The sequence below is a fragment of the Rutilus rutilus genome (genome assembly GCF_951802725.1).
Source record: "Rutilus rutilus genome assembly, chromosome: 8".
Lineage (NCBI taxonomy): Eukaryota > Metazoa > Chordata > Actinopteri > Cypriniformes > Leuciscidae > Rutilus > Rutilus rutilus.
In genome coordinates, this window is record NC_140222.1 from 27,026,687 (window position 1) to 27,142,606 (window position 115,920).

Below are 115,920 nucleotides of genomic sequence, written 5' to 3' on the forward strand. Positions count from 1 at the left end.
CGATAGCTCCCACGCACTGTGGAATTCCAAACCTCTCTTCGAAGTAATCTGTCATCTCAGATAGTTTGTGTTTAAGTCAAGTCATCTTCATTTATATAGCGCTTTTAACAATGTAGATTGTTCCAAAGCGGCTTTACATTGATAATAGGAAATTGAAGTAACAGAGATTGTTTTGGGTTTGTAGCAACTCTAGAATAAAAGTTATTGTCCAGCTAAAGTTAGTTTTGATTGATTCACTTCCATTGCAACGATCATTAGTTCTTGATTAACTTAGGGGCCGCTAACATGACACCGTTTTAACGGAAAACTCTTAAGTTCTTTCTGCGCAAACTTCAAAAACGCGAACCAGTGAGAACGCTGATGGCGTGCACATGCGTATTACGAGTTCAGTCTATAGTATTCAGTATACAGTCTATAGTCCTTCCCTACAAATCAACCCTCAACAAACTACTTGTCTGGCCTTAATTTATAATACAGAATTGTTATTGCTTCCGCCGCCGCGTAGCCACGCGAACCGGAATAATCCCGACAACGCTTTATCTGTAGAGAGGTGAAGGGAAGGGAAGGGAAGGAGGCCTTCAAAGGGGATAGACTAGTTGACACTTCAGGACTGCGTTGTCGTCGCGTCCAGGCGCAGGTCCTTCATCAGATCTGGATCTGCGGTAAACCTCGGGATAAACAGAGAGACTAATATTAGCGTGGACGCCATTCTTCTTATGATGTAACGTGTACATCAGGATTTATGGAAAGTGCTCCCAGCAAGTAAAAAATAAAGGCAAGTTCAAATGGACAGCTGATCATGAACAGGAATGGGGACGACTAAAGACTCTCCTCACTACAGAGCCTGTGCTGACGTTCTTTGACCCGACAAAGATCTCGACAGATGCATCCAAAGATGGACTGGGTGCAGTTCTACTGCAGGCGGAGGGAGAGAATTGGAGGCCAGTCGCTTATGCCTCGAACGATGACTCCGTCTTAGTGTCGATACGCACAGATAGAAAAAGAGTGCCTGGGTTTGGTGTATGGAGTGGAGAGATTTCACAGCTATGTGTACGGCTTACCGACATTTGTGGCAGAGACAGATCACATTGCATCATTAAAAAGAACTTGAATCAAATGTCTCCAAGAATCCAACGACTGATGATGCGACTGCAGAGGTATGATATGGAGTTAATGTACACTCAAGGGAAGTATCTAGTTCTGGCAGATGCTCTGTCCAGAGCTGCGGAACAGAGTGGGAAATGTGAAAGTTCCACAGAGGCTGATTTGACTCACCATGTGAACATGGTAGCTGAAGCTCTTCCAGTCACAGATGCAAAACTCAAACAAATTGCAGTGGAGACTGAGAAAGATAAATGTCTGCAGTTGGTCATTACACATCTGAATGAAGGTTGGCCTCGGGGAGAATGTGCCCAGTACTACAACATCAGAACAAAGTTGAGTGTTGTCAAGGGGCTTCTGCTGAGACAGAACAGGATCATTATCCCTCAGTCACTGCGACAGGAAATGTTGAAAAAACTGCATGAGGGACACCTTGGAGAGCGAGAAGGGCTAGAACTGCAATCTATTGGCCCGGGATAAACGCAGACACCGACAGGATGGTGTCAACCTGTGATACTTGCTTGAAGCATCATGCTAAGCAACGGAAGGAGCCAATGATCATCACTGATCCACCAGATGAACCATGGCAGAAAGTTGGGACTGACTTATTCTTCCTGGATGGACGAAACTATTTGCTTGTGATAGACTATCTGTCAAACTATCCAGAGATTGCATTGCTTCCCAATACATCTACTGCTACATAAAGTCCATCTTTGCAAGACACGGCATTCCGCAGGTGCTTTGCAGTGATAATGGGCCGTGCTACAGTGGTAAAGACTTCCAGAAGTTTGCTGAGGAATATGGGTTTCAACATGTGACATTGAGCCCATTATATCCACAGTCAAATGGAAAGGCAGAGAAAGGAGTACACATAGTGAAGCTACTACTCAAGAAAGCAGTGGACAGCCAACCAGATCCTTATTTAGCTCTGCTGAATTACCGTGCTCCACTAGAACACGGTGTGTCTCCTGCAGAAATCCTGAATGGGGCGCAGATTACGAACCACACTTCCTTGCTTAGCAACACCAAACGAGAACAAATATCTGAAAAGAAAAGAAAAGCACCTGAAACGGAGACAAAAAGCTAATTAATGACAAGGCATCAAAAAGCCTAGAACCACTCTCCAAAAATGACACAGTAACCCCTAACTGTACGTTCACACTGCCGCCGGCGATAGTAGTTATATAGTCCCAAGTCAATATCTGCATAGGAAATCGCCTAGTGTTAATCTGCATCGCTATCCCCTGGTTTCACAGACAAGGCTTAAGTCTAGTCCTAGACTAAAATGTAAATCTGAGCTATTTCAACTGAAAGAAACTTGCACTGACTGATCTTAAAACATGTCAGTGCATTTGTTTTGTCTTAAGATGCACACCAGTAATGCCTTTTTCTAAGGCATGTTTATAAAAATTACTTAAACGCCTAATTGAACTATGACCTAACCCTGGCTTAATCTAAGCCCTGTCTGTGAAACCAGGCCTATTTGTACTTGTTGTGAATACGCAGGCCACAAGAAGTAATTAGGTGGTTTTATTTTTATTTTTTTATATCACTTTTACTCAGGACATGCTAGCTGGCAACAAAGGATTCCATTCATTATGCTAAGCTAAGCTAGCGCCGACCCTGTCAAACTAAAACAATGCATGCACTGAGACAAAAATGCATTTGCCCACCTATCTAAATGTAGGAAAGAAGGTGAATAAGCCCTATTTCAAAAAACGGTGGAGCAAAATATGATAAGCTAGCAAACTATTTGTGTTTTTTATTTGTGTTTCAGTAAAGACAGTGAATGAAAGCTAATAAAAAACAACTCCGTGCTATATGATACACCACAAGACTACAAGATACGATTTAACTTAAAACGAAAATATTTACCGTTTCCATCCATTGCTGGCGACTCTGCATTCGCTGTAACCGAATCGCACGTCTCTGGATCGCTCTCTTTGACCTTGCAGCCAACATTAGCTTTCGGCGTAGTCACTGCTGAACCTCCATCTTCATATGTTGGCTTTGCTGCCTCATCTTCCACCAAGCAACACCAAAAAGAGCAAACAAACAGACGCTTCGGTCCTCTCCATCTTGATCGTTCTGTGATTTTATCAAGCTAGTCCTGTCTGAATGAACTTCATTCTTCCCGCTGAAATGGGTGGGGTTGTATGACGTTTGATCCAGGAAGGCATGTTAAGGACAGGGGGTGCTTCTCATTTCTTATTTGTGCAGCTGTCGGTACACGATCCGTTTCACGCATGCAGATCGTCTAGGCAGAAAATGCATATTATGTTCCTTATTGTCTTCTGTAAACAACATTGAAGGGATTATTTTCCTCATTTAGATTATATAGATATATATTAGCCTATATCCCATACTAATACAAAATTACTCAATTTAAAAGTTAACTAATATTAGCAGCTTTTAATAAAAAAAAAAAACTACTGACCTCAGACCAAAACACGGCAAGTTAAGTAAGTTAAGCCTAATACCATACAGCAATGAATCGCAAAGGAGAGTATGGAGGAAACTGATCATGTATGGTCATGTAACAACTCACAACTCCTTTATTATTTTGGATTGGCAACCACGTAAACACATCGTAATGCATAGCGTAAGCAGAGCCGGACAGTAACGGAGTACATTTACTTGAGTACAGTACTTAAGTACAATTTTGAGGGATTTGTGCTTTACTCAGTGCTTTAGCCACTGATGTTCTGTCACCTCTTGAATGGTTGGACGTTTGGAAGGATCAACCTGGAGCAGAGTACGGATGAAGTCCCGACACGGTTCCCCAACAGCAACGTCATCCGGATAAACCAGAGGTTTCTGCTGAAGACGGAGAAGTCGAAACTGACTGATTTCATCGAACGGCAACTGTCCAGTCACCATGCAGTATAGAATCACCCCGAGGCTCCATATGTCATACTTCTTTGGGTCATACGGCCTTCCCATGATGACTTCCGGTGGATAATAGGCTAAAGTACCACAGAAGGTGTTAACAAGCTTTGATGGGTCTTGACATCTGCGGGCGAAACCAAAATCTTTAATCTTTATTTGTTCTTGGGCTGTCAACAGTATGTTTTCACATTTGAGGTCCCGATGGACGATGCCTGTCTGGTGGAGGTAGTTGACAGCACTGACTATCTGAGAGAACAAGGTTTTGCTTTGGACTTCTGGGATACGATTCACTTCAGTTATCTTCTGATAGAGATCTTTTGCAGCAGCTTCCATCACGATACCGACTCGCCTACCGGGCATCTCGATAATTTCGTGCATATTGACAATGTGGTCGTGCTTCACTTGTCCTAAAATGGACAATTCCCTTGGCATAAACTTTCGGACGAAATCCCCGGGGGCCTTTTCACGGTCCATGATTTTGATGGCCACGTTACAGCGGTGCCTCTGAGAGGAGTAGAGTTTGACTGTGGAAAAACTGCCTTCACCAAGCGAGGAGAGGATCTTGTAGCCAATGGATTTCAAAATGTTATCAACAGGCATGGATGTGTATCTCACAGGAGTTTTGAAACCTTGAATTAAGTTTGGATCACGTTGATCAGTGATCAGTGGTATAGCTAGTTAAAACTCCAAAACGTTAATTAAAACGGCAATTTCTTTGCAAAAGGAATAAAAATCTGTTGCCGTTCACTGAAGAGCTATCTTCACAGCTAAAAAACAGTTGATAACTGTTGGTGCATAAAGATGATGATACTACTAAATAGTGAATGCTAAAGACCTATATTTTTGTGAATTGGTGAATATGTTTCGTGGCCACGAATTAATAATACCTCAGCACGTTTTACTAATTTGTTCCCTCATTTTACTATATTGTGGCCACGATTTAATTCGTTAAATCAAAATAATGGAGGGAATTAGTTCAAAGTGTCCACGATTTATTAAAACAAGAAAACAAATAAGTCGTTGTAACAACGAAGTATATATATCGTAATCAAATCAAATCAAATCAAATTTATTTATAAAGCACATTTAAAATCAACCTTGGTTGGCCAAAGTGCTGTACAGTAAGATAAGAAAAAGGGGGCAAAACAAACAAAACAAGACAAAAAACATACAAGTTATGGTACATTAAACGCATTAGAGAAAAAAATGTGTTTTCAGCAAAGATTTGAATTCAGCTAGTGTGGAGGCTGATTTAACATGTAGTGGTAGGGTGTTCCACAACTTAGGGCCGACTACTGCAAAAGCCCGGTCACCTCTTCGTTTTAAGCGAGATCGTGGAACAGCCAAGAGATGATGATCTCTTGATCTGAGTGATCTGGATGGATTATGAATGATAATTAAGTCGGAGAGGTATTTGGGGGCCTGGTTGTTAAGAGATTTGTAGACAAATAATACAATTTTAAAATCAATTCTGTATCGGACTGGTAACCAATGCAGAGAACGTAGGATTGGGGTGATGTGATCTCGTTTTCGGCTGCCAGTGAGCAGACGGGCAGCCGCGTTTTGGACCATCTGAAGACGAGAGATGGAAGTGAGAGGTAACCCAACATATAGTGAGTTGCAGTAGTCAAGTCGTGTTGAAATAAAAGCGTGAATAATTGTTTCAAAGCTATTCCTGTTTAAAAATGGCTTGACTTTGGCTAGCCGTCGTAAATGATAAAAGCCGGCTCTAACTGTGGCATTGATTTGCTTGGTCAGTTTAAGACTACTGTCAAGATAACAACCTAAGTTTTTAACTTCAGAAGTGAGGTGTGGCGTGAGGGTACCAAGATCAGTACAGTGTCTGTCAAAAAGTTCATTTGGACCAAATCGGATGATTTGGGTTTTATCGTCATTAAGCAGCATGAAGTTGTTAGTGAGCCATAGCTTGAGTTCGTGAAGACAGTCTTGTAGTCTCTTATATGTAGTGTTATCATTATGTTTTATAGGTATGTAGAGTTGGGTATCGTCCGCATAACAATGGTACGACACACCAAATCTACTCATAATTGATCCCAAAGGAAGCATGTACAATGAAAATAGTAGGGGTGCCAGAATCGATCCCTGGGGTACCCCACAATTAAGGTGAGTCGCAGAAGATAGATGAGTACCTAATCTAACAGAAAAACTTCTGTTAGATAGGAAAGACTGGAACCATTTGAGTACCATACCTGAGATACCGATCGAATTTTCTAGCCGAGATAGGAGAATCTTGTGATCTACAAAGTCAAAAGCTGAACTCAAGTCTAATAGCACTAAAGCCATGGTATCGCCAGCGTCTGTCGTTGTTAAAATGTCATTAAAGACTTTTAAGAGAGCGGACTCAGTGCTGTGAAGGATTTTAAAACCAGATTGAAAGATATCCGAAATAGAATTAATGTGCAGATAATGTTGCAGCTGTATAAAGACCGTTTTTTCTAGAATTTTTGATAAGAAAGACAGGTTGGAAATGGGTCTGTAATTCGCATATACAGCGGAGTCGAGTGACGGTTTCTTGAGAATGGGAGTCACAGTGGCGAGTTTAAAACAAGCAGGGAAAGCCCCAGTTGAAAGACTGTTGTTAATGATATGCAGAACATCTGAACCAACAGTGTCAAATACCTGTTTTATAAAACGCGACGGTAGAATATATTGAGGAGAGAAAGTGGATTTCAGTTTCAGTTTTCAGTTTGAAGGTGGACATGCCCTGCAGGCATGTCTGCAGGGAGATCAGTTCGAAGTGGCTCCATTGTGAGCTGGAGAAAGTAGGGTCAGGTACATGCTCTCTTAAGGTAAAAACTTGTGCTCGAGTAGTGTTAATTTTATCAGAGAAGAAATTAAGGAAGTTTTCGCACTCAGTGGGAGAGATCATAGGAAAAGACTTAACAGAAGGGTTTAAAACAGAGTCGATAGTAGAAAAGAGTGTTTTGGAACAATGCACATTTTTTTCAATGAGATCAGATAAGAATTTATGCTTAGCTGCCTTGGCTGTTTTTTGGAAATTATTTAGTGAAACAGTCAGCATCTCAAAGGAAATTTGAAGCCTGTCTTTCTTCCATTTTCGCTCAAGCCGACGACATAGTTGGCACAATAGACAAATTACGCTAGTTATCCATGGCTGGGGCTTTTTTTGAGGGTGGATAAGCTTTCGAGGTGCAATGGAGTCTAAGATGTTGGAACATTTGTTATTAAAAGCTTGTAGCTGCTCATCGACATCTGGATGAAAAGTAGGGGAGTCCAAAATGAGAGGATTTTCGGCCTCAGAGTACATTTCAGAGAACACAACATGAGAAAGTTGAGTTAAAGAGCGTATAATAAAAAAAATGGGATGGTACAATGTGTGCTGATGATCAGGATGGCATGGCACCAGCTCTGTCAGGAAAAACAATGCGGATACTTTTCCAAACATTACAGTAGACTGGTTGTAAAACTGACATTTGATGCAAAAATTTACTTAGACACCTTTGTTTTTGACCTTTTAAAAATAGATTATTTTTAAATGGATATAACTACATTTAAACTAGAGAGAGAGAGATAAAGAGACAGACATGGTCAAGGTTTAAAATTAGAGGTTTAATTTAGTTTAATCTTCAGTGAATTCATGCTGGCAAGGATTGCTGGATATTGAAACTGTTCTTTGTCTTATTGATTTTTGTGCAGAACAAGCTTGCCCAGAGTTTTGCGCAGCCGTTTGCAGTGTGATGTTTCCTTTGCAAGGAAGTGGAGCCTGATGTTGGTGAAGCTGTCTGCAATGTACTTAATGAGAAGGAAAATATGATTGTTGTATGGTTCTAGGTTGAACGTGTGCTTCAAGTTCCTTAAATGCAGAGCCACCATGGAGTTCCAGAAGCTGTGTGGATAGCCTGGTTTTAACATCGCTGTCCAATTCTGAGATGTGCCTTGTGAGTAAGTGCTGTTGAATACACCTCTCAGCTGTTTTGCAGATTTTTAGGACACTGTCTGATGGTCTGATAAGTCCATCTCGGGACTTCGTGTTGATGAGGGTGTGTCCAAACTCATCTTGGAAAGAGCTCTCTACACTGAGTCCTGATAAACAGGTAGGGCAGTGAATCTTCTTCGTAGCTGTTCTGACTACGGAGCCAGCTATGTATCCGACCACAGCCTCTTTAAACATGGACAGACTGGGAAGGCTTGCGGTGATGTTTGTTTCCGTGTTCTCTTCTGCTTCAGGTTGCGTGTCGCTTCGCCGAAATGACAACATATCAGAAGGTGTTGCCTCCAGTGCCACTGTGCTGTCCAGTAGAGAGCAGCTGCCACTGGCTTTGATGGCATGTCTCACTACCATTCTTTTGAATTCTTTTGAATGGTCCTGGCTAAATTTGTAGGTCAGCAGATATTGTAACTGCGATGTCGGTGGTCTCACATACATGTCATATAATTGTTTAAAACTTTTTATTGCCACCAGGAAGCCAAGGAAGGCAGTTTTATTGTCTGTTTCAACAAGAGGTCAACCGTTAATGCCTGGCTCTTTCAAGCCAATAATGTAATTGTAAGCTTCCATTAAGAAGGCCATGTTGGTGTTTTCATTAACGGGCCTCAGGACTTTTAAATCCCCTGGCGATGGGATTTCCGGAATTCATCAGAAATTCATCAGATCAAAAAGGCGGTCGAATGTCTCCAGGAATTTACATGTTGGCTCACAGCTTTGCCAATCTATATAAGCTGATCTCAGTTTGTTGCCTAGATGTAGCCCTTCGTCCTTTTGCAGTCTGTGTAAAGACTTGATGTATTACCATTTTATGCTCTTTCCACAGGGATCTACAGTAATGCCACAGGACCCCAAGGTTATCATATACCTTGAAGTTTTGCCTCCTGAGCTTTACAACCCATTCTCTCCTCCTGACAGGATCTTTTGGAAATCTACAAAGTTGTACACAAAAAGCCAAATAAAGTTTTCATTTACACAACATTAAGCACATGGTTTGACAGTTTTTGAACATCACTTGATTAGAGCTGTTAAACTTGGCAGAAAAACAATTTTAACGGTCAAATAAAACAATGAAAGGTTTGTCACTGAAGAAAAATTCCTTGTATATGTGTACTTAAAATATAGCTCTTTCTGATTGTGTTTTACAGATCAGTAGTTTGTTAAATTAAGTGTTTGATTAGTTAACAAGTACATGTTCAGGAAATGCATAATACAAATTGTATGGGTTAATGTAAGTAACTGTAAACGGACTCTGTACCAAGCTCTTTTGAAGCTGTCAAATGGTGTCACTATTGGACACTTAATTGTGATTATTGCTGCTCTGAGGTTTCTTATAGGCTACAGGTGACTATTTTAAGTTTTTTTGAAGAAGAAGCATTACTCTTGCCTCGGAGAAAACAACACGGGAATGGCGACAATTACATTACTACTTATAGGGCTTGAATTACAACCTGTGGGCAGTTTTTCATTATATAAATCAGTGGGAACACCACATGGTGTTTAAAAACAACTGGTGGACTGGACACACATGCTGTTAAAAAACAGTCATTTAGCCCACTGATTTTTATCTTTACTCAATTAAATCCCAATTAACGTCTGATATAGTTTTGTAATTTTTCTTAATTTAAAATTTTTTTCTTAAGCTTGACTGACTGTTTGATCGTAAAGAAAAATAATTTTTTTGTCCATTGTTGACTGTTGTCAAAATTGCCCAAAGTCATAAACACAGCAACATTTAAATCGTTTTGGTTTGTTCTGACTCGCCCTGCTCCAGTCAAAAATAAAAAATGGAAGTGTTTTTCACCCGGACTTTCTGACTAAAAAATAAAGGTAACGACTTTATATCTCTGACTTAATATCTAGCATTTGCCATTTTCTTCTCGTCATCTATTAATATCTCACAATGTGACTTAGCCTACTTTAAACACTAATTCACAATGACGTTTTTATTTTTCACTATTGAGGCGGGAAACAGGCTTCCACCACTGATCTATATAATGATGACCAGTGGCTTCCACACACAATGGACTCCTCGCGCCAACAAAAGGTTCATTCAATTCCTAATGATTCTACAACCATAATTTTAAAGATGTGCAAGGAGAGACCAGCGTTTAATATTCGAGATACCAATATGTCTTAGGAACAGTTTATTTCACGGAAACGTCCATAATCCACTAACCAAAAATGCTGTTTGTTCAGCCCCAACGTATTATTTCGAAGCCCTACTTTACGCTTAGATCAGGTTTATGGCCGGTGAGTGATGAAATTAGTCATTAAGTTGATTCTAATTGTACATTTACACATTCGTCTCATTAGCTTTCGATTAACTCAATTTACTGTGTTTATTTCCCCATTCTTTTAATAGGAGAACTTTGTGCCTGCAATGACACGATACGACCTCTAAACGGCAGTGTGGCGCTAATACTGTAGCCATCTCCATTAATCCAGGTTTGTTTCCATTAATTATAACACATTTAAAACATTGCATACTGCTCATGTTAAATGTAAATGAACTAACTAATAAATATTTATAATAAGATTAAGTACTTAAAATGCAGCATTGTCATGTTTATATGTTAGTAGCATCACAATTTATATGAATTAGTCTTATATTGTTCTCTGAAATCATTCTAAATGGTAAAACCTGTAATATGAATACTTCAATGCATAAATATATGCATGACCAGTAGTATTTCATAGATGATGTGCCAAAACAGCACAGTGTTTAAACTGAAATAGACATATGAACACTCTCGGACTGAGGATGCTACATCTGAAAGGGATGTGGTTTATGCTTGCCTGAGCTCTCCAGCATCAGGGGTGCTCAGCCAATCAGACGGCACTCCCGGTGTCTCCCTGCCTCTTAATTGGCTGACACTTCCAGCAAGAGTAGCTGATCTACGCATGGAGCCTGGGTTTATCAGGCAGCAGACAGAAGCAGGGCACACAGTCAGAAAAGAGAGAGCAATAACGGGGTGATTGTTGCCAGAGATAAGTGCTACTGAATCAATCAAGATGAGCCACAGCTCCAACGAGAAAGACCCTGAGACCATAGAGCCACTGCGTTATCTCAGGTATGCTGTATTATTTTGGTATTAAGCATCATAATGTGACCAAATTAGACATATTGATCCTTTTAAGGCAGATTTGTGTTTAAATGCATCACAATAGGGAGCCTGTTAAGGGTGAGTACCCTAATATTTGCACCATCTTTTCAGTCTGACTTTCAGGTAAATGTGATTTGTGACACTGAAGGATGGCTGTAATATCCCACACTGTCTAAAGAAAATGCATCTAACTTAATTTCCTCCCAGCTTTCCTGTTTACAAAAATAAGGCACACTGATTATGATCAACGTGCTTTAATAACCTGGAAACGTGGCTTATAGGCAAACAGGTGGAAGGAACAACGCACTTCAGCTCTCCCTACAGCAGTTTGTTGGTGATTTAGGCATGTCGGGAAAGGTGATGTGACATTTTAGCTGCTGGACGTTGTGATGGCAACATCATGGCCAACAATTTGCTCTTTAAAAGAGCAGGGGGTCGCCTGTTTCCTGATCTGAGTGAAATATGGCATGTGTCAGAGAGCTTTCTAAAGCATTATCAGTATATAAAAGTGTCTAATTCAGTCTAACATCTTACAAATTGCCTCATATTCGTGTGAGATTTAGATTTAGCAGATGCTACGGAGTGTAACCAGAGAATATCTTTAAAAAATGACAAAGAAGTGACAGAGAACAAATGGTGTTTTGATCAGAAGCCCGAGCGGCACAAGGTTTGTTTTCCATATTGGGCTTTCCTGGCAAGAGAGGCCCTTGAAGCTCTTCACACCAGCCCACGACGTTTAAATACGCTGGTCGGCAAGAGACGAGGCAAATTATACACTTTAAGGGAGGATGGAATAATAGGATTTAAGGATTTGAGGTTTAACGGCGTGAATTCTGGGGAGATTAATGTCCCTGCTGTAACTTAAAACCCTCATAGCGTGTTGGTTTTGCGTGGTATCCACGCAGTGTGAACGCAGACAATTGGCTTTTCTGTAATTATTATTATTTTTAAATCAAATCAAAACAGATTGATTTGTGGATTCACAATGTGTATCCTGGGATTAATGTGTGTTAATGGCCCCTGCGTCCTTTTATTGATGTCAGGTATTGACGCCGAAACCAAAACGAACAACATTGGGTCACAAAAAGTTGGATGTTTGAGTCGCCTGTACTTCATTGATGGCCATTCAAATGTGAAGTGATGTAAACCGTAAAACTACAAACCAGTGCGTTTATGATTATGTTACTAAATAAAATAATAATAAAAAAATACCAGCTTATGACATCAAGCAGCATAATGTGCTGTTTTTTTACAGCTTATATTACGCATTTTCAAGTTACAAGTGGCCACGCCCGCTTTTACGTAAAAAATAAGCTGGATAAATCGCTTCTATTTTGTTTTTATTAAAGTAGATAATGTTTTTTTGTTGGATTCTTAAAAGTGTAAATATTGAAAAAAATTTCTGACTGCTTCCTTTGACATCATAGCCCAAGATAGTTGCTAGTCTAGGTTTTTATGTGCGATTCGACCAGTCAGTACTGTTTTGACATCATTTCCTGTTTCAGAATGATTAGTCATGGTATTGATGTTGCACTCAATTACTGTAAATAAAGCTCTGTATGCTTTCGAATCGCTCTCGCGGTACTGTTGGATACAAGTGGTGCAGCGGCCATGTGGTACAAGTCATAGCTCTCAGAAAATTATGTGTTTACACGTTGTAATTATAAGTTCTACAAGCACGTGAAGGCTTTTTACAGTTCAGTCGTTACAGTAATTACGACATGGCGTGAACACACCTTTACTGCTCAGATGATTGCCTCAAAAAACATGGCACATTTCAAGCCTCCTACTTTTGAGATGAAATGCTAACGGCTAGTTTTCCTCACATATTACATGTTGAACTTTATTCTTTATTCAGGATTGCACACCTTTTAGCCCCAACGGTTGCATCACATGAAGAAAAAGGTTTTTGTAAATGGATAGGAGTTAACAGGTGGATCTTCTATTTGATAGGGTGTCCACCCTGTTGTCATTCTCCACAGCTTTGAGCAGCTCTGTTTCTTTTTTGCCGAGCACAGTTTTTTTTTATAGGCCTAGACTCTAAATGCAATAACGGAGCAGCCTGCATGATTTGTGGTTTGTTACCAGGCAATGTAATACTTTTAAGGGAGGACCCCATTAAAGTTAGATTATGGCGAGGCGAGGTCTCGATTTACTCAGTTTGTCAAGATGAAACAGAAGTGTGTGCACTTTTACTAGATGTTCTGAGTCCTCCTGTATTGATGTTTAATAAGCCACTGATTTACAAGATCATGGAGCTGGTCCACAGTCATTGTTCTCAGCTGGTCAAGAAGAATACTGTCACACACCATCTGTCTCTTCAGCTTTGATGCCAGAAATGGTCTGATGCGCCATCAATCCAGATTGAACATGGTCCAACCAGACTCAAACTCTTGAGCCCACATGAGCACCATTTTTTAATGTAACCACTGGGCTATGGCTCTGACCAGAGAATATTTTAAGAGCCAGAATTCCTCTTAAATTTGCTAAGGGAATAATAAAATTGAAACTAAGGCTGATTGAGGCTACACTTCTTTACAAATAAAATGATATGACAGAACTAGTAAGAGTAGTATGATAGTATGCTATTTCAAATTCAAACTTATATAGGTGTGTACTTTGATGCAGTGCATGTCTTTTATCAGCGACGGGCCGGCTTATCTGTTAATGGCCAGATTTTTGCTGACAACAATGAGGTTTCATGTTTATTCAGACACCTTCAATTCTGTTATCTCTCATAAATTTGTTTTTATAAAAATCTCTTTTTGTGTAATCTTTCTATCATAAAAAAAAAAGACTTAAATAATTATTTAAAATTGATTAAAATAATATATACTTAAATCATTCTTCTTGTATAGGCCTATAAGACACCGTATTAAGCAGCATATACCTTCGATAAAATTGTTTCTGGGTGTTAAATTCAAATGTCTGTAAATATTACATCTAATTCACTTATTTTTTAATATAGAATTATTTTTGCCTTTATTATGATAGGACAGTAAGCAGACAGGAAGCGAAGTGAGAGAGAGAGATGTCCGCGAGCCGGACTCGAACTCGGGTCGCCCGAAGCGCAGCGGCTTTATATGTCAGCGCGCTGCCCACGAGGCTATCGGCGTCTACTCTAATCCACTTCTTGAGCAAAAAATAAATAAAGCGAACACCATGCAAGTGTCACTACTGAAAACAGAAAATGTGCCACTTGGTGGTTTCAGGCGTGGTAGAGTTTGTTTGTCATAGCCAATCTCAACAAACGTTTTGACGTTTTTTATTTCTGCTGGGTTGCACCAGGTAGGCCCGCCCACCCTGAAATACTGCTCCTCGGGTGCTTCTCATTTCTTATTTGTGCATCCTTGTTTCCTTTCCTTGCTTCCTTTCTTCATGTCTCAGCTCCACTCCCTTAGAATGCGAGGGAAGGATACACCTGTCTATCCTCGCTCCTCGCCTCCTCGCGGTGCAATTAAGACAATTGAGATGCCCTTCGACATGGCTTAGTTCGATTGGTCTCCGGGTCACGAGCTGGAGGACGGAGGAGTAAGGAAACGAGGAAGCATCAATATGAGCATTGAGAAGCACCCCTCGCACCTCACGCGCTATCGAAAATTTCCTACTTCCCTCTTCTGAAGTTGTGATTACAAGCTTGTCGCATTCAAGTTCTTTGTTGTTGGAAAGAACTGGAAACATGGAGGACACCAGGTTTATTCTTGCCTATTTATTGGAACAATCTTATTAAAGTCAAAATGATTTTTAGCGTCCCGTTCATTGACAACCATATAAACATACACACGTTATCTAGATCTGACGATTCTGGAATTTCGGTGAAATACAGGTTATTTTTGCTGAGTATAAAACACAATACATTTGAAATGGTTATTCATATATGTTAATATCGACTACTTTATCAACAAGACAAGGCGATGTTAAAGAACACCAGTCACAACAGCAATCGCTCTCCCCTCCGCCATGTTTAAAGTTTATGGCACTCCCAACTCACGAACTTGGGTATCAACATTATCCCTGAGCTTCCCAGTGGTAAATACGACTTGAGAGGCAGTTCATGTCCAATTTTTAACTAGGAAACAGCATAAACATCGAACGTGAATGAGGAGTGGCTGGGAGTGTATTATCGGATATTATTCGTCAAATCCATGAAATTTCAAAGTGAAAAACATAATAAAAAATGGAAGTCATGATAACACGAGGCATGTTTCTACTTTTAAGCTTTTCTATGCTGCCCTGCTTTACGAGGGAAAGCGCAAATGGAGATAACTGTTTTGATTGGCGTTTTTGTGCTGGATTGTGTCACATCAAGCCATATTTTTGTGCTCTTGACAGAAAAAAATGCTTGTCACTAGAATGGCGTCAAGCTTGGTTAGTGAGCAATCTGAGGGCTTGGTGACGTCAGCCGAAAAGGATATCCATTTCAGAATGGAGCAAGTTACAATTTTTAAAAGAATACGAAAACAAATGGGTTTTAATGGAATAATGTGCTCCATGAATCGTTCACAATAACACCAGACATATTATGAAAGTAAATACAGTCAATTTTGATTTGAAGTTGACTATAATTAAAGATAAAATTATTCATAATTGCTAATATCTCTGAGAACAGAGTGAAATAGAGCCAATTTTTTTTTTATTATGACACTAAAAGGACAGAATGGAAGATAAAGTGCTTCTTTTTCTCTTTTGGGAGCAGGATTTTAATGTTTGTTTTATTTTAACCGCTTTTTCTTATCCATCCGAGAGCTTGCCCACCAGAGTCAGCTCATATAGAGCCTCATTTATTGAGCTATAAAGAGGGGAGATTAAAGTTTATATCACAGGCAAAATAACTGTCTACAGTAAAACACCACCACTTCAGTTCAATATATCTGCTTTCATTGTTAGTTTGGTAAATCAAATCTCTATTGTAGATAGTTTATCATATGCTAATAAGGTCCAAATCTCTCTATATCATACCAATTTAGTGATTACAGAGGTTGACTTTTCTCAAATGTCTATTCTTCAGTCAAGGGGTTGAAGGAGATTGACAGGATTTTTTTTTTCCTCCCTTTGACGTGTATAATGAGTGTCATCACTGCTTGTGGTTGGGGCTGTGAATCTGTTGGATAAGATTGACAGTGCTCAGTTTTTCTCCTCCTGGTGTGTTTAATGAGTGTCTTCACTGCCAAGCTGCTGCGTAATGAAGTGCCTCTATTTCTGATAGACTAGGTGAGATGTAGGAGATGGGGGAGGTGGAATTGTTTATAAGAAAGCATCTTCCTCCATGCAGGCGCAGTGTCCTCAAGAAAACTGAGAAATCAAACTTGATTGAGATCCCCTTGAGGAATTGTCCTCCATTTTTGTCTTTTGTCACATGGCTATTGTTTATTTAGCAAGTCAAATTACAAATTAAAAGAATATTTTTTGCTTCAGAAAACATTCAAAAGTCTGCCCTAGAATGCCCTACATTTCATTGATCTAATTGAATTTCATGTTTTGAAATTCAGAACTTCATGTTTTACTCAGAAATGCGTCAGATTAGGGAAGCAAAACGCGTTAAGACAGGAATTTTGTGTAGAGTCCTTTTCCTTTGTTCCCCCTCCCCTATAAACTCGCCCACATTCCAGCATGGTGGAATATGAGTACGAGGAGGGGGTACAGGTAATTTTAAGACTCGAGAGGTTATCATGCAAGAAAAAAAATGCATCAGGTATGTGATGTATAATCATTGAGGCTAGATGCATGTAGTGGGGAACCATCAACTGTTAAAAGTGTCAATAGGAGCTGTTTTCACGAGCACATGGTACAATTTCCATTAGCAGAGAACAGCTGCGAGTCAGGGACTGATATATGGCCAAGTCACCATAGAAACAGTAGGACTGCAACATATTCCTATGAAGTCCACACAACATATTTGACAGCATGGCAGTTTCTATGAGAATGAGGAATGAAAAAGGACCAGTTGACCAGTCACAAACTGAGGGAAATGTGAATATTCGCTTGAACTGTATCAGTTATATTTTGGAATTTCGTCAGACAGAACGATGTCCCGCAGCCTTGTCCGGATTAAACATCCGGAATGTTCTGCTCCAGCTCAAGTTCTTTGTAAATTTTGCCGGCAACATTTTAGCAGTTTTCCGCTGCTATGCCTGTCTTAAATTGTCCCTTTTTGTTTTGCCAGAGACAACATAATTGGGTTCACCGTCTCGCTCGGTTGGGCTTATTACAAAGCCATTATGGTCTGGCAAAAGCTGACAGTCTAGAAACCAGGAGTTATAATTTGGCCCATGTCTCTCTTTGCTCCGGGAATATACTTGGTTTATAGCTCTCAAATGTAGTTTGTGTTGTAATGCTTAGTCTACATTTATTACTTTAATTTAATAAATATATAGCTGTGGGTCATTCTTGGGAGAAGGTGCTGGGTTTTTTTTCAGTAAATTTCAGGATTTTGACAATGTATTTTGAGGATGATGTCCTGATGGCTTCATCAGGCTGTGACTTTCAGCGTTTACTTGGGTGGTTTACCGCAAGCAGAGGGAATGAGGATCAGCACCTCCAAATCTGAGGCCATGGTTCTCAGACGAAAAGCAGTGGGTTGCCCATAGGGTGTGAGTTGCTTCTTCTAGCAGAAGAGTTTAAGTACCTCGGGGTCTTCTTCACAAGTGAGGGTAGGTCGGAGCATGAGATCGACAGGTGGATCAGTGTAGCGGCAGCAGTAATGCTAAAAAGTGAATGGTAATGCCGTCATGGTAGAGCTAAGGCTGGCAACACACTTGAAGATTTTAAAGGGATAGTTCACTTTGAAATTAATTTTTGATATGTTTTAGCTTACCTCAAGGGCATCCAAGATGTAGGTGTCTTTGTTTCCGCAGTAGTTTCAATTTTGATATTTTTAGGTCAAACCGTTCTTGTCTGTCAGTCATATAATGCAGGTCGATGGTCACTGTCTCAAAACACAAGCACAGAGTCCAAATTAAAACAATTCCCCATCGTCCAAATTAAACAATTCCCCATCGTAAGTACACATTGATGGCCTAAGACACGAAACGAGCGGTTTGTGTGAGAAAACGAACAGTATTTATATTGTTGTTATCTCTTGAACACAGCACACGTCCAAATGATCTGACGGCGCGGACGGGTATAGATATATACATAGATGTCGCCTTGGCTACGGTTTCGTTACAATGAACTGCAGTAGCGAAGGCGACATCTAGTGTATACATCTATAACCGCCCGCGGGCGGGTATAGATGTATACACTAGATGTCGCTTGGCTACGGTTTCGTTCCAATGAACTGCAGTAGCCAAGGCGACATCTATTTATATATCTATACCCGCCCCCGCCGTCAGATCATTTGGACGTGTGCTGTGTTCAAGAGATAACAACGATATAAATACTGTTCGTTTTCTCACACAAACCGCTCGTTTCGTGTCTTAGGCCATCAATGTGTACTTACGATGGGGAATTGTTTAATTTGGACGATGGGGAACTGTTTTAATTTGGACTCTGTGCTTGTGTTTTGAGACAGTGACCATCGACCTGCATTATATGACTGACAGACAAGAACGGTTTGACCTAAAAATATCACAATTGAAACTACTGCGGAAACAAAGACACCTACATCTTGGATGCCCTTGAGGTAAGCTAAAACATATCAAAAATTAATTTCAAAGTGAACTATCCCTTTAAGCCCAATTTTGGGCCCGATTTGCAACCCCGAATCATTTGGGGGGTGTGGCCCGATTCAAGGCTTCTCGCAACTGACTTTTTGTCCAAAAAATCCTCAATTGTGTGGTGTCATTATGTTTATTTTACTGCTCCCGATCGCTTTGGAGCCCGCACAATTCCAAATCGTAAATATCAAACATGTTTGCTATTTACGACTCTTGATCGGGCTGACTCTGGCGTGATACCCGTGATAGCCAGTGAGATCGAGCAAGCTTCACCAATCGGATGTTGCCTGCTTCTATAGCTGAAACTTGGCAGCCACAAACATGCTTTTGAGTATTGAGTATTGAGCATTGAGAAAAAAGATCACCCATATTCGTTTTTTCCCTTTGTTTTTCTTCCCGTAAAAATGTTACTACAATCGACAGGTGCGTGTAATTGACAGGTGCGTGTAGTCTCTCGGTCCAGACGAATCTTCTAGTGTGTGCATTCGGAGGATTATAATGCTAAAAAAATTGATGTTTCGGCCATCTGCTCAAGATACATCCCGGACGCCTCCCGGTGGATGTGTTCCGGGCATGTCCAACTGTGAAGAGACCCCGGGGCAAACCCAGAACACTGGAGGGATTATATCTATATAAGGACATATGGGCGTCCTTCCGGATTAGTGATGGATGGATGGATAATCAATTTGTAGACTTTATTTTCTCAAAAGTCTAAACACTGTGGTGCTTTCAAAACATTGTTTTGTTTGTTTGAGCATCCTGACGAGTCTTGACAAAGCAACATTGGCTCAACCAATGGCATGAATCTGGGGCGGGACTATCTGTTTATCCAATCAATGATGGATGTTGGATTGTTTGGTCAGTATTTAGTCATTATTTTTTGAAGTCACATAATCATTGGTTTAGGGTTGGGAATCGTTCAAAAAAATTCTGGTTCCAGTTTTGATTTTGGTACTGATTTTTAATCAAAAATATTAAGGAAAATAATGCACAATACTCAAACAGTGCTTTTTGTCTTTATTACTTGCTGTCAAATGATATTTTTAACTAGCCTGGCAAGCCAGACCTACATCAAGATGTTAGGTCTGGCAACTCGCCATTGGCACGGCTCAATCCGAGGGGCGGGATAAACGGTTGTCTCTCAAAATCCCTCTGCACGCAATAGGTTAGCGCTACAAACCTATTGTACAAACCGTCCTTCGGATGAGACGTAAAACCGAGGTCCTGACTCTCTGTGGTCATTAAAAATCCCATGGCATTTCTCGCAAAGAGTAGGGGTGTAACCCCGGTGTCCTGGCCATATTCCACCCATTGGCCCTTACCAATCATGGGCTCCTAATAATCCCCTCACATTGAATTGGCTCTATCACTCTCTCTCCTCTCTCCACCTATAGCTGGTGTGTGGTGAGCGCACTGGCGCCGTTGTACTGTGGCTGCCGTCGCATCATCCAAGTGGATGCTGCACACTGGTGGTGGTTGAGGAGAGATCCCCTGATATGATTGTAAAGCGCTTTGGATGTACAGTAGTACATATGAAAGCGCTATATAAATGCCTCATTCTATTCTCATTCTATTCTACAACCAATCAGAGCAACGAAGAAGGCTAGTTGGTATATTAAACTTTTGCCGTTTCCAGTCGGCAAAACTCTGAACACATCTTCCTTTTTTAAAAATAACTTAAGTGCCGTTCTGTGCTTTTTTTCTCAAAGAAAAGCTTAACTCCAAGTCCTCCAGAGTTGCGGCCAAAGCCGATTCGAAAGACCGCTGTTCGCCAGCAGCAGCAGCCATTCTTTGTTTTCAAGTAGCAACCTAGCAGGGAACCGTCGCAACTCTGTCGTCATTATGTTAAGCCCGCCCCGCCTACTCTATACACGATGTGATTGGCCTGACCTGAGTTTGGTTTTTCCAGCTCGAAAGTCAACGGAGAGTTGCTAGACCACACTGGCTGCAAAATAAATGTTGCTGGCGCTAGGGTGCGTCTAGATTTCTAGGCAAATTTTTAACCATAACATCAACAAAGTCAACTCACAGTATTTTACAGTTTTTGCAAAACTAATACATTTTTCTGAAGAAAGATCAACACCTAACCTAACTAACCCTTGAATGAATTCCTACTTGATGATGGAGAAGTGCAAGGTATAGTAGTGTTGTTTGTTTTAATTGTTATGAATTATGTGATTTATGATTTAATAAAAATGTCTAAAAACAATTATTCAAAAACCTTTAATCAATATTTTCAAATAAACAAAAATTATATGCTGCCAGCGCTTCGCCCACGGGGCATACCAGAACTGTTTTCCAACAAAGTCGGTTCCCAACCCTACATTAGCAGCTTTTCCACCATCAGGCCAAACCATTCTCATTGCTTAACTGTTCCATTCCATGTCGATCCAGCCCAACCGGTACGGATATGGTTTCATTTTCCATTGTAGGGCTGATAAGAGCTCTTTGGAATGTAATACATTTGTTGCCTTGATAAAGCAAAGGCTTACAGACAGTATGAGATGTAAATAGTGACCGCGTTATTGAGGATGATCTGATATTTCTATTATTAACTTGTGCTTACTTCACTCAAATAGTGTGCCTGGCCAGATACAGAGAAACTGGTACCCAGGCAACAGACAAGTGACCAATCCTGAGTGGCGACGTCATTACACGCATTGTCCAAACCAAGAACGGTTTGTAATCTTGAGATGCCAAACAAAGCTCGAGTGGAACTGGAACCGTTCCCTACCGTTCTTAGAACCAGTCGGCCTGACGGTGGAAAAGCGACTATTGGTGTTACCATTTTTTGGCATATCTTAAGTAATCCCTTCCATCTCTTTATCTCCAATACTTCAATACAATTTTGAACCGACCATTCCCATTATGAATTTGTGTATATGGACAAATTATGCTGTATTTACCATTGAAAACAGTTCATCTGTGAAAAGATGGACGTCCTGTGGGGTTAACACATGTCTTGTTGTTATAGGCCTAAGTGTTTTTTTTTGTTTTTTTGTAATGACAACAAAAAGGCTTTTAGAGGAGAAATCACTGACCTTTACCAGGCATTTAAATCTCATCAAATGCAATTTTTTAATGTGAATCAGCCCAAAGGCAGCTTACTGTCTTGTGATCTGAATGACCGTGACCAAGGATGAGAGGGCACTTGCTCTCGAGGCCGCTAGCGGTCTCTGTTGATTAGCGCTCTTGCTAATCACAGTCAACAATCAACATGTGGCGGCCCTCGGCAGCCCTGGTGTTGGGAAGAATATATTTATATGACCCTGCTGGAGGTCTAGAAGCAGATGTCATTTATTTGTTCATCGCTACTGACTGGAGCAGCATCACTCAGAAGCATTCAACGTCACATTTTGGTTGTAGTAAGCCACACTTAAAAGTAAGACGTAAAAATGAATGCAATCGACAGTTGTGGGGGTAGCCTCAATATAGTAGCCTCATATAACATAGTTTTACTACAAAAACCAGACTGAACTGCAGCTACGTACTGAGAAAAAAATACATTCAGTCTAATTTGCAGCATCTTTGGAATGATTTTAATTTTTTTAATGACAAGCTTTTCACAAAGCGTTTTTACAGCTGGGGATGCTGTCAGCAACTTGCAAGACCAGAGCTGCAAGGTGTCTACGATATGATAATATCCATTTCTGTTTAATTAAAACATTTTTGGTAGCGGAATCTTGGCAGCTGGCTTGCTTATGCTTCCCGCACAACACATTTTCCATGATGAGTCTCCTCAGTGATGTTCCAGCAATGGGAAAAAAAGACATACCGTAGCAGGGATTTGCCAGCCCCGGGCAGCCATTTTTAGCTCATCTCTGTGTGTAAAAAAAATCCAGTTTTAGGCAATAATAGACTCATTGTTCTTGTATGAGCCAGTAGCTATACATCCTGTTTTCTCTTTATTAGAGCCCTCTGAAAAAAAAACCCCAGTAATAAACAAGGTTGGCAGCAGCACATTAGTATCTCATAAAAGTGACAAAATGCCTCACTCCGTAACCTTTGATATATTACACTTTAGCTATGCTAGAATGAACAAATTGAGATAATTTAATGTTTATTGCTTGGCACAGTTTGTTGAGACACCAAAGTGTTTAAAAACAAAATCATGGAGAACATCATCTTTCCATGAAATACATATTTTGCTTTGGTTTGTCCTTTAGTTTTTGGGCTTTGGTTCATAGGAAAGCACAAAGTAAATTTGACATTTCTGTAATAATGTTATCAAGGGCATCTGAAAGAAAAATAACGTTCTCTTTCTTTCTTGTATTCATTCCTTGTCAGTCTCCTACTGATAGCATCACTCCTCGATTTTAGTCGTATCCTTTCTATTCTGCCTGAGAGATTTTGCTTTACTGTTCGTAGGATTTGATTTTCCTCACCGCAATATTTTGCAAAGTGTTTAGCTGCAGCTTTTGGTTCATTTGAAATGCTTCAAGTGAAAAAAACATTTGTAATTGTAGGTGCTATTCTTAAATATCCAAACTCTCTGTATTAATCTGTCAACTTTTGATCAGACTTTATTCAAGATGTCAAGATATTAGTGGTTAGCAGTGTTATTTTAGTATTATTTATATATTTTCAATTTAGTTTTAGTAATTTTCTTATGTGCATTTGCCATTTTTATCAGTTTTTTCATTTCTATTTATCTTTAATTCATGATTTATTTCAGTTTTAGTCATTTCAGTGCTTCAACTTTTAGGTTCAACAAGAAGGTTTTAGCTTAGATTGGCTTTATTATCAGTTATTGACTATTTTGAAAAACGTGAAACTTAATAGTCTGCACTGCATAATTTTTATTATTATAAAATAGAATTTTAAATGTGTTATTATTATATTAGATGTTTTATTGCTTCTGTCCTCCATCTCCATCTTTTGATAGCCAGATTTGTGAGTATACATGCTCAGGTTAACTGATATTATATTCAAGTAAACTATTTTTCATTGTGACGGAAGTGCTTTGTCCATTTAAAATGGCATAATTTATTCAATCTCATATTGACTTCAACTGAATGTCCTCCCTTGAATGGGTTCCTAGTATCAGCGCTGTTTTAATCTCCATTAAAGATGTCTATAAAAGTTATGAATTGGACTCCGGGCACACGATGCAATCAGATGATGGAATATGAATGCAAGCTTGTTTTCCTTTGAGATGCTCTCAACAGGGGAATCAGAGTGCCAGAGATGAGGAACAAAGCTTTTATTCAGCACGGCTTGATCGCATACTTGTTTCCTGTATGAAAGACTTCTGAATACGTAAACAAGCTATGAAAACGTCTAAACCAAGATGTTTTATCGCATTTTTCATAATAGAAATTCGAATTGCGAACATCCGAGCACACATTCTCCATGTGCCATATGGCCGTGTCAATATAACAAAGCTGGAGTATTATATTGACAGTTGTCAACATGACTTACTTTCAGGATAAATTGTGATTCTCGGTTCAGCCAGATGAGGACACGGACCCCTGCCTAAATGCTCTGGCATAGTCTCAATGTAGTTTATGGGCGTCCTGAGCAAGAGAACGCTGAGCTGGATGAAAAGGATGAGGAGAGAACAAGGATAGGTCAGTAGAGAGAGAATCTCAGAGGATGCACTCTCATTGGCTCGTGTTGACAGGTCAGGTCAGGACTGGAGCAATGCTGTTGGTCAGGATGATTAAACATATTGTTGATCCTTACTCCAGTGAGTAACATTTTCACAGGTTAAGAGACACTTTGTCAGTGCGTAAAACACACAGGCAGTTAATTAACAAGTGTACCCAATAAAACATTTAAATAAATAGAAAAAAACATGTCTAGGTCCTATTTCTCCCCAAAATTAAAGGATTTTTTTTTTTAAGGTAACACTTTATTTGAATGTGTCCTTGTTACACATGACATGTTACATGTATTTACTATAGTAATAACTATAAATTAGGCATAGTTACATGAAACTTACCCTAAATCAAACCTTAATCTACCCTAACCCTATAGTAAGTGGTCAGTACATGTAGTTAATTACTATTACTCAGTACTTAAATGTATAATTACACTGTAACACGGACACATTAAAATAAAGTATAAACAATATTAAGAATTTATATTTTCCTCAAATAAAGGCTGTTTTAGAGCCATTTAAGTTTTTTGGGCATTGTGACTTTATTATCATGTCAATTTAGCATTTCATTACTGTATAAAATAACTGTCATGCAAAAATATCTTAGATTTTAGATAAATTGTTTGAAATATTTCTGTATTATAGTAGTATTTATTGTGCTGTGCTTATGCAAATTTTATGATTCAAAAAACAAAACAAAACAAATTCTCATTACTGTCATGCAAAAATATATATTTTTAAAATGATTTACAATTATTTTAAATATTTCTATATTGTGGTATTATTTATTTTACTGTCTTAATGCAGATTTTATGACTGAATTTAAAAAATAGATTATTTAAATGATTTTAAATAAAACTATTTAAATGTTTCTTTATTATGGTAGAATTTATTGTATTGCCTTAATGCTAATTTTTATGTTTGAATAATTTTTTTAAATTCTATTTTACAGTAAAACAAGACTGTATTACATTAATAATTCAGGTAGCCTACAGTATCGTTTTCTCAAGAAAAAAAATTCTCAACTAATGTCAGCTGTTAAATTCTACTATAATATTGAAGGTTAAAATAAACTGATTGTATAAGCCTACAAACAACAGTTTTTTATAATAATAAAGTAACTTTATAAACGTAATAATTACACTTCAATTCTTTCTACTTCAATTTGTTTTTCACTGTCATAAAAACTTGACTGTTTTATTCAAGCATACATTAAATATTGAATATATAATGAATATGTAATATGCTCCTCTATAGGGTATTTTTTTACTAACTAACTAACTAACTATCGAGTTTATGGTCACTGAATGGCTTTTCTGAGGTAAATGTAACTAGGCCTGTCACAATAACTACTTTTGGTTTTGATCGATATATTGTCCCAGAAATAATTGTGAAATACGATATTATTGTCATTTAAAGACCATTTTATGACAATATATAATCATAATCATAATATAACAGCATAATAATGCAAGTAGGCCTACACACTTTCAAAAGTCAATAAACTTAACTCTCAAGAATATTTAGATACTCGAATTGAAGTGTCAAAAAATAATAATAATGTTGGATAAAAAACCCAAACACACTTGTGTAGATATTTTATATCTACAGATTTTGTCCTGTCCCTCTTTTCTCAGTAAAGTTAAGTTGCACACTATTGCAGAAAACACAAATCCTTCTTAGCAGTCAGATGTCCATATGAACAAAGGCACAGAACAGGTAATATCTGCTGCTTAATCTATTTTTCTAGAGGTGTTTTTTACAAGTTGAAGAACTTGTTAGCTGTGAGCATGCACTATTTAGCTCTGTCATGTTTATATTTGCACCGAAAGAGTGGATTGTCACTTCTGTCAACCTGTCGATGTCTGCACTGGGCTGCCCCCGATATCGCTTCCGACATGGAGAGCAAATAAGAAGACAGAGTCAGCGTAATCGGCAAAATGTTGGTGTAAACATAATGGGCAATATATCGCGTCACCAAAAATAATCTAGGTCATGGTCATATATCGTGCAAAACATTGTTTACAAGTTGTTTTATTGACTTCCTTCCGTGCTTGAAACACTGATTGAGCGATTACACAAGACATGATATGGATATCTTATTATTATTTTCTTTTGTGGTGAAATGTGAGATGGACATGTTTTCGTGACATTCATATCATATTATATGTCTTGGCTACTTGAGATCTTTGGAAGTTTTGCATTGTAACAACACTTGTTGTTTGAGCAAGCCCGGAGAAAGAGCATATTATAGTATCACTACATAAATAGCACTGCAATGGCAGATTGGGGTCAGCTATAATACATTGCCTTACCTAGCTTGTCATGTATCTGAGTTTTCCTTGAGGAAACACTTGATGTCTGTGTGAAAATGCAGAAGCTACTCCTGCTGTCCTTTATTTGCGTTCTATAGTCCATTCAGAGCTCTGTGTTCCAGTTCATTTTTCTGTGAAAAAATAAACATCCCCTGAGAATATGAAAGGCAGCATGTTAATGAAAATTTATTGCATAATTCTTTAGGCTGAATTTGTGCTGCTTCCTGCCCTGGAACTATACAGCTTGCTTTCTACTAAAAAAATCCCAACATTTTTTGGATTGGATAAAGTTTGGGTGGTACATTACAATCGTACATGTTTTTTCTCCGTACAATTTCTTCAATTTCAAAGCATATTCGTCATTAGATGCCAAAAGGTAACACTTTAACCCTGAAATTGTACTGATCGCACCATTAATTCATGTATTATATATTCAGTGTATTCATTCAATATGGTGTATTGAAAACCAACATTCAGTATAATGACACATCCTGGATAATTCCAGATGGCAGTCAGAGTTGTTTTATCACCCCTAGTTAAGCCTGTTAAATTACACTTATAGAAAATAACCACAGGGCATTTTATTCAACCATATCAATGGCCAAACGCAGCTGTTACTAACGCTTGAATATTCACTTTCTTCATTTGCCTGGTTTGCTGTCGAACCCCGGTTTTAATTGGGCCTGAAGGATTGTACCTGCGCTATTTTCAGTCTCTTTTTCTTATCTACATCCTTCAACCTGTCTGCTGGCATCGTCGGTTCGGTGACCTGACTTGCTCTGTTACCATGGTTTCCTCCACTTGCACAGTCTCCTGTGGCCCTCTCGTTATATATCTAGCTGGGCACAGTTACTCGAGAAACTGCCAACTGGCACAGGCCATAATTACATAAGCACATGACCATCGAAAAAGTTCCACTTTGATGTAATGCTGTTGAAGGGAACGAATGGATTCAAGCCCTAAATTGTGGTTGCTAATTACATTTGGTGGTTTCTCCATCTTTGGCAAACCAAACTGTTCCTCAGTGTGTCAGTGTCTGGTCTACTTGAACTAAATGGCCTGTGTTAAAAAGTAACATCCCTCAATGGAGCATTCATTATCATTCAAGATCGTATTTTACGCGGGTGGACGTGACCACTGGGTCTTTGAGTCGAGCCTCCAAATGAAGATCTCCTTTAATCGCTCCCTTGGTGCCAAATGCAGTTCATCAAAATCAAGCCTCCGTGTCACCAAAAACGCTTCCATGGAGACGGGCAGCCGGCCCAGAGCTGACTAGCCGCGGAACAGGCCCGTTCCTGAAGAGGTTCATGCGCTGCATGCTCTCCGCCAGATTCCCAGAGCTCCAAAAATGGAACAGTTGATGTATTATTGTCATTTTGGAGGGGAAGTTGAGCCGCCTCAGCAATGGGTTTCAAAATCGAGTTAACAAGCCCATCTGAAGTGTTGTGGAGATGAGTTTATCGGTCAGCGATAAGACTTGAGACGATGCCCATGACCCGTTTATCGATTTTTCTCAGAGTAATGGCCAAAACATGATCCATTAGAGGCATTAGAGTAGCTCCTTGTTTTCATGCCTTCAGAAAAAAAAAAAAAAGATTTAAGCTCCGATGTAGCCGGCTGTTGATTTACCGGTTCATCTGGCCAGATGAAAGTCATTGTGCAGTGAGATGGCCAGCTGGGTCGAGGCCTGAATGCATTGTGGACAGTTGAAATGCATAATTAGGAAGGGATTTTGGGTCAAACATTTGGTCTTTGACCAAAGGCGGAGGTGAACATTTAATAATGCGAAAGTGGGGAGGATGATACCTATATGGGTATAAGTACATTATTGGCAAACATTTTTTAATCATAATTCTCCAGCATTATGGGACATTAGTCCTGTCATTTCTGTCAAATCCTCATCTCTTTGGCCTTCCTATCACCAGTCCAAGCACCTAATGTTTATTGTGCCTCCACTGCTACCATAAATCTAGCACTGGGGATCTGAAAATGCTCTTCCCGCTACATGCACCATGCCAAGATGATGATGCTCTTCTGGACCTATTGTAACCACTTGCTCATCCCAAACAACAGCCTGGTTTCCATTACAGATTTACACAAAACTTTTGCGATATTTTCTAAATGTCAATAAAAAGCTATTGCGAAATGATGGCGTTTCCATTAACCGATGTTACGCGACTAAACATAAATTGAAAAAATCACGGCGACGGATGTTGTTAGTTTCACGTATATATTCCAGCCACCGCGCTAGTCATTATTTTTAATTGAAGAAGACGTAGACGTGTTATCCAAGCATTAATGGCAACGAAAGACCCTTATACTTGGGAGCGGCCACGAATGAGATGTTTATGGGTGTTTCTCCCTCATATCTGCTTCGAGGTCTTGATAAATTGTGACATTTATTTGTTGTTTAGAATCCAGATCCAGTATTCCCATAATTCTTGAGTTTAATAAAGAACTCTGTATCGTCTTCTGTCCAAACAGAATTTTTAATCGACTGTTACGTACGGCAGGTGGCCTGTAAATGTGAAAAAACTGTTTCCAGTTTTGCAAAATATAATTTTTTCGAATTGCCTGAAAAACCACCTCATGCGAGCGTAAACATTTTCTACGATATATGGAAGTTTTTGCGGAATTGACGTGTTTCCATTGCGCGTATTTTCGATTCTTAATTTCAATTTGCGCAATTTAAAGGGTAATGCAGCTAGTGATGTGAATGATAAAACTTCTTAAAACAGTTGTGTTAGTTTTTACAATCTATGTGACAATTAAGTGAAAACCTGAGCTCCTGAAACAACATTATGATGAGTTGTAATGTCAACACACTTTCAATGCAATTTGTAACTGTTTTGTGCTAAATTTATGTGGCTAATTTGTATGAATTGGTACATTTTGTATGATCTCATATGTTTTTGTACGATCTGTTTATGCTCCACTGATGGCTAGATTTATTTATTTTTTCAAAAAATCGTACGTTTCCATATGAATCACAACGTACACATTAATACGAAATTACCACCTCGTTAAATAGTTACCACGACCAAATAGTTGGTAATGTTATGAATTCTTCATGCTTTAGTTTTTCATTGTCCGTGTTTTAGTGCATTACTACGGAAAGAGCGTGTTCACGACACAACATCCTGACTAGAACGTTCCTTAAGTTCATTTGTGCATTCATGCTATTTTGCGCAGATACAAGTTCACTGTAAAAAAGTTATGAGAGCATATGTTTTTACATTGCTTTAACTCTTTGAAACTACTTTTTCAACTAATTTAAGTCAGTTTAATGTAATTTAAGTTGAAATGACTTAAACATCCAAGTTGATTGTACTTAAAAATTTAAGGCAGCAACTTTTTGACAGTGTTGTAATATTATGTTTATGTTGTCTGTATATCTTATATATCTCATATTTATTGGCTTTGGGTGAGCCTGAGTGGGTTAATTAACCCGCTAGCAAAGTGCTTCAGTTTAACAGTTTAGATTCGACATTATTGACTATAAGTGGATTACTAGAAACAATCATGTTCTTTCTAGATTTTTAATCTTCAAAAATCATTGTCAGTCAACATCTTGTGGTGTTGTTTTTCTCTCATTTTTTTGACAGTAAGTTGTCATTATAGTGTTAAATGATCGTCATGATATATTTTTATTTGCAGTATTACTGGCGAACATTTACTTCAGTCATTTCATTGACAATTAAAATTGAAATTGTACAAATCTGTGTTGAGCTGTTAACTTTCTATGCAGCTAACGCATGTTATGGTAAACTGCTGATCTATTACACAGTCTGTTGTATTTTGCTTTGTACTGTTTGTACTTTGCACTGGAAATGTGTTTGGAAAGGTCAGGGGTGGGTATAAGGGCAGAGATGAATAGAGGAAGTGTGACTAAAATATGGTGTGTTTATGATGAGTGGATAAATGGAAGGCAACCATGGAACAATGTGAAGAGCAAGACGGTATGTTCCGGCATTTGTTTATCTCTTTAATACGTAGTTCATCGAACATGGGTAGGCTCAGGAAAGACATACCTCTTCAGATGTTAATACAAGACACGTTAAATATGCTCTCTGTCTTCGTGAAATAACACTTCCCTGCTCGATTAATGTCATACGCAGGCTAATCTTAGGATAAGATTGTCACGTTTCATGCATATTTCATCTCCTTTCTAAACATATGTCAGGCAAGCCAGGCTCCTCGCTGCCAAGAACTGTGAAGTTGTTCCAGAAAGCTGGTGTCAGCTCTCTTCCTCTGTTCTTTGGCTCTGAAATTACCTTTGGAAACCAACGTGTCCGCTGACTCAGACACTATCACACTAGGTGTTATCATCGCTCGCCATACTCTGCTCTTTTTCTCTACATAGACCTTACAATCCCTTCCTGTTCTCTCCGCTTCTGTGATTCTTTTCTATTAAAAATACATTTCTGAATCATTGCCCTCAAGTTTGACCTCACATGGCAAACGTTTCAAATATCCCATGGACCATTTTGTTTTGTGTTTCTCATTATTCCCAAACCATTTGTGACATTGCGGCGGATGCTTTCGTTTTCATGTTTCCATGTTACAGTCCTTATGTTGACTTCGCCCCAATGCAAGCTGTCCACAGGGCCCTGTGACCATTCCTCCACTCCAGTGCCTCAGACTGGCTTTTATGTCATTAACGAACAGGAAGTCGAGACACTCGTTAGGAAGGAATCAGTAAAGGGCTTGAGCGTCGCCCCCTTTTAGAAGTTTTTAATTGCTTTAAGAGTAACATGAGAGTTCAGCTCCTGGATCTTCAGCATCATTAGATGTTGCTTCCCGCTTTCCTTTCCATGACTCATTCGAGGCATTTGAAACTTTCGTATGAGTAACCTCTGTACTGTCTGGGATTACAATCTATAAAAGTCACTTTATAATTGTGGCAGATGCTGTCAGTCACTTTTGAATGGCAAATCAAATCTGTTTTCGTAAACTAAATAACCTGAAATACAGTAGAATATAGATAAATATTTTATTTCAGTTAGTTGCAGAAGCAACACAAGACAAGGCAAGAGATAACAAACTAAAAACACGAGCAAAATAAAAACTGACTAGAGAAAGCAGAAACTAAAAATGTATAACTAGAGATTGCAAAGAAAAGGTACTGTATAGAGAATATATAAACTTTGATGCACTTCTGTTATGTGGGAACTGGGAAGTAGTTTTCTGACACTTATGCGGTCACTGTGGATATTTTCACATTTGATTCCTATTTAAATCTTTGCGTGTAGCAAAGCCGGCTTTTTCATGTTCTGGCTGAGCACGTTGACATGATTATTAGTTTTTTATTTTTATTAAGCAAATGCTCATAGCAGCATTCACACCAGGGCGCATATCATCTGTCATTAAATAGTGCATGCGACACTGTGAAAATGGTTTCGTGTCGAATAAATTAGCATATGTCAGCCGTGCCACAAAGGCTATCCACCCCCTGTCTATAACCCCCTATCCACCAATCGCATTATTGGGAGCCCGGTGGGGCCATGCGCTAAGTTTGGTGGCTATGCAAATAGCAGTGTAATCTCTTGCTCCCTGTAGTCATTACTTTCCTTTGTATCGTTTTCACCCACTCATTTCCTTTGTTAAATGGTCCTCACTGAGAACATTGAGTTGTACACCAGATCCTTGTCAGAAGCGGCTGGTCCCCCAAAACAAGCCCACTGATTTATACCAGAAAGGTGGTTATTTAGCTGTCTCATGGTGTTCTGAGGTAATTACAGTAGTTGAAAATGAAGAAAACAAGGGAAAAGGGGATTTTTGAGAAGTATCCGCCATTTTCTGCTTTGCAAATGAAGGCTTAATACAAACGTCTGTGTGTTCTCTCACAAACAGGCGAAACCGTTTCAACTCTCCTTTGTGTTAAGCAAGCTAGCAGGCTGGAGGTAAACAACCTCATTAGCCGAGTTGTTATTACAGCTGATCAGCACAATTCATGACTCGCATATAATACGGCTCCTCGTGGGGACATTGCGGGGATATTAGGGAGACTCTCTGGGCTGATACTGTTGTTCATTTGGCTGTGCATTCATGTGTGTATTTGCTGTAAGGGCGATCAACAACAATTAGCCGTAGCTCTGTGGAATAGTAATGTCAGAGGAGACACTAATGCAAACTTGGTGTCATTTTCAAGGCCTGTTACAAATTAGATACACTTACATTTATTCATTTAGCCGACCGATTTTATCCAAAGCGACTTACAAATGAGAGCAATAGAAGCAGTTAAACTAAGAATAGGACAACAATATGCAAGTGCTATGACCCTTCCCAGTTTAATCTAACGCAGTAAGTATACTTTTTTAAGATAATTGATATAGAATAGAAGATAAAGTGTTAGTATTAAAGGTGCTCTAAGCGATGCCGGGAGACGTAACTTCTTGTTGACATTCAAATTGTTGTCAAACAAAACGGAGGCTAGCTCGACCCTCCCTCCTCCTCATCCCGTCTCCTCCCTCCTGGAATCCCTTCTGCCGGCGGAGTTTTCGCCACCTTTCGAAGGTTTTTCCGATGTAAATTCGGTACTTCGCGCGTTCCTTATCCTTGTCCCTATTCTTTGCAATTTGTTAATCGGAACGTCGTCTCTTTGGTCGTGTCGGCCATAATTCAAACTTCCCTCTTCATGCTTCTCTCTCCTCCACACCCCCTTCAAGTGTACGTGCACTAAAACCCCCCAAACCCCACCCTCAAATACATCTTGCCAGTTATTGGCTGGAACACTGTTTGTTGTGTTTCGTGGTGCGGGTGAGCCCAGTTTGTTTTTGTTGCCGTTTTTGTTGCCGTTTGTGGAGCCTGTGGTGTCTACAGAGACCGCGTTTTTTTTTTTTTTTTTACAGTGTGTTCAGGGGACAGGCAGCTAGCGGATAGTGAGGAGATGTTTGCTGTCTGTGACAAAAAATGTTTTGGCCTAAAAAACGCTTGACATCACTTACCGAAAAGTGTTACCGAAAAAAGATGCGTCTTCAACCGTTTCTTGAAAATGGTCACGGACTCAGCAGCTCTGGTTGAGTTAAGCTGGTCATTCAGAGTTGGGCTTGGCATCACTGCAAAGACAAATCCTTTTGGAACCTTTATTTTTAAAAGTGTAGAACATTTATATAGGAAAAAAGTGTTTCTTTAGATTATTACAATTTTCTTCATATACCAGATCTGCATGCAGGTATGATGTTCATTCTATTCATCAGGAGCAGGTTCCATGTTAGTATTGGGTATTTAGACCTTTATTTTCACGTTGGGTTATTTTGTATATTTTTGTATTTTGTATTATATACAGTATATATATATATATATATATATATATATATATATAATGTGTGTATACACACACACACACACACACACATTTTAGATTCTTTTAGGAATTAGTCAAATTCCTAAAAAAAACTGGGTCACGGCTTAATGACCAGGGGGAAATTTGGGTCCCATGGCCAAACCTTTTAAGAACTACTGCTTTAGATTATTATTCACACTTAGAGAAAAAATGGTTTTAACAACTGTTTACTGAAAGGTTCTTTGGGAAACCCAAAATGGTTCTTATATTGCATCGATTTAAAAAAATCATTTTGGAGCCTTTACTTTGAAGAGTGTTGAACCTTCCCATTGCACAAAAGGTCCTTTATAGTGGAAAAAGGATATTTAGGTTATTAAAATGTTCTGCACACTATGAAAAAATAATAGTATATTTTTAGACCTGTTCACTGAAAAGTTCTTTGAGTAACCAAAAATGGTTCTTTTATGGCATTGCTATGTGTAGATGTGCTGATATATGTCAATTGACCTAATATTATAATGCAATTTATACTGATGAGCGTCAGGATGCTGGGAGAACATTCTGGGCCAGGCTGTCCCCTGGTGGCTAGATTGACTTATTGCAGTTTGCCCACCACAAAGAAGCCTAACTTGAACAAATAAGGCTCAAGAATGCATTTAATGTGTTTTGATGTTTGAGCGATATTAAGTGAAGCAAGATTACTTTGCAGGCCAGAAACAGTTTTTAAATACTGGAAACGTTACGACATTGAGGTTTGAGATACCTGTGTTGTGGTGCCTGGAACCTTTCTGAGAACTTTGGAAATACATCCATCAGGATTTCCCTGAATAGGTCGTTGGGGACGGAAATATCAAAAGCGCTAGACTCGGCTGAACTTTACAAATATCACTGTGTCACAGTACGCCAGGAAATCTCCCCCTGCAAACTCGGCTTGACGGCTGTGGAGCTCTCTTGGAGACGGTAAATGCCAGAAGGCTGGAAAACTCCATGCCGAGGGTTACGCCAATGATCAGAGCGCATCGCCGACCCAAGAAAAGACTTGGTGACCTGTTGCATTTTAAGTGACCAAAGACAAAAATACGGCTGATGTAGTACCTATTGGCTCTGTACATGGCCCCAAAAATGTCAAGCACATACAGATAGTTCAGGCGACGAGCTCTTTTTTTTTTTTGTCAGAGAACTCAATATTATTTTTTCTGAAGAGAGAATGAGTGTAGTGAGTGGCAGATGGATGCTTTGAATTGAAATGAAAAAGGCCTCATTCAGCCAGGGAACTTCATGTACACAGTTGAGAGAACTCAATAATGTGTAATCATTTTTTTTGTAAATAGTTCTTTCTACTGTTCCTCTGGTGCCTAAAGCAGTAGCAGACAACAGACACAACACAAACAAACCTGTTGTCCTGGAAACACTGCAGAATATTCCTCGGGGGTGAAATAGTACATTAACTAATTGCAAAAGACAGAAAGGTATGGAGAACATTAAACTCTGAGGAAAATTAAAGCCATCAACCGAAAAATACCAATAAATGTCGCATGTAGGTGTTGTTTTAGTATTATTCATGTACTATTATATTATTTACTAATACTTTAAAGAAGGTTTTATTTTTATCTTTTCAGTTTTATTTTATTTTTGTTAGTCTTTTTTTTTTCTCTGTATAGCAATTTTAAATGTATTTTACACTGTAAAAAAAGTGTAATATTTATATTTTATTTCAGCTCTATTTCATACCAAAACAATTCTTAATAGTTTATATTTACAGTCAATATTCATTGACATATAACTTTTTTTTGTGCCTTGGCTGCTTTTGTTCCTCAACACTTCATTACCTTTCTTACGTTAAAAATATAAGCAGCAGGGATGTATATACTAATGAATAAATAAATAAATAAATAAATGAATGAATGAATAAATAGGTAACACTCATTAAAGTAAGATTATATTTGTTAACATTAATGCATTAAGTATCATAAACTAACAATGAACAATTTCTACAGCATTGATTAGTATAGGATATATAAATATACTATATTGTTCATTTATCCATGTTAATACATTCATAATGTGTTAATGTTAATTTATACAACTTAACTATCAAGATCTTGACAGCACTTCTGTGTACTTCCAGCAGAGGGCTCTGACGTTACGACCGTACAGTAGGTTACTGAAAGGCTCTTCGTGTTTTAGATGTGAAGTAAGGGCCTGGATTTTACAGATACGTTGTGCTCCCATTAAACTCACAGTAACGTAAGCTCTAAGTGCGGCTAAACAGGCATTAGGCAGCGAGGCACCATGCCTGGAATGGATGGCATGTCTAATACAATGTGCTCAGAATACACACGTAAATGTCAGGTGGTGTATTGCAGTCCTTGGTTTCCATGTAATCAAACCCACCCAGTTTCTATCTTGGCACTTTTTAGCGTTCATGTCGAAACATGAACATGATTTATTTATCATCCCCACTGGTAAGCTAATACCGTGCGTGTCATGAGCTCTTTGTCAATGCAATTTGTTTCTTTGTCTGTCTTTTATAGTAAAACAGAGGTGGCGACCATTGAGATGGAGCTCCTGAGGGACTATCGCTTTGGGCAGCAGCAGCTGATTGAAATATGGGGCCATGCTTGCGCTATTGCCGTCACCAAGGTTTGTCCGACACGATAACATGAATTACACATAGTGTAAAGTGGCAGTTAACGTGTCTAAATCCTGATTCTAATCCTGTATTTACTGCATACAAACAACACTGTGATTTACACAACTCTGCATTTACTGCTCTCAGCATCTGTCTGCATTTGCCAAACTTCAACCAATTCTCTTAAGAGACGAGGCCCTGCTGCAAGTGATGATGAAAACAGTGGGAAATCTTTGATCTCGCTGTTTCTGTTGAGGGTTTGACCGCATCTGTAGCTCTGGGGGGGGTTTCTTATGAAAAGGGGTTGAAGAACGATCCAGAATAGCAATCCAGCATTTTAGATTCCGAATAGACAAAATAATTATATAGTATATTTATCCATATAATATATATGTGCATTTATTTTTTGACTGATTTTATCCTGTGTTTTTTGCTAGTTTTATAGCAATTATTGTACTATCACAAATGGATAATAGTGTGTTGCTGCCTCTTGAGAATTGAGAAAAAAAAAAAAAGAAAAAAAAAAGAATACTGTTAGTCAAAGTCATAAATGAGATTATGAGACAAAGTTGCAATTCGGTTATTATAAAGTAACAATTTCTAAGATATAAACTGGCGATTACAGGAAATGTCACAATTGAGTAGCAAAAAGTCGTAATTATGAGAAATAGATGCTGTTCTGGGGAAAAAGTTGCAATTGCGAAACATTGTGAGATATAGTCATTTTTTTCTAAGAAATAAATTCACAATTATGAGAAACAAAGTGACTGAGATTATGAGATTGCAATTCGGTTATTATAAAGTAACAATTTCTAAGATGTAAATTTGCAATTACAAAAAATGTTGCAATTTAGTTGCAAAAAGTCATATTTATTACGAGAAATAGTTGCAGTTCTGAGAAAAAAGTTGCGAAACATTGGGAGATATAGTCACAATTTATCACACAAGATCACACAAGTCACAAGATATAAATGTGTAATTATGTAAAATAGTCACAATTACAAGACATGTCGCAATTAGCAAAAAGTCATAATTATGAGAAATAGTTGCAGTTCTGAAAAAAGTCACAATAGTGAAATATAGCCACATTGCGAGATATAAAGTAAAGATTTTTAAGATATAAATTTGCAGTTATATTTAATATAGTCACAATTACAAGAAATGCCACAATTATGAGTTGCAGAAAGTCGTAATTATGAGAAATAGTTGGAGTTATTAAAAAAGTTGCAATTGCGAAACATTGTGAGATATAGTCACAATTTCTGAGAAATAAATTCACGTTTATGATAAATAAAGATACATTGTGATATATACATTTGCAATTAGGTTATTATAAAGTATATAAGTACATATAAATTTGTAAATTAATTTTTTTTAATTTTTTGTAAAAAACGCAAACAAAATTAATTATGAGAAATAATTGGAGTTATGAGAAAAAAAAGTTGCAATTGCGAAACACTGTGAGATATAGTCACAATTTCTAAGATATAAATAAAATTGAGCATCAAAAAGTTGAAATTATGAGAAATAGTTGCATTTCATGGCAACACAATTGCGTTACATTGTGAGATATACTAACAATTATGAGAAATGGTCACAATTACAAGAAATGTCATAATTATTATTTCCAAAGTTGTAATTAGAAAAATAGCTGCAGTTCTGGAAATAATCGGAATTGTAAAAATATGAAGTCACATTTTGATATATATATATTTCATTTCTGAAATAAAACATAGGAAGATGTAAGGTTGCAATTATGGGAAAAAAGATGGCAGAAACAGGCTTCCATGCAAAGGGGCTGCAAAAAAGGGGATTTTGCTTTTTTGGGGGATCATGTTATATCTTGCCGAGTTGCTGTGAGCACCAGTAGGGTTCACCCACCTCCAAAATCCCACTTTAACTTCTGCTTAAAAACCCCTTGTGACAGATCCAATGCACCATCATGGAAGGTGTTGAAAGTCTCTCGTCTGTGGCCGGCCTGCAGTCAGACGGTCTCGGGGCCTTACGTTTCAGGGCGGCCTAAGGGTTCCGATAGAGCCAGGCCAACCCAAACCAGACTACTGCGGTTACCATCCCATCTGGATTCAGTCAGGCTGACAGGCAGCGCGGGGCTCCTCTTGACCTACCTGAGAGTCGGTTAAAGCCCAAAATTGTTTCCTGATTTGGCTTGTGTGAATTTTCAAGCCCTGTTAGAAGCGTTTTACAGACTGAACCTTCCACCCCTCGAAGGCCCCCGGTCACCAGCAGTCGCCGCGGTCAGCATCAACCAAACTTCCTGTGCTGTGACCTCTGTCAGGTAGCCATAAATTGCAGCTAAAGAAAACATGCCAACTAGTAGCTGTAAAACAAGCATTACATCAGCACACATCAGCGTGTGTGTGTGAGGGGGACGAAATCTTGGTTGAATTTTACCACATTGTGATTTCACGACCAAACTATCCACCGCAGTGGACGCCAAAATCAACGTCATCCGTCTACATCGGGGGGATAAGGGCTTTGGTGTTGAGCTAAGTCAAGCCTGATGTCTGTGATCATTCCCTGCTTTAGATATCAGGAAGTTATTTATCACTATGGCTCATGAAACGCTCTTTGTGTGTTGAGTAAAAAATGCAGACTGACGTGACTCTCTCTCTGTATTTGCCCTTTATCTCAACATGGCTACACGATAAAACAGAATAAATGAAAAATGTAACACAGTTATCCACAGAAATGACCTAAATGTGACTAAATGGACATACGTAGAAATTTGCAAATGAAAAAAAAAACAAACAAAGGAAATTAGTTTTTTCTTTATTCTAAAAATGGGACATTTTTGTTTGTTTTTAATAATTCTGTTTTAGATGTCAGTTTTTGTTCGTTTTTATTCTATCGTTGTTGGTTTAGTTTTAGCTTTAATTTTAGGGCTGCCAAAGTTAATAGAGGGGTGCAGGTATGACGTCAGAACCCGTAAGACTAATTCCCAGCTGGTTTCTTCGAGATTTTCCTGTTTTGTTTTATAATGGGGTTTTTAAAATTATGAGTAAAATAAGGTCGGTGGTAAACATAACTTGACGTTTTTTTTTTTTTTTACAAAATATATCACACACACCCATAGCGAAAACACAATTTTTTAAGCAGTTATATTTATTTTTGAAAAACATATGCTTCTAATAAGTAACTAGATAAGAACGTTTGGGATGTGAGTGTGTGCAGTTTACGTTGTAGAACAAAACGTCAAAGTAATCTCAAGTTATGTTTAACATAGTCTCAGCCATATGGCACACTTAAAGGGATACTCCACTTTTAGCATAGCTTAGCATAATGAATTGAACCGGACAAGACCATTAGCATCTCTCTCAAAAAAATGAACAGGTTCGATATTTTTCCTATTTAAAACTTGACTCTTCTGTAGTTACATCGTGTACTAAGACCGACAGAAAATGAAAAGTTGTGATTTTCTAGGCTGATATGGCTAGGAACTATAACTATATCATTTTTTTGAGAGAGATGCTAATGGTCTTGTCCGGTTCAATTCATTATGCTAAGCTATGCTAAAAGTGGGACCCCTAGACCCGGAGATCGGCTGAATGGATTCGAAAACGGTAAAACTCAACTGTTTAACTCTGGGGGAGTTGTAAAATGAGCCTATTTCCAAGAAAAGTGGAGTATCCCTTTAACTCTTCTTTAGTCGTCATCTGATTGGATGAATTCTACAGGATGTTTGGGAGACGTGTGTGTCGCGTTCTTAAACCTTAAACAAAGATGCCGTGAAGCCAAACCCCCTCATGGGAAGAAGAACACCGTTGTGTTTACAACTGTGACAATGAGTGATTATCAGGATCAACTAAACGCTGGATTTTCAAAAGTATGTGAAGTTCACAGCACCATTGCTGCAGTAAACTTGCACAACATTTTGAATGAATAATTTATTAGATGCATGCCGCTCTATTATTGTACAGACAACGACTTTACATTTTCACGCCCCTAAACATTACGCAGAACAAAATGAACTGTGATTGGTTGCTTTACATGTCAGTCAGACGGCCTCTGGGCGGTTCTTGGCCAATGAAAGCTGCTATGGAGTCCAGACCTTCTGCTGTCAGCAAAACTATGTTTACCACAGACCTTATTTTACTCATAAATTGAAAACCCCCATTTTAAAACCCCATAGGAAAATCTCGAAGGAATCAGTGGCAAATTAGTTTATTGGTTCTGATGTCATTCCTGCGCCACTCTATAGACCTTATGCACCAGAGAAACGAGGGCGCCGCCATCTTTGGAATATTGTCTTTTAACTTCCGTTTTGCGGTCGCTCTGTATATTTATATGGCATTTCTGTCCAGGAGTAATTAGCTTTAGTAAAGTTAACGAAAGTTATCATGAGGACTGTAATGTTTAAAGCAGATGACTTAACAAATGTAAATCGACCGGGAAGATTTTAAAACGAGCCGTTCATTAATAAACACGCAAAACGCTGTGAAAATACAGACCGGAAGTCAAAAGACAATGAGCGCAGCGCTGAAAAGGGGCGGAGCTACATAAGGTCTATAGCTGTGTCCCACTTCAGAGGCTGCATCCATTGAAGCGGCGCATTCGAAGGCCTATTGCGTCTCCACTGCCCAATAAAGGCTGTCCCAATTCGAAGGCTCCTTCCCCAGAACTCACTGCGCACCAGTGATGACAGGATTTTTTTTTTGAGAGAGAGAGAAACTGCCAAATTACACTTTTAAACGCAAGTATTGGGTTTTAGCTTACTCAAATATATAATGAAACAAACGTAATTTTTTTTTTTTTTTTTTTTTTGCGGTTCAAATGTTAACTTGTATCTTACTAAGATGCGATTATATATAGTTTATACTTTTATATGCAGAAATGGAACATGGTGAACACATTTAGACAGTTTGTGAACCCTATTTTGTTTCAGACAGTTTAATATAACTTTAAAAAAACTGCAGTCCAAACGTTAGCCTACTGTCACTCATCAATGGCAGCTGTCACAGTTGCTAGACGACAAGAACAATCCCCTGTAGGCTAGACCGTCTCATTTACCAATGCTCAGTACAACCTTCCCAGCCTTTGAAGGATGCAACCTCTGAACTGGGACACAGCTTAGAGAACTTAAGCGCCAGAGTAACAAGCGTGCAGACATCTTTAGATTTCAATTTTGTATTTGAACTTTTGTTTTTGCGGAAGCTCTGTATATTTCTATGGCATCGCTGTCAAAGAGTAATTAACTGGTGACGTGTATTTTCTTATTGTAGGGTTAACGAAAATGATCATGAGCATTGTAATGTTTGAAGCCATAACAAATGTCAGTAGACCGGGAAGATTTTAAAACGAGCGGTTCATTCATAAATCTGTATCTTACCTTTGTGCTGTGGAATAACAACCCGAAATGCAAAACACAACAAGTGCAGCGCTGAAAACGGGCAATTCATTACATTCTAAATCGGTTTTAAATTCAAATTGGAATTCTAGATCGTTTTTGAATCCTCAATTCAAATTCCTCAGTTTACTTCAAATTTAAAAATCATTCTCAGTTCGATTCTGAATTAAACACAGCCCTGGTGTTTGTGTGTGTTATGTTGAGGGTAAGTAAAAACTGCAAGGATAATTAGTCAAGACCCTCTCTAGAGAGCTCATTTGCTGGAACCATGGAAGCGAAATCTAGGGGTTGAGTTGCTCCGAACAGGAGCAGATCAGAGCGGCGGTCTCCAGAGTCCTGGCAGGAGTTGACACGACGGAGAATTCCAGCACAGCTGCAGCAGACCTGTAAAAGAAATGAACAGTGAATCCACTGGCTACGGCTCACAGGAACACTCTATTCCATGTCATTTTCCAGAGAAGAAGAAACGGACAGAACAGAGATGGAGTGAGCGGTTGTCATTTCATACGACACATACTCACATGAGCGTCATGTGAATTGACTGTCCACATCACATGGTTGAATCTTCAGGAATTATTCATCAGTATACCATGAATACAAATTCGAGGACTAACAAAAGCAACATTTTGATCAATTGATGACTCAATAACCAACAACATGATTGTGAGCAGATGATGCAAACTGGTTTTATGGTGCATTGAATTTCTGCATCTGGGAATTTTTTTGGTAGGAAATGTTGTTGTGCACTTTGACAATGAGACAGCCCTGGAAATTGTTTCCTGCTACTTTAGGAGACCACTAGGGAGCATATCGAGACACCTTACTTTCCATGTCTATACTTCTAGCGGGCGATTACATCGCACCCATTATCAGTCTTGTGAAAGCTACTTTAAAACTTCAAAAATAAGATTGTTTTTGACAGAATACAAATCTGCTCAAACCTGAAAATTATTTCCGTCACCATTTGAAAACAGTTTAACTACAGTTCCACTACTGAAAATGGAGTTAAATTAACAGCTTTTCTACTTTTAGCAAATACTGCCCACTATAATCAACTTCATTGACAAGCTCAGTTTTGGCCAATGGGAATTTTTTCCACTCAGATTCCTCTAAAAATGGCAACAGATGAAGACAGACGTTCATTTTCCACACTCAGTCGCGTGTTCAACTCTTGTTCACCCAGCACTGTGACTAAGAAACCCTGCAATGATAATGTAATCTAAACTTCATCAGCTCGCTAATGGAACATCCATGTCAGCTGATAATTTCTCTCCAAAGTGCCATTAGCTTCATTAGCGTCTGGCTTCTTCTCTTTCTTGGAAGTCTGCAATTACGCCCACAGTTGTGCCGAGGTCCCATATTTCAGCGACGGTTAATTGGAGATGAATAAAGCAGGCACATTACCTTAACTGTTGGTTTTACTTCATCAGTCTGTTCATAACGGCATCTTTATGGTAAGATATGCATCAGGTGGATGAATAACAAAAGTCCTTTCAGGTTGACTGCAAACATGTAAAACGTTAAAATGTTTTAGAGCATAATATGCATAAATGACGACGTAAGGCATTTGCAGTCTGATTTCCCTAAAGAGTGTAAACACTTGCTCTGTGGCCTATCAAAACATTGTTTGTTTAAGTATCCCGAGCAGCCAGGTTTAGCAACAGCTCAACCAATGGCATGCATTTGGGGCGTGGCTATGTGTTTTGCTGTCCAATAGCATATGGAAACCTATTAGACAACAATTCTTATTTTAGCAATTCTGTTTAGTGACACAGAAAATACACTCTTCACCTTTAAAGACTTAGTTTTGTGAGTGTGTAGAGTTGGACACACTGTGCAGGCCCAGTTTAGAAACCTGTCAGAAAGTGTGTTATTTTAAGCCTGCAGCCTGTGGTAATGTCTCCACAGCTTTTTACTATAGTTGCAAATGTTGCTGGGTTATTGTGATGAACATTGCCTCTCCAAATGCAGACATAGAGCAAAATGAGACGTCTCCCTGCCCCGTTTAACTGTGTCCCTTTCCTTTGTCTCTCCCCAGGCTTTTCCTTTGAACTCTCTGAATAAAAAGCAGCCCACCCTGCTGGTTGTTTGTGGTCCTGAGCAGAACGGCTCTATCGGTCTGGTGTGTGCCCGCCATCTGCGTATATTTGTAAGTATAGAACACCATGCCAAAGGGCACTGAGACAGAATGGATACTGACAGGGTGTATTTGCTTTCCTAGTGCACTGTATGATTCATTGCACATTGTTCCAAAGTTAGTTGTAAAAAGTAAGTTCATTAAAACGTAGTAGCGTCCTCCGTTTCTTAAATGACTTTTCTTTCTGTTGACGTCAACAAACCCTCTTAGGCCCTGTCCCAAATGGCACCCTAAACACTTGCGGTCTTCCTACTTGTCGCACTTTCGTGATGTAATGCCGCTTTGACTGTTGGATAGATGTCTGCTGCGGAGCTCGCTTCACGAAATTGTGAATCGAGTGCGCATATCGGCCACAAAGGGGACGCTCGTGAGCACCCCTCTAAAACCTAAAATGACAGATGGCATCCTACTGGACATGGACTTCACAATCATGCGAATGCGGCGGCCAGTGTATAAGTGCATACGAAGTGTGCCATTTGGGACAGGGCCTTTGTTTTCCAGCCCTGTCATATTCACCATGCTCCTCTGTGGTGCTAGATTTATGGAGCATCAGTATTCGTCTAATAATCGTATACTCTGTTAAAGTTATCCTTCTTTTCATTCTGATGGAGTGAAATTTGGCCAGTTTACATTATGGGATTCTTGGAACGGATAAAAAAAATGGAACGGAACGGAAAACTTAACAAAAACGAACAATAGAGGGTCATCACATGATGGCAGCTGTTTTATACATTCCCAGTGTACATCTGCATGGATTCTTGTGTCCGTACCAGCGTTATGTAACAAATGCATTAAGTTTAACTGCAGGGTTGTAATGAATTTACCTGGCAACTTATCCAGGCCGTGTGGACTTCATCCTGTATTTTGAGAAAATGAGGTGTCTAAAACCATAAATTTTAGTCCACATTAATCACTACTAATGTTCTTCTGAAATAAAATTATGAGGTAATTATGTTATGTGATTTATGAACTCAAAAATCCCCCTGCATATACATGGGGAAAAAAAATATTGCTTTAAAAAACAGAACGCTTTTTTTGGAGACCCGTTTAGGTGAACGTGTTTTCACCAAGTACATGTTCCTCCTGGAACAACATTCCCAATAAACCAATCAGAATTGAGGGACAAGTTTACAGTTTATGTCAAGTTTAGGCTTAAAATCAGGGTTAGGTGCTTCTGTTATTCACCTATCATTTCCATTTGATTTTAGGGATAACTGTAGGTATAGGAGTAGCGATAGGTTTAGGACTAAATTTTTGTTCCAGGATCAACTGTTTGACGATCCAGGAACGTGTTTTACTTGATAGAATCACGGTGACTGTCTGGTTCATGTATGGCTTCCATGCATCACATTTTCATGTCTGTTTTTCACAACCTAGAGACAGATTTTTGAACAATTAATATTGCACACAATACATTTTAAAATGGTTCACTCTTTGTTTAGATGATTTTCAAAATGTTTTTTATTTTATTTAATTTTTTATTAATCTCATAGTTTAAAATGGAAAGTCTGAATCTGGGAGAAAAATAAATGTAGACATAATAAAAACTGGCTATGTGCTAATCATCACAGATTGAAATCTGAAAAGTGATGTTCTGGATGGAAACTCATTTTTCCCTTGTCTCTCACATGTAGGAATATGAGCCCACCATTTTCTATCCCAAGCGTTCTTCTCAAGGTTTGCACCAGGACTTCACTGTTCAGTGCGAGAAAATGGACATCCCTTTCCTGTCCTATCTTCCGACAGAGGTGGGTGTCAGTCTTAAACAATTAAGCTCACCGGCAGAGAGATGTCAGTGTGATGTTCACTCTTCTGGACATTCTGTCAATCCTAATCGAGTCCCGTCTGACCCCACGACCAGGTCCAGCTGTTAAATGATGCCTACAATCTGGTGATCGACGCCATCCTGGGACCAGATACCAACAATACGGAGGTGAAGGAGCCCTATGCTGGGATGCTGGTGACTCTCAAACAGGTCAAAATACCCATCGTTAGTGTGGACATGCCCTCAGGTATTTGCTCATTAAACACACATCCTGAATTTTAGAGAAATTCTGCCCATGGCATCTTTATTGTGCAGTGCCGCAACGAAAAAATGATACAGTGGTTACTTGCAAGGAAAATAAACACGTAAAAAGTGTCAATCTGTTCAGAAAAATGTTGTTATTTTTGTCAGACTTATCAAGACGTACTGTAAAAATGCTCGTTAGCATTCAAGAAAACTGCTAACAAATCTGAAGTGTCTATTTTTATACACTGAACATCATTTGTGGAATTCATCACAGCTAACCATATGTAGTAAAGTAGGCTATATATGTTAGCATCCTACAAATTCATTTACATTAACATGATATCCATGAATCCATACTAAATTCTGTTGTTTGAGTGTTCAGAAAACCTGTTTCATCATTATTTTGCAGTTCTAGTTCGGTCACTGTTGTGGCACAGATATTACTTCAGCATTTACTTTAGCTAATAGCTATTAGCTGCACTGGCTAATAGCTTGCTAGCAAATAAATTCTATAAAGGTCAAATCAAATACTAGGTAAAAAAAAAAAAATCATTCGTGCAAGTGAGCAAAATAGTCATAATATTAATAAGAACTGGATTAACTCCTTCAAGGCTAGTTCACTACTAGCTCACTGTAAACAAAAAAGTTCCCTTCAATTTTAAAGTACAATCAACTTGGATGTTTAAATCATTTCAACTTAAATGACATTAAACTGACTTAAAAATTTTTTGAATCTTGTATAACATAATCTTGTAAAAACATATGTTGTCATAACATATTGCTCATATAATAATTTTTTTTTACAGTGTGTTAGATACTATAGAGGTCAAACTCTAGTAGATAAACAACAAATTGCTAGTACATCTTGTAAGTATGCTGAAGTCATTATATTTTTGAGCAATTAATCACTAGCATCAAAGGCTAATAGCTATTAGCTACCCTTGCTAATAGCTACCTAATGCTGTCAAAGTCAAACTGAATACTAGATAAATAATTTTAAAAAAGAATGATAATTTTTTAAGTAGGCAAAATAGTCATTCTATTATTGAGAAATACGTTACAAACCAAAGTTAATAGCTACTAGCGTGCTGTAAATGTCAAACCGAATAACAGAGACTTGAATAAATTGCTGATACATTTTTGTAAGTATGCGAAATGGGTTACTAACACCTCCTGGGATATTTGAGTGATGAAATCTGTTTGAAATCCAGTTTTTCTGATAAATGACCTGACCAGAGACCTTTATGTGCAAATGTGTTGCACTGGACCTGAAGTGTTCGCAACAGACAAATAAAAAAACTAAAGTGAACTCGCAGCCATTATGTCATCGGGAGACCTTATTTGCAAATTGCAGCTGATGGCTGACACATTGCATTTCTGCTGCTCGCTTTCCACATGACAATATTGTGATGAATGATCTTTACGAGCCAGTTTTCCACCTCCTATCTGGGAGAATTTGGAAACATTGTTATGTTTCAGTTAATGACCAGTGGCTTGTGATGGTGAGAAAGGATTCACTTTTCCTATCTCTCTTTTCCTGAAGGTTGGGATGTTGACGAACCGGCCAAAGATGGGATAAATCCAGAAGTTCTCATTTCTCTGACAGCTCCCAAAAAGTGCGCAACAGGTTTCTCGGGGAAACATTTTCTGGCGGGACGATTCCTGCCATATGACATTCAGAAAAAATACGAACTTAATCTGCCAGAATTCCCCGGCACGGAATGTGTTATAGAACTGTAGCCGTTTATACAAACATGTATTTTGAATAACAAGGATGTTTTTCCCCTTTTGTATTTTATAGATTGTTCTGTGGCATTCAGTTACTGACAAATATGACTAGATACTTTGGGTAGTTAAGGTGAGTTTTCGCTGCTAAGAAGTGGGTTTAGAATTATCTATTGAATTTTGCAAATTTTCGACATTTCCTGTTGATTCGTCAAAATCGTCAATACAGTTTTGTTCAATACGCAAATCTTTTAAATGTTGGATGTATTGAAAGTGCATTACCCTGATAGTGCCTCCAGTCCAATGTGCACGACGCCTACAAATCCAATGCATTTCTGCTGGAATTTTACTCCAATACAAGTTTATTCACCGTACTTTTTTTTTTTTTGGTCAAGTTGTATAGTATATATCTGAAGCTGACAAACAACATGTAAATCGTTTTGTTTTTACTTAACATTCCTCAATGTACATGTGTTTTCTTAGTTCTTATAGGTTGAATGAATAAATTATCTATGTAAAAACTGTTTATTCATTTAGATGTCAAATTTCGGGTGTTTAAAGAAACGTTGGATGTTATTATTTAGCCAAACCTTGAAAAATGTGCTCTATTAGCCAGTATTTGGGAACAAGCGGTAGCTACGATATTCTTTAGACCATACAGTATATTATTTCTTCCCAGAGATTTATTCAAAAGACAGGAAAAGGCGTGGGTGATATAAAGGAATGTTTCTGTCTAAAGCAACAACAGTTACAGTATGTGGACAGGAATACCGGAGCAGCGTAATGATTCATCTCTAATGCTGTTTCAGGACATTGTGTAAACTCAGATATATTCATCAAAAGGTGGACATGAAATCATCCGGAGATCATATTTCTTATTCTGCCAATAAACATTTTACATTTCTGTCCACCCCACTGAAGGCCAAAAAGTAGGTTTATTGTCTTTAAACACGCATAGAGAGCTTCACAAAGGTAACCGGCAAAAGAAGCCATATGCACTCAATATGGTGACAAAGGAAAATATGAAAATCTGTTTAGACTGAGAAGGAATCAGGGGGAAATATTTTGGTCTGTGCTTTTCTTTGCAAATGTGGCTGTTTGTTCTGTTTTGATACCACAGTGTCCCTAATCTATGATCATTATTATAATTTTTTTAGACTCATTTAGTTAAATATTCCCTGTGTTTGTCAATGCTTTCAAAACAGTTGTGCCAAAATGACCCTAAATATTGGACGACACCATGGATTGGCAAGTGACCGCATCTTCACATCATGGATGTGTGGGTCATGTACTGTACATGTAGCATGCATTGGAATATTTACAAATGTTAAAACACAATTACCATTGCTCATGAACCATGAGTTAGACGTCAAAGCTCTGCCTTTAACAATACGCTCTGGCTTAAAAGCCATCGTGCACTACTTTGTCGAAAACAGTCAAAAAAGACATTAAATGTTCAATATCAGTACCATAACTGCCATTTTAAAGATTTCTTTTAGTTTATTATTATCAATCAATGTTGGAGATATATGCTCATTTCTTCTATTTTTACATTTAGATTGCCTTTGCTGTCATCTAATGCACTCTTAAAGTTCAACAATTTAAATATATCTTTAGTAAATCTAAAAATCAATCTACATTTTATGCCTAAATTCTATTTAGCGTTTCAATAGATTTTTGATTTTAGTGTTTTATTTTTAATACAAAGCTCTGTCATGAAACTCTAGATGGCGCAGGCTGATTCTTAACCCATTCTTAACTCAACCTGCTTGCAATCACATCATTCTCTATAGGGCACAGCTGATTGGTTTCCTGCTGTATCAGTAGCCAATGAGCTCGCTGCTCAACTTTCAAATACTTGGTCAGCATTAGTTTGCAGCGCACTTTTAGAAACCCTCCACCTTCCCCAGCTCCACTTGTATAGATCTGCTATGGGTAAGATTTATTCCGCCAAGACCAAACATATCAACATTGCCAAATCCATTACCGTGCCAAACACTCTGAGAGCTGTCATGACCGTAATTTGTTTAGATAGTAATATCAACCATTAATCGTTATCGACTTGTCGTTATTAGTCAAAATTGTAGTTAAAAAAATTAAGGTGAGGTATGTAATTTCTGCACAACTTGTGGCATTATACCGAATAATTAGTTTCAAACAGGTTTCCTGAACACTCCCACAAAATTTTATTCCAATTTCACACCATCTTTTATGCACTTGTCTTATTTTTAGTTGTCTACGCATTACGCCGAGATATTAACAGAACAATATTGCACACTTCATCTTCAAACAATGCAAACTAGTTATTGTGAATCAGTGTCTGTGACAGTTGGAAATTTTGAACCATTCAGCTGTTTGCAACTCCCTTTGTATGCACCTATTTTTGCAACAGTCATTTTACTGTCGCTGAACATTGGAGGAACATTCCTGAAATGCTTAACAGTTGCATGTCAGTAAAATATGAAAACTCCATTATCAAATAAACAGATTTTTAAAAAATTCAATCCATCTGCTGCCATCACATTAACATCTTCATTTGTGGTTGAAATGATGTAATGCGCCAGGCCAGAACATAATAAAACACACAATGTGATTTATTGTTCTGCTCAAGCACACAGATCTCTGGTAATGCAGCATATCTTGATTAAAAACACAAACATATCATTTTTTCTGTTGCAACATTCACCTTTCTCCTACATCTCTGCCTGTTGTTTTTTGTCTGTTGGAATGATATAAGGACACAGATGTTAGCGCACCGGCCAATGGCGAGCGTGAGGGGGCTGGTCCGGACCATTCTCCACTCCATCCTGTCTTTTAAAACTCTGGGAACTTCACAAAACTATCAGACTTGATATTGAAAGACTGGGGAAACTAATTCATTGGTCAAGTCTCTCAAAAAACTTTTTCTTTTTGTGCGTGAGTGTGTTTCTTTAATTTATTTTTTTGTTACCAACAGCTGCCCATCAGTGACAGTGGCACTATGTGGGACTTCACAGTCTTGACGTCGGTGCTGTCTACCTTCTTTGTTGTGTCACTGGCACAAGGTAATGTAATTTAAATAATCTCATAACTGTCCTATAGAACATGTAAGGATGTCATTAATTAATAATAGTTTGGTACAGCTGTCAGCACATAAAAAGCTTGTTTGCTTGTGAGAGGTTTATTAACTCACATGGCTGGAGTGATCTTTAGTAAATTTGCTTACAAATCTGCTTGTGTTTGACTCATTGCATAGGCTATTAATTGACACTTTGTAAAGAAAGCTGTTAGGCTACTAATTATAAAATTTTAAGCAACTATCATCTAATTCTATTAAGGTGTTCTGACATGGGAACAGAAGTGTATCATTTAGCAATTGATGACATTTCAACCAAAAAGCTTATACAAAATAGTAAATGTATCACAAAGCAGCACTAGACTATTTCTGATTCGGTCACAGCGTCATTCAAACGTCTTTGCTTTGGAAAAAGTATGACTGTAGAGGTAGCCTATTCATTAGGCTATTTGAATGACCGATTGTCGCGAAATACTGGGAAACTGCCGCCCCAGACTAAAATTTGGAGCAGCACCGGTTTATCCCCCGTTCACTGTCACTCCACAGTGGTCTCCGGTCCTCAACCTCTCTGCGGAATTTATTACCTGTTTCCCAACACGAGTCGACAGCAGGCACGGAAAATAGCGCCTGACATTTCTGAGGTCTAAGTCAAGGCTTTTAAAAATCTTTAGGACTAAAATTCGGTTTTAAATAACCAGATGTCGCTCAGTCATCCGGTAATGAGCTGCAAGCCCGCGCGTCCGTGCCAGTTTCATCCAGGGCACGGCGAAGACATTTTCAACGCGCCAAAGTAAATATTGCCACTCTGTAATCTGCTCCATTCAAACGATTCATTCTCCAGATGTTTCACTTTGCTCTGAAGTTCAGCTGCCCGTTACATCGATTTCTGTTGCTTTGATGTGGAAAAGAGGGTGGATAGAGGGATCAAAGGTAATGTGCGAGAGGTTACACATCTCAATTTCGCTCTTTTCCGTGAAGTGGCTAAAAAATTAAGTGGTTAAACGAACAAATGTGATTCTTAATACTCATAATAATAATAATAAACATAATAGGCTACATAATAAAAATATAAACGTACACTGTACAAAATATTGTTGTTTTAACTTAAAGTTATATAGCATATATATAGTTCAAATATATATATAGTTCAAATAACAGTTCAAAGACGAGGGAAACTAATCCAGATCATTTAAAAAAATCTGGCTATGATATCATTATTATGCAGTGACAATGAGGCAGTTCAGTTTAGAATAATAGAGCACAGATGCATGACCCCTCAGAGTCTGTGGAACAGTTGGTGTCTTCTAATCTTCTTCTCAACCCAATCAGACAGAGCTCACCATCTTCCATTCGAGCACACCTCAGCCAGGACATGTGCCAGATGCACAAAACTACTTCCACATGTTTGCCGACGCAGGATAAACACACAGACAAAACCACTTTGGAGCTCGCATTTGCATTCATTAAAACACGATGGGATGTGGAATGCAATTTTGAGACCACTGCCCGGGCACACTGCCTTCTTAAATGAAATGCCTCTGATTTCAATACAAATCCTTACTTGTTACCAACCTTGTATACCGCGTTAAAGACATCCCAGTGTTTTCGCACTCGCCCGAATACATATGTGTGGGTTAGCACTATAGCGCTTTGTCAAAGGGATTACATAACATGCCAAAATGATTTACCTTTCCATTTTGGAGGAACCTGGGAAAAAAACGTTCAGAAAGGATAAGCCAGCTAAATTTTCCCATGTTTTTAAATCTATCCTGGGAGGCTTTTATTTACAGACGGAACAGAAGAGGGGACCAAAAATGATTCCCGCATAAGCAGCACGTCTACAGCATGCTCGCTAACCACTTTGCCACAGCTTTGACGTAGCTGTTTTATTAAAATCCAACCCTTGCATGTTTTTTGATTAGCTTCTGGCTTGGGTAGCAATACTCTAAACGCACATTAAAAATGGGGAATGTCTTATTAAAAGGCCACAGACTGTTATTTGCGTGAATGGATTAATTGTCTGAGAATGGCTATTGGACACTGCAGGCTTTATGAGGTGATGCGAGAAGTCCTAAAATAGTAATGATACTGCACTTTATATTGTGGGCTGAAACCCCTGGCAGCACAAAACAATAAAAAAAATTGCTGAATGAAGTTTAAATGACCCTCTTGTGTGAGAGCCATCTCCCAATATAAACTGGGCACGAGTGGTTTGTTATGGGAGGGCAGGGTGTCAGTCTATGTTAGGAGGACACTGATATATAAATAGTTGCTAGTTTCCACTGCAAGGTAAATAATTTTTACACACCTGATCCTAATAATGCCCCTGAGGCCATGGACACGCAGTTCTTCCGTCCTGGAATAAAACAGACTATATTATGTGATGCGGTTAGTGCTAATTATATTGGTGGCCTTTATAAAGATTTATTGTTCAAGTTTTTGGAAAAACTTTGGGTTTAAGCCATAGCCTATGCAACGCAGATGCTATGTATTCAAGCTTGACGTCATTGGTTGTTGTGATCACAATTCACCAACCAATTTTCAGGCATTACTGAATACTTGTTCCATGTCTTGTTCTTACTGAATACTTGTCTTGTTCTATGTTTGATTGTCTCTTTCAGATCAGTTGAGGCCTGCTCACACCAAGAACGATATCTATAACAATAACTATAATAGCATCCACTGCAACAGGAGATGATGACGTTCTGTATATTAAAGTGCACACTGCAGTTATGTTGTTTGCTGCTTTCAATGCTTGTGCTCTTTAAAAAGTTATGATTATAGTTATCACTGCATTTATCATCCTTGGTTTGAAAGCCCTTTACTATCACGATTGAAGAGTTTGAAGAGAACCTAGCTAGCTATCTGAATAACATCAAATGGCGCAGACAACTGAAATGATCATTCATCATTTCTTAATCATTATTTTTTTGTGGTATTTAGAAAAGTGGTTTAAAAGCGACTCAATGCCAACAGGCCACTCAGGATAAGTGTATAATTGAAATAATGACATTCTCATATTCTGTGATCTATACTTTGGGAATGTCAGGCTCTCTTTCAGGTGAACCTGCAAGGTAAATCAATGCAGTATTTGAGAGGCATATAATCACAGTAATGGTGGCTTGGAGTAAGTCCTGCAAAGCTTCTACAGTGACTGACATGTCTGCCGCAGATAAGCGCTTCAGTGTGTGTTGAGTAAAGCCAGTAACGATCCACTGTCAAGACACTGTGCTGTTTCTACTTGAGCATGTTAGGCTTGGCTATATCTGTGGGACACGTCGCCTTTGGGAAAAAAAAAGTAATGGCATTGGTGAATGAATCCCTCAGTCTATGATTTCCTTATCACAGCACACTATAAGCAAGTTCTGGAAAGTGGTTCAGGGATTTACCTTTGACAGGCAGGACAGTCAGCATGAAGCACCAGAGGCCCACTGTCCTCCGCCTGGGATGTGGGAGTGTATCTTCTGGTAATGTGTCATCTAGAAAGCATGAGACACCATGTGTTTGTACCCATTACTCTATCTTCTGCTTTGGGGCCCTGGCTAGTAAGTGTCTCCAGATTAGTTTGAGAATGGATGTAGGGGATCAAGCCATCGTGCGTGCTCCACTACCATATGTTTGCAGCATCTCCCGATGTGACCAGACAGAGCGGAAAGAGATACAGTGCAGAAATGGACCAAATGTGTCCTCCTCAGGCCAATCATGAGATCAGATATCAGGTGCTAACTCAAAACTGGTTGGACGTGGTTCAGAAGGGCCGTAGATGCCAAGGGATGCTGAGCCGATAAAAGTAGGCCACTTGGACTCTGGTGGCACCGATGCCAAGAGCACAAAAAAAAAAAAATCAGTACTTAAATATTGAATGTCTTTAGCACACATTCCATTTACCACGAATCCGAGCAGGATTTTCCGATCACATTCGCAGACGGTGTCTGCAACCTAAGGAACGTGCAAGGAATGAGTTTTTCTGATCTATTACATTGCAAATGATATTGCACTGTAATAGATCAAACAAATTTTGTGTCCAACTTTTTAAGACCAAATTTTGTTAGTCCCTAAGGAGGTCAGTGTTCCTTGTAGATTTAGTCGCAGCCAATGTTCCTTTGGTAGCACCTTTGTTGAGTGCGCTGTAATAAAGTTTGCATTCCCACAGGACCCATCTGGGACAGCTCACATCTTCGGAGGTTAAACCAAACGGACAGGAACAGAAAGCTGGCTTACAACAGCCTTGTGGAACCACAGACCACAGGTAGTTATGGATATATTAACATGCTCTCTTTATGCAATCAACTAATTTGTGGCGTCCTATTTGATCCAAACCGCGTTGTGGATCTTTGTGATGCTAAAAATTGTGATGTAATGATATATGGAGTCATCCGTCTTCATTAAATGTGAGCCTTAATGATGAAGGCATATAGCCACTGCAATGCTGAAACAATTAGACATTGACTCATTTACGTGTAAATGAGTTTACACATGTTCCTAATTGGAGAAAAAGAATAAGTTGTCTCTTAGACAATTCAGGCAGCTCTCTCTGCCTCGAATAACGTCATCTGATTCATACCTCCCATGGGATAGTTAGACATATAGCAACAAGCACTTTTGTGAGACACGGATTGTATTTTAATATGATGCTAAAAAGCTAGACTAATCTCTTGGAGTAAACCGAGCACAATGGGGCAGAAATTTGACGTAATCTGGAAACTCTCTTTCTTCACATCTTTGGATCACTGGTAAGAGCATACAGTTCTTGTAAAACATCTTACTCTGATCTTTGTTTTGTGTAACCCAGGCGTGACCGAGTGGACATCCTGGTTCAATATCGACCATCCGGGAGGAAACGGCGACTATGAGAGGTTAGAAGCCATTCGCTTCTACTATCGGGAAAGGGTTTGCTCACGACCTGTAGCCATGGAGGCCCGTACCACGGACTGGGTTGCAGCTGCGGATACAGGGGAGGTGGTCCATTCCAGTCTGGAGAAAGGCTTCTGGTGCATCAATAAGGAGCAGCCATTTGGTCGCAGCTGCTCCAACTATCATGTGCGATTCCAGTGTCCACCAGGTACAATTAGTCAAGAGACAATCCATCAACGTAGAGAAGTGTATTCCATATGGAGGCATATGCATCATTTTAACACATGAGTGTTATGCATTTTAACATATGAGTTTTTTTTTGTTTGTTTCTTAAGTCCACTCATACTGGACCGACTGGAGCGAATGGACCCCTTGCTCTGCCACCGCCTGTAATGATGTTGGCATCCAAGTTCGTCAGAGGAAATGCATGAGCACACAACCTCTTCCCTTGCTGCTTTCGCCCGTCTGCGTGGGACCTCACATCGAACGGAGAGAGTGCTCAACCCCACCATGTCAAGGTAAACAAACAACAAATATGAATTTGTTGGTTTAAACATTTTCCAGCAGATTTTTAAACAGCAGCGAGGTGTCACGCGCTCATTGTGTGCTCTTCATTGATGCGTCCAAAGGTTTGTTTTTGACGCTTTTTGAATCACCTAAATTATTATGACAATCAACTCAGAAATGATGCTTATTTTCCACTCATGATCCTCGAGAGCGATCACATCCTGCTGACATTTACATGACACATGTGGTGCCCAATTAGCTGGTTAAACCTTAACATGTTTCTGTATGTACAGACTAAGCTTTGATGTCTTTGATCATAAAATCAATAAAATCGCTGGCAGAGATGTCAAAATGCAGTATGACATTTCTGTATACACACACACACACGCACACATACATCATATTTTTAAATGGTGTGGGGGGTGGTGTGGCGCAATGGATAAGACACATGCCTTTGGTGTGAGAGACCTGGGTTCGAATCCACTGTGAGACACCAATGTGTCCCTGAGCAAGACACTTAACCCCTAGTTGCTCCAGAGGCGTGCGACCTCTGACATATATAGCAATTGTAAGTCGCTTTGGATAAAAGCGTCAGCTAAATGAATAAATGTAAATGTAAATAGTAAAATAACGTGGCATTTTCATGTGCAAAACTTGCCACCGTGATTCTAGGGCGTTGTGGGTGTTTGCCAAGACGTTGCGATCTAGTTATGTTAATTAACCACTATTTTCCCTCAAATCTCGACTAAACAGCCTTGTGGAGCCAATGGGGTTCATGGAGTGCTTGCTCAGTGACCTGTGGGAAGGGACGCAGGACAAGACGTAGGACATGTCACAGATCTTCAACTAAAATTCAATGTACAGGACGACCAGTAGAGGTCCAAAAGTGTGGAAATCCATGCCCAGGTATTGTGTATTACAAAACACACAATCTTTGAAAAGCCATAATATTTGTTGCTACCTTGAAATCAAAACGCCTATTTTATTTTTTACAGTGGCATGCAAACGTGTCTGTCCTGGGGGACGTCCCAATAAGGACTGCAGCTACTGTATCTGCGATGGACAGACACTACAAGGGGAGGTCTTCAGCGTCACAGGTGTCCCAGTGGCTAACGCCACAGTGGCTCTGGCCAGCCAAGCCAAGGTCATCCGTGCCCACACTGATGCCAAGGGTCACTTCAAGATTGAAGGACTGTGCACCAACCCTCAGACCCGAGTAGTCATAAGGAAGGATAAATTTGCACCCATCACTCTCCCTGTTTCCATCAACAGCACTGATGAACTCTGGGTACGGGCCGTCTTACAATCCTCAGGTAAAGAAATTAAGAAAACGTGAAAAAGTTATAATATTAATACACAGAATTTGGATATTAATTATCCCACATTGATAACTTAAAGGGTTAGTTCACCCAAAAATGAAAATGATCCCATAATTTACTCACTCTCAAGCCATCCTAGGTGTATATGACTTCTTTTAGCTAAACACAATCTGAGTTATATTAAAAATATCCTGGCTCTTTCCAGCTTTATAATGGGAGTGAATAGTGAATAGATTTTGAAGCCCAAAAAAGCACATCCATCCATCATAAAAGTAATCCATACGACTCCAGGGGGTTAATAAATGCCTTCTGAATCGAAGTGATTTTTGGGTGAACTAACCCTTTAATTTGAACTAATCTTACCGTAAGTTGTTGAATTATTGGTTTCTCTGTTTTATGTCTTACAGAAAAGCCATATATTGAGAAACATCCTGAAGACAAAGTACGTTATGAGGGACAACGTGCAACCCTTTGCTGTAGAGCAACAGGAACACCAAAACCTGACAAATATTACTGGTAAAAACAATGATGTTTATAATTAGATTTTCTGACATATGTGACCCTGGACCATTTTTGGCAATAGCCAACAAACATTGTATGGGTCAAAATCATCGATTTTTCTTTTATGCCAAAAATCATTAGGATATTAAGTAAAGATCATGATCCATGAAGATATTTTGTAAATTTCCTACCTTAAATATATCAAAAATTATTTTTGTGAGTGGATGCAGCAAAATCGCCAACAGAAATGGACAACTTTAAAGGCGATTTTCTCAATATTTAGATTTTTTTTGCACCCAGATTCCAGATTTTCAAATAGTTGTCTCGGCCAAATATTATCATATCCTAACAAACCATACATCAATGGAAAGCATATTTGTTCAGCTTTTAGATGATGTGTAAAAGTCAATTTTAAAACAATGACCCATAAGACCATGGTCCAGGGTCACATATGGCGTTAATGTCTTAGTTACAATTTTGTTCGTTTGTTTGATTCAAAGGTATCACAATGGAACTTTATTGAATCGCACAAAATACAAGTACGATGAAGATTTGATATTGCGGGACCTGAAGACAGAGCAGTCAGGACAATATCACTGCAAAGCAACTAGTCTGACAGGCAGCATCAAGTCTACTTCAGCCGTCCTCACTGTTTTCGGTAAGTGCAAAACCATTTTAGAGGGCAAGAGGGATATGTTAAAATGTCCCTAAAGAAGAAAAATAATCCCATTAAATATTGAGGTCTCCAATGAAATATTAAAGTCTATAATGTCTAGTGACATGTGCGGTACAATGTTTTATTATGTTTAAGTTGGTAGAAATTACCACTTTCTAAACAGGGAAGGACTGGCAAGAAGTCGTTGTGAGCAGACTAAAATCCTTAAATCCCACAAACTCTCCATATTAAAGTGAAATCCAAGCTCTTCAATAAATCCTGTTTTTTCATCCTCAGACAAGTATGTATTTCTACTTTTGCGCACATAACGGCACATTTAGAAAATTCCCATGATGCTTATTATCCAAGATATAGATTGTCAGAAATAGTCTGCTGAAAACGTGTGCTAAAGCAATCAGCCTTAGACTTTGTCTGAGGGATCTCTTTGCTTCTTAATCATTATGGCATATGAAATGTGCTTTGCTGAATGAAACACTTACACCTGTCACAGCAGGATTCTTAATGGAATATGATTAATGTGTTTTGTATTCACTCATGCATTTAAACAACAGCTACAGGAGGAAAGTTTTCTGTAAATTCAATTTCATCAACCTCAAATAAGATTACATGGTTGCTGTCTCCAATAAGTGTCATTTTAAAGGAAAAAACAGCTCTCTAATGAATAAATGAACAGCATTTACAATGGAGAGGTAATGTGACAATAATGACAGCAGTCATTAATATGGTTACAGAATGAGATTTAATTTAATCAGAAACAATACTTTGGCAAGTCATCAGACTCCCTTTTCAGGCTTCCAAGTTCAGTGACCCAGTTTTATTTGTTCGCAATGTTCCATTCATTACCATATTATTGGAGGCAGTTTTTTTCAAAACTAATTAAGATTTTGCTTTAAAACAAAGTGGTATGTAAAGTATGCGGCTAGTAAATTTCAACTAACACTGTAAAATATTTTTGTAAAACATTTTTTTTTACAAAATACTATCAAAATATCTTTATTACAAGGAAAATATACTTTCTAGATAGAATTTTCTTTCTCTCTGTTTTAAGAATTAATCTTACAAAGTTTTGTGAGTTTTACGCTTAAAAAAGGAAAAAGCCAGTGGGATAAGAAAAAATAAACTTAATTTTTTAAATAAACAAAAAAAAATTCAAAGTAAATTGATCTGTTTTAACATATATTTAAATATTTAAGAAAACAACATTTTTACAGTGCCCGTAAATATTCTGTATGCATTGAAAATGTAGCACACTGACCTCGCATTTTGTTTTCACAGCTAAAGGATCACCAGCATGCAACTCGACACCTGATTCTCACTTGATCAAATTGCCATTTGACTGCAAGCAGCCAGGAACAGACTCCAAGTTTTACAATGCAGGTCGCTGTCCACACAACAAATGCCCTGGGTCGCTGGACTTTGATATGCGCTGCAGGGATGGATCCGGCTTCTGCTGTGGGGTCAAACAACTGGACACTAGAGAGATCAACTGTGGCCGTTACACCCTGCCTATCAAGGTTGTGAGTGAATGTGGCTGCCAGACCTGTGTGGAGCCCAAAGTCCTTGTACGGGGCAGGGTGGTGGCGACAGACAATGATGAACCCCTTCGCTTTGGATACATTTACATAGGGAAGGAACGGATAGGTACCACAGGATATCAGGGTGGGTTCACAATCCAGGTGTCTCCAGACACACAGCGTCTTGTGGTAAACTTTGTCGACCCTTCTCAGAAGTTCATTGACACAATCAAGGTTTTTATTTTTGACAAAAGAGGAGGTGCAGTCTATCATGATGTAAAAGTGATGAGGAAGCAGGAACCTGTTGATATCAATGCTGCAGAAAGCAATACCATTTACCTAGGTGAAATTAAAGGCGAGGACCCTATCGGTCAACTGGTCATACCTCCAAACTCTTTCCATAAAAACACTGGGGAAGTGTATGAAGGGACCGTTAAGGCCAGCGTCACATTCCTTGACCCACGCAACATTACCATGGCTGCTGCTGCCCCTGGTGATCTCAACTTTGTAGACGATGAAGGAGACATGCTCCCTCTCAGGACATACGGAATGTTTGCAGTAGATTTCCGAGATGGGGCAAATCAGGAGGTTCTAGGAGCCGGCGCTGTCCAAGTTCTCCTCGATACAGAGCATGTTAAAATGCAGGAGCACATTCCTAATATGAAACTCTGGTCCCTCAATCCTGACACAGGCATTTGGGAGGAGGAAAGTAACTTTCAACCCACACAAAGCACCATTGCTGGCAGTGGGAGGAATAAACGAGAGGAGCGCACTTTCCTAATAGGAAATATGGAAATCAGGGAGCGTAGATTGTTCAATCTCGATGTACCTGAAAATCGCCGCTGCTATGTCAAGGTGAGGGCGTACATGAACGACAAGTTCCTGCCCAGCGAGCAAATAGAAGGAGTAGTAATAAACTTGATAAACCTGGAGCCCAAGCCTGGTTACTCGTCAAATCCAAGGGCATGGGGTCGCTTTGATAGTGTGATAACAGGACCAAACGGTGCTTGTCTTCCAGCTTTCTGCGATGCTCAGAGGGCTGACGCGTACACGGCTTATGTCACGGCAATAATGGGAGGTGAGGAATTGGAAGCAGCCCCCTCAATGCCAAAAATGAACCCAAACATTATTGGAGTGTCTCAGCCTTACTTAGGGAAGTTAGATTACCAGCGCTCAGATCATGAGGATCCAGCACTTAAGAAAACAGCTTTCCGAATCAACCTGGCCAAACCAAACCCTAACAATTTTGATGAAACGAACGGTCCAATCTATCCTTACCAGAGTTTAATTTCATGTGAAAATGCACCTGTTGATGCCAACCACTTTCGTTTCTTCCGTGTCGAAAAAGATAAGTACGAGTACAACGTGGTACCCTTTCAGGAGAGTGACCTCACATCTTGGACTGGGGACTACCTTTCCTGGTGGCCAAATCCACAAGAGTTCAGGGCTTGCTTCATCAAAGTTAAGATTCATGGAGCAACAGAAATCATGGTAAGGTCAAAAAACCTTGGTGGCACTCATCCTCAAACAAGGGGTCAGTTGTACGGCATCAGAGACATTCGTAGTACCCGTGACTTAAACCATCCCAACACCTCTGCAGCTTGTCTTGAGTTCAAGTGCAGCGGGATGCTCTTTGATCAAGGTAGTGTAGACAGGTCACTCATTTCTGTGATTCCACAAGGCAACTGCCGTCGGATAGGCATCAACAGTCTCCTGCAAGAGTATCTGATAAAGCATCCTCCTGTTCTTCAGAACAATGAATCTCATGCATTCAATATGTTAGCTCCTGTTGATCCCCTTGGACACAATTACGGAATATACACCGTCACAGACCAGAACCCACGCGTTGCCAAAGAGATCGCCATTGGCCGTTGCTTTGATGGAACTTCAGATGGTTTTTCCAGGGAGATGAAGTCAGATTCTGGAGTGGCACTAACATTCAGCTGCCCTAAAAGAACTGTGAATCGTGAGAGCTTATTCCAGCGCTTGCAAACAAATCCTGGCCTAACACTAACACAGATGGCGCGGGAGATGAGGGAGTCCCAGGGACTACAAGTCAGAAGAGGGTCAACCCAAATGGTGGCCTACCCCTTTGGCCAACAGGGCAGGAGCCAGAACCGCAGAGCCACGAACACTAACAGAAGGAGACCTGCTACAAGGACACAACCAAGACAGTAGGCCTTTCTTTAGGGGTGAGTTCTCCGAGTGCACTTTTTATAAAATAATTTCAAGATGTTGATGAAAATTAAGTGTATGCTTTCTGTCCACACACAGGCTTTTCTGTTTGAAAAGAAAGAAGAAATGAGACAAAAAAAAACCTGCAATGGAAATCCTAAACTTGGCTAGCTGGGTGATATTGGATGCTGTGTCCTAACGGAGCAAAATCCTTACCTGATTTATCCGAACACATTTAAACTCTTTCTGTTTGTGTATGGAAAACTGTCCTCTCAAGTTTATTTCATTGTTTAAGACATTAATTTTTTGATTAGGCCAAATACTAATACAGGATGATGTCATTTATTTATTTTAAATGTCAAAACGTGCTTATGTGGAGTGTCCTACTTTTAGATTATTGACTCATTTTCTCTAATTGATCAAGTGCCTTGTCTTCCATTGATTACAGGCTAAATAGGTGAGACAAGTCTGTATGGAGACTTGTATGTATGTTAAGGTCAAGTGTGACAGCTGCTAATCCTTTCATCAACGACATATTGATGCAATGAACTAGACCTGAGGCAGTAAAGATGCTTGTTCTGTCTCGCCTCCTTTTTGTTGTAATTTAGCCAACTATCGGTCTGACCAAAGCACGACTGACTCCAGCCAAAAAATTGCATCCCTTAACAGAATAAGGTAGATTTAACAAACATGTGGTGACATTTAATGAATGATAAAATGGCCTTAACTTGCAACATCGCCTTTTTGAAATGCCCTCTTCATCCTTTTAATCGCATGGCTGGCCTAATTAAATGTTTTCTTTTGATATGAAATCCAACTAATACAGTAAATCTCAGTGTATGATGTCTAGATTTTAGGGTAAACTGATTGTATTTTGTTTCTTGTTGTCTCCTAAAGTGCAATATTGTGTTCCAATAATGACTTGAGAGTCCTAACAAAAACGTCCTATGTAATGAGCCAATCAGCCATAGGTCTGTTTAAAATGTTGGGCTATTCCCTCAGTAAGTGTATATCTGAATTTCTAATAACATAGTACCTGTTTTTTAACCTAGATATAATGAATCTGAGCTTGCTAATCAAATGCAGCCTTCTCTCATTTAGCCAGCTGACAATGCAACATAAGTGCAGTTGCAGTATTTTAAAACCACCCTGAAGTAACTATGGACATTTACAAAAAATGTTTAATGGACCATAAAAAATCATGCAGAAAAGTTTATTGTCTGTGTCTCCAAAGTGTACAGCTTGCCCAGTGCAGGTAGGTAATATAAACAATTTTGTGAAATAAAATTAAATTAAACAATATACGTCAAAAAAGAAAAAAGAAAACATAGATGATCCAATGAAGAAATGTACACTATAAAATTGTAGCAAAATTGTTCTAAAATTGCAGTTGATCACTATTTGCAAAGTTGCCGAACTCTCCTAAAAGACCAAATGTAATCGGATATTAAAACAGACTGCAATATGTAAAAAGTATGTTAAATTGTGCCATTAACAGCACATTGTTGTGGCCATCTAGATTCATTAGGGAAATAAAATATCATGTACCTCTAATCCATTTTTCCCATTTAAACTGTAAAACACATTGCTGTACACCAAGTACACACTTAAAACAACTAAAATCACGTTTGTTTGTTTGTTTTTTTCTATCCCAGACAGTCTCACCTATAAGTGATGCTGAGTCATACATTTGTAACTTGAATAAACTTCTGTAATTTTGTAATATATCCAGTTATTGTAACCTTTGGTCTTTCAGCATATCTATACTGTACATTTATATTTCAGAGGCGAGGTGGATATTGGATGAATACGGTGCTAAAAAAATTATAAGTTGGCCTCCAGTTAGCTTTCAAAAGAGTGTTTGTCCTCGCTTCAACTGTCTGGCTGGTCTCAGGGAGACTACAAAATTTCAAGGAATATCCTCTGGCAAAATGTGCGTTGATAACGCATTGTCTACACTACAAAGTGAGAGTTGAATAGTTGCCTCGGCGCTCTCGGAAATCTCTTCATGCTTGCTTCACAAACATCTTACGTAAAACAAATGCTGCAAATCCATGCAAATCATATCGTAGCTTAGACTGCATGAAATTTCCTGCCTTGCTATCTCAAAAGCCAGTTTTTTGTGTAAATTGTGGATTAAAATGTCTGTCAGTTTTACCAGAATGTAAATAAAGATCTCTTGTAAACATGTTCTATTGACATTGTTTTTATTCCATCGAGGTTAAATACAAAATGTGTAAATAATTTTTTTTTTAAAAACAACCCAGAAATCACAAGCAGGCAAAACATCACATAAATATTTCAAATTGTAAAAATAAATATATATTTATATTTTATAGGAGTAGGATGCTGCTTTAAATGGGAAGAATGTTCGAAATAAGAATGTATATGTCATTTTTTTTAACAAAGACAAGTACACATCATAATGGAATCATAAGATTAAAAAAAACAAGTCGACAAAGTAATTAGGGGAAGTCACTTAATTTTTTCCCTCCGGTGAAAGTCATTTCTACCTGACACTCAAGAGGATTGGATCTAGGAATGTATAATTATGGCAAGTTACAACTGTAAACATTAATTACAGCCCTAGAGAGAAACACATTAACATCTCCAGAGTACTAACGATTATGAAGCTAAAACTAAGAATAATTAAGCCGCTATCTGTGACCTTATTTTCCCTGAGTTCAATAAATCTTGCATATAAATATTGACAATTTACATTTATAACAATTCAAATAAATCATAAAATATATCATCTAAATGTCAGAAAACAATGTTCATTTTAGTGTCATTTGAAGCAATTTGCATACAACATTAAATTTATCTTTAATTCGTAGTGTATATATACAAACTGTCACAAACGTTAACAACTGCTCCAATGGAGAACAGGAAAGTTTATTCAACTAAAATTCTGGATCATTTTCAAATATTACCCACAGTAACTAGAGCCAAACAGATGATTTAGTTCAAGGCAAGAGTAACCAAGAACTTCAGTGCTCTTTGACCTGTCCGAAAGGCTGTAGCGAGAGCTCGCTTGCGTGCTTGACGTATACGTTGCCGTCCTCCAATTTCACTTCATAAACTTGTTGCTAAAAACAGAAAAAGAAAAAAAACTATACATTTTGAAGGAGAAATAAAACTAAGCCTCTCTATTTCTGCTTGCACAGCTGTAAAAGCCTAAAGCTAGGAAGGTACTTTGATATACGAGCACGGTGGATGTGAACCGGTGAATAGAGTCTAATTACTGAACATTTCAAGGTGTCGAACCCCCCAGGATGACTGTCGTAATTATGGATTGGTTTTCAGAGACTTTGCCTTATATTGATTGGACGGAGTTCGCTGTCACGTCCAACCGCCCAATTATTTATTCGCAGCATGAGAGAACACATTTAGTCTGTTTATTAAAAAAGCAGATGCTTGGCTGAATTGAAACGTGCCGAAATGATGGTAGTTGAATTCTTAGGAACTTTCCAAACGTCTGTTTGGCAGCAGTGCCTTCTGTATGTTTCTGTTGATGTACAATCCATTACCGCGTGAGATAATGTTTGGTGCCATACTGAGTTAAAGTGATGGCACAACAAATGTGGTTTTAATTTTAAAATACAAGTGTTTTTCGGGGGCGCTGAATCATCGGCTGAATCACTGTTTAACTTAACTGGCTGACTGCTGCCTCTTTACTGCTGAGTAATGAAATCTAGTGTTTACAATGATCTCTAGGAGGAACATACAAGCATCTCACTGATTCAAGAAATGCTACTTATATTAGAGATTCATATAAAGTAACATAGTTAGATCTTGTCATATGTGCTGATTATCCAAACATAATCACATCTGATATAACTTTAAAGGGATAGTCCACTTTTTTTGGAAATAGGGTCATTTTACAACTCCCCCGGAGTTAAACAGTTGAGTTTTACCATTTTCGAATCCATTCAGCCGATCTCCGGGTCTGGCGGTACCACATTTAGCATAGCTTAGCATAGATCGTTGAATCGGACAAGACCATTAGCATCTCTCTCAAAAAAATGACCAAAGAGTTTAGATATTTTTCCTATTTAAAACTTGACTCTTCTGTAGTTACATCGTGTACTAAGGCCGACGGAAAATGTAAAGTCGCGATTTTCTAAGCCTATATGGCTAGGAACTATACTCTCATTCCTGCATAATAATCAAGAAACTTTGCTGCGGTACCATGAGTCCAGCAGGCGTAATGATATGACGCAGCGCCTGAAAATAGGTCTAATAGGTTAGATAAACTTAGTCCCGGTCACGTTGGAAGTTACTGAGCTGGGGACTATTTTCAGGCGCTGCGTCATATCATTACGCCTGCTGGACCCATGGTACGGCAGCAAAGTTTCTTGATTATTACGCAGGAATGAGAGTATAGTTCCTAGCCATATCAGCCTAGAAAATCGCAGCTTTACATTTTCCGTCGGTCTTAGTACACGATTCAACTACAGAAGAGTCAAGTTTTAAATAGGAAAAATATCGAAACTCTTTGGTCATTTTTTTGAGAGAGATGCAAATGGTCTTGTCCGATTCAATGATCTATGCTAAACTATGCTACATGCGGTACCGCCAGACCCGGAGTTCGGCTGAATGGATTCGAAAACGGTAAAACTCAACTGTTTAACTCTGGGGGAGTTGTAAAATGAGCCTATTTCCAAAAAAAGTGGAGTATCCCTTTAAGGAATGTTCCAGAGTCAATACAAATTAGGCATTTTCAACAGCATTTGTTGTATAATGAGTTACCACAGAAAATAATTTTGATCCGCCTCTTAGTTTAAAAAAAGTATGTAAACAGCGCCAGCATATGGAGAGTTTGAAGGCCGAAATGTGAAGCTCTTTTTTTTTTTTTTTAAGCACATTAATTCTTACTTTTACAGTGGGATTACTGTTCAAAAGCAATGTAATATCTGTAGGTGTTGAACAGAGGTATGTTGGCTGAAATAATTACTATTTTGAAGACCATTTCTCTTTTTTGCCATTGGATCTGTATGTCGATAACTAGAACACAAGTGTTATGTTCTTCTGATTAAAGAGAACAGTCAGACAATTTACCCGTTCAACGCCATGTAAGAAAGAGAGTTATGTCAGTTCCCTTCGTATCCTGTAGAGGAGGTGTCAAGACAACAACCTTGAAAGATTGGACAAGATTACTAAGGGATTTCACCACACTCATGATAACCTGTGTAATATTTTAGCCATCTTGCGATCAACCTTTGTTGCCTGGCCCCATTTACTTCCATTGTAAGTGTCCAACTGTAATAGTGATTTTAAAGGAAGCTTGTTTCCACCACGGAATAAAAAATAAAAAAGGTAATTGAGACTTTTTGAGATATGACTGTGAGATATAAACTTGCAATTGCAAGAAAAAAAAGTCAGAATAGTGAGATAACTCGAAATTGCGAGAAATAAAGTCAGAACTGCGATTTTATATCCCTCGCAATTGCAAGTTTATATCTCACAATTCTGAGAAAAAAGTTGTAATTTTTTTTTTTTTATTATTCCGTGGCAGAAACAAGCTTCCATAGATTTTTGCTAAGGTAAAAGTTGAAATAGTTTTCTGTGGTAATCAACAACCCAGACAGCAACATGGTGTTGGCCCAGATCTGGCCCACAACTGGTACATGAGGAGTCCATATGTACCAGATGTGGGCCGGATCTGGGCCGACACTATTTCGCTGTCTGGGAATATACTACAAATGTTATTGTTGAGCTTAACTTGTAATGAACCTGGAACAATCCTTTAAATATGATGTTGAACCAAAAAATGCTTTACCTGTAAACCTGTGCTCGATTTCCCTGTTTTGAGATTGAAGTCATAGTCATGCCAAGGACAGAAAACCTTAAGAACCCCATCGGCCTCCTCGATATCTCCATCACACAGCGGACCTCCTGAAAGTCATTATACTTCATTTCACAATTCAGATAGCATTTAACGTGTAGACATATTATTTGTCACATACATATCAAAACAGAAAAGACATGTTGCCACACAATGCTCATTATCATCCTATATAATATCATATCCCAAAAAAAAAAAAAAAAAAAAAAAAGGTGAGAGACCCTGAAAACTTATTACGTTTGCAGGACAACAGATAGCCTAATATTAATGTTTTACAGCATACGCACCGCAGTGAAGTAACTGACAATTTAGGCAACTACGGTTACCATGGTGATTTAATGAAATAGTGCGTGGAGAATGAACACATCGCACAACCGACAAAACAATTAATATTTACCATTTAAGTCATTGCTGCTAGTTAGCTGGCTAGCTAAACTAGCTTTACGTCCCTTTCTAGCGCTTTAAAAACTGATATAAGATAATACAATGATTCATTGTCATACCCGAATGGGCGCAGCGAGCGTCCATCGCCAAGAATTCACCGCTCACATTAAACAGACAAACATCCGCGTCGCGTCCATCAGATGAATAGATCAATCTGCATTGTTTCTTGGACAGCTCTGACACAGGCCCTACTAGCCTCCAGGGAACACTCTCATCTTCTGGAGAAGTCATGGAGGTGGGTTAACCGGCTCATTAACGTGTTGTATTTCTTGTTTGATATAAACAACGCGATGTAATTCGGCTCACCGACAGTCGCTGGTGTCGCCGGGTTGTCGCTTCCTCGGCTCACCGACAGTCGCTGGTGTCGCCGGGTTGTCGCTTCCTGGAAGCTGCACTGCGCCTTGTCGCCAAAGAGGGGTCTCCAAAGGCTCGTTTAACAACCCTGCTGGGAGAAAAAGAAATACAACAACAACAAATCCTGCCTGGCCCAAGCTGGTGTTCAGCTGGTCTCCCATCTTGACAGGCTAAAATGGTCAAAACCCCTCTAAAAAAAAAAACTAGCCTGCTAAACCATATGACCAGGCTGGAAGAACAGCTCAAACCAGTCAACAAGTTTGGCAGGTTTTAGCCGTTTGTTCATCAGGGTCCAAAACTTGGGAAGACTTGAAAAATAACCATATCATACTTTGTGGATATTAACTATTTAAAAAAAAAACTTTTATACTAAGCAGTTTTGAATGTAAATGAGGAAAAAAGTGTGTTTCATGCAGACTGATACGGTGCTTACTTACAGCATTCTGGTAGTACTCAAAAATATTGAGGACAAGGAAGGAAATTAAAACAAGCCTACCCTGCCTGGTTTATTACAATATACATAACTCAAACTCAAAGAATAAAGCTCTCAGTGACTACAACAACACACAAAAAAATAACAAAAACAGATCAAGCTATTTCACAATGTCCTAGCTATTTCTCAAAGCTATGATGTCCACCTTTGTGTTATGCAATCAGCCATTCTCAATCAACTGTGTCCCTCGCTTTTGTCTCAATTATTCATAATCAGCATAACTTAAGTCAGATTAGTTCCATAAGCATAATCAGCCATGCACCAAAACTTAGTAGCAGCATATTCTACAATGTGCATCACAATGCAACTTTGTTCTCCAGAATAATTTGTGCTGATATAGTGTAGGTTTCTAGCATTTATGTTGGCTTGCATTTAGATTAATATAAGATGCTTGCTAGATGCGAGATGACTGAACATCTGGTCGAACACTGTGAAAAATGGGACAAGGCCAGTATCCAAAAAGCTTTGTATTTTCTCTACTCTATAATCTTTAGTGAGTGAGCTGAATAGGCCTACTTAATGAGAGAACAATTCTGAACCCATGCTAAGACAGCTTCACAAAGCACAAACATTAAATGTAGGCTAACAGGTTCTCCGGTCAATTACATCCAAGCTCTAGACAAACACTCAAAGGCTATTCATCATTAGAAGCACATTTCACATTCTCATTCCCCTCAAATGAAACGTTTTCAAAACCCACTTGAGCCACTCTGCAATTGGTATTTTTAGTATTTATTCTGCTATATATATATATACTGAATATTTTACAAAAATAAAAAGAATAACTTTCATGCCACATGGCTTTCCATGCATGTACCCTAATTAACACAAATGAACAATTATCAGTACCTAAGAATAATTAAAAAAAACTTTTTGAAGCACTTGACAGGAAAATTCCCATGTCCCCAATCATGTATTCTCAACTTCACTTTTAAAGGAGAAGTTCACTTTTGAAAATGAAAATTCTGTCATCATTTACTCACCCTCATGTTGTTTCAAACCTGTATGAATTTCTTTCTTCTGCTGAACAGAAAAGAAGATATTTAGAAGATTATCAGTAACCAGACAGTTTTTGGGTCCCATTGACTTCCATATAGGAAAAAAATATACTATGGAAGTCAGTGGGACCCAAAAACTGTCTGGTTACTGATAATCTTCTAAATATCTTCCTTTCTGTTCAGCAGAAGAAAGAAATTCATACAGGTTTGAAACAACATGAGGGTGAGTAAATGATGACAGAATTTTCATTTTAAAAGTGAACTTCTCCTTTAAATGAATAGTTACATATCTAAATTAGCATTTTTGAGTATTAGTATACACGTTTACTTTTTTTGTGATACACATTTTTAATGTGTATAACCATTCATTTTTATATCGTTTATGTCTCTCAAACTCCAGTCCACCCTGTTGCGCTGGTGCTTCTTGCCCTTTAAAATCTCTGTCAAAGTATCAGTCATGAACTTTATTTCTTTTCCTAATTTTTAGAAGACCTATCTAGCATAAACAACATTATCCACCCTGTTGTGTCAATTTATACTGGACATGATGTTTTTTTTTTTTATATATATATATATATATATATATCTATTAAAATTCTCTCTAAATGTTAATCTTCCGCTAGCATGTTGTTCTTTCCTAGCTAGTGGGCTTGATTACTCTGTAAAATATAATTTTCATGATTTGTTATTGGAACTTTTTTCTTTTGTCAAATCAATTAATATGGTTCAGATAACATCATATTTTGAGTTTCTGTTGATTCTTTGTATTAACACAAATTTTTAATTTCGATGAACTCAAAATTTTAAAGCAACCAGGTTACTTAATTTTTAAAGTTAAACCAACAATAATTTTTTATAGTGTAGCTTCAAACATCCACCCTGTTATACCATTGCATTGCTAACATAACAGGGTTGAAAATGTCCTATAATATGAATGTGAAATGTGAAATATTTTGTCAGGATTATTAGGTTATACTAGCCTGAGCTTGACCAGTGCCTCTAACAAGACTAAAAAGTAATTGAATTAAAAAATAAATCAATCAATCAACAAACCTGCTCAGTCCAAAATCCACCAACCTGTTATAAATGTTTTTTATAAGCTCAAATTAATTGAGAGTCTGCATAGAATTAAAAAAATTCATGTGACACGCTAAACTAAATTAGTGAAGACAAAAACTTACACTTTCCTTTATACAAATAATATTAATTTTAAAGATAAAGTATATAGTTTTTGCTACAAAATGAAATGGCAAAATTCCAGACATTTCACGATTTGAAAACAAAGAATCGTGTTGCGACAATTGCGAAAGCTCAAAACAATGCAGTTTACTGCATTAAATGAGGATTGCTCTGATTGTGTGTAGTACAATTATGTGTTGCCCAGAATTTCCATTGTTTGAAACAAGCCAGACAAGGGACTTGCACCAGCCTTCTGGCACGCAAGCGGACTCAGTAAGAGCATTTGTTGAGTTTTCCGTGCTTGGTGCACGTTCACGCAGTGACTCATTCTTTGCCCGCACCAATTCAAGAACCGAACTCAAATCACCATAATTCTGTGTGAGAGAATATTTAGTTGGCATGTTGCTCTATTCCCCCATATAATGTTTAGTTACACAGTGATCTTAAAAATATAGGCTTGCAAAGGCTCAAAATGTGACTGAAACATGACGTCATTTGTCAAATGAATGTTCTGAGCACAGCTTACTGTCAGTCTTAATACTTCAGTCATATAAACCTGCTGGCCTCCATTTAAATAAAAACAAGTTAAAACTCATTCACAGTCAAAAAAATGACATCATCCTTAATAAAGGTCAGCTCTGAATATGCACATTACTTGTAATCCATCCAGAGGTGGACAAAGTACTTCCTTATGAGTGAAAGTACAAATACTAGGCCTACTGGTCAAATATTACTCAAACGAAGTTTGTATCAAAAGTAAAAAGTAAATGTCAATGCATTTTATTAATCTTGGATTGTTGTTTGTAATACTTAGAGTAGCTTATGCCTCTGAATCTATGCCATATACATACCCTCATATCAATATCAGAATGTGAGATTGAATAAGTGCACTCAATAACGTCCACAATGGTTTCGGACACCCTAAAAATAGTGCCCTATTTAAAGTTTTTTGGCTTTTAGTATGAATATGTTAGCCTTACAGTTATCTATAAGCTAGTGTGCACCAAAACAATGACAAAATTAGCATTTAGAAGACCAAACCCAATGTTGAAAATTAAAATCAGGTTGATGTCAGAATCCAACGTCAGATTGACGTTAATCTCCAACGTTGGACAGACGTTGTATTGGGGTTGAAAATGAAAAACGGGTTGACGTCAGAAACCAACATCAGTCGGGTTCTGACATCAACCCGACTTTCATTTCCAACTAAAATGCAACCATTCCCTGACTGACGTTACTGCTTTCTACTCAAGGACCTTGACAGAAATGTAGTGGAGTAAAAAGTACGATATTTGTCTTTCAAATGTAGTGAAGTTAAATTAAAACGTTTCCAGAAAAAATTATACTTGTAAAGCACAGATACTCAAAAAGTGTACAGCACTCACTTTGTTACTGTCCACTTCTGAATACATTACACACTTTATTAAAAGTCAGAATTCAAAGGTCAATGTTTATTAATACATTCCCCCAGATATATACACACACACACACACACATACAGTTACTTCTGCAAAGCAGTTTCTTTAATGGTTGATTATGGATGTCAGTTTGGTTTCTTTTCTCAAAACCATCGCATGCATTGTTACAATTACATTGTTTTATGAGGACTGTGATTATGATGTCATAGAACTGACATCATGCCAAGGCACAAGTCTGGCTTGTTTAGGCTTTTTAGACAGTGATATAGCAAAGCAAAAATGCCAGACAGACAAAATGACTTTTGCACAGAAAAGCTAACTTGCCGCAGGCATGTTGGCCTTGTTGAAAGCGCTCCTAATGACACAATATGGAAGCTTGGACAAAACTTTACTCAAGCTGTGCAGGATCCACTGATGCAAAATATGGTTGTTCTTGTTCCACCGGCATCTATACCCTCAAAAGTCTCCTGATCCTCAAGCCCAGACCAGACACTGTGATCTCCAAAAAAATGTGGTTTTCATTTGTGTAAGTCCTGCTGAAAGCTTCTATTACATCAACAAAAAATCAGTCAACAGCATGATGTGTCCCTTGCAAACATTTCTCACTTGCAATTAGTGTGGCAGTCCAGCGGGTAAGATTGATATCTGCGCAAATTATTCCCTAAAACACCTGTCCGGTGTTTAAAAAGGTTAAGGTCCCCGGTATCCCCGAGGCACTGGAGAATTATTGTAATATCCATTCTCCCTTTCCACCATTACTTTTCTTATCCAGACATGATTGAGAAGCAAGGGGAGTTCCACAGGAAACAAAGCCCAACTTTGAACTTGGTTTACTGCTCTGTGAGAAACAAAAGCCTTTCCTTGGAGAGCCAGCTGATTAGGGTTCATCCAGGGTACGTGTATATTTTGTCCAGAAGTTGAAATGGAATAATTTTAAGTGTCACCTCTCAATAGCCATATTGCTAAGTGGGATTAAAATGGGAATAGTGACTTTTTATCTTAGAATTCTGACTTTATTTCCTGGAATTCTGAGTTTATATTTGGCAACATTTTAACGTTTGAATTACGAAATGTAAGTCTTGTATTGTGTGATATAAACTTGAAATTCTGAGAAAGACTGAATTGCAAGATATAGAGCTTATTTCTCGAAATTCAGACTTTCTCAGAAACAGAGATTATATCACACATCTCACCCAAGATAAGACTGTGAGATAAAAAGTCACTATTACGTTTTTATGTCTTTTTGTGCCAACTTTTTGTACCCCATCAAGCATGAATGATGGGGCACAGCTGCTAGTGCCTGCTGGGCCGAAGTCGGGAAATATCGACTGGGCTCTGTAGAACGGAGGAAGTGTGGATGTTGATAAATGTCCTTAAGGGAGATGATGAACACAAGCGTGGAGGATATCCATTCTCAGGCCTCTCCTGACCTCCGTGTCTGCTGAAATGATCAGTGCGTCCCTGACCCGTCATGTCTTCACTCATAATTATATCCAGATACAGTGCTTGTTTGTTTGGAAGAGGCTGTTATCAGAGGACGACACGTTCAGAAGATGAAAGAGGAATAAACACAAAAGCCCTCAAGTCTTGTACGTATTCCCAAGAGTGGCCAGTCTCGCTTCGACCAAAATCTTTCATCTCTGCATTCATGATTGTTATTCTGGTTTATGCGTGAAAATCTCGGCGATCAGCCCGAGCGCAATCATTGTTGTTTGTGATATAATTTGAAAAGGAGGTTGGTTTTTGGTTTAGGAGCTAGTGCGGTCAAGGTTTGGCTGGTTAGTATGGTGCTGTTAGCCTCTGCTGGCAAATGCATGCGGTAACTACACCACCAAAACAAAGAACATCTTTTTTATCCATTGACAGTCAAAATTATTCAAAATGTTTTGCTGTGCTCCTGGACATTTATGAAAGGTTTGAGGAATTATATGTATCAAAGAGAGAGAATTATGGCTTTCAAAGGCGCAAACTTTTACAGCATCGCCAATCAGTCAACCTTGATATATAGATATCAAATGTAATCATTAGAGATATGGTATTTACCAAAGCCCAACAAACCACAGGGTTTTTCATGTTTATCCTAAAGTTTATTAGGTTTGGGTTTGTAATATATATTTATATACAGTATAAAGTTTTCATATTAAAGTTTTAAAAAAAGTTAAGTATTTCAACAAAGCAAATAAGTAATAAAATCTAGCCTATTATTTAAATTCTCCCTGTGGTGAAAATCAAGTTTTTAATGTTCTTTATATGTATATGTGGTGTTTTTAATATGGTTTAAGACAAACCATGTGCAAATTCATAAGTCAACACCATTGCCGAGTATTTTATCTTTAAAACTGCAGTGATGAGACACGGTTTGAAATCGCTGGTGTTTCTGACGTCATAAACTACCTTGTAACCAATCAGGTCAATGTGCTGGCGGGCTTTAGCATATCATTAACTAAGCTGCGAAGCTGGGGAGTATGGAAGCTTGTTTCCGCCAATGAATAATAAATAAATAATAATAATTGCGACTTTTTATCTCACAATTCTGACTTTTTTTCTCACAATTGCGAGATATGAAGTCAGAATTGTGAGAAATAAAGTCGCAATTCTGAGAAATAAAGTCGCAATTGCGAGATATAAAGTCAGAATTGCGTGTTATAAAGTCGCAATTCTGGGAAATAAAGTCGCAATTGCGAGATATAAAGTCGCAATTCTGAGAAATAAAGTCACAATTGGGAGATATAAAGTCACAATTGCACGATATAAAGTCGCAGTTGCGTGTTATAAAGTCTGAATTGTGAGATATAAACTATTCTGAGGTAAAAAAAAGAAGAAAAAATCTGTCTTTTTTTTTCCTTAGAATTGGACTTTATATCTCACAATTGTGAGTTTATATCTCACAATTCTGAGAAAAGATGTCAGAATTGCGAGATATAAACTCGCAGTTGCGTGTTATAAAGTCAGAATTGCGTGATATAAAGTCGCAATTGCGAGAAAAAAAGTCAGAATTCTGACTTTATAACACGCAATTCTGACTTTATATCTCGCAATTCTGACTTTATTTCACGCAATTCTGACTTTATATCTCGCAATTCTGACTTTATATCTCGCAATTCTGACTTTATAACACGCAATTCTGACTTTATATCTCGCAATTCTGACTTTATATCTCGCAATTCTGACTTTATCACACGCAATTCTGACTTTATCACACGCAATTCTGACTTTATTTCACGCAATTCTGACTTTATATCTCGCAATTCTGACTTTATAACACGCAATTCTGACTTTATTTCACGCAATTCTGACTTTATATCTCGCAATTCTGACTTTATATCTCGCAATTCTGACTTTATCACACGCAATTCTGACTTTATTTCACGCAATTCTGACTTTATATCTCGCAATTCTGACTTTATAACACGCAATTCTGACTTTATTTCACGCAATTCTGACTTTATATCTCGCAATTCTGACTTTATAACACGCAATTCTGACTTTATATCTCGCAATTCTGACTTTATAACACGCAATTCTGACTTTATTTCACGCAATTCTGACTTTATATCTCGCAATTCTGACTTTATAACACGCAATTCTGACTTTATATCTCGCAATTCTGACTTTATAACACGCAATTCTGACTTTATTTCACGCAATTCTGACTTTATATCTCGCAATTCTGACTTTATAACACGCAATTCTGACTTTATATCTCGCAATTCTGACTTTATAACACGCAATTCTGACTTTATAACACGCAATTCTGACTTTATTTCACTCAATTCTGACTTTATATCTCGCAATTCTGACTTTATATCTCGCAATTCTGACTTTATAACACGCAATTCTGACTTTATTTCACGCAATTCTGACTTTATATCTCGCAATTCTGACTTTATATCTTGCAATTCTGACTTTATAACACGCAATTCTGACTTTATTTCACGCAATTCTGACTTTATATCTCGCAATTCTGACTTTATAACACGCAATTCTGACTTTATTTCACGCAATTCTGACTTTATATCTCGCAATTCTGACTTTATAACACGCAATTCTGACTTTATTTCACGCAATTCTGACTTTATATCTCGCAATTCTGACTTTATAACACGCAATTCTGACTTTATATCTCGCAATTCTGACTTTATATCTCGCAATTCTGACTTTATAACACGCAATTCTGACTTTATATCTCGCAATTCTGACTTTATAACACGCAATTGCGACTTTATTTCACACAATTCTGACTTTATATCTCGCAATTCTGACTTTATAACACGCAATTGCGACTTTATTTCACACAATTCTGACTTTATATCTCGAAATTCTGAGAAATAAAGTCAGAATTGCGAGATGTAAACTCGCAATTGTGAGATAAAAAGTCGCAATTATCTTTTTAAATGTTTTATTTTGTGGCGGAAACAAGCTTCCATAGGGGAGTCTCAAGAGAAGCCAGCTTATCCCGGTATACTATTAGCTGTTTGATAATGTAGTCAAGCAAAAGGCTAATCACCCGTATGTGTCCGACGTTGTAAAGAGAGATACAAATTGTTCAGCCTTTTGAGGCAGGGCTAATTGGCATATTCACGGATCCATGTCTAGGCTACCAAATGAAGCAAGGGTGCTGAAGCAAGTTAAATTCAAGATATTTTAAAGCATGAAGAAAAACATTTTCACAGGAAAAAAAACTTTCAATATGTCATTTTGGTGATCAAAGATGAGTTTTAAGGGAAACAATTATTGACTACAGGCCAGGGGGGCTTTAATTTAATTTTTAAATTATTTATTGTTTTATATAGGGTGAATACTGGCAAAGTGGGACAATGGGTAAAGTGGGACAGTTAAGCTATCTTTACATGTAAATGATTCCATTACAAAAAAAATCAACACTGAGCTCATCATAAGCAAGTATGTAATAAAAAAATATAGATTCTGTAAAGTAAAATGACATAGCATTCTGAGGTGAATAATGTTAAGATTATAAAATTAAAACACTCATGGATCATTTGTAATTGTTATATATTTTGTTATAGGATGTAATGGTGAATCAGAATTTGTAAAAATCACATTGATATGAATCTTTTTTTTTTTTTTTTTTATGTGATTTTGACACTGTCCCAGTTTGCCAATAGCGTATTGTTAAACTGGGACAGGGTATTACTGGCAAACTGGGACAGCCATTTAAGTCATTCTAATGAGGGAATTGAGTTCCCTTTTTGTATGCCCCTCATAAATTTAGTTAGCTATCTAGATATTTCAACAAAGATTGTAAACTGATTTTAAAAAACAATGCCAATGCCAATTCCAAAAAAACACACACAAAAAAAACAAGAAAGATGGAGGGTACAAGCTTGGATGGCTGGGACATTTGCAATATTTGCAAAAAACTTTTCAACAAAAAGGAATGAAACTTAGCCTGTGTGGAATAAAATTAGCCTATAAGAAGAAATGTTTATGAAGATTTCTATTTTTTAAATTTATATGAAATAAACTAAACCCAATACAAAATATTGTGGACAGGCGAGGGAGAGAGAATCTGCTGTACCTGCACCCCTCCTTAAAAAAAGTGATTTTTATTATTTTTGTTGTTGTTGTTTATATTGTTATTGTTTATTTAATTCATTGGGCCTACATTTGAATAACAATTTAATGTGTTTGAAGTGTCCCAGTTTGCCAATAAAGGTGTCCCAGTTTGACAGTAGCGCCTGGAAAAATGTGGTTTGGGGTCCATGTGTGTTTGAGGAAGAGTCATCCATCCTGTGTATAATGTTGCCCTGAGGCAACAAAAAGAAAAAGTGAATTTCTGAACATGCAAAATAAAAAAACTTCATAAAACACACACACATATTTTTTACACAGTTCATGTTATTTTAAATAAGATTACTAAAGCAGATAATCTTGCTCCTGTGACCATGTGACAGAAAAGGAAGTCCTACTTTCAAATGGTGCGTGATAGTGACTCCAACACCTTATTACAGTTCTTTCTTAAGAAATCGTTCCGTTGCCTGAGGGCAACAGAGGGTCACATTTTGATATTAACATTACAATAAAATTAAGTACTTCAACAAAGTAAATAATCAATAATTTAACTTAATTTCTAAATTATTTATTTATTATTTTTTGAACAGTTTATTTTATTTAAATGCTATTTTATTTTCATTTATTTATGTGTAGCCTATAATTTAAGGATTGTGTTAGGTTTGGGTTTGTAAAAAAGATTTATATATACATATATATAAATATATACACAAAGTTTTTATATTAACATCTCAATAAAATGAGGTACTTAAACACAAATAAATCTTCTCGCTATATTTAGTATTTTTGTAATGTAATGGGTTGTATTTATTGTTATTTCCTATTCTGGAATCACCTCAATTTTCCCCAAGGTATCAATAAAGAACTAAAACTACTTAATTAATAATCCCAACACTTCCCAGTTTAAACGGTGAGTGAAACTGCCTGTGTTGTTGCTCTCTGGCCCGCGCACAAAGAAAACCCGAACGAACAGCCGTGTGTCAATCAGAATAATCTTCCATTGTGACATGACATGATTTGCACTTAATTGAAAATGACAGGACATTAGCCTCAAACATTTATTTTACTTCTTCATTTGATTCCAGTGGCCTTGCCAAGCTCATTTTTCTCAGTCCTTAGACAGATGTCAAAACACGTCTTTCTCTGCTAAAGTCAGGCAACTTTTCGGCCAAAGCATGTGCATGTTTTTCCCCCCGCCTCGGTTAATTTTAAACCTGCATGCCGCCACAGCTCATCGCAGTGAACCCCAGAGACATGCAGAGAACAATGTGCTCAGCCTGGAACTCACACACTTTAAAGGGGCTAAAAGAGGAGCGTTGTAAAACAGCACAAGATGAAGGGAATGACAAATGCTTCTACTGACTCTCAGATGTGGATAAATGACAGATAGACCTAGCTCCTCTCACCCGAACGGCAGTCTGTCTCTGTTGGGGGTACAAAGCAAAGCCCCCGTGACCATTTTTATATGCCCTGAAAAATATTTTAACCGCTTTCCAGACAGTTACACCCTGTTAAATTCCCAAATAGCATTAACATATGTATGTTTTCATGCAATTCATCATTTTTGAATGAGCAAGGTTTACTTGTCTTGGCCAAGGGGTCAAGTTTTGCTAGTTAGCATGGTCCGGTTAGCCCCTGCTGGTAGATATTGTAACTACACCATCTGCCTGTGTATTCTTAAGAATAAAACTATATAAAACTCTTTTATACAACTCGTTTTGTAACGATTTAATGCAGTAGTTTGTTTTCTACACAGCGCGTTTCCTCTGTGCTTCGAGCAGTATCAGTGTCATCATTACAGGATGCTGATAAGAATGCATATGAGGTTGCTGATGAGTTGAGATCGAGAATGATTAGCTTTTCCCCCCGAAAAGAGACTTTCGAAACCTTAAACTGTTTTGATCAAATGACTAATGTTTATCTACACAATATGCTGACTAAACTAAGATGACAATAAAATGTTGCGGTTTCAGAGGGAAAACATTGACATTGAACATTGAAATCACTTTTAATGCCATGATTTGTTTGATTGCTGACTTCATCTCATCTGCAACAAATAATTAATTTAGTTTTAAATTTATTCATTTATTCATTCATTCATAGAATTAACAATCATGTTAACTTAACATTTTACCAATAATTTGTATTATGAATTGTATCTATTTTCAGGGTAACTGCCTTCAGAGATTTCTGCCAGGATTTAATCTCATAATCAGAGGTGTTTCTTGGCCGAAACTTTGACAATCTAACCCTTGTACTTTTACCTAATATATCCAGTAAGGTCTAGACCGGACGTGTTGCATCAAAAGCAAATAAAACCCATTATAATCAGTTGATGCTGTCTAAAATGGGATATGTTGCATCATGAAGCACTGAACAGAGTGCAACAGTCGGGTTCTGAAAGTAAAAACTCTATCCAATTTCTCCATAGGAAAATAGACTTTTAACTTATAAACCTATAAAAACAGCCTACCGTGAGCTATGAGGTTGTTAATCGATAGTATTTGCTTTTGTTGAAGCCGTCAGTATGTAACGGACATAGGCCAGTAAGAGCTGTGCGTGTAAACCTCACTACCCTGGCATCAAGAGGTGCGCTAGCATCCTTGTTAGCGCACCCGCCTCCTGCACCGGTTCGAATCCCACTCGGAGAGGATTGAGTACGACCGGCCACACGTGGTGCCGTGACCCGGATGGGAGGTTTAGGGGGGTGAGAGACAGCTGTGCGTGTAAACCTCACTCCACTGGCCTCAAGAGGCATGTTAGCGGCTAGCGTCCTTGTTAGCACGCCCACCTCCCACGCCGGAGATCCTGGTTCGGATCGGGTCGAATAGGACTGGTTACGAGTACGCATTATTTCAACTTATTTTTGAAATAATCGTAGTTAACAGCAGAATTCGTGGTGAAAAACTACATTACCCATGATGCTGTACCGAAAATTCCACCAATCAGAGAGTAAAAATATTTTGTTAGCTCCACCCACTCCCATGAAGTTAGTCTCTCTATGCTCTCAAAATACTTAAATATTTTAATATATTTGCATATTTTGCAATAAGCTTAAAATATATTGTTTTATATATATTCAACATTTTTAAATGAGTAGTTTTATTTTTCTCCATCGGTTTTAATTCGATTATCCTCTTCGTAGTGCTTCATGGGATTTAAGTTCTTTCCCTATAACTAAAGCCGATAAGTACACAGTCTTTTGTATTTTTGTATTGTATTTTCAAATACTTTTTTGCTTCAAATAAAATTTTATAATGATGCGATTCACCTCGTAGCTGGTTGTTTTGGTGGAAGACTTTTTTGAAATCTCTATGGGAGAAATTAATGGAAAAAATACTTCTGGAAACAACACCGCTGATTTAGAATACTGCTGAACTGTTGCACTCTATTGCCCACAGTAAGAGACACCCAGTTCTATTTCTGACGTACTACACGCGCTAACGCTATTTTCGATACAAATTCAAATGTATTTGGAACGTTTGCTTTGACATATCCATTATAATCAGCCTAAAAGCCTCAAGAAGTTTTGCCACGTCGTGTGTAAACACAGTGTGAATCCAATACCAATGTCCCCTATCGACATGGGAATGAAAAGCAAGTGAGAAAAAACAATTCCAAACATCTGTAGTATGAATCAGTAAATGACAAAACAGGGCAGTTTCTTAATAAAAACGCGAAATAAAACAATAACACTAATGAAAATACATACCACTCCTCTGTAATAGGCCTTACTTTTTCAGGTTATGCAAAATGTTTCATAGTCCTGAGGAAATAGGTCTCTTAAGTATAATATAAAATAATGGATTCTCCACTGACCTTACATTTGGACAAGAGTTGTTATTTTGGTCAGGTTTGGGTGCTCTGGACAGAAGCTATGAACAAGAAGTATCCCGCAGAAATTGAATACAGAAGCACTTACAGCTGGTGACGGCCTGTCGGACCGATGTCTAGCCTCAACATTGTTACACTGAATTAAGCTTCCACAAACAGTACATGTCATTTTTCTAATTTAACCATTGCTTTTCATTTTAAGTATAGTGATATTATTGCAGACAGTTCCTTATCAAAATAATATTTATACAAGCCAAAGACTTAAATCAAGTCCAGTTAAATACAATGTCAACTTAATTGTCCATTTTTGGCAATTGCATAACATAATTGTACTTAATTTTACATTATAATTTTAATGTATTATAACATACATTATGAGGTAATCGTCAGATCTTGTAAATCTTGACAATGGTATAAAAGGAAATTATTCATATTATTTACAAGGATCCTCCCAAGTATTTGTCAATGCTTTGAAAATATGATTTGTTAGGAACACCTTCACTCTTAAAGGGGTGGTATAATGCCCTTTTCACAAGATGTAAAATAAGTCTTTGATGTCCCCAGAGTGTGTATGTGAAGTTTTAGCTCAAAATACCCCACAGATATTTTTATATAGCATGTTAAAATTGTCACTTTTTGAGGGCACCGTTTTGTGTCTGTTCCTTTAAATGCAAATGAGCTGCTGCTCCCCGCACAGAGGGCGGAGCTTCAAGAGCTTTCAAACCGCAGTCAGAAAGATGGAGAGACTCAAGAATAAATGACAACATGTACAAGCAACAGGACATTTCTCAATGGTTTGCAGTTGAATTTATGTAGCTTATGTATAGTTATCTTAGTAGTTATCTAGTCATTGATTACTTTAGCATATTCTGTTTTTATAATCTATAAAGGTGTGTTCGACATCGGCTGCGGCTAGATGTAACCGATCGGCGAGAGTAGCCGCGTGCAGGCGGGGAGGAGCTGCAAACGGAGACGTGAAGTCGGACACTTTCTAGTTCCCGTAGTGACCGCTCACGTTGTGTTTGCATACTTTACCACAGATGAAGTGAAATAAATGCAATATTTGCCAAATAATACACAGATGTTTCAGAGACATTTTCATTCAATACTTTATGTAGGCTACTGCTTCATACAGCGTCTGTTTGAGCAAGAATAAAGTTCAACATAAGCTACTATCAATGAAGTGGAGTCTACGTTTTTTAATCAGTTTTAATTTGATAAACATGACACAATATAACATCGCGACTACATGAAAAGAGTGTTTACTGTTATAAAAAAACTGATTTGTGAGCTTTAGAGGAACTAAAGGTGTTCGAATAAACACGAAACACACGTGATCGTTGTCATGCGGTGAATCCGGCCAATCGTGGAACAGATGTGTCGTCATGAGAGCTCGTGCAGCCGCTTTTGAGAAGCTGCGCTGGCTGAGTTCGAATCTCGAATCGCTCTCGCGGTACTTTCATGGCATACGTCACAGTCACGTGGCGTCGGCGCTGTATCAAGTCGGACAAAATTTCTAACCGGCGTGCACTGCTTCAAGTCAGCCGCCGATCAGTCTGCGCAGAGCTGGATGAAGTCGAACAAGCCTTAAATCTTGTTCCCGGGGGCGGGGTTTATTTAAATTCTAGGGTTGGTGATGTCACTAACCCGGGAGGAATGTGGCGTAGTCCCTTCCAGCCGTTTGTTGTAGTCCTTAAAAAGCAATTTCTTTAAAAACAAATATCTCCCTTTGCTTTGAACTTTGAGCATTGTAACTTTGCAGATGTTATTTATGCTCAAACAGCAACATTACACACTAACTAAAGTTAGAAAAGTGAAATCATAATCAACCACCCCATTAACAATAAAGATTTTTTACTGGCATTGATGGTTTCAAAAAGAACCTTTGACATCAATTCCGCAAAAGGTTATTTTTAGTGGAAAAAAGTTACTTTAGATTAAAAAATGTTCTTCACTCTAAGAAGAAAATGGTTCTTTTAGGAACTGAAAAGGTTCTTTGGGGAAATGGTTTTTCTAAGGCATCGCTGCGAAAACCCCTTTTTTGGAACCTTTAGTTTTAAGAGTATTTCAAGGTCTAGGTTGTGTGATTTGATTGATGTGTTATGAAGTGAAACATAAGAACGTGTTTTTGTCCATCATAGCAACAATAAGGAGGGTGAGGAAGTGATTGGGAGATTTCTGCTGAGGAACTGAAGCACATAGCGTTCTTCTCATCACCAGATTCTTTGAGGACTGTCCACTTAAGGCCTCAGTCTGTTTTCTCCATCCTCTCTTTCTTCTAATGACCAATGCAGACTGTCTGCTTCGCCTGACCCCCCCCCCTCCCTCCGCCCCCTAATCCATTCTTCTTTGTTTCACTCATTCGCGTTTCATTCCCAAATATCTGCTCTTCCTCTCCAAATACCCAGAATACCTGTTCCCTGGGTTTCCGACGTGAAAGACTCCATTAAGGAAAAGAAATATGATTTTGTTTATTTCAGAGGAGAACATACCTTTGGGAAATATAAAAAATTTAAAAAAAGGTGTGTTCAGTAAATAGATTCTTCTTAAGCAATAACAATGAGACAATTAGGTTCATGCTTAAAGCCTGCTTGGCTCTTCGCATATTTTTTTTTAAATGTGACCAATATCATATTTATTTGAGTGTGAAATGCACAAAAGCACAGTAGCCTAACAAAGACGACACGCAGCATGGAATTAAACACAGAGGTTAGTTAAGTCTAGCCTGACTATGTCAGACTTCGTACTTCCGCTCAATTTCAGTTCGCTTCTGTACTCAGTCTGAGATAGCGACCGTTTTCCCCGTTTTCCTCCGGCCTCAAAACAGCCGGCCAATCAACGAACAGAGGGCGGGCTGAGAGCCGTGACGTAGACGCTGATTGTACCGTGGATGCGTAGATTTACTTCACATAATCTGCAAAAGTCGTTCCCAGCCATGTTCACTCCGGTATTTCGCTCTATGGTTTTGTTTTCGCATCATACTTGTGTTTACAGTGGAAGTTAGATGCGGCTGAGCATGCGCATAACACACGCCATAACCAAACGTTATGTGATTGGCTTACGGGTAACCAATGATTTTAAACTTCAGACAAGCGCCCCCCTGCGAGAAAGAAAACGCTTTTCAATTATGCCCTTCCAGACTCTGTCTACGAAGCAAAGTGAAGTAGCAGAGTTTGGTATTACCAGGCTAAGTTAAGTCAGCATTTACACGTTTATTTGTTAGGTGATGTGCCGCGGAAGCCAGTGAATTTGTGCGCAGGCGACAAGGAGGACGCAGACGATGAGAAAAGTGTTTGTTGGTTAAATGGCTGAAATAAGGTCTGTGGTGAACACAAGCTCAAGACACTTTCAGGTTTTATTCTACGACTTAAAATATATCAGTATTACCCCATTTTAAAAATGTTTTAAGCTGTTACGTGTTTTAAAAAAGGTGGTTGCTAACAAGTAGCTAAATGAGACTACAGAGGCTCGTCATCACGACGAACAGGTAAACTCAGTCTGCTTTTAATGCTTATAATTGTAAACTATTCTAACAAAAAATTTCTGGGAAAATGTTTTTAGAGTTGTTTTCGAAGAGTTGTCGAAAGCTTAGTAATGTTGACGTTGAAGTCGAGCGACCATGGTTTGTAGCCTACCTTAAAGGAGAACTCCGGTCAATTTTAACATTGAGCTCATTTTTTTGTACATTTGGAGTGCTGTCAGTACAGAGAACAACGACAAAAATCGGTGTTGCCTACACCGAGTTATCCTCTTTTTAAAATTTGCACCCTGTTGACTTCAATGGGGCAAGTTTTAAACCTGCTTTTAGCCTCTTAACATCCTTGATGTGTCATTACAAGTGCACAGGTCATGTGAGTGATTCCTTCCGAGTGAACGCGGGTGAATCTGACTGCAGTAGATGTGAAAGATATTAATAAAAATGATCTTTATTCAGCCAGCGCACATACCTGTATTTACATCCTGTTTTCGGTCGAAGTCCACAGTAGTCGACTGTCGAGTTCACGCGCGTGATCATAGGTACTAAACCTATGCGCGTGAACTCGACAATCGACAATAATTGCCTCGCAAATTTTAAAACGAGGATAACACGGTGTAGGCAACACCGATTTTTGTCGTTGTTCTCTGTACTGACAGCACTCCAAACTTTTCTCTTTTCAGTTCTCCTTTAACTTTTTACTTCTGCCGACTGCATTTAGGCTTCAAAAATCATAAAACTTGTGTTCATATCATCTGTGATAATTATCTCGATGGACAAAACGTGTAAGAATCATAAACTTTTGTTGATCACAGAGCTTGTTTTTTGTTGTTGTGATAATTCAAAAGCCAATGGGAAAATCATATTGTGTTTATCTAAAGGGAACCAGTGTGATGCTAACTGCCGGTTAGCCTAATCATGACAAATGTTGATCTAGAGTGACGTAAACATCGCATGAATTCCGAGTCGCATATGAGCAAAAAAACAGATTTGGGCCACTTTGTCTGCAGACCTGAATGTAGTCGTTTACTTGAAATATTCTTATTTGCAATTAGATTTTTTTTTTATTATTATTACAGAAAAATATCTAAACAATGTACATTTTGTGTAAGACAAGACCTATATTAGCAATACAAAAAAATCTTGATACAAATAAATAAATTAATTGAAGATGCTAGAGCTTTTTTCAGAACTAAGTTACAATAACGTATGGTTTGATTCTGTGTTATTTGCCGTATTATATTTTTAAGCTTGGCTGAAGTGTCCAAATGCTTTTTGGGGCCCCCTATATCTTGCTAAATCTTATTAGAATTATGCCTAAAACTAGAAAACAACTAGAAAACAATTTACCACTGGAGGTGCAAAAGAAGAAGCTTAATTTGAGATATATTCTATGATGTCTTATTTTTCTTAAACAGTTCAATTAAATCTATCTGGTTTAAAATATTGTTACCGGAAAACAAGACAAAAATGCACATTAATAATCTTATTCTGTTATCTAAATTTGTGTATGAAAGTCACACAGGGGAGTGCTGGGTTGGGGACAGGGGTTTGCGCAACTGTTATCAAATGGAATTTCCCAGCATTCGAACATATATCACGAGATGTGTCATTTGAAGTGTTTAAGTCATAGGTTACTGTATAGGCCTACTGTCTTTACTACAGCCTTTGCCATAGCGACAGCTTTATCCTTCATACGTATAAATCCTTTACCGATCACATTCTTTTGGTCCAGACCACATCTGGACAAACAATTACTCCTGGTCCGAACAATGATGAAAGAACTTTCTAAATATATCGGTTTACATTACCAAATAATTGCCAGCGACTCCGTGCAGACTTGCTAAAAATACAACAGTGGATTCTCACGCCTCCGGTTACAAGATCATGCCCACAGTCAGTCTGGTCAATAGATAAGTAATTCTAATAAACCCTACAATAAATCTCTACTATTTTTCTCCACAGTCTGGCTCATGCAACTCATTATGGTCCGAGGCTTCACAAACTACACAAATTACAAAGGTAAACTCAAAAGAGAGCTCATTTTGGGCTGCTCTATATCTGTTAAAGGAATGAATGTGAGTTGCACACTACCTTTGAACTTTGAGCCATTATCTTGTAGTTGCAAGATGAGTATGTTTCATCTCCATGTCTATCGCGTTAAGCTGAAACATAAGTTCAGTGCTTGAATGTTTGTCTCTTATCTCATCTCTCTCAGAGCTCCCTGCTTCTAATCAACCCACACATTCTAGAACAACATCTGCAGGAAGATGAGGAGATGATTTTTTTGTGATTTTACATTCCTCTAGTTGAGTGTGTGCTTCTCTTTGCAGAGGTTGGGGCTTGCGGTGGAGCCTTTGAGTCTTGCTAATTCAATAGGCTTTGGGATTATATGATTGTGAATTATTTCGCAATATGTCATTTTGGTCATCATTGGATTGATTTTTAAAACGAGGACTTTCTTTGATGCGGGCAGACACCATATGTTTTACAAATCAAATTCGGAAGAGGAGAACATCCAAATGTTCAGCATAATTTATACCTCTTCTCTCTAACATGTCGTTGATCTCTCTGTTCTTGGTCTCAAGGGCTTTCTAGAAAAGCTTCATTTTGGCAAACACTTGCCAGGAGTTTCTTTTATTGAGCATCATTATTTCCAGTGAATGTAACACATGCCTTTGCCTTACACCACTGTCAGGTTTCGCATGCAGGTCATGAAGTTCTACATCCTCATCGTTTAAAATTATTGGTACCATGTGATTAGTTCAGTGCCTATCCTTTTAGCTATACAGTTGAAGCAAGCAGGAGAACAGATGCCAGTCCAACTTTGTAAGTCCGTAGTACAGCTATAGGGTCCAAAATTATTTTATTTTGTGCCACACCTGCCAATGTCATGTGAATTGAACAACCCAATCTCATGAGAAAACAACTATTTTACGTATTGGTGATTTTGTATGTATTCGTACGATTTTATCTGTACAAAAACATACTATTTTTTAGAAAAAAAGATCCATACCTAAACCTAACCCTCACTGGGGTGTAAGCAGATTGTACAAAAACATACAAATGAGATCATACGAATTAACCCCCGATTTGCCAAAACGTAAAATAGATAAATAATGGATTATTTCCTTCAGCTGAGACACTTCAGATGCACATTGTTTACGATTGATTGCTAAAAATATGATTGGAATCACTTCAAATTAGGAAAATACCGTTAAGTGCAAGATGTGCAGTGCAAATCTGTCATATAGGCTACATAAAATTATCATGAGAACATTATAATTGTGTGCTTGGGACATGGATTTAATGGTGAAACTTTTGGTGAAAATTTGGATTTAGATTTATCGGTCAATATATCGTTCATCAGCTTTTAAAGAGTTATTGGTATCGGCCAAAATGTTCATATCGGTGCATCTCTTATTTTAAGGCAATGGGTTTCCTCACTTTTTTAAAGTAAGTCAACTGATCACTTTTTACAGTGTACTTAGGCATCCTAGATGAAATTATAAAGGACAGTTTTTCGGGTAAGGAAAAAGCCACGACTCTTTCACTCACATGACTTACAGCAGCGAGGGTCAGACTATGATTCTTACAGTTTGACTTAAACCACATATTACGTTGCAGTTCCTTAAAATTACCAGCCAAAAACTGGCGAGTGACTCGCAAAAGCCAATTTTTCGCGCATTTGGCACCTGTGACTGTTCATTTTGGACCTTGGTGTACCCGTTTGAAAAACCAGATGAAGCAGGTTCTCTGTTTACAGCGCCATTACTAAAGACATGAGATCATGCACAGTTGCACATTTGATCCTTGCCAGAGATAATAAAAATGCACTTGATGTACTCATTTTGTAACATCAGACCTTCAACCGCAGTTTGTGATGGATGTCTTATCGCTCTGAGAGGAAGAGAGAGAGCGAGAGAGAGACGGATCGTGAATAAGAGAAAGTGTGTCATGGTCCAGAGGAAAGTAATAAAACTGTACAAAACATTAAAAATTGTCCCTGTGTGCTTTGGCTGATAGTGCTGCCCACATATTGCTTCATCTCTGTCACAGCTTCTGAATGTATCACAGGTATCGGTGAGAAACCTTAAAAAAAAAAAAATTATTTTCTGGTTCGGTATGTTTGACTGGACTGGCTGGCGGAGTGCCGGATAAACTTAATAGCTCTGTTCCACAACCTAGTGAGCTGTCTCGAAACCTCATAAGTGACTGATTTGAAACGCTCAATATGCAGGAAGTCTGTAAATCATACAAATAGAAGCTCATTGGAGACCTGACTTGGATAAAATAGCAATTTTTTATAATGAATAAGTATAGTTATAATGAGTGTTTCTCTTGGAATCAACCAATATGGGACCGATATATTTTTACAATTTAAAAAAATATTTTTAACGTACAGAAGTAGTGCAATAGGTTCTGAAACAGAACCAATTTAACAGACTTTTTTGCAATGGGATTGACTTCATTTGAGGCAGCTAACCACCAGCTCTTATGCAAATTACAGTCACACTGAACTATGAGTCAAGGGCACTCTGTGCTCATGAAATACTCTATAATCCTCAAAAGGCACCTAATTGCCTGTCTAACCAAGTGAAAAGGGATATCAAACTCTGGTGTACATGTTACACAAAATGTCATGTGTGCTAGTTGAATCTAAGGTTGCTTAGTGTCAGCACACTTTGGGTATGTAGCAAACTGCGGAATACCTCTGCTTTAAATCAGACAGGCTTTTAGATTTTAAAATAAATATGCTCATATGTTTTATTCTCAATCAAAATAACAGATATAATTTTGTTGGCAGGGAGTGTATTCCCATGTTGCATATCCATCTCATGAGAACCCTCAGTCTACACAGTACAGCATCAGCAGATGTTATTTGAGACCAGATGAGGATTTAGACAAAAGTCCATTTTAATTTGGATTCTTCTAAAGCAAAAAAAAAAAAAAAAAAAAAGAAGAGGAGCCATAGTGAATGATGTACTCAAAGTGTTAGTTCATCCAAAAGTATTTACTCAACCTCATGTCGTTCCAAACCCGCAAGACTTTCGTTCATCTTCGGAAAACAAATGAAGATATTTTGAATGAAATCTGAGCGATTTCTGTCCCTCCATTGACAGTTTACGCAACTACCACTTTCTTTGACACTTCAAAAAGTTCATAAAGAGATTGTAAAGCTAATCCATGAAGCGCGCGGTTTAGTAAACATTTTCTGAAGAGACTCGATCACTTTATATGATGAACAAATTGAATTTAGACTAATCTAATTCTCATATAAACACTGATCAGCAAACATAAACAAAAGCTCAACCATAAATGCTTTGGCGCGCGAGAACAAGCCTCTCTTTACATTTGGCAGATGCTTTTATCCAAAGCGACTTACATTGCATTTCAAGGTATACATTTACATTCTTATCAGTTCTTGCTTTCCCTGTGAATCGAACCCATGGCCTAGGAATTGCAAGCGCCAACGCTCTACTGTTTGAGCTACAGGAAACCCTCACTTGTCCTCTCTGGACATAGTTGTATACATAGATGCCTAATTGGCCGCTTTGGACCATTGCTGCGATATGTCAATGAGTTCGCCATATTGGTCTGGGCAAGACTGCTCAAGTAAACAGGTAACAGGTTTCTGGACAAAAAGTGCAATAGTTTACATTTCAACTGAGGTTTTACATTTACTTTGTAAAAACAAATATTGCATCACAATAAGTGTAATTGTGATTGTCAAAACATTTGGTAACTAAATATAATTTTATGAAGTTTAGTGACAACATGTTACAATGTTTACATTGTACAATGACTGGTAGGATACAGTTTTTATTATTGCTTGACAAAAATGTCAAGATTTCAATTCCATTCTTGTGATTTGATTCCGATTTTGATTCAATATTGACTAATTTGGATACATGTTTATTTTAAATTTTATTTAAAAAAATAATCTCACCTAATGCTGTAAACATAGAGGGCCTAATCTGCTGGTATTATTAAAGGTTAAAAATAACAAATTAAATATAATGCAGTTTTTGTTATAATAACAATTATTTAATGGCATAAGTAAAAAATATAATAAATATGTAATATAGTGCTCAGCAAAATCTCCTCTCAAGCTATTTTTTCTATTCAATTAACATGCTATGGTCATTAAATGGCTTTCCTGAGGTAAATGTAACGTTATGTGACATAATTGTTCTCCTGCTGTTATATATTGACCTCTTTCAGTGGTTGAAAAACACTAATTGGTCGATATTATGTTTACTTTCGGTAAGTTGTACTGCATCTTTAAATAAAAAAGTAACAGATGATCGGTTCACGTGCACTTGAACTGAGGCGCGCAGCGATCTGTCACGTCACATTTACAAGCGCCAAACGTATTTTTGTCTGAATTTCGTAATAAAATTGACGGAATCTAAGAGCTGAGAATTAGTTTAATATTAAAAGTACCTCTTTGCTTCGCAATTTGTCTGTGCGTGAGAAAATGGATGTGTGGCGTGAGAGCGTGTGAAAAGTGTCACGCTCAATGTGTGAGAGTTGGCAGCCCTGCGGTATCTTTAATCATAGAAATGGCTTTTTCTGTCTTCAACTCCAGTCCGTCATTTTAGCTTTTTCTCTTAAATCACGTCATAATATGTCACAGGACAATTTCAAGTGAATGTAAAGATAATTTCCCGCTCAAACCCTTATTTATTTGAAGCATCTTCACCTTTTCATTTTTTATAATTTGTTTATGTGTGTGGCCTCCTGATCTTATGCTTTCAGTTTAACACACAGATGTTTGTTTTATTGTTCATACCATAACAATGTCTTTAGATAAATGTAATGTTATAGTAAAAATGTGTTTTATTGGGTTGTAAAAAGTTAAACATTTAATGATCTATAAGCATTTCACAGACTTACTGTCAGTACACCATAGTTATTCAAATGAACTAAATGAACTACTTCCATTCAAATGGATGGAAACAGATAGAAAATAATTGGACTTAAAAGATTCCTTATCCTGTGGTTTCCTCTAGTGGGCAACATTAATATCACAGCTTGTACCTCTAATCATAAGATCATCCTTAATGGATACAGTAAACATTTAAGTTACAGCGGAAAAACATTTATAGTACAACTAAAGCACAATATAAATTGTATGAAATATAAGTAAAATTTCACGCTTTCATGCTATAGCATATTATTATTATTATTAATAGCCTATGTTATTATTAATAATAATAATAGCCTAAAAATACAATTGAGTTTGAGTATAATATAGTAGTAATATAATAACTATTAATAAAATACCAAATAGTGTATATAGATATCAAACTGTAAAATAATAGTCAATAAAATAAAAATAGTAAATAAAATAGTCAGTAGTATATCATCATTTAATTGTTTAAGTCATATAATAATATGATAGGCAGGAGAGGTGCACACATCTGTTGGAAATGCAGAGAACAGTCCACTGACAGGCTTTCTTCAGTCTTCCTTGACGTTATCCTGGTTGCCACTGGCTAAAATGGGGAAAAAATATAAATGAGCCAATTAGATGACAAGCAATCAAAACACCTGCTCTTTGGTGAGATTATACGGTTTAGCGCTATCTGTAATTCTGACAGCCTGAGCTATCCTGTCAAAGGCATCTGGCTCACTGCAATGCATGGAAGACTCACTTGCGATTTGGATTAATTCATAATATAAAATCAGACTTCAAGAGAAGTTTATATTAGTTTTTTTAAAGCCTCAGCTCTCAAAGCTAACTAGCGTTATCGCTAGCTATTAATAGTCTGACTTTGGTTGCCAACTAGTTGTCAGCATAATGTTATAATGACCAAATAAAACCAAAAACAACTCTTCAGACTTACATGTGAAAGGCAATTCCCCGAGAAATGGTTTGGATTGTACGACGGTTTGTAAAACCTCAAAATAGTCAGGGTTCTTTTCTCAGTCCACATATGAGAGTTACGGCAAGTTGCCTGGACCAATATGGCGGCGCCGTTGACGTACAATCCACGGACCAATCAGGCTTCTCTATGTATTTTGTATTTTATAGAAATATAAACTTTAAAGAAAACTTTATTGAATGATTTATGAACAAATCAGATAATACAGATATAAACAAACTTTCTTGAACATTCAAATACAGCAACATTGGATGTCAGCATTAAGAAAAAAAGGAAGACAATGAAAAATAAATAGTAGGTACATATATAAATTACAGTAATAAACAATTCAGTGTACAGAGGCAGTAGATCAAGTTACGCTACAATCAACAGCTCATCATACAATTTCAAGTGGCATTCAAGTAACTGTCAATGAATAATGGTGTAAATTGCACTTTTTCTTCACAAAAAAACTACTACGTCTTCCGAAAACTAGCAATAGTGCCCAAGTCGTATACTTTTATGGAGCTATTTTGTCTTTTAAGACTACCCTGTCTCATCACTCAAATGAAACACCTCTGTTTTGTACTAGCACAGACACAGATGATCCATTTTATGAGTAATAATGTAGGAAAAATATAAATTTAAAGAGTAGAATTTTCATGGGGAAGCACCAAAGGGTGGATTTAGTGCTCAGACAAATAGGTATTTAGTCATGTCTGGAACGCATTGTCACTGCTCATCTTTCCCTCTTAATTCATGTCTCCTTTCCTATCCTCTTCTAGTCTTGACTGGTACAGAGATGAGCTTCAGGGAAGCATACAGAAAACATATCGAAACTTACTCAAAACCACATTCTCACACATTTCCACGGTGGCACGTAACATTGCATGTGCAGGCTTTATCTGGTGATCTTCTGAGAACTGCAAAATAAACTTAACAACTTCTGTTTGTGAGTAGACGATGCAAATGATATTGATTGGGCCTGAAAGCGATGCAACACATCACGGTGAACATTTGTGGAGTCACGAACCACACTCAAGACATTATCAACTGAAACCATTCAAATCCAGAAGATTTTGATGATTAACACAAACACCTAGTGACATGATCTGACTAGATCCTCATATGCATTTTCATTTAACAGTGGCTAGATATCGAAGTGTGTTATGCTACTTTCTTATTTGGAAGCGCACTGTTGTCATTTCCTTTTATTCTTAATAATCGTGATTTGCGCGGTGATTGATGGACTTTTTACAACTGTCGTTTCGTTCCCTGCTTCTATCATGACGTCTAATTGCTTAACCATCCCATAGTCAACCCCCTGGTTCTAATAAAGCTGACAGTCTGCCGGTAAACGTCCTTTTAGACACCCCCCCGCTGCCCCCCTTTCTTCTGCTCGGCCTCTCCAAACCTCCTCCTGTAATTCCCATTACTGTTCGAGACCCAGTCTTCTGCATGCAAACCCGTTCCCCACCATCCCTCGCTCACAGAAACCTCGGCTGCGCTTCATTCACAATAATTATAATAACGTCTTGTGGTTCAGGTATGAGAAGAACATACCTCAGTCTAGACGTAGGAAGTTTCTTAATGGGCATTCCTGTGCTACTGCTTGGCGTATTTGCATGGCTAAAGCAAGCATATAGCATTACAGCCTTTAGGAACTATGTGACCACATCGCTAATCTCAGAGGTACTCAAAACAGCGTTTTTGTTCAATGCGCATTTTATTACATCCATCAAAGACGTGTAATGAAAGCCATGAAAATGGATTTCCTGTTTTGGAGGACTCTACAAGGAGCTACAAAACCTCTGGCCCACTGAACTCTGTTGCTGAACAACTTTGAGGGTGATCACGCAAGCACAGCAAACCCTCTAGGGTTGCTGTTTGCATATTTATTTAGGCAGGTAAATGTAACTTCACTTCACGGTACCATTTTATCTCAGTAGTCGCATTTACAGTGCAAGCTTTGAATTCAGTGCAACTCAATGCATAACATTTGACTGCGAAGATTCTCAGTTTTAGTCACATTTTCTGGTCAGATTAATGAATTTCTGTTTGTCGAGATGTTTCACCTTTTATCCAAGTGGCCAGAGCTGTACATCTGGGAAACCAGACAACAACTGTCAAATTAGATATCACAAGTAAGATGGACAAACCCATTTGGACAAGTGTATCTGCATCTAAAAGACAAGGATAACATCCAAGGGCGAAGTCAAGCTTTTCGTCAATGAGGACCCATCTTTGAAAGAGGGAGCCTTTGATTGTCAGCTACTTAACTACAATTCCACACCAAATAACACCTTTAATCTCCGCCTCTGCAAGGACACCAACCATTAACAAGTTTTGAAAAGTCAGTGTGAAGAGGTTAAATGCCAGAGACTCTATTCCACCGCGAAAGATGACACTTGAATGAGTTGTGTCTTGAGCAACAAGGAAACGCAAAGAACACTCATAAAAGCATGCACACATGCTCAAGAGGTTCGGTGAACTCCGATGGCTTCCACAGTCTCAAGATCTCACAAGAGTACCCTTGGAACGTGAAGAAAGGGCAGATTCACATAACAAATGTGCAGTTTCCGTGATACTTACCATGTCAATAGACTTGAATTTCTAAAAGAATGTTTCCAGGGTCTTGCTGAATCAGTGGCACAAAGAATTACAGCTGTTCTGGGGTCAAAGGGAGTTTGTAAGTTGGTACCAGAGGTACCAGAAGTTGCTTAAATTACAGATACTGAAATTCCACTGATCGTGTGCACTTTCTGATGTTATCACCCAAGTTTGAGTTGTCAGACAGCGAGAGCTGATGATAATCACTGAATTATGATCATGTACAGAGCATGCTGCAGCTTCTACAGTTAACTTCCGGGTATGGGTCTCTTGACTCTGTATAAAAGCAGGAGACAACCTTTCTGTGGTGCATACCGAGTGTGACTGAGCTGTCAACAATGAGCATCCTTTGGCATATGACTAGTCTGCTACTGCTGCGCTCCTGCACTCCAGGTGATCACATCTAATCTACTTATGTATTTACAAAAAGTTTGTTTCTCAGAATATGCCGTCGAATTGTTTAATAGAACTAAACTCTGTCTTAGGTTTCTCCATGCAAGATGGTATTGTTGGCGGTAAAGTCTCCATTCCACACAGTCGACCCTACATGGTCTACATTCGTGACTCTAAAACCGAAGCAATATGTGGTGGTTTTTTGGTAAGAGAGGATTTTGTGATGACAGCCGCCCACTGTAAAGGAAGGTTGGTGAAATGAATTATCATATTTTGGAGTTAGAAAGGGTATACAACCTGCCTCAAATTCCACAATAAATGGGATAATATCTTTGTATTGAAATATGGTAACACTTTACAATAAGGTTCATATTAGTTAACCTTAGGTAACATAAACAATACTTCTTCAGCATTTATTAATATTAGTTAATATTAATTTCAACATGCACTAATACATTATTAAAATCAAAGGTTGTACTAGTTAACATTAGTAAATGCATTAACCAACATGAACAAACAGCGGTATTTTTATTAAATAATATTAACAAAGATGAATAAATACAGTAACGCGTGTATTGCTTATGTAACATGAACTAACAATAAGCAATGCAAAAAGGTTCAACTAATGAACCTTTTTGTAAAGTGTTACCTGAAAAATATATTTTTGTAAATTTGTTTATTTTGTTGTTGTCATCTTTAGTCATCTTAAGGTGTATTTAGGCGTCAATGACACCAACTTTTTACCTGACGGTGTAGCTGTTCATCCAATTCCATATCCACAGTTCAGCAATAAACCAGGTTATGACATCATGCTTTTAAAGGTAATATATAACGTTGAACCATTTATAATTGGCATCACGCCTTTGAAAAATGGCTTTTCATAACAGGAAATCTGATGTTTGCAGAATAGCATTTGGCTAAATCTAATTAACTTGTATCTAATCTAATAAATACTAAAAATCTAATCAATACTTGCTTTAAAATACAGAAAAACATAGAAAGAAATGTAGAACTTTGCACCTTGCCTTTCAGCTTAAAACCAATGCAACTTTGAGCAAAACTGTGGAGACTATCGCCTTGCCAAAAAAAGAGAATCCCAAACATGCAATCTTAAAGGATTGCATGGTCTTGGGTTGGGGCTTGCAGGATTACAGTCGTGGGCCTCCATCAAGGGTCCTCAAAGAAGCAGATGTAACTCTGATGGACTCTAAAAACTGTGGGACACCCGACACTCTGTGCAGCGAGGGAACGACTGGACCAGCAGAGGTATTTCAAGTGGCATCACTTGAATTAATACCAATTATTATCCATGGTGTATTGTTAGTGCATTCTGCATATACTAATAATCAAATGATATCATCCACAGGGAGACTCTGGGGGTCCACTTGTTTGTGGAGATGTTGCTCATGGAATTGTATCTTATTACAGAAAGGAGTCAAATGGAGAGCACTGCACAAGATACACTGACATTTCCCAATACCTTCCATGGATTCATGACAGCACGAATCCACCTACTCTGCAGCAGCAACATGAAACATGGAAGGGCAACCTGGATAAACTCATTTAGTTCAAAACAAGTTGTTTGGTTCAATATGAGTTCAATCATCCATGTTTGGTTTTACTATTACAACATTCAGCACATCTGTAACATTAAATGTGCAGTTTTAAAATAAAGGCTTACGCTTGTCACTTTCACAAAAGTCTAATATGCATTTAATTGTCTGTTTAAAATGTATATACCAAGCATTCATGCAGTAGTTCTCAACCAGAGGGCCGGAGCCCATTAGGGAGCCTCAAACTTCCAAGGCGGGCTTAAGATGGTAGGAATGAACTGGTTACCAGTTAGATAAGCCAGAATTAAATCCCTGAGGGTTAGCATTATGGTTACATATTTTAATTATTAAAACTGTATTTGCATTAAGCAATATAGAGTAAGTCTCACGCAGGCGCAGAATGTAACATAGGCTTCATTTAGTGTTAAAAATCATGGCGGAAGGCAGTGAGCCTTTCTACCATTTTTGTTCTGACCAATATGAAACTTGGGCTGAATTATGCAAAGCTGTTCATTTGAACCAGTTGATGTAAAATGAACAGTCTAAAAATCGAAATTCTTTAAAGTTATTTAGAATTATTTACAGTGCAGATAAAATACCTATAATTTTAACTCATCTCTTTAAAATAAAAATGTATTTAAAGGCTGAGAAATGAAGTTATCATTTTATAACTTAAGTCAAAACTTTATTTGATAATGTTGGTAGATAACATGTTATGCCGCAATTAATTTAAAATACAGCTATTGTTAATAGAATGCTTACGCAAACAAAGTGCTGCTAATTTTGTCGTTTTTCAATAAAAAAATAACTCATAATTTGTTTTGTGTATAGGTACTTGAACATTTCCAGAACATAATACAATGATAGATAACCATGATAATTTTAGTCACTATAATCATGACATTTCCTACTGTTCCATCTCTAAAAACAAGCATTATAAACAAAAGTTATTATTTTAAGACATTTCCAAACTTTTATTGGTCATCAAACCTGGATAAGGTTATGTGACTAATATGTGACTTCTAGATCTGAAAGAGTGGTGTCAATCAAACTCCATGGGCTTTGATTAAATTTAGTTTACCCCTAAAAGCTGTAAAATACTTCTGGGAGAAATTAAGTAATATTAGTTTGTAAAAATCTTTTATCTGGTAAAATAAGATTTAAATGGGGTGCCTTGGGAGTCAAAACTGTAGAGAACCACTACTGTAGTTGGCCAACACTGCCACCTTGTGGTCAAAGTGTATATCACTGCTAAAATAGCCTCAAGGGAAAAAACCTACGCTAATAAACTTGTAAAGCAAAATACTGAACAAATTAGTGTAAACAAACTTTATTGAACTTCTTGGTCATTCTCAAGACTTTAAAATGAACACCTTTCTACTGCATCACCTTGTAACAATCAGCCTTATTGGTTGACATTACCATTGTCACAACCACTTTCAGCAAAATACAGCACAAACTTCAATCTAGACGATCGATTGTTCGTCTCTAGCAAGTGTTTTGACGCTTTCCTTGCTTTATGGAGAGATGGGTTCATCAGCACAACAGCTTTCCATGAGCTCTGGGGAAGAAAGAAAATAAAAACATCTTGTCAGAAATCAAAACAAGAGAGAAACTAGCAAGTTAAATGTTACTCAAACACCCATTTCTATTCTAATAGATTATCTGGACATTACTGAAATTAGTAGTTATTAAATTAAACGTGGATTTTAAAAGCAAACCGCATACCTCTCGTTTTTACCATGAAAATGAATTCATTTCATCTGAAAGGTTAGCTTCCTCCGCTAGTTCTCAAATGCAACACGTCCAATGCATCAGTCTGGAAAATAAAAGCATATTTTACTATATAGTAGATGGGACAACAATTGTAAGAACCATGCATTTAAAAGTTTTTAAATAAGAAACTAGATTTGCATTTCTAGATTAAACAAGCAAGAAATTCACACAAAACTAATGTTGAAAAAGGACCAGGCATTTCTATAGGGACTCCATAGTGAATCACTCAAAAGACGATGAGGCGACGCAAAGGCTACATCTCAAATTTCAAGTCTGGTTTTGACATTGGTGACAAAAAGATGAGTCTTTAAAGTGGGTGCAGACAAAAAAAAAAAAAATTGCAATCAGAACAGGGACTTAAACATCTCATCTGAAGGGCGGCTTGAGGTACTTTCCACCAAACACGAGCGCACTATAAAAAGTAGTCGAGTCATGCAGCTTGTTATTTTCTTTTAAAGGGGGAAGATGTGGAACAGGATTGACTAGATTCTGCAGACGTAATAGATCACTGGTCGAGGCAATATTCGAAGAAAACATGGACAATGAGAACTGTTGTAGGATGCGTACAGGAGAGCAAAAGTTTTTACCTCACATTACAGGCCTATCTCCACAAATGACCTAGTCAAGAGAGCAGCTTTCATCTCAGGATTCTTGAGTCGGAAGGCACAACACTTCATTCTCCAAGGACATTGTTGATTTCCGAATTTGCTAGCAGAGAACTCTTGGATCCAATGAAGCATTATACAGAGCCATTGCTTGCTATACCATAACAGCAACGTTTCATCTTCATATTTGTTTGCTGAACAAGTACTAAATTTTATTTTCCTATATGAACATTGAAGATCCCAGAAGCTAAATTCCCAGCTATCCATTCCAAAACATTCATCTGGCTTGCATTGAGATTAATATCGGAGGCAAAAGAAATCAGAGCAGTTTCCAACCATTTTTTTAATGGGCTTCATGAAGCCAGATTAATACAAAAAAGAAAAAGGATTCTGAGGAGTTGATATACAGAAACAGAGCACATTTCTTTCCAAGAAGGAACAAAACCTTGACATTTAAGAGGATAAGTTCAGTCCACAGTAGAGCATACTTTTAAAAATAAATTTAGACTGTGCAAAGAGCAAAGTACCGTGGGTCATTAGTCCTAACATGAGGCTCAATGACCCGCTGAAGTGGTTTACTCTTTGGATAATGAATATTTACAAATCTTTAGCAACATCAAGGAGGTTTGCCGGAGACAACTCCAACGCAACATGCCTGCCTTGCTTCACTAAAGGAATGCATCACAAAATGGAGGTGGCAAGGAGCCATAAAGAGCACATCACAGCTTATCAAGCTTCTACTGGAGGATCGGATTAGAATATTTTCTGATGGCGAAGCTTGCCGCTTTAAAATTCAGTTTAAATGCAAATGCCCCTAGCACTTTCAGTGAGCCGATATTAAGAAATTGGTCCAAAGATATTTGAGGAAATTGGTCTTAGAAGCTATCAGGCTGTGTTGGACAGGTCAATTTTCACGCATGGTTTCAGAGACAATTTCTTAAACACATACTAAAAGAAAAACAAAGACAATTTCAACCCCCTGTGAGCATCTATAACAATCGCAAGGTAAAAAAATGGCAGATACAGGAAGCCTCACTAGGCTTGAAATTCTTATAGTAACTGAATGCTCATGGATTTTAGGCAGCTCCTCAAATGAGAGGAACATCCTGCGGATACTTGACACGGTAAAAAAGGAGAGTCTGTCTTTAATAGAACATTTGAACCAGAACACAAAACGTAAAGAAAAAAGTAAAAATAAAAAAAAAAGGTCTTCGAAGAGCGCATCTTTTTAAATACAGCCAGCGTAGTAGGGATGGATCTTGGAATCAGGATTTTTTTTTACTCGTGTGAAGCTGAGGACAAGAAGTAGGCAAGAGTGTAAAGGCACTGGAGCATTGTGAACATCCTTTCCAAAAAGTGAACTGACACCATGATATGATTCTTTTCGAACAAGGTCTTATTGACTATCAGAATTGACTATTCTGATCAAGTGCACAAACCGACTTTAGTCGCTAATACTGAAAAGTGACTCTTAGGATTGTGGTCAGCAATTCCATGATAAAGCAACCAAGTTGACTGATCTCAAAAGTTGAAATGGCAGTTTTCTTTCTGCTTAGGTCTAGACATTATTCTAAGAACACAGTGGCCTGAGATCTATTGGTGCAGATTGGTGCAGTTGACTAGTAAAATTAGTAATCAATCAAGCAATACGTACCGTAGCTGTCGTAACTGTCTCTGTAGGATCCGCCAGAGCGGTCATATCCCCCCTGGCTCCTAAAACCAAAAGTAATATTTGCCATATTTAAGGGGTTCACGGTTACATGACCAAAAAAACTGTTCCTCCTGCACAACCATTCCAACCGTAAGAGATCCCTCACCTGTTATCCCTGTACCCACTGCCGCCGCTGGAGTACCCTCCACTCCTGTTGGAGTATCCTCCTCCTCCGCCACCACCGTATGAACGGTCACCTCCACCATAGCTTCTCTCCCCTCCACCATAGCCTCTATCACTACTGCCATAACTGCGGTCTCCACCATAGCTCCTGTCGCCACCGTAGCTTCTGTCTCCACTGTATCCTCCACCACCTGTTAAAAAAAAAAAAAAAAAAAAAAAACCCCTTCAAATACATTTGCATACAAAGTCAACAAGACATGAGCAAGAAAGACATTCAAGATGGTGGACCATTAGCTTTGTCATGATAATTACATGGCTTCAAGACCACTTCAAATGCAAATGTAGCCATCTGGTAGCAAACATATGCAAGTATAATACCAACCTCTACCTCTACCACCCCTGAAGAATCCCCTGCCGCCTCCAGAGCCGCCTCTGAATCCACCAGACCGTCCACCAGATTTGCCGGCTTCATCAACACGAATCATGCGGCCATCAACAGACTGCAAGAAAGATGCATCTTATGGTTAATGTATTTTAGGTTCCAACCCAGTTAATGAATTTCATGTCACTTATTACTTGGTCTTTAAGGGATAGGTCACCCAAAATTTAGATTGTCATAATTTACTCATCCTCAAGTTGTTTCAAACCTGCATGACTTTTCTGCTGAACACAAATGATATTTTGAAGAATGTTGGTAACCGCAGACAGCTGAGGGTAGCCATCGACTTCCATAGTATATAAAAAAAAATACTATGCAAGTCAATGGCTATTAACTTGGCTATTAACTATTTGGTTACCAGAATTATTTATTTTATGTTCAGAAGAAACGGGTTTGGAACAACTTGAAGGTAATACTAATTTTTATTTTAGAGTGAACTACAATTTTAATGTTAAATATACTAAAATCAGCAGGCAACAAAATGGCCACCATTAAAACATGAGTTTAGAAAAACTTAACATTTGGCTAAATTCAGGTTTAGTCATTAATGGCAATCAATCTCCTCACCTTTCCATTCATTGCAGCCATGGCATCCTTTGCATCCTCTGGATTTTCAAACGTAACAAAGCCGAAGCCCCTGGAACGGTCGGTCTCACGGTCCCTGATGACATCAACTAAAACAAAAGCAGCACGTAATCATGAATAAAGCTGTAAAGGGTGTTTTAAAAAAAAAAAACTAGTTGAATTGAAGTGAACACAAACCTTTGGCAATTGTTCCATATTTGGAGAAAGCCTCCTCCAAAGACTGTTCCGTGGTATCATAACTCAGACCACCAATGAAGAGCTTTCCCTCGTCAGACATGATTAATATTCTGCAGAAAAAGATATTTTTTTTTACAATATTACCACGCAAAAACAGTTAAAACCATGAAAAAATAAAAAAAGGCCCGAACGGAAGTAAAATGGAGGCAAATTCGTCGAGTTGCTCAGACGCATCGTGTTCAAAGTGCGCAACAAGGAAGCGCCATTTTCTACCCATCCCCTCCTCTTCCTCACAGCGTGCTGCAGCCATTTTGCCACAAAGAAACGCTTAATCTTTCCAAACCCGTTTTAACTCTATAGTGTCAGATTTTCGACTAAATTCATTTGCAAAGCCGATTTGAAGATAACCATTCAATATTAGACGCGCTAGCTTTGAAAAAAGTGGGTCAGTGTAACTAGGTCACGACGAAGAGCTTTTGAGCTACAACATGAACAAAGAAAGCCATCTAATCCGACTGACCCAAAACGATTTATATACCGCATGTGAGACATTATAATTAAAAACAGCAATAACAACAAAAAAATACTTAAAATAAATATTTGTAAAGACTCGGAATACGCAAAAACCGCTTATATACGACAAATTACACAGAATTACAAATTAAACATCAATATAATGCAGCAACAGGATATAACACTTCATTTTAACATAGAAAGAACGTTTGATGAAGAAAAAAGAAGAAGCTGTATTCCTTACCTCACAGTTTTTCTCGAACACACAGGAAGGTTGCAGAACGCGAAGCCGACTGCGGCAGAATGAGACCGGGCACAGAAAATGGCGCCAGTTTAAATGCTTCACGTGACTGCAGATCACTGGGGGCGTGTCAAATCTCGTCGCGTCACAGGTCACATGAATAAAGAATACCTTTTGTCACCCTTACACTAAAATATATTACTCGATCACAAAGAGAGATTTTATATAATCTTACGTAAATGTCTTAAATTAATCCGTACCATCTTATAAGCAAAATGAAGAATTGTACTGTTGTTTAAAAACGTTTTGCAATGTAAAAAAAATAAAATAATAATAATAATTTGGATGTAGGCTATATGCCACATTGCAATGCTCGTTTATTCTATAGGCTACTGGTATGATGTGTTTACTATAATTTGAACTAGTAGCCTAGAATCTGTTTAAATATAGCATTGTATGATCAAAAATCCTGGTAGGCCATAGTTACAGACAAACAACCCTAATGAAATAACCTTAACAAATCAACCAATGCCACTTCTTTGTGATAAAATGCAATTTCATTAACTGATATGGAACAATCTGTGGTTATCATGATAGCCTATTTTTTTCAATAGGCCTATTGTGGTAACATTAGAGGTTGATTATATCAGTAAGAGCTGGGAACATATTATCTTCTAATTCAGTAGTGTTTGCATTGTTTGCAAGAATCACGACACACATAGCCTAATAAATTGATTATCTTTCAAGGCTACTTTTTAATCCTGTTCCTACTGTTCATTTTTAGGCTTAACAATGACTTTGGTTCTCAATAATATAGCATATTATTTGCCACAAAAAGTTGATTTATTCTGAAACCTATTTATAATTCATGTTTCCTTTCGAGGATACAATTGCGATTGTAATTGTATAGGCTTCTGATGAATTGACTGCAACTTCTTTTGAATCTTTATTGAACTCAAACCCCATACTTTAGGTTCACATGCAGATTTGCTCAAATCTCTTGAAATCCTGCTTCAGTGTAATAAGGATTCCTAAACGTAAAATGAGTAAAAATGATTGTAAAACGTTTAAAAGGCTGCCGTTTCTTGATTTAAAAAATACAAAAGGCTGAAAAACACGCTTAACCTCTGCTATTGAGAAGTTAAAAAGGTTTAACTAATTCTGCTCTCTTTTTAAATTTAATACAATACAATCCCATAAAATAAGATTTTATTAAAAGTATTAAACTTAGAATAGTGCTCAATTTATTAGCACTAAAAACAATATTTTACCTTTGCATTCTGCAACGAGTGTGCAAATAAGATACTGGTCTTGGTATCACTTGTTAATGGCTCCTCAAAGAATATCACGTGCTACTCAGTACATTAGCACAACAGTGCTATCACCATATGTTCCTCTTTAGCATAGTGAACAATGCTGCAGACTGAGGCCCCCTGCAGGGCAGCGATGACCCCACCCAGAAACAGTTGGGTGCAGATTGGCAGAATGATTGTGAAGTGTTGCTATCACGGTTCTTTCGGTAGGACAATGAAATAGTTCTGCATGTGCTAATGTGTGACAATCAAGTAGCTAGCCTGCAACAGAATGTGCTGGCTCAAGAATAGTCAAAACGCAATCTTACTTTTTTGTTAGCAAAATTAGTAATATTATTTTGTTACATTTCACGCGGAATTAGGCTACTTTTACACTGTTGCCGCGGTATTTTAAGTCCCCCATGGAACTCGTTTTGTACCGGCCGGAGACCTTTTTTTTTTCTTTTTTTACCGGGGGACCCCCTGCCCCCCAACTAGGATTGCCACGTTTAGTGTGGCAGAATAATGGACACCCATTCACGTATTCTCCAAGAGAAAAGTTGGAGTCTTTACAGCATATCATTATTTCAAACATCTATTTTTCATACAATTCTACAAATTTAAAGTCAAAAATCTTAGACCAAACCATGTCAAATTATCCATGTTATCCCCATGAATGAAAGTTAGAAATGTGTGTCTTTTATAAAGTGAATTTTACATAAAAATCTGTTTTTGTTATATATTTATTTATATAAACTTGTGGGAGTAAATGTGGAGTAAAACCATTAATAAACTGAGTAAAATTACATTTGTAAAAAAAAAAAAAAAAGACATTTTGTTGCCTGGAGACCCCAAACAACACAGGTGTGATACTAATATAAAAAAACAGATATCATTCAAATTATTATTATTATTATTGTTATTATTATTTGTAGATCTAGAAAGTTTTGACAACTATACAAAGTCTCATGTCATTTGGACAAAGATATAGGCCTATATTTTTTATTTTATTTCAGCAAACGTCATTTGAGCACCAGCGCTCAAGGGATTAAAAAATCGCGCAGGTTTACAGCGCATGTTCACGAGACTCCGTCGCTATGGAAACAAAACCGCTAAAATGCATTCACGCGAAAATTTGCTTATCCACTAGGCAACTTATTGTGAAATTGATTTCTTTATATTTGCTATTTGCAATTAACACTGCAAAATCCTTATGTTTTTATTCAACTATGTGTGGGCCTATGTAAAATACTGGACAAATCGCGTTCCGTGACTCCCGTCCCGTTTTGGTTTGATACGGGACGCATCATTTTACCTGTAGGGTATAATATCGCAAACATACAGTTAAGTACAACAATTATAAAACACACTCCTGTTGGTTATATCAGGTTTCTCGTGGTCATGGAAAAATTGCAAATCAGCATTTGTGGTAGCCTACTCTACACACGCAAAATGCACAGCACCTCTGCTCATGCAAGAACGTCAAGAAGCTAAAAATAACTTCTCTCAGAATTGTGCAGTGACCTGGATAAAGATGTTTCTTCATCTATAAGGCAAGAGAAAGCAAGCTAGAGCAAGGGTGAACAAGCTGAGTTATAAATATCGCAGCCTTGGGACCTTGAGAACTGTCCTCCGCTTCAAACACCCACGCATGCGCTTCCTGCACCTTACCACAACTTTCCATTTCTCGAACAAACCCTTCCCCACTCAGCACGGTCAATATATGATGATATGACATGGTTACATACATAAAACAATAATAACATGTAGCTTACTACCTTAAATGACAAGAATCACACACACACACACACACACACACACACACACACACACACACACACACACACACACACACACACACACACACACACACACACACACACACACACACACACACACACAGATAAAAAACCTCATGCATTATATTACAATGCAGATACAGGGACTACCATCGCAGAATCAGAAATGTGTTGTTCCATTTAACTATTTGACCAGTGGAGGGCAGTAATTGCATGTCTGATCTTGTGCCTCTCATCAAGCAAGCTTAGATCAGCCGGTTGACTGTATATTTCTAGATAGCTATATATGGAACAGAAGAGATGTATTGACTGTATATATGTCTAATATATACATGCCTATATGCAACATATATATTGTTTGTTGACGTATAGGCTATACATCAGTTACACACACACACACACACACACACATACGCTCTACCACATAGTCAATATACATCGACAGTCAACATGCTGATCAAGCTAGCCTGTATATTTAGTATTATATGTGTTTACACATACATATACACTAACACTATATATATATATATAGCCTATTTATGACATATCAATTCCTTACACAATGTTATATATTGACTGTACTGGTAAGATTTTGTCTGACATTTGTGTAAGCACACATTTTGCAGCTTGTAAGGCATGAGCTCATGTTTTGTTTACAAGCTTACTGTGGGGGTGGATTGACGGTGGTTACTGCCTTTGTTGGTTGCACAGCAAGACCATGGCGTGCTAGCGTATGAACACAAGCATATATCTTCATTCACATTGAAAAGTTGGGTTACATAACAATCTGAGAATGAAATTTATGAGCATTTCCGAGCTTCACACTCCTGGCAGTGACTTACATTTTACATCCTCAAAATCATTAAATCACAAGTGATTGCTGCTATTGTGCCATTTCTGGGAAAAAGCGAGGACATTGCAACTTTTACAGCAGGTTCATTGCACAGATTTATCAGAGTTGGTGGAGGATGACTCATAGCTCTGTTAGGTGAGGCTATATTTCAAATAGGACATTTTGATACTGTCAAGTTTATGCCCTGAACACCACCTGCAAAAGAAAAAAGAAAAACATAATTCTCACACATTATTATCGGTTGCGTATGACTCATGCAATGTGTGCTTGTATATATTCAGACACACACCTATGACTCACCACTTGTTTTCAGTCTATATGTTCTATAAAAGCCATTAAAGTCCTCCCTTCTTGCTGTCAGCAGCATTATGCATATGTTGTGTTTTGGATGCTTGTGAACTGGTGAGTTCCCTTATATATATATGGTTTATATTTAAATATATATGTATAATATAAACACAAACTTTTATGTTAGATGTGATATATCTGTGTGTATGCTATATATGCTACCACGAAAGTCCAAAACAATCCAGATCCAGGTTTATTGTATCGATACAACCTCATATCTAGCATTGTAAAAGCTGATGGTATTACTTTAAAGAAGTGACCTCGTTTCACATTCAGACGATTGCTTAATCATGATATAACCACTTTCTCTTTGATAAGTCGTTGAATGGAAGCTATTAGTAATCATATCCGCCTCAGCAAAATGTCCTTGATGGACAATGCCTTGATAGGGCATATTTGTCCATGATTACTCTCTTGTGCAGGTGTAACGCAGCAGTTGTGCGTCAGCCTCGCAGCCAAGCTCTAAATATCCTGCCATCTATGGAGAGGACAAGCTGTTTCCCTGTCCAGCTGAACATCATGTCTACCCGAATCCCCTACCCGGCTACGAGAGACCTTTTCTAGCACCACCGAAGAGAAGGACATGCTGGCCTGTTGTCATAGCAACTGATCAAACCTGCCTATTCACACCAAGGCCGATAACTATAAAGTTTTGATAATCGTTTTAGGAAACCATACGCCACACAGGAACAATGTCGTTCAAATCACTTTCAGGACGAATATATATATATATATATATATATATATATACATGAAACAATAAAAACATTGCTGGCCAATCATAATCCACCCAACTTTAAAGAGTGCAAGCATTTAAAGCGGCAGAAGATAACTGCGGCGCACGCTTATTATAAAAAGTTGCGTCCGAAATTATAATCTCTTGAGTAGGTACTTATTTTGAATAAGTAATTACTCCACGACCGCTAAAAAATTACGTTCTATGCATGTGTGTAGTATGAATGTAGTCTGGACGTACTACATTTGCCATGTTGTCATTATCATGTGACCTGCCAGTGTCGGTTGCGTCGCTTCACTGACATTCATAAATCCTCTCCCGTGGCATCATGGGATAGTAAAGCGCCCCATTGTTTGCACACTTCAGAATCTCGCCGGAAGTAGTATCCAGGTACTTTTCGCCTACTCTTTTATGAGTACTGTGAATTCGGACATACTTCTTTTGTAACATACTGTTTTTCGCCAACTATATAGTATAGGGAAGTATGTGATTTTGGATGCAGCCAGAGTTCTTGGTGTGAACCATAGATATGTATACGTAGATTTCACATTCGACTGCTCAAGACACGTCGGTGCGCCCGCCATCTTGGAACGATCAGCGTGTCATCACAGTAAGAATCAATGATGCAACAACATTGCGTAGCTTCTGCTTGTGAAACTGCCGAGAATTAAATTCCTGAAGAACTGGGATTGTCGAAGCTTAGTGATGGTGACGTTGAGGTCAAGCGACCATGGTGTAGTTCGTTTATAGCAAGGGTGCCCAATCCTGCTCCTGCCGATCGACTGTCCTGCACAGTTCATCTCCAACCCTAATCAAACACACCTGAAGCAACCAATTAAGGTCTTCAGGATCACTTGAAAATTAAAGGCAGGTGTGTTTGATTAGGGTTGGAGATGAACTGTGCAGGACAGTCGATCGGCAGGAGCAGGATTGGGCACCCCTGGTTTATAGCCTATACCTTTAGCTTTTTATTTCTGGCAACTGCATTTAGGCTTCAAAATTCATAAAAGTTGTGGTCATCTGTGATAATTATCTTGATAGATAAAACGTGCAAGTATCATAAACTTTTGTTGATCACAGAGTTTGTTTTTTTGTGAAGCCTATGGGAAAATCCTATTGGGTTTTTCTGAGGGAACCAATATGATGCAGGTTGGCCTACAAAGTGACGTCATACCTGCACCACTCTATTGTGTTAGTTTAGCAAAATCATCTGCTGAAGTCTATTGCAGATATAGAGTTTTGACTGTTCCAAAATGGTGGACGGCCACTAATGAGGAATCTATGTTTTTCTATGATGTAAACGGGCCTACTCCAAATGAGGCACTTGGAATGCGATATGTACTATGACATAAACTAAAGGAGAACATGTCATCCTTAATAAGAATACACTCTGAAAAGAAGGTTGTTGGTTTGTTGTGAGCTGTCGCTGAGGTAAGACCTGGGAAAGAAGCAGCTGCTATGTCTTTCTGTATCCTGGGCCTTACACAAACAACGCTCGTTGCCGTGGGGGTGTACCGACACTTGGTGATTGACGCACTTCCACTCCACCCTCCTTCCGCAGTCTCTAAAGGCTGTTACGCGAATCCCACAGGTCTCCATTCATACAAGGTGAGCGCGCGGCTGACAGGACATGCCGCTGCCTTGGCAACCAACAGACATTGTGCGTTGTCATCATATATGAGGAATAATGATGGCTGTGACTGGAATTACAAACTTCCCAAATCATTATTTAGAAAAAAAATACTGTGTAAAAACAAATATGAAACAATAGAGGGAAAGATAAACAATAGAGAGACAGATTAAACATTTGGAATCCCTTGTCAAACACAATTTGCTTTGAGCGAATCGAAGCATATGTACAGTGCATGACTGACAGATGCTGATGGAAAATCAACTTGCCCATCAGCTATAGTGCATTGCTTATTATAATTTTGTTTGTGCTCTCTGCCTTCCTGCAGGTTGTAAGACTAATTAGACTTTTACGAGCCAATTATACACTAGCTGGTGCCAATGAAACATTACTGTTTTCTTGTCTGCCCTCCTCTCTCTCAGCGCTCAGAGAGTTGCTGATCATCACGTTGATGGACGCGATATTAATCAAGTATTTACCGAAAGGCTTTCAAGATGTGTGCGCCACAGAGAATGATAATATGATGAAAGCTGCTTTGATGTCAGGAGATGGTTGATAATTTACCTGGGGGTGGAGAAAAGAAAACATTAAAATCCTGACAGAGAGGTTTAAAGATTCATTCCCCCCCCCCCCGTCTTATTCTCATTACCGTAATGCAACAAAAATATGTCATTCTCAGTACTGTAATGCGAATAATAATAATAATAGGCTACTTAATAGTAAAGTATTTATAAATTAGTAGCCTATTTGTTAATCTCTTCATCATTACCATAATGCAAAAAAAAAAAAAAAAAAAAAACTAATAAAAAATGACCATTGTGGTAATGATAATGTGATGATTTATACAATAAAACTATTTCATTGTTATTACCATAATGCACATACAAATATTACCGGTATTAGTTAAATTATGAAGTACTCGTAAATCAAGTTAGTATTTGTTTATCTCATTATCATTACTGTAATGCAAAGAAAAATATATTGCTTAAATTGTAAAATATTTACAAATCATGTTAGTATTTGTTCAACTCATTACCGTAATGCAAAGTAAAATCTCATTCTCGATTTCTCATTAACATAATGCACATAAAAATAATAATACATTACTTAAATTGTAAAGTATTGTAATGTCATTACCATAATACAAATAAAAATTATATATCGTTATATAAATGAATATAAATGCATGTGTTCATAAATAATAAAATATTTGTATTAAAGCCTTTTTACTGTAATACAGCAACAAAACAGTAATAATAATAATAAAAAACTCATTATGGTAATGAGAATTGGAGGGGTAAATGTGCTTAATTGTCATGAAATGTCACAAAGCAACAAAGATTAGTGGTCCAAAAAAAATAGCCCCCTTTTTTTTTTATGGTGACATTTTGCAATGAAATGTCACCATGACCTGGTTTTGTGTTTATGTGAGATTCACACCTGCATCGTCATTCAGACAAACACACAAATATGCAATTATCTCTTCAAGCAGTTACACAGTGTTTACCACATAACACACCTGACTTGCTGACCATGTTTGGCAAACGGCATGAACAAAGACATCATTGTGCAACAGTCCTGGAAATGTTTAAATGCATTCAAGACATTTTGAGTTATAAATAGACCCTGTCCTGATTTGATCCAACACCTTTTCTATTTTCCTAATTTAGATAATTAGGCTGTGTGAGTCACAATGTTTCAGTACTGTCCCTTTGGATGAGCTGTCTGAGTGAAGAGGCATGTAGAGGTGTGTGTATGTGTGTGTGCGCATGTATCATATCTGTGTGGGCTCTAATGTGTGAGCTGGGGGAGAGAAAATGGTGTAAAATGAACAACCGCAAACAAGCCAAAAACGCAAAAAGCTTTTTATTAGTCGAGCTCGGCGGATCAAGTGCATTACGTACATGTGTATTTCTTGTACATGTGTGAGTCCACGGCCAAACAAACGTGTGTGTATTGCGCCAGCCCACGTGGGTGTGTGCTGTTTTAGTAGGAGCTGAATCGATAACCTGAGGGCAGGGAGTGGAGACGCACAAGGAAATGCAATTCTCTGGTCGCCCACCTCTTCCTGTCCCGCCCCCTCACCAGCAGCCCACAGACCAGCTCGGCCTCGAAAAAACCTGTTTGATTGGGGAGAGGACATGAAACCAAACAAACATGCGATGAGATGGAGGGGTGCAAAGTAGCCGTAAATAAAGAAGGTTTGATGGGAAATGCTGGGTGACACACACACACATATACACTGACACCTTGGTACAACAACACCGCCTTGTTTGCTAACCCTCCTTAATTGCTTAACAAACCAGAATTCATTTCGGCTTCTGATTCACTGCCATTGTTCGGCGCACAATGAGATAATGCACTTGAGTCAGCACCCTGAGCCCGTGCCAAACGTCTGCCGTGAATTTCATTTGCGCAACATGTGAGTTCTGCATGTTTGACCTGATATAGTACTTTTCATGCATTCGGAGAAAGCCAACAATACATATTCGTGGAAGAAACTCTTTTGAGCAAATCACTATGTCAGAGGTTCTGAACTGGTGGGTCACGGTGCAAAAACGAAACTAATGCAAATGCAACTAATCATAAAATTGTGAAAGATTTAACTTGCTATATTTGTTGCTGTTGGTGTGAAATCAACATCAAAATGGTGGTGTATTTTTACTAATATATATATATATATTTGGTATTTATCTAGCCGGAGTAGACAGATCCCACATGAACAGGTTGCGTGACATGCCCTCATAATCGAAAACCATATATATAATGCAAAGTAAAATAGAATATGAGCCCACATTAAATATAGGCTCAGGTAAATCAAAACTTGAATTTATGCATTTTCAAATTTTTAGCCTACATCATGTTAATAATAATAATATATAAAAATAATGATATATGTATATACACACCATTATAATGAAAGTAGCTAAACATTTATTATTTGACAATAGAAATGAACCGACCAACAGTGATGCAAACTACTTGGCTTTTATGTCACATTTTTAATTGGAAATGTAGGCTAACCTTTTCGTGTTATTATTAATTGAATGTGACAAGAAACATTAATTTTACGGTTATGGTGAGGGAATGTGTGCAAAATAATCTTTTTAATAATTTTTGCATTTGCAAATAGATTACAATCAATTCTAGTGCTTTTGGACATTTTTCTTTCACTTTATCCCCTTAAAACTTTCTTTAAAGAAAATGACCATGAACATTGGAGTGGCCATTGGTTTGGTCAACCCGTTGTTCAAGATATGGTTACGGCCTTGATTTAATATATCCATCAACACATGATACTGTACTTTGTGTTAGAGCACGAAAGTGCTGTAAAGACATTGCAGTGGCATAAACACACCAGTAGGGGTCTCCCACTGATCAGCTCACCTCTAGGGCAAGAGGAAAGGATGACGGCCTCTTGGATAGAGTAGCTGATCTTAGCGGAGGACAGCTGTCTAAGGCACGTTTCCTCTCCACCCCCCCATGGTCGGGCCTTCACTCCACCTCTGGTACCTTGCACGGCATCCCTCTTTCGTGGAAAGGCCGAGCAGCTGCCCTCCCCCCTCAACCCCCTTCACCGTGTGTTAGTCATTCCTTCATCTGCCCCCTTTGGACTCACACATGCCCATTCAACCTTCCACCCACAAAGGAATGCTCGGAGAGGGAGGACCGGGAAAACCGAGCAAATATGCTGGAAGAAACTCACGATACAACAAAAATAAAGATGGGACCAGAAAGGAGGGGGAAAAAGAAGAGGGGAGTTTGAAGTCATGGAACAAGCGCTAGATCCCCATTCTGTGCCTCATCCAGCACTCGAGCTTGTTTTGTCATGCGCTGAAACGGACCCTCAGGTCATGCTGCATGCCTTCACAGCGCACACACATGGGCTTTTGTCTGCAGATGGAAAACAGCATCAGGGCTCTCACTATCTGCAAGGAGAGTTCATTGTGAACAATATATGTTCTCGAAGGCCAAGCGATATGTGCATTCAGAACATTCCTTTGATGTCAAGTGAGCTGTGAATCATTTCAAAACCAAGTATTGTATTACGCCTCAGCTGAACGTTTCACCTTGATCAAACTTCCTTAACAGAAAATGCTTGGTTTAGTTTTAGTTAGTTTGGGATGATAATTCACAATCATAAAAAGCACTTTAAAAATACACGTGTTCTTCATTGTCACTTATTGTGGTGCAGCATCTGAAAGTTGTATCTACTAAATAAGGGTTACTGAAACATTTTCAAACCCTCAAATTGTTCATGGACCCTGAATACCCCTCATATTTAACATTCACCTACAGCATTGCAAATGACAAACAAAGCTGTCTACCCACACTGTCAAGCAAATATGCAAAGCTTTTGTATTTAAAATAACAACATTTTGTTGCTTTTTCTTTTGTTTGTTGTTCATTCACTCCCTACCTACACAATATTGTCACTTACCCTTCTTTTTTTTTAATTGGAACTAAATGTTGTCATGTTGTGATTCGTCTCGGGATTGGTCTGGCTCAGGGCTGAAAACTCTAGGAGTCTAGAAGAAAATAAATCGGAGATACTTTGGCAGAAAAAGAGGCATTGTTTTACAGTGAGATTTAAGCACTCTGCATCCTTATACATGCAAAAATGAGATTAAGATTTGTGAATATTTGAATATTTTTCGTGTTCCACTGGGAGTTTTCAAGCACTTGTTTCAAGCATAA

At 38.1% G+C, this 115,920-nt stretch overlaps 6 protein-coding genes across 15 annotated transcripts; 3 read left to right on the forward strand and 3 right to left on the reverse strand.

The window, feature by feature from the left end:
• Positions 1–3,783: 3,783 nt before the first annotated feature.
• On the reverse strand, positions 3,784–4,590 carry tssk6 (testis-specific serine kinase 6; the record flags this gene model as incomplete). The annotated part of the gene is made up of 1 exon (XM_084417091.1): positions 3,784–4,590. One exon carries the CDS (start codon positions 4,588–4,590, stop codon positions 3,784–3,786), a length of 807 nt encoding a protein of 268 aa, XP_084273217.1.
• A 6,183-nt stretch (positions 4,591–10,773) lies between these two features.
• Positions 10,774–48,705, forward strand: yjefn3 (YjeF N-terminal domain containing 3). The gene is made up of 6 exons (XM_084417945.1): positions 10,774–11,031; positions 36,456–36,564; positions 43,957–44,067; positions 45,690–45,803; positions 45,917–46,067; positions 47,610–48,705. Exons 1-6 carry the CDS (start codon positions 10,973–10,975, stop codon positions 47,804–47,806), a joined length of 741 nt encoding a protein of 246 aa, XP_084274071.1. The 5' UTR covers positions 10,774–10,972; the 3' UTR covers positions 47,807–48,705.
• Positions 48,706–50,528: 1,823 nt separating this feature from the next.
• Positions 50,529–64,575, forward strand: cilp2 (cartilage intermediate layer protein 2). Its single transcript, XM_084417946.1, has 10 exons — positions 50,529–50,835; positions 55,000–55,095; positions 55,639–55,908; positions 56,036–56,218; positions 56,961–57,113; positions 57,203–57,520; positions 57,934–58,042; positions 58,528–58,685; positions 59,979–62,409; positions 62,492–64,575. The coding sequence occupies exons 1-9, from the start codon at positions 50,772–50,774 to the stop codon at positions 62,393–62,395; spliced, it is 3,768 nt and encodes a 1,255-aa protein (XP_084274072.1). The 5' UTR covers positions 50,529–50,771; the 3' UTR covers positions 62,396–62,409; positions 62,492–64,575.
• Positions 64,576–64,584: 9 nt separating this feature from the next.
• LOC311296269 (Rieske domain-containing protein) lies at positions 64,585–69,317 on the reverse strand. 2 transcript variants are annotated; one of them, XM_084417948.1, is made up of 4 exons: positions 69,034–69,317; positions 68,744–68,902; positions 68,175–68,290; positions 64,585–65,481 (listed from the first exon to the last, which is right to left on the reverse strand). In XM_084417948.1, exons 1-4 carry the CDS (start codon positions 69,197–69,199, stop codon positions 65,383–65,385), a joined length of 540 nt encoding a protein of 179 aa, XP_084274074.1. In that variant the 5' UTR covers positions 69,200–69,317; the 3' UTR covers positions 64,585–65,382. The 2 variants fall into 2 exon arrangements, with proteins under 2 accessions (XP_084274074.1, XP_084274075.1); XM_084417949.1 differs by having other exon boundaries at positions 68,744–69,054.
• A 24,012-nt stretch (positions 69,318–93,329) lies between these two features.
• Positions 93,330–104,709, reverse strand: cirbpb (cold inducible RNA binding protein b). Of its 9 annotated transcripts, none has more exons than XR_014628544.1 (8): positions 104,568–104,709; positions 103,811–103,920; positions 103,616–103,722; positions 102,998–103,109; positions 102,593–102,800; positions 102,430–102,488; positions 100,123–100,213; positions 99,709–99,955 (listed from the first exon to the last, which is right to left on the reverse strand). XR_014628544.1 is itself a non-coding variant. In XM_084417952.1 (7 exons), exons 2-7 carry the CDS (start codon positions 103,908–103,910, stop codon positions 93,435–93,437), a joined length of 621 nt encoding a protein of 206 aa, XP_084274078.1. In that variant the 5' UTR covers positions 103,911–103,920; positions 104,568–104,709; the 3' UTR covers positions 93,330–93,434. The 9 variants fall into 9 exon arrangements, 4 of the variants coding, with proteins under 4 accessions (XP_084274078.1, XP_084274077.1, XP_084274080.1 ...); XR_014628545.1 differs by having other exon boundaries at positions 102,992–103,109; XR_014628543.1 differs by lacking the exons at positions 99,709–99,955; positions 100,123–100,213 and adding an exon at positions 93,330–93,469 and having other exon boundaries at positions 102,430–102,493; positions 102,591–102,800; positions 102,992–103,109.
• Positions 96,659–98,552, forward strand: LOC311296270 (granzyme-like protein 1). Its single transcript, XM_084417950.1, has 5 exons — positions 96,659–96,841; positions 96,934–97,090; positions 97,542–97,662; positions 97,874–98,107; positions 98,208–98,552. The coding sequence occupies exons 1-5, from the start codon at positions 96,787–96,789 to the stop codon at positions 98,406–98,408; spliced, it is 768 nt and encodes a 255-aa protein (XP_084274076.1). The 5' UTR covers positions 96,659–96,786; the 3' UTR covers positions 98,409–98,552.
• Positions 104,710–115,920: the final 11,211 nt, after the last annotated feature.

Bases quoted from the DNA above. Each gene is read 5' to 3' on its own strand.
- yjefn3 (XM_084417945.1), top strand. From the start codon at position 10,973: ATGAGCCACAGCTCCAACGAGAAAGACCCTGAGACCATAGAGCCACTG. The intron at 11,032-36,455 runs GTATGCTGTATT...TGTCTTTTATAG, and splicing joins GAGCCACTGCGTTATCTCAG to TAAAACAGAGGTGGCGACCA. The intron at 46,068-47,609 runs GTATTTGCTCAT...CTTTTCCTGAAG, and splicing joins TAGTGTGGACATGCCCTCAG to GTTGGGATGTTGACGAACCG.
- cilp2 (XM_084417946.1), top strand. From the start codon at position 50,772: ATGTGGGACTTCACAGTCTTGACGTCGGTGCTGTCTACCTTCTTTGTT. The intron at 55,096-55,638 runs GTAGTTATGGAT...TGTGTAACCCAG, and splicing joins TGTGGAACCACAGACCACAG to GCGTGACCGAGTGGACATCC. The intron at 56,219-56,960 runs GTAAACAAACAA...TCGACTAAACAG, and splicing joins CTCAACCCCACCATGTCAAG to CCTTGTGGAGCCAATGGGGT.
- LOC311296269 (XM_084417948.1), bottom strand. From the start codon at position 69,199: ATGGGAGACCAGCTGAACACCAGCTTGGGCCAGGCAGGATTTGTTGTT. The intron at 68,903-69,033 runs GTGAGCCGAGGA...TGACTTCTCCAG, and splicing joins GGCGACACCAGCGACTGTCG to AAGATGAGAGTGTTCCCTGG. The intron at 68,291-68,743 runs GTATGACAATGA...AATGACTTTCAG, and splicing joins CGCTCGCTGCGCCCATTCGG to GAGGTCCGCTGTGTGATGGA.
- LOC311296270 (XM_084417950.1), top strand. From the start codon at position 96,787: ATGAGCATCCTTTGGCATATGACTAGTCTGCTACTGCTGCGCTCCTGC. The intron at 97,663-97,873 runs GTAATATATAAC...CTTGCCTTTCAG, and splicing joins ATGACATCATGCTTTTAAAG to CTTAAAACCAATGCAACTTT. The intron at 98,108-98,207 runs GTATTTCAAGTG...TATCATCCACAG, and splicing joins GAACGACTGGACCAGCAGAG to GGAGACTCTGGGGGTCCACT.
- cirbpb (XM_084417951.1), bottom strand. From the start codon at position 103,910: ATGTCTGACGAGGGAAAGCTCTTCATTGGTGGTCTGAGTTATGATACC. The intron at 102,801-102,991 runs GTTGGTATTATA...TTTTTTTAACAG, and splicing joins CAGGGGTGGTAGAGGTAGAG to GTGGTGGAGGATACAGTGGA. The intron at 102,489-102,592 runs GTGAGGGATCTC...TTTTGGTTTTAG, and splicing joins AGTGGGTACAGGGATAACAG to GAGCCAGGGGGGATATGACC.